The sequence below is a fragment of the Bos mutus genome, chromosome 16 (genome assembly GCF_027580195.1).
Source record: "Bos mutus isolate GX-2022 chromosome 16, NWIPB_WYAK_1.1, whole genome shotgun sequence".
Taxonomy (NCBI): Eukaryota; Metazoa; Chordata; class Mammalia; order Artiodactyla; family Bovidae; genus Bos; species Bos mutus.
The window spans coordinates 47,468,443-47,612,621 of NC_091632.1; the positions used below are offsets into that span (position 1 = coordinate 47,468,443).

At 39.2% G+C, this 144,179-nt stretch overlaps 1 protein-coding gene across 1 annotated transcript; it reads right to left on the reverse strand.

Annotated features, from left to right (window-relative positions):
* Positions 1 to 16,093: 16,093 nt before the first annotated feature.
* Positions 16,094 to 118,531, reverse strand: MROH9 (maestro heat like repeat family member 9). Its single transcript, XM_005902418.1, has 21 exons — positions 118,477 to 118,531; positions 114,967 to 115,013; positions 95,786 to 95,865; positions 89,806 to 89,941; positions 89,171 to 89,257; positions 86,659 to 86,763; positions 80,236 to 80,371; positions 76,732 to 76,856; positions 73,395 to 73,544; positions 56,386 to 56,540; positions 52,586 to 52,751; positions 51,324 to 51,466; positions 49,934 to 50,071; positions 48,111 to 48,231; positions 44,264 to 44,401; positions 41,050 to 41,226; positions 38,040 to 38,192; positions 37,821 to 37,937; positions 37,136 to 37,238; positions 18,551 to 18,613; positions 16,094 to 16,428 (listed from the first exon to the last, which is right to left on the reverse strand). The coding sequence occupies exons 1-21, from the start codon at positions 118,529 to 118,531 to the stop codon at positions 16,094 to 16,096; spliced, it is 2,730 nt and encodes a 909-aa protein (XP_005902480.1).
* Positions 118,532 to 144,179: the final 25,648 nt, after the last annotated feature.

Consider the following 144,179-nt stretch of genomic DNA (forward strand, 5'->3'; position numbering starts at 1 on the left):
CCCTTCTCCTCCTGCCCCCAATCCCTCCCAGCATCAGAGTCTTTTCCAATGAGTCAACTCTTTGCATGAGGTGGCCAAAGTATTAGAGTTTCAGCTTTAGCATCAGTCCTTCCAAAGAAATCCCAGGACTGATCTCCTTTAGGATGAACTGGTTGGATCTCCTTGCAGTCCAGGGACTCTCAAGAGTCTTCTCCAACACCACAGTTCAAAAGAATCAATTCTTCAGTGTTCAGCTTTCTTCACAGTCCAACTCTCACATTCATACATGACCACTGGAAAAAACATAGCCTTGGCTAGACAGACCTTTGTTGGCAAAGTAATGTCTCTGCTTTTCAATATGCTATCTAGGTTGGTCATAACTTTCCTTCCAAGGAGTAAGTGTCTTTTTAAAAAAGCTGTTGTACATATACGCAGTGTAATATTACTCAGCTATTAAAAAGAATACATGTGAATCATTTCTAACGAGGTGGATGAAACTGGAGCCTATCATACAGAGCGAAGTAAGTTAGGAAGAAAAACACCAATACAGTATATTAACGCATATATATGGAATTTAGAAAGATGGTAACGATGACCCTATATGTGAGACAGCAAAAGAGACACAGATGTAAAACACAGACTTTTGGATTTTGTGGGAGAAGGCGAGGGTGGGATGTTTTGCGAGAATAGCATTGAAACATCCATATTATCATAAGTGAAATAGATCGCCAGTCCAGGTTCGATGTATGAGACAGGGTGCTCAGGGCTGGTGCACTGGGATGACCCTAAGGGATGGGATGGGGAGGGAGGGAACACATGTACACCCATTGCTGATTCATGTGAATGTATGGCAAAAACCACCACAATCTTGTAAAGTAATTAGCCTCCAATTAAAATAAATTAAAAAAAAAAAAAAGAATCTTTACCCAGTTCAGAAACTGATATTTATCCAAAAGTCCTTTTTATACATCTTGAAGTGGAAGCATTTTTGCAAAACTTGGTTAGTGCTATGACAATATTTTGAGATAGTAGCTAGAATTATGCCTGATAACATTTTACCCAAGCATATCAAAATTTTAGGAACTCCATACAGTTTCTAGGATATCTATATTAGTAACATTTACCATGCAATATAACCTGAGACTTGTTACTCACTTGACAATACATCCCATGTAATTCTGTATACAAAATGAACCTAATTAGTGTAATATCTCTCTTTGGGGTGTTCCAGGGGCCCTCTGAGGCATCCCAAAGTTAGCTAGAAATCTTCATTAGGATGATTTAGGAAGCTTTGTCAACAAACATCAAAAAGTTTTAGAACACTCAGTCAGATAGGATTATAGGCCATTGTGAAACAATGCTATTCACTTAGCCACAGTAACAATAAGGGATTTCAGAACAGATCATTTAATAGATAAAGAAACAAATCTATTATCAAAGGCAGTTCAGTATCTGAATAAAAGGTGTCCTCTTAACAGAAAGAAAAGCTAAATTCAAGTGTTGCACCAGCTTATTTAAAAGATAAACTTAATTAACTTTATTTTAAACTTAGTCCTAACCAGATAGAAAGCTCTTTCCTCATGGTTCACTTTTCACAAACCTTATCGCTTTCTGTATTCATTATTGTTTTCTTCCATCCTAAAAAGCCACCTGTAAGTCAGGCTTACCTCCTTTTCCCTTCATAAAATGCAATTTCATTCCTCATACCTTTTTTTTTTTTTTAAACCAAAAACACACTTCCTACTTCCCTTAAGGAACCAAGAACTGACTTTTATATTAGCATTTTATAGATTGGTGAGCATAAATATCAGTGATAATTTCTAAAATCTTGGTTTTTTTAGAACATTTTAGGATGGCACCAAATATCATTTATTTTTAATCCCAAATCTCTTTAGTTTCTCTGTAAGAGGTAATCAGTGTTTGGTAGTAAATGCTTCAAATTCTAATTTTATTTGGATATGACTTATCTATTCAATAGACTTCCAACACTTAGTTTGGCACAACTCTTAGAAGTTCAAGGGCAGTGGCCAAGAGGAGCTACCCCACATCCAAGGTCAGGGGCAGTGGCCAAGAGGAGCTACCCCACATCCAAGGAAAGGAGCAGCAGCTGCACTTTGCTGGAGCAGCCGTCAAGAGATACCCAGGTCCAAGATAAGAGAAACCCAAGTAAGATGGTAGGCGCCGAGAGAGGGCATCAGAGGGCAGATAGACTGAAGCCACAATCACAGACAACTAGCCGATCTAATCACACAGACCACAGCCCTTGTCTAACTCAGTGAAATTAAGCCATGCCATGTGGGGCCATCCAAGATGGACGGGTCATGGAGGAGAGGTCTGACAGAATGTGGTCCACTGGAGAAGGGGACGAAAAACCACTTCAGTGTTCTTGCTTTGAGAACCCCATGAACAGTATGAAAGGGCAAAAAGATAGGACACTGAAAGATGAACTCCCTGAGTCGATAGGTGCCCAATAGGCTACTGGAGATCAGTGGAGAAATAACTCCAGAAGGAATGAAGGGATGGAGCCAAAGCAAAATCAACACCTAGTTGTTGATGGGACTGGTGACAGAAGCAAGGTCCAGTGCTGTAAAGAGCAATATTGCATAGGAACCTGGAATGTTAGGTCCATGAATCAAGGCAAACTGGAAGTGGTCAAACAGGAGATGACAAGAGTGAACATCGACATTCTAGGAATTAGTGAACTAAGATGGACTAGAATGTGTGAATTTAACTCTGATGGCCATTATATCTACTACTGTGGGCAGGAATCCCTGAGAAGAAATGGAGTAGCCATCTTGGTCAACAATAGAGTCCAAAATGCAGTACTTGGATGCATCTCAAAAACGACAGAATGATCTCTGTTCATTTCCAAGGCAAACCATTCAATATCACAGTAATCCAAGTCTATGCCCCAACCAGTAACACTGAAGAAGCTGAAGTTGAACGGTTGTATGAAGACCTACAAGACCTTCTAGAACTAACACCCCCAAAAGATGTCTTTCATTATAGGAGACTGGAATGCAAAAGTAGAAAGTCAAGAAACACCTGGAGTAACAGGCAAATTTGGCCTTGGAATACAGAATGAAGCAGGGCAAAGGCTAACAGAGTTTTTTCAAGAGAATGCATTGGTCATAGCAAACACCCTCTTCCAAAAACACAAGAGAATACTCTACACATGGACATCACCAGATGGTCAACATCAAAATCGGATTGGTTATATTCTTTGCAGCCAAAGATGGAGAAGCTTTATACAGTCAGCAAAAAAGACTGGGAGCTGACTGTGGCTCAGATCATGAACTCCTTATTGCCAAATTCAGACTTAAATTAAAGAATGGGGAAAACCACTAGATCATTCAGGTATGACCTAAATCAAATCCCTAACAATTATAGAGAGGAAGTGAGAAATAGATTTAAGGGACTAGATCTGATAGATCTGATAGACAGAGTGCCTGATGAATTATGGATGGAGGTTCGTGACAGTGTACAGGAGACAGGGATCAAGACCATCCCCATGGAAAAGAAATGGAAAAAACCAAAATGGCTGTCTGAAGAGGCCTTACAGATAGCTGTGAAAAGAAGAGAAGTGAAAAGCAAAGGAGAAAAGGAAAGATATACCCATTTGAATGCAGAATTCCAAAGAATAGCAAGGAGAGATAAGAAAGCCTTCCTCAGTGATCAATGCAAAGAAATAGAGGAGGAAAACAATAGAATGGGAAGACTAGAGATCTATTCAAGAAAATTAGAGATACCAAGGGAACATTTCATGCAAAGATGGCCTCAGTAAAGGACAGAAATGGTATGGATGTAACAGAAGCCGAAGATATTAAGAAGAGGTGGCAAGAATACACAGAAAAACTGTACAAAAAAGAGCTTCACAACCCAGATAATCACGATGGTGTAATCACTCACACTCACTTAAGCCAGACATCCTGGAATGTAAAGTCAAGTGGGCCTTAGAAAGCATCACTACGAACAAAGCTAGTGGAGGTGATGGAATTCCAGTTGAGCTGTTTCAAATTCTGAAAGATGACGCTGTGAACGTGCTGCACTCAATATGCCAGCAAATCAGGGAAACTCAGCAGTGGCCACAGGACTGGAAAAGGTCAGTTTTTATTCCAATCCCAAAAAAGGCAATGCCAAAGATGCTAAAACTACCACACAATTGCACTCATCTCACACACTAGTAATCAGATCAGATCAGATCAGTCGCTTAGTCATGTCTGACTCTTTGCGACCCCATGGACTGCAGCACACCAGGCCTCCCTGTCCATCACCAACTCCTGGAGTTCACTCAGACTCATGTCCATCGAGTCAGGGATGCCATCCAGCCATCTCATCCTCTGTCGTCCCCTTCTCCTTCTGCCCCCAATCCCTCCCAGCATCAGAGTCTTTTCCAAGGAGTCAACTCTTCGCATGAGGTGGCCAAAGTACTGGAGTTTCAGCTTTAGTATCATTCCTTCCAAAGAAATCCCAGGGCTGATCTCCTTCAGAATGGACTGGTTGGATCTCCTTGCAGTTCAAGGGACTCTCAAGAGTCTTCTCCAACACCACAGTTCCAAAGCATCAATTCTTCGGCCCTCAGCCTTCTTCACAGTCCAACTCTCACATCCATACATGACCACAGGAAAAACCATAGCCTTGACTAGACGAACCTTTGTTGGCAATGTAATGTCTCTGCTTTTGAATATGCTATCTAGGTTGGTCATAACTTTCCTTCCAAGGAGTAAGAGTCTTTTAATTTCATGGCTGCAGTCACCATCTGTAGTGATTTTGGAGCCCAGAAAAAATAAAGTCTGACACTGTTTCCACTGTTTTCTCATCTATTTCCCATGAAGTGATGGGACTGGATGCCATGATCTTCATTTTCTGAATGTTGAGCTTTAAGCCAACTTTTTCACTCTCCACTTTCACTTTCATCAAGAGGCTTTTGAGTGCCTCTTCACTTTCTGCCATAAGGATGGTGTCATCTGCATATCTGAGGTTATTGAGATTTCTCCTGGCAATCCTGATTCCAGCTTGTGTTTCTTCCAGTCCGCGTTTCTCATGATGTACTCTGATATAAGTTAAATAAACAGGGTGACAATATACAGCCTTGACAAACTCCTTTTCCTATTTGGAACCAGTCTGTTGTTCCATGTCCAGTTCTAACTGTTGCTTCCTGACCTGCATACAAATTTCTCAAGAGGCAGATCAGGTGTTCTGGTATTCCCATCTCTTTCAGAATTTTCCACAGTTTATTGTGATCTACACAGTCAAAGGCTTTGGCATAGTCAATAAAGCAGAAATAGATGTTTTTCTGGAACTCTCTTGCTTTTTCCATGATCCAGTGGATGTTGGCAATTTGATCTCTGGTTCCTCTTCCTTTTCTAAAACCAGCTTGAACATCTGGAAGTACACAGTCCATGTATTGTTGAAGGCTGGCTTGGAGAATTTTGAGCATTACTTTACTAACGTGTGAAATGAATGCAGTTGTGTGTAGTTTGAACATTCTTTGACATTGCCTTTCTTATGGATTGGAATGAAAACTGACCTTTTCCAGTCCTGTGGCCACTGCTGAGTTTTCCAAATTTGCTGGCATATTCAGTGCAGTACATTTGCAACATCATTTTTTAGGATTTGAAATAGCTCAACTGGAATGCCATCACCTCCACTAGCTTTGTTCGTAGTGATGCTTTCTAAGGCCCACTTTCCTTCACATTCTAGGATGTCTGGCTCTAGGTGAGTGATCACAGCATCGTGATCATCTGGATTGTGAAGATCTTTTTTGTACAGTTCGTCAGTGTATTCTTGCCACCTTTTCTTAATATCTTCTGCTTCTGTTAAGGCCATACCATTTCTATCCTTTATCGAGCCCATCTTTGCATGAAATGTTCCCTTGGTATCTCTAATTTTCTTGAAGAGATCTCTAGTCTTTCCCATTCTGTTGTTTTTCTCTATTTCTTTGCACTGATCACTGAGGGAGGCTTTCTTATCTCTCCTTGCTATTCTTTAGAACTCTGCATTCAAATGGGTATATCTTTCCTTTTCTCTTCTTTTCACCTATTTTTAAGGCCTCCTCAGATGGCCATTTTGCTTTTTTGCATTTCTTTTCCATGGGGATGGTCTTGATCCCTGTCTCCTGTACAGTGTCATGTACCTCCATACATAGTTCACCAGGCACTCTATCTATCAGATATAGTCCCTTAAATCTACTTCTCACTTCCACTGTAAAATTGTTAGGGGTTTGATTTAGATTGTACCTGAATGGTCTAGTGGTTTCCCCTACTTTCTTCAATTTAAGTCTGAATTTGGCAATAAGGAGTTCACGTTCTGAGCCACAGTCAGTTCCCAGTCTTATTTTTGCTGAGTGTATAGAGCTTCTCCATCTTTGGCTACAAAGAATATAATCAATCTGATTTTGGTGTTGACCACCTGGTGATGTCCATGTGTAGCGTCTTCTCTTGTGTTTTTGGAAGAGGGTGTTTGCTATGACCAGTGTGTTCTCTTGGCAAAACCCTGTTAGCCTGTGTCTTGCTTCATTCTGTACTCCAAGGCCAAATTTGCCTTTTACCAAAAATTCAATATATAAGGTTTTGATGAAGGGGGAGTTTAATACCATGAAGCACTCAATTTGCAAAAGGTTTTTCATTAGTCATGAGGGTCTGGTGTCACTATGAAGGGATCTAGTGCTTCTCTAGATATGAGGAGATGCAAGGACTGAGATAATAATAAAATCTGTTCCTAAAAACATCCAGCTATCTAAAGACCTGCCCTACTAGATTCCCAGGAGCACAGAGTGCCTCACTCCACCCTGAACTCCTTCAGGGATTGTTGAAAATCAGCAGCTATAGCAGCATGTGGTTCAATCTCCATAGTGGCAGATGGCAGATGCCTTTGTTGTTCAGCCATTAGCAGTGCTCTTGGTAAGTGCCAATTTATAGTTTACAAAATATACTTTGAGGAAGTAGTTGGAAACTTATGGAAATGCAAAGGCAAACAGATAGGTATCTGTTTCCTTGTGGCAAATTTTTAAAAAAAATTGCAGAGAAATTTTAGAAATCAATGTTAATGCTTAGAGAGAATAGTCTTAAAAATATATTTCTTCATTTAGTAAACACTTAAGTGTTTGAAATCCTGTAATAGCCTCTGATTGTATGGATTCTGCTTGTTTTAAACTTTTCTGAAGTTGTTAAAGAATATTTAACTGTTGCAGTTATTTTTTTATTTTTAGTAAACATATCTGTAAAGTGATGAGCATTTTATGAGCAAGGAATGACCGAAAATACTCTCTAATTCCAAGATGTTATATAATGATTTATGCTATTAATATTGCATGCATATGAGGCTTTATTGATTTATACCTAAGTATTTCTTGAAGAATACTGTGAATTACCAGGCTCATTTATTGTTATATATGTCATGTATTGAGTCACACAGAGTTGAACACAATTGATGCGACTTAGCAATAGCAGGAGCCCGTTTGTTTTAGCCACTGTTGACCCAGAGAATTCCTATTACTTGGAGATTTTCCTCCATTTTTACTTCTCTTCAATTAAAAAGTCATTTTGAGGGTTACTTTGGCCTTACTTATACTCCCTAATGGAATACTTGGGGTGACGGCTGAGAGGAGCTACCCCACGCCCGAGGCCAGGGGAGGTGGCCGAGAGGAGCAACCCCACGTCCAAGAATCTGTGGCTGCACGGGCACAGGAGGGCTGAGAGGAGCTACTCCACCTTCAAGGTCAGGAGGGGCGGCCGTGAGGAGATACCCCTTGTCCAAGGTAGGGAGCAGCGGCTGTGCTTTGCTGGAGCAGCCGTGAAGAGATACCCCAAGTCCAAGGTAAGAGAAACCCAAGTAAGACAATAGGTGTTGTGAGAGGGCATCAGATGGCAGACACATTGAAACCATAATCAAAGAAAACTAGCCAATCTCGTCACACGGACCACAGCCTTGTCTAACTCAATGAAATTAAGCCATGCCATGTGGGGCCACCCAAGATGGATGGGTCATGGTGGAGAGGTCTGACAGAATGTGGTTCAGTGGATAAGGGAATGGCAAACCACTTCAGTATTCTTGCCTTGAGAACCCCATGAAGAGAATGAAAAGGCAAATGATAGGATATTGAAAGAGGAACTCCCCAGGTCAGTAGGTGCCCAGTATGGTACTGGAGATCAGTGGAGAAATAATTCCAGAAAGAATGAAGGGATGGAGCCAAAGCAAAAACAATACCCAATTGTGGATGTGACTGGTGATAGAAGCAAGGTCCGATGCTGTAAAGAGCAATATTGCCTAGTGACCTGGAATGTCAGGTCCATGAATTAAGGCAAATTGGAAGTGGTCAAACAGGAGATGGCAAAAGAAAATGTCGACATTCTAGGAATCAGCAAACCAAAATGGACTGGAATGGGTGAATTTAACTCAGATGACCATTATATCTACTACTGTGGGCAGGAATCCCTCAGAAGAAATGGAGCAGCCATCATGGTCAACAAAAGAGTCCGAAATGCAGTACTTGGATGCAATCTCAAAGATGACAGAATGATCTCTGTTTGTTTACAAGGCAAACCATTCAATATCACAGTAATCCAAGTCTATGCCCCAACTAGTAATGCTGAAGAAGCTGAAGTTGAACGGTTCTATGAAGACCTACAAGACCTTTTAGAACTAACACCCAAAAAAGAGGTCCTTTTCATTATAGGGGACTGGAATGCAAAAGTAGGAAGTCAAGAAACACCTGGAGTAACAGGGAAATTTGGCCTTGGAATATGGAATGAAGTAGGGCAAAGGCTAATAGAGTTTTGCCAAGAGAATGCACTGGTCATAGCAAACACCCTCTTCCAACAACACAAGAGAATACTCTACACATGGACATCACCAGATGGTCAACACCGAAATCAGATTGATTATATTCTTTGCAGCCAAAGATGGAGAAGCTCTATCCAGTCAGCAAAAACAAGACCAGGAGCTGACTGTGGCTCAGATCATGAACTCCTTATTGCCAAATTCAGACTTAAATTGAAGAAAATAGGGGGAACCACTAGACCATTCAGGTATGACCTAAATCAAACCCCTTAAGATTATACAGTGGAAGGGAGAAGTAGATTTAAGGGACTAGATCTGATAGATAGACTGCTTGATAAACTATGGATGGAGGTATGTGACACTGTACAGGAGACAGGGATCAAGACCATCCCCATGGAAAAGAAATGCAAAAAAGCAAAATGGCTGTCTTAGGAGGGCTTACAAATATTGTGAAAAGAAGAGAAGCCAAAAGCAAAGGAGAAAATAAGAGATATACGCATCTGAATGCACAGTTCCAAAGAATAGCAAGGAGAGATAAGAAAGCCTACCTCAGTGATCAGTGCAAAGAAATAGAGGAAAACAACAGAATGGGAAAGACTAGAGATCTCTTCAAGAAAATTAGAGATATCAAGGGAAAAATTCATGAAAAATGGGCTCGATAAAGGACAGAAATGGTATGGCCCTAACAGAAGCAGGATATATTAAGAAGTGGTGGCAAGAATACTCAGAAGAACTGTAAAAAAGATCTTCATGACCTAGATAATCACCGTGGTGTGATCACTGACTTAGAGCCAGACATCTTGGAATGTGAAGTCAAGTGGGCCTTAGAAAGCATCACTGCGAACAAAGCTAGTGGAGGTGATAGAATTCCTGTTGAGCTATTCCAAATCCTGAAAGATGATGCTGTAAAAGTGCTGCACTCAATATGCCAGCAAATTTGGAAAACTCAGCAGTGGCCACAGGACTGGAAAAGGTCACTTTTCATTCTAATCCCAAAGAAAGGCAATGCCAAAGAATGCTCAAACTACCGCACAACTGCATTCATCTCACACGCTAGTAAAGTAATGCTCAAAATTCTCCAAGCCAGGCTTCAGCAATACATGAACCATGAAGTTTCAGATGTTCACGCTGGTTTTAGAAAAGGCAGAGGAACCAGAGATCAAATTGCCAGCATCCGCTGGATCATCGAAAAAGCAAGAGAGTTCCAGAAAAACATATATTTCTGCCTATTGACTATGCCAACCGATGCCTTTGACTGTGTGGATCACAACAAACTGTGGAAAATTCTGAAAGAAATGGGAATACCAGATCATCTGACCTGCCTATTTAGAAACCTATATGCAGGTCAGGAAGAAACAGAACTGGACATGGAACAACAGACTGGTTCCAAATAGGAAAAGGAGTACATCAAGGCTGTATATTGTCACCATGCTTTTTTAACTTATATGCAGAGTACATCATGAGAAACACTGGGCTGAAAGAAGCACAAGCTGGAATCAAGATTGCCAGGAGAAATATCAATAACCTCAGATATGCAGATGATATCACCCTTATGGCAGAAAGTGAAGAACTAAAAAGCCTCTTGATGAAAATGAAAGTGGAGAGTGCAAAAGTTGGCTAACAGCTCAACATTCAGAAAACTAATATCATGGCATCTGTCCCATCACTTCATGAGAAATAATTGGGGAAACAGTGGAAACAGTGTCAGACTTTATTTTGGAGGGCTCCAAAATCACTGCAGATGGTGACTGCAGCCATGAAATTAAAAGACTCTTACTCCTTGGAAGGAAAGTTATGACCAACCTAGATAGCATATTCAAAAGCAGAGACATTACTTTGCCAACAAATGTCCATCTAGTCAAGGCTATGGTTTTTCCAGTGGTCATGTATGGATGTGAGAGTTGGACTGTGAAGAAAGCTGAACACTGAAGAATTGATGCTTTTGAATTGTGGTGTTGGAGAAGACTCTTGAGAGTCCATTGGACTGCAAGGAGGTCCAACCAGTCCATCCTAAAGGAGATCAGTCCTGGGTGTTCTTTGGACAGACTCATTTTGAAGCTGAAACTCCAATACTTTGGCCACCTCATGTGAAGAGTTGACTCAGTGGAAAAGACCCTGATGCTGGGAGGGATTAGGGGTAGGAGGAGAAGGGGATGACAGAGGATGAGATGGCTGGATGGCATCACTGACTTGATGGACATGAGTTTGAATGAACTCTGGGAGTTGGTGATGGCCTTGGAGGCCTGTCATGCTTTGATTCATGGGGTCACAAAGAGTCCGACATGGCTGAATGACTGAACTGAACTGAACTGAATGGAATACTTTCTTCTGCATCTGAGAGTTTGTGAAGAGAAATTTTATCTTTGGAATAAAATTTATTTGGGAAATATTTATATATTTATTATTTGTTGGTTGTAAAAAAGGGAGAATAAAAGGAAGAGAGAAAGGCATTAACAAATCAAGCTGTAAAGAAATAGGACACCCAAATTTCAGGAATTAAATTCTCTAAGACTGTGGGACAGGCTTATGAATATAATTCTAAGTGGTGATTCAGTTGGAATCAATGTATTATTATAGAATTCTGGTTCCTATGGCCTCTGACAAAGGACCTCCAAATAGAATATTCCCTACCATTCTCTTTTCAAACCATAGGTTTTTAGTTCCACTAGATTTTCTGTCTATGCCATAGTGAGGTGGTGAGGGAAGGGAGGTTTCCTTGAAGAGAAATCAGCAGAGTCTCATTGAAAGAGAGTGTTAGGAGCATTGGTCGTGTCGTGTGACTCAGGTCACAGAACTGATGCTGAGAGCAGTAACTGGATATGACCTTTGTCTTCCTCAGGGAAGGGGTATGTTTTGGTGGGATGGAACAGTTGTGTTATGTTCTTCATTCCCCTCCAGAAAGGATCCTTTAGACTCATTTATTTGTAGACACAAGTCAATGCTACCTCATTATGCTAATGCTTCTTTGAGATACAGGGTTTGTATCTTAACAGAGTTGTTTTTATGGCAAAGGATAAAGATTTAAACGTGTAATTTCAAGCTTTAGGGAGCTGGGGGTTTGAGAAAGGCTGTATTAATTAGAGTCAAGAGCAAATCACTGTAATAAAGAGATCTGTAAATACAAAGACTAAAATAGGTAGTTGTTTCAGTTCAGTTCAGTCACTCAGTGTAGTCCGACTCTTTGTGATCCCATGAATTGCAGCAAGCCAGGCCTCCTTGTCCTTCACCAACTCCCTGGAGTTGTTTATTTCTCTTTTAATGTAAAAATGCGTCTTGGGTAGAACTTGCTCTGAGAAGCTTTCCAGATATCCAGGCTGATAGGGGCTTAGCCATATTCCAAGGGGCATATTATTAATTGTCTGCAAGTTTGAAGCTGAGTTCCATATCCACATTCAACTATCAGGAAGGGATAGAACAGATTTCCTCTTTAAGGAAATGATTGAAAGTGAAAGTGAAGTTATGTCCGGCTCTTTGTGACCCCGTGGACTGTAGCCCACCAGGCTCCTCTATCCATGGGATTCTCCAGGCAAGAATACTGGAGTGGGTTGCGATTTCCTTCTCCAGACCTAGGGATCGAACCCACGTCTCCCATATTGCAGGCAGACGCTTTAACCTCCGAGACACCAGGGAAGCTGGTGGCTAAAGGAAGTGAGTAGGCTAAAGTCATACACTTTGCTTCTGCTCACCTTCTATTGGTGAGAACTTTGGCCACTTAGAGACCAAAGGGGATTGATTGCCCCTTGAGTAGCCATGTGCCCATGTTGGGTAATTAGCTGACTCAGTTATCTGAGTGCACTCCGCCACCACTCAACTCTGTATTCAGAAGTTATACTTTCTTTCTATTCTTTGAAAGAAAAGATAACTGATGCTGTGATGGTCACAGACATAAAAGCTGAAAAATTCCCCACTCTGGGAAAAGAAGCATACATCTAAATCCCAGGAGGTTGCAGAGAGTCCCATATAGAGTTAACCCAAAGAGTGACATATCAAGACACACTGGAATTAAAATGAGAAAAATTAGAACAGGAGAAACAGCAGAAAGGACCAGGAAATGATGGAGGACATTACTGTTGTAGCTGAAAGCAAGAAAGAAATCCCTGGTCACCAATCTACAGGACTTTAAAGAACATATAAATATCACAGATTATCTGACCTTTTACAAAACCCTCAACATTTGTATAAACAGGGCTTCCCTGGTGGCTCATATGGTAAAAAAAAAAAAAAAAAAAAAGCATCTGCCTGCATTACAGGAGACCTGAGTTCGATCTCTGGGTCAGGAAGATCCCCTGGAGAAGGAAATGGCAATCCATTCCAGTATTCTTGCCTGGGAAATTCCATGGATGGAGGAGCCTGGTGGGCTACGGTCCATGGGGTCGCAAAGAGTTGGACACGACTAAGCGACTTCACTTTCACTTTCAACATTTGTATAAGGCCCACTGTTGTTATGTCTATTTTTGTAGGGAAGAGTTGAGGGTGGCCGAGGTTGAATGGTTATGAACTGGTTTGGCTTGCTTTGTTTTGTAGAAATCTAGGTAGGTATATGGAGAAGGCAATGGGACCCCACTCCAGTACTCTTGCTTGGAAAATCCCATGGGCGGAGGAGCCTGGTAGGCTGCAGTCCACGGGGTTGCTAAGAGTCAGACACGACTGAGTGACTTCACTTTCACTTTTCACTTTCATGCATTGGAGAAGGAAATGGCAACCCACTCCAGTGTTCTTGCCTGGAGAATCCCAGGGACGGGGGAGCCTGGTGGGCTGCCGTCTATGGGGTCGCACAGAGTTGGACACTACTGAAGTGACTTAGCAGCAGCAGCAGCAGGTAGGTATATTAGCTTCCTCCTGCTGCTTTAGCAAATTACCACAAATTAGTGCCTTAAAACAGTACCAGTTTATTTTCTTATAGTTTTGGGACTCAGATGCCCAAAATGGGTTTCACTGGGCTGAAACAAAGTTGCTGGCAGTATTGTGCTCACTCTGGAGGCACTAGGGGAGGATCCATTTCCTTGCCCTTTTCAGCTTTTAGAGTTGTATTCCTTGAATTTCTTGCCTCATGGCTCCTATCTTCCTCTTCAAAGCTGGCATCACTGCATCTTCAAAAATCTTTCCTAACTTCCATCTTCCTCTTATAAAGAGCCTTGCAATTACATGGGGCCAGTCCAGATAATCCAGAAATCATTTCCCCATCTCAAGATCATGTCATTTAATCATGTCTATAAATTTTCTTTTGCTATGTAAAATATCATACTCGTAGATTCTGGGGATTAGGAATTGGTTATCTTTAAAGAGGTTATTGTTCAGCCTACCACAGTAGGTATCCTGCTGGCTTAGAAGGTGGGAAAGAAAATTTGTTGTGATTTGGAAAAGTTAGGTCTGGGACATCTGGATGATATGAAATAATATGGGTTAAAAGGTAAATTGAAATCATCTATTCTGTCATCATTTCTAATATGAAGTAGCACTCATAATTATCTGAAAATTTTTATTGAAGCATGAGAGCAATATGTCACTTTAGCATTTTATTCATTTGGCAAGTATTCATTGAGCATATATTAGGTGCCAGACTATGAGTTCCAGAATACTTAACCACGTATAACATTTCCTTTTAGGAAATTTCAGTTTTGTGGGGCAGAGAGAGAAGGACATTAGTAATTTCACTACAGTGTGATGAATTTAATAATAGGTATTCAGAGCATTAAGGCAAAACATAGGAACAACATCTAACTATCTGATCAAAGAGGATTGGAAATGCATCTCAGATGTATCAGTCAGGGTTCAATCAGAGAGGCAGAACCAGAGGTTTGACTGTAAGAAGCTGTGGAAGCAGGTGAAGAAATCTCTGCAAGGTTGTTGTGTTCACATCTGATGTTGGAGCTTGAAGTCTGCAGGACAGGCAACTGGGAAGGGAAGGTGGGTGTAAAGTAGAGAGCAGGGATAAGGTAGAACCCACAAGCTGGGGACTGTGTCAGTCTCTTGCTGCCTCCGACACTGAGGATGTTGATGATGTAGTTGTCCTGCAGGAGAAGTTGGTGTCTTTTGTAAACATTACTCAACCCACTTGGCCCAGAAGTGACAGAAGCTGGAGGAAGACCCAAGGGAAAGTAGAGTGGCTGCTGCCCCACACCAGCGAGGTGAGCTGGCAGAGAGATGAAAATGTGTGTGAACTGCAAGTTGACCCATCCCAAAGCCCACAGCACTGGAAGTGATGGAGGAAAAGGGGCTTTCCTCTAACTATAAGTAGATGTCCCTGTCGCTGGGATGGTTTATATTAGGATGTGACACAGGTGGGAGGAAGGTAAGGTGAGATGAGTGAAAGATGAACCCGAAGTCTTAAGTCAGGCAAGATCACTGCAGATCAACATCTATATATCAACCTTCTTATAAACCAGAATAAAGTGTTAAACAGGATCCTGATGGCAATGGGGACCACTAATTATGTTGATTATGCAGTTTTCATTTCAAAAAGTTTAAAGCCATTAGCAGAGCACACTCTTCCCCTCAGGTTTCAACTCTCCTTATTCTTCTCTCCTTAACCATCTGTATCCACAACAAAGTCTCCAGCTTCCCCCAACACTCTTCTTGCCTCAATATCTCTATCTGGAATAGTTTGTCTGCTCTCAATCTTCTTCCCCTGCAATGCTATTTCTTCCTTTGTAAATACTGCACAAGGAGATCAAACCAATCAATTCTGAAGGAAATCAACATTGAATATTCATTGGAAGGACTGATGCTTAAGCTCCAATACTTTGGCCACCTGATGGGAAGAGCTGACGCATCGGAAAAGACCTGATGCTGGGAAGGATTGAAGGCAAAAGGAAAAGGGGGCAGCGGAAGATGAGATGGTTAGATAGTATCACTGACTCAATGGACATGAATTTGAACAAACTCTGGGAGATAGTGAAATACAGAGGAGTCTGGCATGCTATAGTCTATGGGGTCACAGAGTCGAACTTGACTTAGGAACTGAACAACAACAGGCAGCATTCACTGCAGGATGGAAATAACAATACCATGTGTCTTCCTGAGGATGGAACCTTGTTGACATCATCCAAATACCCCCGCACAGTGTCTGGCACTTAGAAGATGTTCAGTAGGTAAGTATTGACCACATCAAGCTCCAAGAGTTTCTCATCAAACACTTTGCTTATATGTTTTTTCAGTTTTATTAGTGGTTTTGATGAAGTAAGGCTTTTTAATCACTGTCAGACAGAGAGAGGCTGGACATTTCTACATTTGAGTTAGAGGATCAAGAAGAGACTATAAAAGTTTCTTGCATCCTTCACAAAAGCATCTAAAAAGGACTCCAGTTATCAAGGGAGAAAGGAAATCACTTCTCTTACGAGGAGTGCTCCAAGGCACTGGGGAACCTTGCATTCTTTACCGATGCACCTTCATTCTTTACCAATACATCTTCATAATTATCTTTTGTGGTGGCTTCTTTATCACTCCTGATTTCTTTAATCCCCATAGGACTGCCTGTCAGGTCCTTGGGCGGGTTATAATTATAAAGAAGCTTCAGTTTTTTTAAGTAGATGAAGTTAAACAGTCTTTGGAAGCTTTGTTTAATATTTGAAGTGGTCAATTTATATGCTATTTCCATAAAAATTTTGTTTGTTTTTTCTGCCAGCTCTCTGATCACAGGATCTTCATCCCTAATCACTCGGTCAATAGCTGTAACAGTAGACAGGCCATTAATTCAAAGCATTGCTTTCATAGTCTGAGAAGATCTCAGACTCAAAACAGTCTCACCACCTTTCACAGGAGCCCCGCTGCCCTAATGTTTGTCACTTAGACAAATAGCATCCAGGAAGTTTTTGTCTTCTGTCCTCACTGGACCTCATTATGTGCTGAGGGCATATTATGTGTTGAGCATTCTGCTAGACAGCATAAACATATATTCATGAATAGGCTCAATATTGCTCAGAATAATGAAAAAAGTAGAATCAGTCTAAATGTTCATCAGCAGGAAAGGGCTTAAAGTTATTAATGGAATATCATAAAGCCAAGTAGAACATACATGTTAACATGATGATGTAGACTCATGTTTCTTAGCATGAAAAGATGTTTATGACATGAGTAAGTGAAAAAATTATAAAACAGTTATGATAGTTTAAAAATAAATACACAATAGTTTATATTTTTTTAAAATACCTGCAATTAAATATATACAAAAATGCAAATATTATATCCAGATGCTGAGCTTGTGGGAAGTTATTATTTTCTTTCTTAATAAAAAGAAATAGAGAAGGAAAAAACAGATAGATGTAGAAATGAGAGAAAAAGGAGAAGGAGCAGGAGGAGGAGGAAGAGAGCAAACAAAAATATCTGAGCAACATGGAGAGAGTGCTTTGCATTTAGCTGCTGCTGCTGCTAAGTCGCTTCAGTCGTGTCCGACTCTGTGCAACCCCGTAGACGGCAGCCCACCAGGCTTCCCCGTCCCTGGGATTCTCCAGGCAGCAGGCAGTCAATAAATATGAGTGAATGAAAAAATGAAAAAGGAAGAAAATGATGTGTCAGTGTAGGTTCATCAATTGTAACAAATATACCACTCTGCTGGGAGATGTTGGTAACAGGAGGAGGCTGTGCATGTGTGGGGGCAGGAGGTATACAGGAAATATCTAGTTTCTACTAATCTAAAATGTCTCTTCAATATAAAGTCTACTACCAAAAGAAGGAAGGAAGGCAGCCACCTTATTTTCTGCTGCAACCTGTTTGAAATTCTGATCCTGAAGGGGAAATATGCAGAGGCCGAGAGAGATCCAAACATTTTGATAGAATAAGTATTGAAAAGTGAAAGTGAAAATCACTCAGTCGTATCCGAGTCTTTGCAACGCTATAATCCATAACACAAATGTAACACAAATTACAACATATGAGTGATAGTAGCTCCGTCCTGTCCAACTCTTTGCAACCCATGAACTGTCACCTGCCAGGCTCCTTTGTCCATGGAATTCTCCAGGCCAGAATACTGGAGTGGGTAGCCTTTCCCTTCTCCAGGGGATCTTCAAATCCCAGATTGAATCCAGGTCTCCCACATTGCAGGTGGATTCTTTACCATCTGAACTTCCAGGGAAGCCCAAGAATACTGGAGTGGGTAGCCTATCCCTTCTCCAGTGGATCTTTCTGACCCAGGAATAGAACTGGGGTCTCCTGCATTGCAGGCGGATTCTTTACCAAATGAGCTATCAGGGAAGCCCAAGTCACTCAGTCATGTCTGACTCTGTGATCCCATGGACTATACAGTTAGCCTTTCCCTTCTCCAGGGGGTCTTCCCAAACCAGGGATCAAACCAGGGTCTCTTGTATTGCAGGTGGATTCTTTACCAACTGAGCTATCAGAGAAGCTCTTCTGATGCAAGTACATATTGCTATCTCCTAAAATGTAAATTCTCTAAGGGAAGGGACTTTGCTTTGTCTGCTGCTGTATGTCCTGCTCTTAGAATAGTGCTGTCATATTGTAGATGCCAGATAAATATTTGTTGAATGGATTAATGAGTGATTGAATTCTTAACTCTCTGTAGTTCCTAAGGATTCTAGGATGATAGCTAGGTCTTAGATAATGAGAGGGGTAGATGGAGAGATTGAAGCAGAGAAAGATAGAGGGAAAGAATAAAAAGTAAAAAAATATGCACCTTATCCCAGTCCTTCTACTGATTTCCCCTTAACCACCTAACTACCTCTATAGCACTTTCCCATCCCTGGCATCACTATAGAGCTCAGATATAAATGGAATCACAAATAGGGAAGTTATTTAGACCTATATATAAAGATTTCATTATAATTTCAACACTTACCCTCAAGCATGACATCAATTTCATCTCTGAGCAGTAAATGGCCACCCAATTTTGCCAAGTACCCTATGCACAAATTAAAATTAAAGTTACCCCAAAATACATTATGAAAATACATTATCTGATAGTATCTACCTTCAGTGCTTTCTTCAAAGCAAAACATCTCTAGATTATTCTTGAATAATTAGTGATTTCAAATAATTAATAAATCTTTATTGAGATATATGTGTGTATATAAATGTGCACAAATCACATTTGTACACCTTAATATATGACCAGAGTGAATACTTCTAGCTACCACCTAGGCCTTTAAATAGAATATTACCATTATCCTAGGAGCCTCCTTTATGCCCTTCCTAATTTCCTCCTTCACCTTTCAGAATACATTCTTTTGCTCAACACTACATTGTGAGATTCATCCTGTTTTTAAACATAGCAATAGTTCATTCATTTCCATTGCTTCATGACAGAGGTTAGCAGTGTTCTCTTGAAACAGAGCCATGCTTATTAGCTTATTTGCTTATGGATCATCTCCAGCTTTTCTCACCCTACAAACAGCAGAGTTGAGTGGTTGCCACAGAGCCTGGTATTCAAAGCCTGAAATATTTCCTATCTGGTTCTTCACAGAAAGAGTTTTCTGAATGCTTTTTGTATGATATGCCATCTTATTAATGCATCACTTTTTAGCCATTGTGCTTATGATGGACAGTGTGTTGTTTTTAATTTGAGGCTATTATGAATAGTGATGTTATTGTGGGCATTCTTGTACATGAACTTTGGTGTAGATTTATATGCATTACTGTTTGGTGTATAGCTAGGAGTGGACTTACTAGCTAATAAATATGCTTATGGTCACCTTTAATCATTACTGCAGAAGAGTTGCCAAGGTGATTGTTCCAATTTTCACTCCCACCAGCATTGTACGAACATTTCTACTGCTCTCCATCCTTTCTAACATTGATAATTGTTAGTCAATCTTTCAGTCAATCTCATGGATTTGGTGGTATTATTATATTGGATATACAAATTGGATATATAATTTTATATATGTTGAATATATAATTAGATATATAATTTGGTATATTGGATATACAGTTGTATATTTCTTTTGCAAAGCATCTGTTCTGTATGTCTCTTGCCTGTTTTTCTATTGAGTTGTTTTAAAATTATTTATTTTGGGGCATTTTAAATTCTGATTACTAGTCTTTTAAAAATATTACACCTATTACAAACATTTTCTCCTACCCCAGGGCAAAACTTTTCCATTTGTACTTTTCTTTTTGATAAGCAGAATTATTTATTTTTTGGCTGTGCTGGATCTTTGCTGCTGTGCAGGGGTTTTTCTCTAGTTACGGCTAGTGGGGGCAACTCGTGGTGGCTTCTCTTGTTTGGATCACAAGCTCTAGAGCACAGGGTCCACAGCTGTGGCACACTGGCTTAGTTGTCCTGAGGCATGTGGTATCTTTCCAGACCAGGGATCAAACCTGTGACCCTTGCCCTGGCAGGTGGGATTCTTAACTGCTGGTCCACCAGAGAAGTCCTCTAATTTTATTGCAGTCCAATTTACAATTAGTAAATTTTGGGCTCCTGATAGGAAATTTTTGCTGTCTCAAGGTCATAAAGATATTCTCCCATATTTACTTTTGGAAACTTTATTGTTTTACCCTTTCGCATTTATGTATTTCAAATTCAACTGCAATTATATGGCATAAAATAGGGGTTGATTAATTACTATTTAATTAATCTAGCACTATTAAGAGAGAAAAAAAAGTCCTCTCCTCATTGCTTTGTAGGATCATTTATATCAAAAATTATGTGAGGGTCAGTGTCTTAACTCCATTCTATCATTGTGCCATTTCTATATTACCTTAATATATGATGGGTCTTGATATCTGATAGTATAAATTATTCAACTTTGTGGGTTTTTTTCAAATTTTCTTGGCTATTCTCAAACCCTTAAATTTTCATGTAAAAATTAGAATCAACTTCTCATATTTCATATACATACACACCCAAAACTCCTGGTGAAATTTTTTTTGGAGTTGTGTCAAATATACCGATCAAGTTGAGGAGAGCTGACCATGTTACAATAAAAAACTTGTCAGAATTTTCTAGTTTTGTTTTGTTTTCTGTGTGTGTGTATGTATGTTTATGATTCAGAATTGTACCTCTTTCCTTAGTTTTATTTTGGGATATTTGATAAATTTTGGTGTAATGTATTAGGCATTAAAAGATTAATTTTCTAGTATTTATTGTTAAGTATGTAGAAACTCAGTTGATTTCTGTGTATTGGTATTATATATAGAAAACTTGCTAAATTTAATTCCTATAGTTTTTATGAATTCTTTCCAATGTTCTAAATACTCAATTATTTATCTGCAAATTTTGGAAGTTTTATTTTCTTTTTTTCCAAACTTACCCATTTTATTTCTTGTTTTTACCTTATTTTAGTTTTGAAAAATTCTTGGTCATTATCTCTCTAAATATTTAGTCTTATTTTTTTTCCACTATCCTTATGAAAGTGTATATTAGGCCTTTTAACCATATCTCATGTTCTTATGCTTTTTTCATATTTTCCATTTTTATCTTTTCAAGTTTTGATCTTGAGGCTGAATATTTTATTCTGACATTTCTATTTTTTCTCTTCCTAAATTTATTTATTTTAAATTGAAGGATAAGTACAATGTTGTGTTGGTTTATTCTGACATTTCTAATTCTCTTAATCTCATTTCAGTTCTTTCTAATCTGCTGCTAACTTCATTCATTGAGATCTGCATTCTATCTCATTGTGTAATCTTTTGAACATACTAATCATATTTATTTTAAAGTTCATATCTGATAAAGTTGAATAACCACATGTACTAGATTCTGTTTCTACTGTTCTTCCTTGTAATTAAAAAAATCTAAATGATTTTTTAAATTAAATATCAGTTATAGTGTATACAGATTTGTGTTGATACTGTTAGTCTCTGAGCATTTTATCTTCTCCCAGAGAGGATTTGTTTTTGCTTTTTTGGCAGGCAGTAGGGCTAGAAGTATATCTCCTTAATTAGACCATGGAGTTAGATATTCAAAGATTCGATAATTATAAGGGTTGGTATATTTTTAGTTTACTCTTACTCCTAGAGTAGAGACATCAGGGATCGAGTGGAAAACTTGGGTGTTTTTACCAGGATCCCTCCTCATTGTCAATCCACTCTAAGTTTTGTTCCACCAGTTCAGTGAAACAGCTAAAATTTCTTCATAGTTTATCAGCCTCCCACTACCCTTTTTGAATATAGAATTGGAAAATCCATAAAGGAAAATAACCCCCAAATATCAGGCCTACTTCTTTTAGTTTTTCTACTCTTCACTGCGTTATAAAAGCTCTTAAATGTTTTCAGATAGACTTAAAAAATATTTTTATTGATATTCTTATTATCTTCCTTTTACACATCATAAAAATTCATGTTATTATTGTTTAGCCACTAAGTCATGTCTGACTCTTTTGTGACCTCATGGACTGTAGCCCCACCAGGCTCCTCTGTCCATGGAATTCTCCAGGCAAGAAGACTGGAGTGGGCTGCCAATTCCTTCTCCAGGGCATCTTCCCAACCCAGGGATCAAACCTGCATCTCCTGCATTGGCAGGCAGATTCTTTACCATTGAGCCCCCAGGGAAGCCTGAAAAAAATTCATAGGGATAAAGAAATTTGGTGAAGTTCACATGGCTAGTGGGTATTCATTCTGAGATTTCAATGGAAGCTTATATATTCTCACCAATATTTCACATTGCCCCTACCTCAGTTAAAATAGGGATCACAAAAATCACAGCAATACATTATTTTGATAATATGATTTACAGATAATAAAACTTGGGATATTCTCATTGACATGTGGAACATGGGCTTGAGAATTTAACACTGATGCTTAAAGACAAAGCCCTGTGTTGTGGAGGTATCCTTAACTGGCATACTTTTGCTTAATTTTGTAATCCAGTGTAATTCCTTTTAGAATTAGATTGAGGTTACAAATAAATGAATGAAAATTTCCTATGCCAGAGAATACTAATTTTCCCTATTGTCAAATTACTTCTGTATCTTTAGTTCTCTTACTAAAACTAAAGTGAGTTTTAGCTGGACACATGGTTGTTCAGCAGATGACTAGACTTTCAAGAGTTCTCTGCAGCTAGGTATGGTGACATGTCTATGTTCTGGGCAAATGATCATTTAGTAGGTTATATTCACTCTTTACAGAGATGGCTGTGTCCTCTTGATATATTTCCCTTCCCAGTTGACTGTTACATAGAAGTGATGGCAGGAGCTAGAGCAAACATCTTAGATCTGATGTAGGAAACTGTATGATGAGAATACAAGAGCAACAAAAGAACTGGCACTAGTCTACTTACACTAGGATTGGTAAATGGGAAAGAAAGCAGCTACTATCTTGTTTAAGCCATAATTAGGTTAACCCAGCGACACCTTTTACCCTTTATGTTTTTGCTTATTTCTTGGTGTAATACTGCTAATATTGTCTGTCTGCAATGCAGGAGACCCGGATTCGATTCCTGGGTTGGGAATATCCTCTGGAGAAGGAAATCGCAACTCACTCCAGTATTCTTGCCTGGAAAATCCCTTGGACAGAGGAGCCTGGTGGGCTACAGTCCATGGGGTCATAAAGAGTCAGACATGACTGAGTGACTAACACACACACAATACTGCTAAAATGCTGAAGTTAATCAGAAAAGACAAAGAAGGATAAAAACCACATGCTAAGAATGATAGCATTATAAATCCAATGATGCAATGAATATCTATATACACATATCACTTCTCATATGTGAATATATCATAGGATAAATTCTTTTGGGGGGAGATTATTGTGTCAAAAGAATATGCATCTCACATTTGGATGGATATTGCCAAACTGTTCTTAGACATTGTAGCTATTTACACTAACCAGTAATGTGATTGTCTACTTCCTGTAACCTGGACAGAAATTTGTTGTTTTGTTCTTTGTCAGTTCGATGGATGGAAACACTTTATCAGTTCAGTTTGCATCACTTTTTGAATGAAGCTGTGAAAATTTTATGTATATGAACCAAATAAATTTTTTCCTGTATTTTGTCCATTTTTCTAGCGGGTTGTTTCTTTTCTTAGGGATTTGTAAAGATTCTTTGCTATGCCGTGTTTAGTTGCTCAGCTGTGTCCAACTCTTTGCGACCCCATGGACAGTAGCCTGCCAGGCTCCTCTGTCCATGGGGATTCTCCAGGCAAGAATACAGGAGTGGGGTGTTATGCCCTCCTTCAGGGGATCTTCTCAAACCAGGGATCGAACACAGGTCTTTCGAATTCAGGCAGATTCTTTACCATCTGAGTCACCAGGGAAGCTCAAGAATACTGGAGTGGGTAGCTTATCCCTTCTCCAGGGGATTTTCCTGACCCAGGGTCAAACCAAGGTCTCCTGCATTGCACGCAGATTCCTTACCAGCTGAGCTACCAGTAAGAACTTATTCATCTTTTATATATGATATGTGTTATAAACATGTTTTATTACAATTTGCCTTTTGGTTTTGTTTACAGTGGTTTTTACTTGCAGAAATGTTTACTTCTGAATAGTGTGTCAATTTTTTCTTTACGACTTGTACTTTTACTTAGAATAATCTTACCTACCCCATGATTATAAAGCAAATTCTTCTACATTTTGTTTACTTTTATTTATTATTATGGTTTCAGTTTTAGTATCTGAGCCTTTGACCATCTGGAATTTATCTAATGTAAAAATTAAAAGAGGGATAAAGTGATCAAAAAAATTCCAGATGGCTCACCAGATGTTCCCAAACCATTTAAGGAATATTTCATATTTTCATCACTAGTACTTAAAAACAATGATTCACTTTAAAAAGTTGTATGTTTTAGCAGTTATTTTTGGATTGTATTTTATTCCATTTTCCTATTTATTCCACATGATTATAATTACTGTTGTGTTAGTTGCTCAGTCATGCCTGACTCTTTGTGACACCATAGCCCACCAGGCTCCTCTATCCATGGAATTCTCCAGTCAAGAATACTGCAGTAGTAGTATTCTACCTTCCTCCAGGGGATCTTTCGGACTCCAGGATCGAACCCAGGTCTCCTGCATTGCAGGTGGATTCTTAAATGAGCCACCAGGAAGCCCCACTGTAGCTATAGTAATATCTGATAAGGCTAGTCCGCTTTCTTTTTTGGTTAGAACTTCCTGGATATTCCTGCATGGTAACTTTTCTACATCAATTTTAAAATTAGCATGTCAGTTTTGAAAAAAGTCCCAGTGGTATTTTAATCGGCATCTCATTCCATGTACAAACTGATTTAGGAAACAATTAAAGGACAGAAATGGTATGGATCTAACAGAAGCAGAAGATATTAAGAAGGGAGAAGGCAATGGCAACCCACTCCAGTACTCTTGTAGAAGATATTAAGAAGAGGTGGCAAGAATACACAGAAGAACTGTACAAAAAAGATTTTCATGACCCAGATAATCATGATGGTGTGATCACTCACCTAGAGCCAGACATTCTGGAATGTGAAGTCAAGTGGGCCTTCAGAAACATCACTATGAACAAAACTAGTGGAGGTGATGAAATTCCAGTCGAGCTATTTGAAATCCTAAAAGATGATGCTGTGAAAGTGCTGCACTCTATATGCCAGCAAATTGGGAAAACTCAGCAGTGGCCACAGGACTGGAAAAAATCAGTTTTCATTCCAATCCCAAAGAAAGGCAATGCCAAAGAATGCTCAAACTACTGCACAATTGCATTCATCTCACACACTAGCAAAGTAATACTCAAAATTCTCCAAGCCAGGCTTCAACAATACATAAACCGTGAACTTCCAGATGCTCAAGCTCGTTTGAGAAAAGGCAGAGGAACCAGAGATCAAATTGCCAACATCTGCTGGATCATCAAAAAAGCAAGAGAGTTCCAGAAGAACATCTATTTCTGCTTTATTTACTATGACAAAGCCTTTGACTGTGTGGACCAAAATAAACTGTGGAAAATTCTGAAAGAGATGGGAATAGCAGACATCTGACCTGCCTCTTGAGAAACCTGTATGCAGGTCAAGAAGCAACAGTTAGAGCTGGACATGGAACAACAGACTGGTTCCAAATAGGAAAAGGAGTACGTCCAGGCTGTATATTGTCACCCTGCTTATTTGACTTATATGCAGAGTGAAGTGAAGTGAAGGTCGCTCAGTCGTGTCCGACTCTTTGCGACCCCATGGACTATAGAGTCCATGGAATTCTCCAGGCCAGAATACTGGAATGGGTAGCCATTCCCTTCTCCAGGGAATCTTCCCATCCCAAGGATAGAACCCAGGTCTCCCACATTGCAGGCGAATTCTTTATCAGTTGAGCCACAAGGGAAACCCTAAATGCCGACTACATCATGGGAAACCTGGGCTGGAGGAAGCACAAGCTGGAATCAAGATTGCAGGGAGAAATATCAATAACCTCAGATATGCTCAACATTCAGAAAACTAAGATCATGCACCCAGTCCCATCACTTCATGGGAAATAGATGGGGAAACAGTGGCAGACTTTATTTTTTGGGGTTCCAAAATCACTGCAGATGGTGACTACAGCCATGAAATTAAAAGACGTTTACTCCTTGGAAGAAAAGTTATGACCAAAGTAGACAGCATATTCAAAAGCAGAGACATTACTTTGCCAAAAAAGGTCCATCTAGTCAAAGCTATGGTTTTTCCAGTAGTCATTTATGGATGTGAGAGTTGGACTATAAAGAAAGCTGAGCACTGAAGAATTGATGTTTTTGAACTGTGGTGTTGGAGAAGACTCTTGAGAATCCCTTGGATTGCCAGGAGATTCAACCAATCCATCCTAAAGTAAATGGGTCCTGAATATTCATTGAAAGGGCTGATGTTGAAGCTGAAACTCCAATACTTTGGCCACCTGAAGTGAAGAGCTGACTCATTGGAAAAGACCCTGATGCAGGGAAAGATTGAAGGTGGGAGAAGGGTTCCACAGAAGCTTAGATGCTTGGATGGCATCATCAACTCAATGGACATGAGTTTGAGTAAACTCCAGGAGTTTGTGATGGACAGGGAGGCCTCGTGTGCTGCAGTCCATGGGGTTGCAAAGAGTTGGACATGACTGAGTGACTGAACTGAACTGACACATTTAAAATTTGATTCTTTCCATAAAATGTCACTTATACTTTTCTATTTATTTATTTTTTCTTTGTGTATTTCAGTAATGCTTGCAAGTCCTTCATGGAAATACTGCATACATTTTAAAGTTTCTTTTTAGATCTTCCTTCCTTCCATTAACATGATCTGATACACTTTGAACTGATTTTTGTATGGTTGTAAGGTAGGAATTTGTGTGTGTGTGTGTGTGCGCGCATTTCCATTGTCCTAGCACTTTTTATTTGACAGCCCATCATTTCTGATCTGATATACATTGTCAGTTCTAATATTTATATTAGGTGTTTTTGTATGTGTAGATCTGTTTCTAGGCTTTCTATACTGTTTCACAGGTCTCATCTTTCCTTGAGTGAGTAACAGATCGTCTACAATTTGTTACTTATATCTCACATGTTGGTCTTGAACTTCCACATACATCCAGAATCAACTTGTCAAGATTTATGGAATTATCTATTTTTTAAATTATAATTGTACTTAATTTACTGATTAATATTTCTCAATGGGGGCTCAGAGGGAATTCTAGATGGGATAAGTTGTGACTAGTACTGTTACAATTACTACTGAATACTAAGCATACTCCTGTAACATTAAATGCATTAATGGACATTAAATGCTATATGAACCTGAAGCAAGCAGACAAGGGAGCCTGGGGGATATAAAACACAGTTTTCAGAGGCATGGAGAAATGCAAAAAATAGTGAAAAATGGATTGGGAGCTGGAAGTCCTACTGTTTAGCAGATACTGTATGTTCTTCAGTTCAGTTCAGTCACTCAGTCGTGTCCAACTCTTTGCAACCCCATGGACTGCAGCATGCCAGGCCCCCCTGTCTATCAGCAAGTCCCAGAGTTTACTCAAACTTATGTCCATTGAGTTGGTGATGCCATCCAACCATCTCATCCTCTGTCGTTCCCTTCTCCTCCCACCTTCAATTTTTCCCATAATCAGGGTCTTTTCAAATGAGTCAGCTCTTCACATCAGGTGGCCAAAGTGTTGGAGTTTCAGCTTCAGCATTAGTCCTTCCAATGAATATTCAGGACTGATTTCCTTTAGGATGGACTGGTTGGATCTCTTTGTAGGCCAAGGGACTCTCAAGAGTATTCTCCAACACCACAGTTCAAAAGCATCAATTCTTCAGTGCTCAGCTTTCTTTATAGTCCAACTCTCACATCCATACATGACTACTGGAAAAACCATAGCTTTGACTAGATGGACCTTTGTTGGCAAAGTAATGTCTCTGCCTTTTAATATGCTGTCTAGGTTGGTCATAACTTTTCTTCCAAGGAGCAAGGGTCTTTTAATTTCATGGCTGCAGTCACCATCTGCATTGATTTTGGAGCCCCCAAAAATAAAGTCTGTCACTGTTTCCATTGTTTCCTCATCTACTTGCCATGAAGTGATGGGACCGGATGCCATGATCTTAGTTTTCTGAATGTTGACATTTAAGCCAACTTTTTCCCTCTCCTCTTTCACTTTCATCAAGAGGCTTTTCAGTTCTTCTTTGCCTCCTGTTGTAAGTGTGGTATCAATTGTATATCTGACTTTATTGATATTTCTCCTGGCAATCTTGATTCCAGCTTTTTATTCATACAGCCCCACATTTCTCATGATGTACTCTGCTGCTGCTGCTGCTGCTAAGTCACTTCAGTCATATCCAACTCTGTGTGACCCCATAGACAGCAGCCCACCAGGCTCCCCTGTCCCTGGGATTCTCCAGAAAAGAACACTGGAGTGGGTTGCCATTTCCTTCTCCAATGCATGAAAGTGAAAAGTGAAAGTGAAGTCTGCTCAGTCGTGTCCAACTCCTAGCGACACCATGGACTGCAGCCCATCAGGCTTCTCTGTCCATGGGATTCTCCAGGCAAGAGTACTGGAGTGGGGTACCATTGCCTTCTCGGGATGTACTCTGCCTATAAGTTAAATAAGCAGGGTGACAATACACAGCCTTGATGTACTTCTTTGCTGATTTGAACCAGTCTGTTGTTCCATGTCCAGTTCTAACTGTTGCTTCTTGACCTGCGTACAGATTTCTCAGAAGGCAGGTCAGGTGGTCTTATATTCCCATCTCTTTAAGAAATTTCCACAGTTTGTTGTGATCCACACAGTCAAAGGCTTTGGCATAGTCACTAAAGCAGAAGCCGTTTTTCTGGAACTCTCTCGCTTTTTCGATGATCCAACCGATGTTGACAATTTGATCTTTGGTTCCTCTGCCTTTTATAAATCCAGCTTGAACATCTGGATGTTCTTATGCAATAATTTATCCATTCCTTCTTTAGTTGGCTAATTCCATCCATCACTGCTTTCTTTTTTTTTTTATTTAATTTTATTTTTAAACTTTACATAATTGTATTAGTTTTGCCAAATATCAAAATGAATCCACCACAGGTATACATGTGTTCCCCATCCTGAACCCTCCTCCCTCCTCCCTCCCCATACCATCCCTCTGGGTCGTCCCAGTGCAGTAGCCCCAAGCATCCAGTATCGTGCATCGAACCTGGACTGGCATCTCGTTTCATACATGATATTTTACATGTTTCAATGCCATTCTCCCAAATCTTCCCACCCTCTCCCTCTCCCACAGAGTCCATAAGACTGTTCTATACATCACTGTCTCTTTTGCTGTCTCGTACACAGGGTTATTGTTACCATCTTTCTAAATTCCATATATATGCGTTAGTATACTGTATTGGTGTTTTTCCTTCTGGCTTACTTCACTCTGTATAATAGGCTCCAGTTTCATCCACCTCATTAGAACTGGTTCAAATGTATTCTTTTTAACGGCTGAGTAATATTCCATTGTGTATATGTACCACAGCTTTCTTATCAATTCATCTGCTGATGGACATCTAGGTTGCTTCCATGTCCTGGCTATTATAAACATTGGGCTACGTGTCTCTTTCCCTTCTGGTTTCCTCAGTGTGTATGCCCAGCAGTGGGATTGCTGGATCATAAGGCAGTTCTCTTTCCAGTTTTTTAAGGAATCTCCACACTGTTCTCCATAGTGGCTGTACTAGTTTGCATTCCCACCAACAGTGTAAGAGGGTTCCCTTTTCTCCACACCCTCTCCAGCATTTATTATTTGTAGACTTTTGGATCGCAGCCATTCTGACTGGTGTGAAATGGTACCTCATAGTGGTTTTGATTTGCATTTCTCTGATAATGAGTGATGTTGAGCATCTTTTCATGTGTTTGTTAGCCATCTGTATGTCTTCTTTGGAGAAATGTCTGTTTAGTTCTTTGGCCCATTTTTTGATTGGGTCATTTATTTTTCTGGAGTTGAGCTGTAGGAGTTGCTTGTATATTTTTGAGATTAGTTGTTTGTCAGTTGCTTCATTTGCTATTATTTTCTCCCATTCTGAAGGCTGTCTTTTCACCTTGCTAATAGTTTCCTTTGATGTGCAGAAGCTTTTAAGGTTAATTAGGTCCCATTTGTTTATTTTTGCTTTTATTTCCAATATTCTGGGAGGTGGGTCATAGAGGATCCTGCTGTGATGTATGTCAGAGAGTGTTTTGCCTATGTTCTCCTCTAGGAGTTTTATAGTTTCTGGTCTTACGTTGAGATCTTTAATCCATTTTGAGTTTATTTTTGTGTATGGTGTTAGAAAGTGGTCTAGTTTCATTCTTTTACAAGTGGTTGACCAGATTTCCCAGCACCACTTGTTAAAGAGATTGTCTTTAATCCATTGTATATTCCTGCCTCCTTTGTCAAAGATAAGGTGTCCATATGTGCGTGGATTTATCTCTGGGCTTTCTACTTTGTTCCATTGATCTATATTTCTGTCTTTGTGCCAGTACCATACTGTCTTGATAACTGTGGCTTTGTAGTAGAGCCTGAAGTCAGGTAGGTTGATTCCTCCAGTTCCATTCTTCTTCCTCAGGATCACTTTGGCTATCCGAGGTTTTTTGTATTTCCATACAAATTGTGAAATTATTTGTTCTAGCTCTGTGAAGAATACTGTTGGTAGCTTGATAGGGATTGCATTGAATCTATAAATTGCTTTGGGTAGTATACTCATTTTCACTATATTGATTCTTCCAATCCATGAACATGGTATATTTCTCCATCTATTAGTGTCCTCTTTGATTTCTTTCACCAGTATTTTATAGTTTTCTATATATAGGTCTTTAGTTTCTTTAGGTAGATATATTGCTAAGTATTTTATTCTTTCCGTTGCAATGGTGAATGGAACTGTTTCCTTAATTTCTCTTTCTGTTTTCTCATTATTAGTGTATAGGAATGCAAGGGATTTCTGTGTGTTGATTTTATATCCTGCAACTTTACTATAGTCATTGATTAGTTCTAGTAATTTTCTGGTGGAGTCTTTAGGGTTTTCTATGTAGAGGATCATGTCATCTGCAAATAGTGAGAGTTTTACTTCTTTTCCAATTTGGATTCCTTTTATTTCTTTTTCTGCTCTGATTGCTGTGGCCAAAACTTCCAAAACTATGTTGAATAGTAATGGTGAAAGTGGGCACCCTTGTCTTGTTCCTGACTTTGGAGGAAATGCTTTCAATTTTTCACCATTGAGGATAATGTTTGCTGTGGGTTTGTCATATATAGCTTTTATTATGTTGAGGTATGTTCCTTCTATTCCTGCTTTCTGGAAAGTTTTTATCATAAATGGGTGTTGAATTTCCTCAAAGGCTTTCTCTGCATCTATTGAGATAATCATATGGTTTTTATTTTTCAATTTGTTAATGTGGTGTATTACATTGATTGATTTGCGGATATTGAAGAATCCTTGCATCCCTGGGATAAAGCCCACTTGGTCATGGTGTATGATCTTTTTAATGTGTTGTTGGATTCTGATTGCTAGAATTTTGTTTAGGATTTTTACATCTATGTTCATCAGTGATATTGGCCTGTAGTTTTCTTTATTTGTGGGATCTTTGTCAGGTTTTGGTATTAGGGTGATGGTGGCCTCATAGAATGAGTTTGGAAGTTTACCTTCCTCTGCAATTTTCTGGAAGAGCTTGAGCAGGATAGGTGTTAGCTCTTCTCTAAATTTTTGGTAGAATTCAGCTGTGAAGCCGTCTGGACCTGGGCTTTTGTTTGCTGGAAGATTTTTGATTACAGTTTCAATTTCCGTGCTTGTGATGGGTCTGTTAAGATTTTCTATTTCTTCCTGGTCGAGTTTTGGAAAGTTGTACTTTTCTAAGAATTTGTCCATTTCTTCCACGTTGTCCATTTTATTGGCATATAATTGTTGATAGTAGTCCCTTACAATCCTTTGTATTTCTGTGTTGTCTGTTGTGATCTCTCCATTTTCATTTCTAATTTTATTGATTTGATTTTTCTCCCTTTGTTTCTTGATGAGTCTGGCTAATGGTTTGCCAATTTTATTTATCCTTTCAAAGAACCAGCTTTTGGTTTTGTTGATTTTTGCTATGGTCTCTTTTGTTTCTTTTGCATTTATTTATGCCCTAATTTTTAAGATTTCTTTCCTTCTACTAACCCTGGGGTTCTTCATTTCTTCCTTTTCTAGTTGCTTTAGGTGTAGAGTTAGGTTATTTATTTGACTTTTTTCTTGTTTCTTGAGGTGTGCCTGTATTGCTATGAACTTTCCCCTTAGGACTGCTTTTACTGTGTCCCACAGGTTTTGGGTTGTTGTGTTTTCATTTTCATTCGTTTCTATGCAAATTTTGATTTCTTTTTTGATTTCTTCTGTGATTTGTTGGTTATTCAGCAGCATGTTGTTCAGCCTCCATATGTTGGAATTTTTAATAGTTTTTCTCCTGTAATTGAGATCTAATCTTACTGCATTGTGGTCAGAAAAGATGCTTGGAATGATTTCTATTTTTTGGAATTTACCAAGGCTAGCTTTATGGCCCAGGATGTGATCTATCCTGGAGACGGTTCCATGTGCACTTGAGAAAAAGGTGAAATTCATTGTTTTGGGATGAAATGTCCTATAGATATCAATTAGGTCTAACTGGTCTATTGTATTATTTAAAGTTTGTGTTTCCTTGTTAATTTTCTGTTTAGTTGATCTATCCATAGATGTGAGTGGGATATTAAAGTCTCCCACTATTATTGTGTTATTGTTAATTTCTCCTTTCATACTTGTTAGCATTTGTCTTACATACTGCGGTGCTCCCATGTTGGGTGCATATATATTTATAATTGTTATATCTTCTTCTTGGATTGATCCTTTGATCATTATGTAGTGACCATCTTTGTCTCTTTTCACAGCCTTTGTTTTAAAGTCTATTTTATCTGATATGAGTATTGCTACTCCTGCTTTCTTTTGTCCCATATTTGCATGGAAAATCTTTTTCCAGCCCTTCACTTTCAGTCTGTATGTGTCCCCTGTTTTGAGGTGGGTCTCTTGTAGACAACATATGTAGGGGTCTTGTTTTTGTATCCATTCAGCCAGTCTTTGTCTTTTGGTTGGGGCATTCAACCCATTTACGTTTAAGGTAATTACTGATAAGTATGATCCCGTTGCCATTTACTTTATTGTTTTGGGTTCGAATTTATACACTGTTTTTGTGTTTCCTGTCTAGAGAATATCCTTTAGTATTTGTTGGAGAGCTGGTTTGGTGGTGCAAAATTCTCTCAGCTTTTGCTTGTCTGAAAAGCTTTTGATTTCTCCTTCATACTTGAATGAAATCCTTGCTGGGTACAATAATCTGGGCTGTAGGTTATTTTCTTTCATCATTTTAAGTATGTCTTGCCATTCCCTCCTGGCTTGAAGAGTTTCTATTGAAGGATCAGCTGTTATCCTTATGGGAATTCCCTTGTGTGTTATTTGTTGTTTTTCCCTTGCTGCTTTTAATATTTGTTCTTTGTGTTTGATCTTTGTTAATTTGATTAATATGTGTCTTGGGTGTTTCGCCTTGGGTTTATCCTATTTGGGACTCTCTGGGTTTCTTGAACTTGGGTGATTATTTCCTTCCCCATTTTAGGAAGTTTTCAACTATTATCTCCTCAAGTATTTTCTCATGGTCTTTCTTTTTGTCTTCTTCTTCTGGAACCCTATGATTGAATGTTGTAGTGTTTAATATTGTCCTGGAGGTCTCTGAGATTGTCCTCATTTCTTCTAATTCATTTTTTCTTTTATCCTCTCTGATTCATTTATTTCTACCATTCTATCTTCTAATTCACTAATCCTATCTTCTGCCTCTGTTATTCTACTATTTTTGTTGCCTCCAGAGTGTTTTTAATTTCATTTATTGCATTATTCATTATATATTGACTCTTTTTTATTTCTTCTAGGTCCTTGTTAAACCTTTCTTGCATCTTCTCAATCCTTGTCTCCAGGCTATTTATCTGTGATTCCATTTTAATTTCAAGATTTTGGATCAATTTCACTATCATTATTCAGAATTCTTTATCAGGTAGATTCCCTATCTCTTCCTCTTTTGTTTGGTTTGGTGGGCATTTATCCTGTTCCTTTACCTGCTGGGTATTCCTCTGTCTCTTCATCTTGTTTAAATTGCTGAGTTTGGGGTGTCCTTTCTGTATTCTGGCAGTTTGTGGAGTTCTCTTTATTGTGGCTTTTCCTCGCTGTGTGTGGGTTTGTACAGGTGGCTTGTCAAGGTTTCCTGGTTAGGGAAGCTTGTGTCGGTGTTCTGGGGGGTGGAGCTGTATTTCTTCTCTCTCCTTTCGAAGAGTTGGGTTGCTTTTCTGGGTGCCTGATGTCCTCTGCCGGCATTCAGTAGTTGTTTTGTGGAGTTTACTCGACGTTTAGATGCTCTTTTGATGAATTTGTGGGGGAGAAAGTGTTCTCCCTGTCCTACTCCTCCGCCATCTTGGCTCCTCCCCCCATCACTGCTTTCTTTAAGGGTTCATGGTAATGAACTTTTGCTGAGTTTTTGTGTTTTAGAAATATTTTATTATCTTTATAGTTGGATATAATTTTGATGGAGCCTCCCTGGTAGCTCAACTGGTAAAGAATCTGCCTGCCATGTAGGAGACTCTGGTTCACTTCCTGGATCAGGAAGACCCCCTGGAGAAGGAATAGGCTACCCACTCCAGTATTCTTGGACTTCCCTGTTGGCTCAGATAGTAAAGAATCTGCTTACAAGGTGAGACACCTGGGTTTAATCCCTGGGTTGGGAAGATCCCCTGGAGGAGGGCAGGACAACCCACTGCTGTATTCTTGCCTGGAGAATCCTCATGGCAGAGAGCTTGGCAGGCTGTTGTCCATGGGTCGCAAAGAGTCGGACATGACTGAATGACTAAGAACAGCATGGCATAATTTTGATGATCTAAAAATCTTTGGTCACATATTTTTCTACTAAGGATTTGTAGGTACTGTTCCACTATATTTTAGAGTTGAATACTGAAGTGGAGAAGTCTAATGGAAGATTTATTTATTTTGTAATCTATAGGTGACTTTTTTACCCAAATGTTCAGAGAATTCTTTAACTCTAAAGTCCAATAACTTTGTTAGGAATGTTTTATTCTGTATAAAGTATGTCTTGAAAGTTTTTACCATCTTCAGCATATTTAATTAAAAATTCTTTTAGTTTTTAAATTTTACCTTTGAATACTTTTTTTCTGTTTTAATTGTCCATTATTTCTTCAGGGATATTATCTTTCTGTAATCTGTCTTCTCTATCATTACTCCCTAACTTTTCAAACTATTTCTTATTGGTTTACATCTTATTTTGCTAACATTTCTCAACCCTTTCCTTCTTGTCCCTTACTGGGTTATCAACATTATGTATTTTCTTCCATTGCCTGCAATGTGTTTTTTTTTTTTTTTTTAAATAATGGTTATATATTTTTCTTACACTTCCTACCATACTTTGAAAGATTATTTTACATGTGCTCCCATTTTACCATTATATATTCCTGAGCACTTATATCTATAGACCTTTATTTTTAAATGTTTTGGATTCATGAATATAATTATTATCATTTTCAAGTACTCTGTAGAAACATTTTTTTTTCAACTTCAAAGAAAGATAGATCTCAATTTATTTCTGCCAAAGTATTGATAGTTATATTGGACATAGAACATTAGAGAAGTGTGTTCTGCCTCCCTAAGATAGACACTGATTCAAAAGGAGCCGTAATCCACAGTTTCTTTTTATACTTGTTTTGGTTGGTGGTACCTCTCTCCCATTCCCCAAAGGAGTGATCTGTTGACAGTGATGAGTAATGGTTTACCAGTTTGGAAACTGGAAGCAGAAACATCACTTTCTTTTAGAGTTTTGAGAGTTCTTTCTGAGTTCGGGTGTAGAAACATTTTTTAAGATTTGATTTGTTTCCTGCATTGCAAGTGGATTCTTTACAGCTGAGCTACCTGGGAAGCCCACAAGTATGATATGACTAAGTATTTTCTCATTCTTTGATGCCCTACGTACTTCCTGATGGCAAATGGGAACTCCTTCCTCTCATTCCAAATAAAGGATTATTAGTTTTGATCTTCAGAGAAGGCAATGGCACCCCACTCCAGTACTCTTGCCATGTATGGAGGAGCCTGGTAGGCTGCAGTCTATGGGGTCACTAAGAGTCGAACACGACTGAGCGACTTCACTTTCACTTTTCACTTTCATGCATTGGAGAAGGAAATGGCAACCCACTCCAGTGTTCTTGCCTGGAGAATCCCAGGGACGCGGGAGCCTGGTGGGCTGCCGTCTATGGGGTCGCACAGAGTCGGACATGACTGAAGCGACTTAGCGGCAGCAGCAGCAGCAGTTTTGATCTTCGTGGTAAGAAGCTAGTGGGAAAAAAACTGGTTGGTCAGATTTGTTCAAGGTTGAAAATTTTGGTTGTCTTCTTTTAGAATCTTACTGTACTCCCTCAACTCTACATTTTCTTTTGTTGAACTTTATTGGATTTGGTAGCTCTTCCTCATCTGTTGTGGGCTTCCCTGGTAGCTCAGATGGTAAAGAATCCGCCTGCAATGTGGGAGACCCGGGTTCAGTCCATAATTTGGGAAGATCCCCTGGAGAAGGGAATGGCAACCTACTCCAGTATTCTTGCCTGGAGAATTCCATGGACAAAGGAGCCTGGCAGGTGACGGTTGATGGGTTGCAAAGAGTTGGACAGGACGGAGCGACTCTCACTCGTATGTTGTAATTTGTGTTAGAGATGTTCATGTTTTGTTAAAGACTGGCATTTAAAAATATATATTATTCTTCAATGGGGAGAGGTGATTTTTAAGCAGCAAGGGAGAACTTTAGTGGTTTGCCACCTTCTTAAATTTTGAAATTCATCCGGTTGAATATTTTGTATGATAGTTTAATTACATACTTATACTCAGCTGTGTATTATAAAATAGAACTCTATTCTCATCATATATTTTAACTTCTGCTCATTATAGATATCATCTGAAAATTAAAGTCCATCCTAAACAAAGAAAATCTATAATTTTTCAAGGAAAACTTTTAGCTGCTATCCATTCTTTACCTGTTAAGACAAATTAAGAAATGAGAATTGAATTTTACTTACCTAGTAAAATAACTGATCCTCTTCTCAGATATGTTCTGGAACTCTCCAAGAATCCTAAGGTCTCAGATATCAAATCTGTAATGTATTTTTGATGAGAAATAAGCTGAAAATAAAAAGGAAAAAAATTCTCTCACTTCTTGAAAATACACATATGCTAAATTCAGAGAGGCTTCCAGGGAAATGAACTTGGTTGCTTATACCAAATCAGGGCCAGGTTAAAACTTGGGGGTTTCTATGTAGGAACGTTACTCTCTTGCTTGCAGGTATTATTCAGCTTGTTATATGATATCCAGTTTTTGGGTTTCCAACCTTTGGTTAACATCCTTCCATCCCTACCTGTCTATTGTTGCAGTTTATGCTGATTTTCAGAAAACCAGCTCATTCAGCCATGGAAAACTAATTCCAGTTTTTCTTTTGGTGATCTGAAATGCTGTGCCCATCTTTAGACTGCTCAAAGTAGGTGGGTTGGAGGAAGAAAAAATAGATGATCCATGTAAAGGAGAAGAAAGTGGGAAAATTTAATTTTTGTCTGGTCTCAAGCCCTAGCTGTAATTGTCCACTTATTATCTTCTCTTCAGAGTCCTTCTGGATTCACCTTGTGCCCATTATGCTTTTGATCACTTTGTATATCCTTTAACATTGTCTTGGTAACTCTTAGGGTAGTAAATCTTGAGTGGACACTTACAAGATTGTTACAGATGTTGAGCACCACCAGCTCAAAATTGTAATATTCATCCTTTAGGAAATATAATGTTGACCATTTTAATTCTGAGGCACAGATTTTTAATGTATATTTACATGCCTGTGAAGCAGAAAAAGGTCAGTAAAGATCCATTCCATCTGGTGTTATATAAAACACTGTGATTCTCTGCAAAACTAAGACAAACAAAATTTTAGGACTTACTTTAACTACTCTTTCCTCGGTGTCTTCCAAAAACAGGATCAGAGGCACCAAGCCTGCATAAACCACATCATTTAGCATCCATGTGTACTGACTCATGTCCATGAGTAACTGACCAAAGTGGCGAATGGCCATACTCCGAATACCTTCATTACCCTAAAACATGCACACAGAAAAGACCTCATTTGAGGATATATATACACACACACTAAATATATACACACACTAACATATAGTATGTGTATATATATATATATATATACACACACACACACTATATAGTATATATATTTATATAATGTATATAACTATATATGATGTGTATATATGTGTGTGTATATATTTATCATTTGTTTTTAGAAAAGATTCACCTTGGGTAAATTCACCTTGGGTCTAAGAAATCATCTCTTCTTCTGATTTTAAAATAAGACTTACTTACCAAAATTCATATTACATGAAAGAAAATCCCCTGTGAAAAGTGAGCTTCTTAAATTTAGGAAGATAGTATTTAATAACATACTAAAGATATAATTGGGGATGGTCTTGATCACTCTCTCCTGTACAATGCCATGAACCTCCATCCATAGTTCTTGCTCCTTGGAAGAAAAGCTATGACCAACCTAGACAGTATATTAAAAAGCAGAGATATTACTTTGCCAATAACAGTGCATCTAGTCAAAGCTATAGTTTTTCCGGTAGCCATGTATGGATGTGAGAGTTGAACCATAAAGAAAGCTTAGAGCTGAAGAATTGATGCTTTTGAACTGTGGTGTTGGAGAAGACTCTTGTGAGTCCTTTGGACTGCAAGGAAATCAAACCAGTCAATCCTAAAGAAAATCAGTCCTGAATATTCATTGGAAGAACTGATGATGAAGCTGAAACTCCAATACTTTGGTCACCTGATGCGAAGAACTGACTCATTGAAAAAGACCCTGATTCTGGGAAAGATTGAAGGCTGGAGGGGAAGGGGACGACAGAGGATGAGATGGTTGCATGGCATCACCAACTTGATGGACATGCGTTTGAGCAAGCTTCGAGAGTTGGTGATGGACAGGGAAGCCTGGCATGCTGCAGTCCATGGGGTCACAAAGAGTCAGACATGACTGAGCAACTGAACTGAACTGAAAGATATAACATGTAAAAATCCATATAACTTGGAGATAATTTCTATCAAAATACTTAGGGTAATGTAACCATGATATATTCAAATGCTGGAGGCCTTTACAGAATTGCTACTGAATACCAACGTGAGTTCTTTGCATACTGGCATAATACTAGGTTTCCAAGGGTTTACTTAGTCCAAATAGGACGGTGATTGGATTATAAGGATTCTAGAAGAGAAAAATTACAAGTCAGAGGAAGAGGTTAATTTTTAAAAAATATAATATCACTTCCAGGTTTTACAAAAATATTATTCCATTTTGAAGATAATTATTTACATGGACATACTAATTATCAGCTGTATGAACTTGGTCTAATATTCACTTCAGTTTGCCTCAGTTTGCTTATATGTAAACTGGAAAATAGTAATAGAGTTGTCTTCTAGTGAAAGTGAAAGTCGCTCAGTCATGTCCGACTCTTTGGGACCCTGTGGACTATTCAGTCCGTGGAATTCTCCAGGCCAGAATACTGTAGTAAGTAGCCTTTCCCTTCTCCAGGGGACCTTCCCAACCCAGTGATTGAACTCAGGTGTCCCACATTGCAGGTGGATTCTTTACGTGCTGAGCCACAAGGGAAGCCCAAGAGAGTTGTCTAGAGAATTATATGAAATTGTCCATGTAAATCCCTTAGAATAATGCCTGGTGTACAGTAAATGCTCAATAAATTTTAGCCAGTGTTATTATTACTATTATTATGTCCTTATAAAAATCTTTTCTGCCACTAAGTTTCCTCTTTCTATAATTTAATAATATTGAGCCCCCTTTCAATGAAATCTGCAGAACTAGTAAGAAGTTACAAATTTTGGCAAGATAATTTACTATGACACAATTCTCTGGTTCACAAACAACTCATCAAAGGAGTCTTTAAAAACAAATAGATTTCTCATAGCATACCAACATGTTCTTGTTTATTAAAATACTATATTTTTAATAAACTATACATTTACCATAAATACTACACATTACCATAAAAATGAGAATTTTCAAAATGCACAACTTTCTGATCAAAGACTTTCTAATTAATGTTTTCTATGATAATAAATTCATTTGGGGTATTACACATGTCAACTCTAATACCCATAATATACCTGCTACTCACTCTGTTTTACAGATGATGTACTAACAGACTGAGCCACTTGCTCAAGATTTCACAGCTAGTCAGTGGCAGCACAGGGATTTGAACCTAGAAAGTCCAGATTCTGTGTTAACAAATATAGCCACTAAACTACAATTCCTCTTTCATCTAAAAATAAAGGCTACATTTTGACTCTCATTTCCTATGGTCAGACTTCTGTAGCTTAAAAACAAACATACAGGGCTTTCCTGGTGGCTCTGTGGTAAAGAATCTGCCTACCAATGCAGGAGACATGGGTTTGATCCCTGATCCGGGAAGATCTCTCATGCCATGGAGCAACTAAGCCTGTGAGTCACAATTAGCCTGTGCTCTAGAGCCCAGGAGCCACAGCAACTGAGCGCATGTGCAGCAACGACTGAAGCCCAAGTACCCTGAAGCCCATACTCTGAAACGAGAGAGGAAACTACAGTGAGAAGACTGTGCACTGCGACTAGAGTATAGCCCCTGCTTGCTGCAACTAGAGAAAAGCCCAAGCAGCACGGAAGACCCAGCACAGCCAAAAATAAATGAATACATAAAATTTTAAAAATGTGTAAAAACACATATACAAACTTAGAGCTTACTTGGTCAATATTATTATCTCTGGAAAACAAATGGCAGATCGGCACAAATTGACTGCCTTCTGTTCACTTATTCTGGAATGTAATATCATTGCCTTAGCTGGTGCTTCAGCTGAATGATGAAACCCAATGATCTCACATATCTGTGAGAAACTCACATGATCCATCAGAGGACAGTAGCTGGAGGCAATTCTGGTAGACAGGGAGGAGTAGGTCACCTTGTCCAGTCTGTCTAAAAGTTTTCTGAGGGTTATCAAGGCCCGGATTATAACAGTCATGTCTTTGGAAAGGAAGGCGTCCAAAATGGATGTTAACAAGCTGCAGACATTTTCTATCTATGTATAACAGAAAGAAAGCGGTGGGAATTAGGGACTAGAAGGAGACTTGAGGTAGCATTTGATACACACACCTCTGAGTGTGGGCACCATGCAGTGATGTGCTGGGGCTGGCTTATAGGAATCAATTGTCAAAAAAAGTCACTATTAAAAATTTAAATTTTGTAAATTTAGAAATAAATAAAAAACAATGGTAGTAAATATTCAAGACTCATTTCTTCCTATTTCTTTTGCTAAATTTTCTAATTTTTTCTGCCTTTCAGGTTGTTTACATGTATTGTATCTGGATGGTGGAAATATTAACTAATAATGTGCTACTGTGCATCTCTGCCCAGATCCATGTTTACTGATGTCCCTTTGATAGATTGAAATCAGCGATGGTGGGAGTATTTACATCAGGGAATAAGTGGTCTTATTTTCACAGAGTTGATTGTTTAATAAATATTTACCAACATGCCATTGGCAGTACTAACATCTAAACATGAGAGCCACTGAGCTCCTGAGCTAAGTTGTGGGCCTCAATTGCAGATCAGAGACATGCAGAGTATCAAGCCATTAAAACATGAAAAGGAGGCATCAAAAAAGAGAAAGAAACGCTGGAAAGAAAAGAAGTAAAAGAAATAAATACTATTTGCCAAAGTAATAGCCAGAAGACACTTGTGTCATGCAGGAAAACTGAGTCCTTACTAGTAGATGGTATATTAAACCTCAATCCAGATCACTTTCTACTGTGTCTCTCTTGGTCAGAGCACTAGACAAGGCAATAAATAACTTTCTATTTATAATTCATACTATTGACTCCTATGATTTATCTAAAGCAAATTAACTATGGCTCACTTCATTCTAAATTTAAAATGAGTGCCCACTGACTGTCTTTAAGCTTTCAGAGACTATGCTTAATACATATACTGCTGCTGCTACTGCTGCTAAGTCGCTTCAGTCATGTCTGACTCTGTGCGACCCCAGAGACGTCAGCCCAACCAGGCTGTGCCATCCCTGGGATTCTCCAGGCAAGAACACTGGAGTGGGTTGCCATTTCCTTCTCCAAATACATATACTAGGATTTATTAAATTTCTTATTAAATCAGTAACAATTTATGGAATATCTGCAGTCTCAGCATTGTGCAAGGTACTTTGGAATTTGCAAGTGAATTACAAAACTTAGGAATATGCTTTGATGTACTCTTCTGGGAAGGCAAGTATTCACATGACAGTGGGAAATGATATGGGACAGTAGTTCTCCAGTTTAGCCTGTACCAGAATCACCTGGCTAAAATCTTTGCCTGTGTGGATCACAACAAACTGTGGAAAATTCTTCAGGAGATGGGAATATCAGACCACCTCACCTGCCTCCTGAGAAATCTGTATGCAGGTCAATAAGCAACAGTTAGAACCAGACATGGAACAACGGACTGGTTCAAAATTGGGAAAGGAATACGTCAAGGCTGTATATTGTCACCCTGCTTATTTAACTTCTATGCAGAGTACATCATGCAAAATGCTGGGTTGGATGAAACAAAAGCTGGAATCAAGACTGCAGGGAGAAATATGAATAACCTCAGATACACAGATGACACCACCCTTATGGCAGAAAGCAAAGAGGAACTAAAGAGCCTCTTGATGAAAGTGAGAGAGGAGAGGGAAAAAGTTGGTTTAAAACTCAACATTCAGAAAACTAAGATTATGGCATCCGGTCCCATCACTTCTTGGCAAATAGATGGGGAAACAAGGGAAACAGTGACAGACTTTATTTTCCTGGGCTCCAAAATCACTGCACATGGTGACTGCAGCCTTGAAATTAAAAGACGCTTACTCCTTGGAAGAAAAGCTATGACCAACCTAGACAGCATATTAAAAAGCAGAGACATTACTTTGCCAACAAAGGTCCATCTAGTCAAAGCTATGGTTTTCCCAGTAGTCATGTATGCATGTGAGAGTTGGACCATAAAGAAAGCTGAGTGCCGAAGAATTGATGCTTTTGACCTGTGATGTTGGAAAAGACTCTTAAGTGTCCCTTGGACTGCAAGGAGATGAAACCAGTCGATCCTAAAGGATATCAGTCCTGAATATTCATTGGAAGGACTGATGTTGAAGCTGAAACTCCAATACTTTGGCCACCTGATGTGAAGAACTGACTCTTTTGAAAAGACCTTGATGCTGGGAAAGATAGAAGGCAGAAGGAGAAAGGGACGACAGAGGATGAGTTGGTTGGATGGCATCACCAACTCGATAGATGTGATTTTGAGCAACTCCGGGAGTTGGTGATGGACAGAGAAGCCTGGTAATCTGCAGTCTATGGATTTGCAAAGAATCAGACACGACTGAGTGACTGAACCGAACTGAACTGAGGATCACCTGGAGGAATTTTGAAGTCATAGGTTGGTGGGCACAACCTCTAGGATTTCTGATTCCATAGGCCTGTGATAGGGCCTGACAAGGTGCATTTTTAACAAGTTTCCAAGAGACACTGATGCTGTTAGTTTCAGAGCCATAGGTAGAGAGCCATAAATATAAATATTATATAAGCAAGTGCTTATAGTTGGAGTGGCTCTGAAAGGGATCAGGGTGCTAGAAAGCAGAATATTCAGTGAAATTTGACTTGAGATAATCATTGAAAAATAAGAAAAATGTGAATGGGTGAAGGAGGAAAGTAGTATAAAGGAAGAAAAAACTTGAATGAACGCTCTGAGACAGGAATTAGTGTGTATTCATGTGTATATGTTGGAGTGAAAAATAACTTACAGACATGTGGTTTAGACTGAAACAAGAGTGTTTATGTAAGGCAATTTTGATAAGTCCTGCGTGTAGTGAATAATCTTCTGGGAAAATATAAATAAGATGATAAAGCCTATTAACAACACATCCTTTCAATTCAACTCAGTTTCCTTATTGATAAAATACTTGACTTTGTTTTAGTGATGTATAAACTAAAAATAATCAGTGTTTTGTCAGTAATGATATTGAGTTATCTCAGATCATCAAATCTCAGATCGTAACTTTGAGTGCTGGCAGACACAAATCACATACACATGCATACCTCATTGATAACTGGTGCCATACTGGCAATTTTCTGAAGGCTCAATTTGCAAACTGCAGGATCGGGATCATTGACCCAGTTTCTGAAGAGAACCAAAAATTTTTCTGGGAATGGGTCCTTGAAGAAATTATTGAGAAGCTAAAAGAAAACAGTTAAGTTTGTAGATGGAATAATGGCCAAGCAAGATTTTTTTGCTTCAGTAATAAAAATCAAGACATGTTTAGTAAAACGAATACAAATCACACTAAAACTCTAAATACATACACAAACTTTTACTTCACATATATTTCTGGGCCCATAGAGGGAAGGAGAAGTAGCAGATGTAATAAGAAATACGTGCTTTGTTATATACATATGATGAAAGAAAATTTCATACATATAGATATGATGAAAGAAAATTTTCACATAGGATAATAGAGTTTATGTTAACTTTTTATACTTTTATGCTGCCTCCTCTTTCTCTTACCTGGAGAACCTTGGTGCCTAATAGCAGTTATATGTTTACTTATTCATTTTCTACCATGTAATGCATACCATGGGCTTCCCTGGTGGCTCAGATGGTAAAGAATCTGCCTGCAGTGCAGGAGCATGTGTGTGTGCTAAGTCACTTCAGTTGTGTCTGACTCTTTGTGGCCCTATGGACTGTAGTCCGCCAGGCTCCTCGGCCCATGGGATTCTCCAGGCAAGAATACTGGAGTAGGTTGCTGTGCCCTACTCCAAGGGATCTTCCCAACTCAAAGATCAAACCCATGTCTCTTATGTCTCCTGTATTGACAGGCAGGTTCTTTACCTCTAGCATTACCTGGGAAGTCCGGGAGACCCAGGTTCAATCACTGGGTCCAGAATATCCCTTGGAGAAGGGCATAGGAACCCACTCCTGTATTCTTGCCTAGAGAATCCCATGGACAGAGGAGCCTGGTCTCCTACAGTCCATGGGGTTGCAGAGAGTTGGACATGACTAAGCGACTAACACTTTCAATGCATATCATAATCTTAAAATTATGGTCTCAATGCATATAACATCAATAAACCCTCTGAGGCGGGGAAAATATTTCTTTACAGACTTTTTTTAATCTTTGTGATTTATCTCACTAATGATGTTTAAAGTACCGTGTTCATATGTTACTTGATATCCTCCACAAATCTGTGGTGTGTGTGTGTGTGTGTGTGCATGTGTGTGAGAGAGAGAATCATACAATTCATTAAGAAAAAACTAAGGTCATAGTAGCTAAATGGATAAAGGTCAGGGTATCCATAATATGAAACTTTAATTTATAGATAATAATATTTTAAAAATGTTCAACCTCTCTGAAAGTTTTAACAGTAAGAACAAATCAAATCACCCGCAGGACATCTATTCTACCTTTCACATTGGACAGCTTGTCCACAGTGGTGAAGTGCTATGGAATGAGCTCCCCCATGAACTGTGTGGGGAGCACCGATGGCCCTGCCTTCCAGTTAACCGTCCCCAGCCTGAGAATGTTTATGTCGCTAAGTTGTGTCCGACTCTTCTGTGACCCCATGGACTGTAGCCTGCCAGGCTCCTCTGTTCATGGGATTTCCCAGGCAAGAATACCGGGCCGAGTTGCCATTTCCTTTTCCAGATGCTCTTCCTGACTCAGAGATCAAACCTGCATCTCCTGCATTGGCAGGCAGATTGTTTACCACTGAGACACCAGGGAAGCCCAAGAATGCTTATACACTTTAGTTATTATTGCAAATTCTTGGAATCTGTTATAAGAAAATAAAATACCGAAAGAAAGAAAATTTAGGCACAAAAATGTAAACTTGATTGCTATTTACAGTAGTAGAAAACTGCTGCTGCTGCTGCTGCTAAGTCGCTTCAGTCGTGTCCGACTCTGTGCGACCCCATAGATGGCAGCCCATCAGGCTCCCCTGTCCCTGGGATTCTCCAGGCAAGAACACTGGAGTGGGTTGCCATTTCCTTCTCCAGTGCATGGAAGTGAAAAGTGAAAGGGAAGTCACTCAGTTGTGTCTGACTCTTAGTGACCCCATGGACTACAGCCTACCAGGCTCCTCCGTCCGTGGGATTTTCCAGGCAAGAGTACTGAAGTGGGGTGCCATTGCCTACTCCAGTAGAAAACTAGAAATAACAAATATGAATATATGGCATGGGCATTGGTAATACTATCTTAGGTGTCATTGGCTTAAAAGACCAAAATTAGGTAAAATACATAGATTGTGTGCTCAGAATAACTAAAGGCCAAGAGGCTGCATAGTTGAACTGGAAAGTTGACAATTGTCCAGAAATTCTAAACAGAGAAAGCAGTGGAAGAGTGTGGTCATTGCTGATTTCCTGGAAGGACAGTCACGTGACTCTCCAATTGTATTACATCCATGATGTAATATTACATCCAGTAAGTATTACATCCATGATGAGAGAGGCAACTAGGTTTCATTCAACATTATCAGGTATATTAATGACGCTTATATAAATTTTATGTAGTCTGTATGTTTATTTTTTATTTGTTTTTTTTTTTCAGGCTCAAGGATTCTTATTTTATTCAAAGGATTTTAAGCCATTACTGTCGATCCTTTTGATGATCAGATTGTCATAGGTTTTCCTGGGGATGGTCCTTCAAGCTGGCTTCTGTGTCCTTTTGACCCATTCTGTCATTTTTTTAAGTAAGTCTGGCAGAACAGGGTGTTTCAGATTCATTGCGTACATTCCCTGGAATCAACCATTCCTACAGGGAACCCTTGTTCCTTTTGTGGGAAACAGTATGTAGAAACCAAGATCTGAGGAGTAGAGGTACTCACAACTTCTAGGCCTTTCTGAGCTAAGAAATTTTTTTTCTCCCTCCCTCCATCCTTTTTTTCTCCCCCACCACTTGTCTTTCTCTTCATCCATCTATTAATGTTAAAAACCTGAATTCATTTGCTTTATTTGAGATAGAAATTAAAAACAAATAGTAAGTGTAAATCTCTTTTAACTGTGTTATTGTAGGGGAGGGATTTTGTATGTTATGTTTAGACCAGTTCAGTATTTGTACATAATTAAAGGATAGTACAATAAAAATAATGAGTCACATAATAAAATATGAGAGATTCAAATGTATTAAGCAAGTTTGAAAAACATAGGTGACTTGCTATTGCAATGTTAAGTTAAACTAATTCATGTATCCTTCTGAAAGCTTTAGAAGTACATACTATAGTGTAGGGGTATGCCTTTGTAATTTATTAACTATTTTCCTATGAAGCTTGAAATCATGTCATACTTTGGGAAATATTTAGCATCATACCTTAAATCGAAACTTGTATATTACATATTACTTTTAGGGAAGGTTAGATTTCATTTAGTTAATTTCATTTTATAGAATTTTCTACATGCCTTTTGTGAGCAAAAATCTTCAATTTGCTTAATTCTTTATGGCATTCCAATATTTGATGTAATGTTCATGTACAAAGTGATAGAGTTCTATAGCTTCATGTTACCCAGTTATTTAGTCCATTCTTTTTTTTTTCCTCCATGCAGTCTGAAATCTCATTTAGATCCAAATGTTACCTAGCACCTTTAGTAAACTCAATTATCCACATACTTTAACAAGCATGCAGAGATATATGAATTAGTTCTACAAAAATAATTAGTTTGCACAATTCAAACCCCTTCAAAGTTCAATTTCTGGAACAGTCTAAAGGGACAACCCTCTCATAGTCCAAATCTATCTTCACCTTACCCCCTCAGCTTCAGATATCTGTTATTGTCTTAACTTTTGGTAAGAATCAGTATATGGAGAGGGAGATAAAACACTGGAATGTTGATTTAAGTTTGGATGAGGAAAGGAAATGAGAACCCAGTTATTCACAGTCTCCTAGTGAAACTCACTTCAGTGAAGAATATTATTGTGATGACACTGTCTTCTGACCTTCTAGGACCTTCTACAGCGAGTTTGTAGAGATAATGCAAGGTCTCTGGAAACTGTGGAAAGTTGTATTCACTGAGAGTTCTGTAAAGAAGAATAAGGCACTGAATTAGCAAAGAAGATAAAAACACTTTCTGCATCAGCAAATGCTAATGGTAGAAAAGGGAGAACCATTAGCCTTATATTTTGTATCATGCAGATAAAAAGAATATTCTCAAATATCCCTTAATCCAAGGTAAACTGCAGCCCCATTATGAATTCTGTGCAGACTCTGGGGAGTTATATGTACCTGGATCACTGATAATATCTCTGTCCTTAACATCAGTCCTCTTTCCTGTTTCTCCTATCCTGTGTCACAGTATAGACTGCCCTATGTTACTGCAAGCTCCCATCCATGCCTGACCAAAAGTAGAAAAAATAAATAATACAAAATAAGTATCTTGACAATCAAAGGTGACCACACAGATTACACTGGTAGTTTTAGACCAAATCATTCCTTTGAATGATATAATTAAGAAACTATCTTGGGAGATATCCTAGGTTATTAAGGAGAAGAGGTGGTGAGCCCTGATTCACTGAGCCATTCTCTATAAGACACTTGGGCCAGTGACCAGGCTCACAGTTATTCCAACATGCTGGCCTGGATCAGATTAGCAGGACTGGGAAGGATCATGTAACAGAGCTTCGATTTGAAGATTCCAGGAAGAGAAGCACTAAAGTGTTGTTGTTCAGTTGCTATTTTGCATCTGACTTTTGGCGACCCCGTGGACTGTAGCACATGGGCTCCTTTGTCCCCCACTGTCTCCTGGAGTTTGCTCAAACTCATGTCCATTGAGTTGGTGATACCATCCAACCATCTCATCCTCTGTCACCCCCTTCTTCTCCTGATCTCAGTCTTTCCCAGCATCAGGGTCTTTTTCTGATGCTCAAATTTGAATGGGCATACAGATCAATCAGGGATCTTGCTAAAATGCAGCTTCTGATTAGTAGGTTTGGAGAGGGCCTTGAGATTCTGCATATTTCACTCCCAGGTGATGCTATTTGTATGTGGACCATGCTTTGAGTAAGAAGATTCAAATGTACTAAGGTACTGATGATAGAATGATTCTATCTGTAGGATGGAAAGGTACCACCTTTTGTTTTTATATAAAATATGTTCTTGAAATCTATGTGCAAATAAGATGTTGGTTTAAAAGCTCCAAGAGTCCAGGAACCATATGCAGTGTACTTTCTGAGTCAGTCACAACTTCAAATGGTCTACTAAGTTGTCAAGGCCATGTATCGTGATTCTTGATCAGAAAATCTGATTCCTGTAATCAGAAGCTTGCTATTCACTGGTGGATTAACTAGAAAAAGAACTGTGGTACAAGTAAAATCCCTTTTCTATTATACTTTCCCAAATTTATCTGTCTCATTGGGCACAGGTTTATATCAGACCTCTTCTAAGTGGGAGCACATTTATAACCATCTGATGTCTATAAAGCAGAAATCAGCTAACAACAGAGGAAGGAAGAAGCAGATTCCCCTCCAGCTCTCCTTATCTGAAAGAGAAACTTGTTGGGTAGAGGAAGGATAATTTGGTATCTATATCATTAGGTAAGAGAGAAAGGCAAGGAAAAGTAAACCCCCCCTCAAAAATAAGTGAAAAAGTAGAAGTTGAATGGCAATTCAGATTATTAAGAGAGATTTGGAAGTTTGGAGTGGATACTGACTGTGTTCCCACAGTTGAAGAAAGATGAAACGGGAAGGAAAGAGACAGAACATTTCTCAAAGCCCCTGCTCTTACTTGGCCACAAGGTAGACTCCGTGATGGTGAAACAGCACTTGGGAAAACTGGTTCCAGCAGTTCTTTCTCTTTAGAGCAGTATCCACCTCTTGAAGTCCAGAACAATTCAGCAGAACTCTCAGGGCATCCCGGGCATAGCTAAGGGCCCAAAAAAGAGAGTCATCACCTGCCAGTAGCCATTACATAACTAAATACAAATGACCTGGCTTTTCTACGATGGGCAGGATGCTGATTTTGGGAAAGGGGATGCTTCAGAGGAAAACAGCACTAAATGGTCTTCATCTCTCCTGATTAACAGGGTGTGGGATGTGGAGTTAAACTGAAATTGTAGCATATAAAATCTAGGATTAATAATAGAGCAGCATATTAGTTTATTAAAAGCTTATTAGCAAAAGATGCTAAATGATATGAAAACATGCTAAAGGTGCCTGTTGATTGTCTTCTTTGGATGCTTTAAATAAATAGAATACATTCTTACCTACTTGAGATGATTTGGTGTATGTCTGCTTGGAAGAGAGTGGATTATATTAGCATACTTAATATCTTAATGGGACAGATTGTGTTTGAGAGTCCTGCCTGGCTTAGATGAGGGCAAATAGCAGACAGTTGGGTCCAGATTACCCTGCACAGTAGTAAAGCTAACTGTAATCTCTTGGGCAAAAGAGAAAAGCTGAATTTACCTTATGTGGACAGAATGACAGGCTTCCCAAGTGGCACTAGTGGTAAAGAACCCAGCTGCCAATGCAGGACACGTAAGAGATGCGGGTTCAGTCCCTGGGTTGGGAAGATCCCCTGGAGGAGAGCATGGCAACCCACTCCAGTATTCTCGCCTGGAGAATCCCATGGAGAGAATTTCCTGGTGGACTATATAGTCCATGGGGTTGCAAAGAGTCAGACATGACTGAAGTGACTTAGCATGCATGCATACATGGACAGAATGGCAGCATGCTATCATAAGCCCACTCATCACATCACCAACCACAAAGCAACTTTACATTTCACAAAACACATTTGGGCATATTATTTCACCTGACACCTAATTTACCCTGAGAGATTATTATCAGGGTAAATGGCAGAGCTAGTACATATCCAGCTTTGGACCTGCTGCTCCTCCCTACTCTTTCTCTCTGTGTGGTGGCCTCCCTTTGTGGCAGGAATAAACTGTGTTCTGTGGGAGTGATTTTTTTTTATACACTACATACACATTCAGGGAAGGTCCTAGCTTACTTTGGGGTACTTAGGGTAATTACTTTTGCAAAGGCATCCTACCCTTCTAAGGGGAGAAAACTATAATAAATGAATATACTGCACATGGGATTATGTAGTTCCAAAGGAACCCAAAGGAGTAGCACATTTCTTATTCAGTCTGAAACAAGCCCTAGTATCTCACAAAGGCCTGTCTTCTGTCATCAGTCGCAGGTTGCTGCTGTAAAAGAGTTGAAGCATGAGGGCCATCAAAAGCTGGGGGAAAAACTGGGCCACCGCTTTCTTGTAAGGACCAAGAGGCAGTAATGTGCACAGGGCCTGGGATGCCTGTAATGGAAAGGTTTGGTGTCAAGAATGTAACCATCTCCCTTTAAACCCAGTCAGCAGTGATGAGGGACGTGGAAAGGGAGGGACTCTGCAACCCTTCCCCCAACTTCCTTGAAGGAAACCTGAAGCGAGCATGTATACTCATTCATTCAATAATGGTCACTAAGTCCATTCTGAGGCAGGAACCGTGCCAAGCATTTTCTGGCCATGGGCTCCCAAAGCACTGTCAACAGTGCCTGACTGCCAAACCGGCAGGAAGCAAGCTGATTCCCAAGGAGGACACAGCTCCCCCAACTCCATGCCAACGTGGTTAATGACGCAGGTCCTCCCACTGCTTCAACAATCCAGGACAGTGAAATATTTAAGGGGGGACAGGGCGTACCAGGTCACTAACAAATTGTTTGGTGCCCTGACCACTACAATACCTACAATATCAGAGAAACATATCTCACCACCTCATGTTTACGGAACATTATCCATTTTTTCCTATTATATCTCTATAAGACTTGAATTTACTCTCAGGAGTGCCAATGTGGGTGCTTGGGAGATATATAATGATGGCATGAATGAGATTAGGCCTTCACGTGCTTATCAAGTCTATGTGACCTGACTGGTGCCTACCTCTCCGATACCATCTCCTGCACTTTCACCCTTGTTAGTTCTTTCCAGATGTTTTGACCTTGCTTCACTAACATACCAGGTAAACTCCCATCACTACATGGCTTTTGCCCTTCTCTCTGCCTAGGACTCTCATGCCCAGGTACCTGCAAGGATCACTTCCTCACCTCATTCAGGTCTTTGATTAGATTACTATAGTAGAGAGACCTACCCTGAGCAATTTACCGAAACCCTCCCAGCCACTTCTTTTTCCTACCCTGCTTTATATCTCTTCTAAGCTTTGTATCATCTGACATATGACACATTTTTTTGGTTCATTGTCTGTGTCTCTTACAAGACTGTAAGCTTTGTGATCATGGGTGTGCACTGAGTGAATGAATGAATGAATGAATGAGAGCCAAACTGTGTCAAGGAAGTATGATTGAGTCTGTGGGCAGATAGGAATTTTCATGATTAAGAAAACAATGACAACAAACAGAAATTAATCATTGTGTTATTTACCGCCACAGGCATCATATTCGTAGCGTCGAGAGAGAAATGTTTTCTTTCTGTTATTATTTTCTCCATTTCTCTAGGCTTTCCTTTCAGTATCAACAAGATTGTCTTCAGTACATGAGGGACCACACTTGACTCAGAACCGGCTGCGTACCACATCAGTATCAAAATGCTGCAAACACAACCCCCCACCCCTGATCATGAGAATCATGCACTTTTCATTTCCTGCTCGACAGTGTGACTCAAATCAGGAAAACAATCTTGGTTTTCATGTTTATAGAGCAAAGAAACTTCAGACAAGTCCAAAACAAACTGATATTCCCATTCCCAAATGATCCCATTAAGATTTTTGTCCTTGAAAACAGAGGAAGAATTTTAATAAGGTCTTATGGAAAATACAGTCTCTCAGTCTGCAAGTTCATTTCCTACTATTATTTAAATATCTGTCCAGCTCAACATCAGGAACTGATCAGCTTCTGTACCCCATACTCTTCCTTCCACCTTGTGACCTTGTTTGTCCAGGGATAATTGAATATTTTAAAACTGGTATCGATATACAAATTAACATATATGTAAATACATCAATGTGAAAAGCTAGATAAAAAGGTAATTAAATAAAAATCTACATAACTTAAAAATTAGAAAGTTAAATTTAAAAACTAAGCCATTTCCCCAAATGTCACATATCTAATCAGTTCACCAGATGTGACTAGAACCCCAGCTTCTCAGCTTCCAATTCCCAAGTTCCTTTCCCTACATACCTGCTACTCTTCAAGATTATTCTTATTGTTGCTCATTTTAAAAACAGTCCTCTGTCTTGGTATATTCTTGATAGCTTGTCAAGCCGTGCTGAGTTCTGAACTCTGTTGCTCATTCTCTCTGCATTTGGGTTCTTACTATGGGGCCCTGGCACTTCAGAACATGGACACACTCAGCTCTCTAGAACGCTAGTACCAAATGCTTTTGTCTGCAAGGCTTATTCATATAACCATGCTTAGAACCACATGGACATCAAATCTTTCAAGGCCTCTTCCTTTACCTCTTGATCATATCCTCTGGCTGACCAGATCTTCTTTCTGTTTCTCCGTTTAAGCTTACCTACAAATTCCACTCTTTTTTACGTCCATCCTCACCTACTATTGCACAAGACCTGCTGGTGACCAGTTTAATAAAGTTCATCTAATTCTAATTATGTTTCCTTTCTGTACCTTCTCAGTCATACTGTTTATGATGGACTCATTGGCAGCTTTTATCTTATACTCATGTGGGTATATTCACTCTCCTCAACAAAATGCTTGAAGGCTGGGAATACTTTACACACAGTGGATACTCAGTTCCTACCTAAACAAGAAAACACTGAGTCTTATGAATATTTTTACTTTTCAAGAATTTCCTAAGTAGTAAAATCAGATCAGATCAGATCAGATCAGTCGCTCAGTCATGTCCGACTCTTTGCGACCCCATGAATCGCAGCACACCAGGCCTCCCTGTCCAACAACAACTCCCAGAGTTCACTCAGACTCACGTCCATTGGGTCAGTGATGCCATCCAGCCATCTCATCCTCTGTTCTCCCCTTCTCCTCTTGCCCCCAATCTCTCCCAGCATCAGAGTCTTTTCCAATGAGTCAACCCTTCGCATGAGGTGGCCAAAGTACTGGAGTTTCAGCTTTAGCATCATTCCTTCCAAAGAAATCCCAGGGCTGATCTCCTTCAGAATGGACTGGTTGGATCTCCTTGCAGTCCAAGGGACTCTCAAGTGTCTTCTCCAACACCACAGTTCAAAATAATCAATTCTTTGGTGCTCAGCCTTCTTCAAAGTCCAACTCTCACATCCATACATGACCACAGGAAAAACCATAGCCTTGACTAGATGAACCTTTGTTGGCAGTAATGTTTCTGCTTTTGAATATGCTATCTAGGTTGGTCATAACTTTCCTTCCAAGGAGTAAGCGTCTATTAATTTCATGGCTGCAGTCACCATCTGCAGTGATTTTGGAGCCCAGAAAAATAAAGTCTGACACTGTTCCCACCGTTTCCCCATCTATTTCACATGAAGTGATGGGACCGGATGCCATGATCTTCGTTTTCTGAATGTTGAGCTTTAAGCCACTTTTTCACTCTCCACTTTCACTCTCATCAAGAGGCTTTTGAGTTCCTCTTCACTTTCTGCCATAAGGGTGGTGTCATCTGCATATCTGAGGTTATTGATATTTCTCCTGGCAATCTTGATTCCAGCTTGTGTTTCTTCCAGCCCAGCGTTTCTCATGATGTACTCTGCATATAAGTTAAATCAACAGGGTGGCAATATACAGCCTTGACAAACTCCTTTTCCTATTTGGAACCAGTGTGTTGTTCCATGTCCAGTTCTAACTGTTGCTTCCTGACCTGCATACAAATTTCTTAAGAGGCAGATCAGGTGGTCTGGTATTCCCATCTCTTTCAGAATTTTCCACAGTTTATTGTGATCCACACAGTCAAAGGCTTTGGCATAGTCAATAAAGCAGAAATAGATGCTTTTCTGGAACTCTCTTGCTTTTTCCATGATCCAGCAGATGTTGGCAATTTGATCTCTGGTTCCTCTTCCTTTTCTAAAACCAGCTTGAACATCAGGAAGTTCACGGTTCACATATTGCTGAAGCCTGGCTTGGAAAATGTTGAGCATTACTTTACTAGCGTGTGAGATGAGTGCAATTGTGTGGTAGTTTGAGCATTTTTTGGCATTGCCTTTCTTATGGATTGGAATGAAAACTGACCTTTTCCAGTCCTGTGGCCACTGCTGAGTTTTCCAAAGTTGCTGGCATATTGAGTGCAGCACTTTCACAGCATCATCTTTCACAAATACTTTCACAAATACTTAGTAAAATACTTTGTGAATTTAAGCTTCCTTTAAAAATGCAATCTCTCAGTTGAAAAAAGTCAACAACAACAAGAACAACCAACAAAAAACCAATAAACTTGGTTGGCTTGTTGAAAAAAATCAACAAAATTGGTTTAGTGTTTTTTGAAATCATTGACCTCTTATAGACATTAATTTAATCCGTGTAACAGCTTCATAGATAAAAAGTTTCCTCATGTCATAGATTAGGAAATTGAGGATCATGATGTTTATGAAACTTACATGATGTCACACAGGATATAAGGGTCAATTTGTTTCCAAGGCCTGCATTCTTTCCATAATGTAACTTCCTGCCTATTACTCTCTTTTAGTAATAGAGAAGTAATACCTTCCCTTCCGATGTATGAACTATAGAAATGGAGTAATGTGATTTAATAAGCTCTTCTAATTTGGCTGTTAGATTCATAAAGTCATGTAGGCTCACATTAGCATCCTTTCTTCTTAAATATTTCTTATGATCCTGGATCATGAATTTCAAATAAACAGTTAAGGGACAGGGGACTCCCAAGTATACCTGGGAATTTTTTTGTTTTATTATCTTATTGGTGGGTGGAAATATCTTAGGTCTGTCCTTCATAAATGAAAAAAAAAAAAAACCCACTATGAATTCTATCACATATGGGGAAAAAACCATTATTACTTTGAGGAGAGGTTTTTCAATGTGGGATGCACAACAGAACACAATTAAAGCCTCGAATAAATAATAACAACTATCATTTCTTGATTGTCTACTGTGTGTCATGTATTTTATGAAGCTACACATACTGTATATGATCTTAGTTAAGCCTTACAATCATCTCATGTGGTGTAAAAATAGACATTATCTTTCAGGAAAAAAAGAAACGAGATCTGACCTGCCCCGCTCTATCTGACTCTCAAGACTGAACAAACCCTGCATGAGGGGCCTTACTCATCTGCTGGTACTGGATAGTCCATAAGTTGAAAGATGACCTTCTTCGGTGAAGTACGTGTCAACAAGGTGATGACCCGCAACATAGCTTCCCTCAGAATGGGAGAATCATCTCCACACAATTGCTTATAAATAGTATCCACAATTTTAGACACCTGTAAAAGCAATTTCACAGGCCAATTAGAGTCTCTTGTTCCCTAGGCACTTATAAACCAAACATTTCTTAGACATTAAGAATTTAGTCTTTCTCAGAATAACCGAGGCAGCAACTAACACACAAATAAGCACCAATGGAAAATATATTTATGTGCTTTTTTACATAGTGAAATGATTATTTGCATGAGAAATTAACATGCATTTATTTTTTTCCTTGACGTTTTTAAAAAATGTAATACTATTTATTTGATTTCAAAAACATTTAAGTACTCCAAACATACAAACAAAATTAATAGGACATTGCAGATCATGTTTAGTACAGAAGGTTCTTGAACTTTCATTGGTGCAGTGGCTCTTGGCTTTGTTGACAATGCAGAGTTCTATGGTTTGTTTAAAAAAAGTTTAAAACTACTGCACTTCAGTGAAAGTGAAAGTCGCTCAGTCGAGTCCAACTCTTTGCGAACCCGTGGACTATACAGTCCATGGAATTCTCTAGGCCAGAATACTGGAGTGGATAGCCTTTCCCTTCTCCAGGGGATCTTCCCAACCCAGGGATCAAACCCAGGTCTCCTGCAATGCAGATGGATTCTTTACCAGCTGAGCCACAAGGGAAGCACTTCAGTGAAAAACTATCCAAAACAATTCTCATTCCAGCTGACCCTCTCCTTTTCCACAGCTAATAGTGGCAGCGGGATGCTGTGTCACTATATACAAAAACAAGACAAGCTTGGATGCCCACTGTAGTGTCCACAGGTCCAGTTCCACAGTGCACACCCTGAGCTACGGCCCCTCTGGAAGCCATTGCCCCGCAGCCTCCACACCAAACAAGTAACATTAAGAGTGTATCTCAGTTGCTTTGTTCTTTTACAAACTATACATATGTACAGTTGAGAACTTGGGATTTCTTGCCAATGACCATAAAGTTAACCCATAACCTTACAAATTAAAAAAAAAATGCCAGGAACATCTTAAAAAGCCTTGTCACACCAACAGCAAAGTGCAGAGTGAGGAGAATATGAGAGCCTTTTCATTTTAGAAATATGTACAACTTTGATAGTTTTCATACAGTTTTGTACAGTTTGATACACCCATGGTCACTTCATGTAAACCACTGACAATTACTAGAACACTTTGAGAGACTAAGACATGATCATGATCCAACTGGGTAATTAAACCTAATGAGGGCAACAGACACATCTCGTGCTTGCTGCCTCCATGAGAGTCGCTGCCTCCATGAGAGTCACTGCCTTCAAGTTTTATTGAGATCATAATTGACATAAAGCGTTGTATAAGTTTAAAGCATATAGCGTAATGATTTGATGTCCATACATCATGAAATGATTACCACAATAAGTTTAGCATACATCCATCATGCAAAATAAAAGGAAAAGAAAAAATATTTTCTGGTGAAGAACTCTTAGAATTTACTCTCAACAACTTGCATATATAATACACAGCAGTGTTAATTACATTTATCATGTTCTGCCGTATATCCCTAGTACTTATTTATCTTCTAACTGGAAATTACACCTCCCACCAGCCTTTGGCAAGCCACAAATCCTATCTCCTTTTCTATGAATTTAATTTGTTTTTGAAATATAATTGACCTACAACACTTCCTTAGTTCCTGGTGTACAACATAGTGATTCCATATTTCTATATGTTACAAAATGTTCACCATGTAAATTTCTCATCTGTCATTGTGTGAAGATATTACATTATTCTTGGCTATGGTTGCCACACTGTAACTTTCATCCTAATTACTCACTCTAGGAGCCTCTCCAAGATCAGTGTGTTTGACCCACGTTCTTTCTGAATTACTGCTTCTGCCCTGGGTCTTTGAGCATATGAGTTTTACCGTGTATGCTTTAAGAGTAAAGTCTTTGTTTCTTACAGCCCTCTGACTCTCCTGAAAGCAAGGCTCAGAGGCCTTCAAAATCAGATATTCTGGGAGTTCATCTGTCTGGTGCAAACAGACCCCAAGCTGGCTAGCCCAATGTGGGCTTTAGATGTCTTACTCCTTGGGAAGAACCTCTGAAATTGTATTATCCTCTGCTTCATTGGTCTCCAACCTGGGGGTATGGATATTGACTGTATAGTGTCTCTGACTTCCTACCCATCTTATTGTGCTTCCTTCTTTAGTTCTTTAGTTGTAGATTTGTTTTTCTGCTAGTCTCCTAGTCTTTCTCATCAATAGTTGCTCTGTCAGTCAGTCAGTTCACTTGCTCAGTCGTGTCCGACTCTTTGTGACCCCACGAATCGCAGCACGCCAGGCCTCTCTGTCCAATCACCAAATCCCAGAGTCCACTCAAACTCACATCCATCAAGTCGGTGATGCCATCCAGTCATCTCATCCTCTGTTGTCCCCTTCTCCTTCTGCCCCCAATCCCTCCCAGCATCAGAGTCTTTTCCATTGAGTCAGCTCTTCACATGAGGTGGCCAAAGTACTGGAGTTTCAGCTTTAGCATCATTCCTTCCAAAGAACACCCAGGACTGATCTCCTTTAGAATGGACTGGTTGGATCTCCTTGGAGTCCAAGGGACTCTCAAGAGTCTTCTCCAGCACCACAGTTCAAAAGCATCAATTCTTCGGCACTCAGCTTTCTTCACAGTCCAACTCTCACATCCATACATGACCACTGGAAAAACCATAGCCTTGACTAGATGGACCTTTGTTGGCAAAGTAATGTCTCTGCTTTTGAATATGCTATCTAGGTTGGTCATAACTTTCCTTCCAAGCAGTAAGCATCTATTAATTTCATGGCTGCGATCACCATCTGCAGTGACTTTGGAGCCCCAAAATATAAAGTCTGATGCTGTTTCCACTGTTTCCCCATATATTTGCCATGAAGTGATGGGACCAGATGCCATGATCTTAGTTTTCTGAATGTTGAGCTTTAAGCCACTTTTTCACTTTCCTCTTGCACTTTCATCAAGAAGCTCTTTAATTCTTCTACACTTTCTGCTAGAAGGGTGGTGGTGTCATCTGCATATCTGAGGTTATTGATATTTCTCCCAGCAATCTTTATTACAGCTTGTGCTTCTTCCAGCCCAGCGTTTCTCATGATGTATTCTGCATAGAAGTTAAATAAGCAGGGTGACAATATACAGCCTTGATGTAGTCCTTTTCCTATCTGGAACCAGTCTGTTGTTCCATGTCCAGTTCTAACTATTGCTTCCTGACCTGCATATAGGTTTCTCAAGAGGCAGGTCAGGTGGTCTGGTATTGCCATTTCTTTCAGAATTTTCCACAGTTTATTGTGATCCACACAGTCAAAGGCTTTGGCATAGTCAATAAAGCAGAAATAGATGTTTTTCTGGAACTTTCTTGCTTTTTCCATGATCCAGTGGATGTTGGCTATTTGATCTCTGGTTCCTCTGCATTTTCTAAATCCAGATTGAACATCTGGAAGTTCACTGTTCACGTATTGTTGAAGCCTGACTTAGAGAATTTTGAGCATTACTTTGCTAGCGTGTGAGATGAGTGCAATTGTACGGCAGTTTGAACATTCTTTGACATTGCCTTTCTTACGGATTGGAATGAAAACTGACCTTTTCCAGTCCTGTGGCCACTGCTGAGTTTTCCAAAGTTGCTGGCATATTGAGTGCAGCACTTTCACAACATCATCTTTCAGGATTTGAAATAGCCCAACTGGAATTCCATCATCTCCACTAGCTTTGTTTGTAGTGATGCTTCCTAAGGCCCGCTTGACTTCTCATTCCAGGATATCGGGCTCTAGGTGAGTGATTACATCATCATGGTTATCAGGGTCATGAAGATCTTTTTTGTACAGTTGTTCTGTGTATTCTTGCCACCTCTTCTTAATATCTTCTGCTTCTGTTACGTCCATACCATTTCTGTCCTTTATTGTCCCCATCTTTGCATGAATGTTCCCTTGGTATCTCTAATTTTCTTGAAGAGATCTCTAGTCTTTCCCATTCTGTTGCTTTCCTCTATTTCTTTGTACTGATCACTGAGGAAGGCTTTCTTATGTCTCCTTGCTATTCTTTGGAACTCTGCATTCAAATGGGTATATCTTTCCTTTTCTCCTTTGCTTTTCACTTCTCTTCTTTTCACAGCTATTTGTAAGGCCTCCCCAGACAGCCATTTTGCTTTTTTGCATTTCTTTTCCATGGGGATGGTCTTGATTCCTGTCTCCTGTACAGTGTCACGAACATTGTTAGAAATGTTATTATTTTACATGTAGCTGTTCAATTTTCTGAGCACAACTTGAAGAGATTGTCTTTTCTCCATTGTATATTACTTTCTTTGTTGTAGATTCATTGACCATAGGTGTGTGGGATTATTTCTAGGCTTTCTGTTTTGTTCTATTGATCTATGTATCTGTTTCTGTTGCCAGTACCATACTATTTTGATTACCGTAGCTTTGTAATATAATTTTACGTAAAGAAGTGTGATTCCTTCAGGTCCATTCTTCTTTCTCTAGATTGTTTTGGGTATTTGGGGGTCTTTTATGTTTCCATATAAATTTAAAAATGAGAAAAATGCCATTGGTAATTTGATAGAGATTCCATTGGATGTGTACACTCTTTTGGGTAGTCTACTCATTTTTGTAAAAAGTGTATTTATTTATTTTTGGCTATATTAGGTCTTTGTTACTGCATGTGGGGCTCTGATTCTGCTGAGCAGGGGCTACACTTCATTGCAGTGCATGGACTTCTTATTGTAGTGGTTTCGTGTGGAGCATGGGCTGTGAAGCATGGGTTCTAGAGTACAGGTTCAGAGAGTTGTGGTGCATGGGCTTAGTTGCTCCACAGCATGTGGGATCTTCCTGGGCCAGGAATTATAACTATGTCCCCTTCATTGGCAGGTGTATTTTGAACCACTGGACCACCAAAGAAGTCTCAACCTAGTCGTTTTAATAATACTCCTCCAATCCAAGAATATGGTATATCTTTGCTTCCCTTTGTGTCATCTTCAATTTTATCACCAACCTTTTAAACTTTTTCTAGTATAGGTCTTTTGCCTCCTTATTTTCAGTTCAGTTCAGTTCAGTTCAGTTACTCAGTCATGTCCAACTCTTTGCGACCTCATGGACAGCAGCACACCAGATTTTCCTGTCCATCACCAAATCCCAGAACTTACTCAAACTCATGTCCATCGAGTCAGTGATGCCATCAAACCATCTCTTCCTCTGTCATCCCCTTCTCCTCCAGCCTTCATCTTGCCCAGCATCAGGGTCTTTTCCAATGAGTCAGTGCTTCACATCCAGTGGGAAAGTATTGGAATTTCAGCTTCAGCATCAGTCCTTCCAATGAATATTCAGGACTGATTTAATTTAGGATTGACTGGTTTCATCTCCTTGCAGTCTAAGGGACTCTCAAGAGTCTTCTCCAACACCACAGTTCAAAAGCATCCATTCTTCGGCACTTAGGTTTCGTTATAGTTCAACTCTCACATCCATGCATGACTACTGGAAAAACCATAGCTTTGACTAAACAGACCTTTGTTGGCAAAGTAATGTCTTTGCTTTTTAATATGCTGTCTAGGTTGGTCATAACTTTACTTCCAAGGAGCAAGCATCTTTTAATTTCATGCCTGTAGCCACCATCTGCATTGATTTTGGAGCCTAAGAAAATAAAGTCTGTCATGGTTTCCATTGTGTCCCCATCTATTTGCCATGAAGTGAGGGACTGGATACCATGATCTTAGTTTTCTGAATGTTGAGTTTTAAGCCAACTTTTACACTTTCCTCTTTCACTTTCATCAAGAGGCTCTTTAGTTCCCCTTCACTTTCTGCCATAAGGGTGGTATCATCTGCATATCTGAGGTTATTGATATTTCACCCAGCAGTCTTGATTCCAACTTGTGCTTCATCCACCCCAGCATTTTGTATGATGTACTCTGCATATAATTTAAATAAGCAGGGTGAAAATATACAGCCTTGACGTACTCCTTTCCCGATTTGAAAACAGTCTGTTGTTCCATGTCTGGTTCTAACTGTTGCTTCTTGACCTGCATACAGATTTCTCAAGAAGCAGGTCAGGTGGTCTGGTATTCCCATCTCTTTAAGAATTTTCCACAGTTTGTTGTGATCCACACAGCCAAAGGCTTTGGTGTAGTCAATAAAACAGAAGTAGATGTTTTTCTGGAACTTTCTTGCCTTTTTGATGATCAAATGGATGTTGGCAATTTGATCTCTGGTTCCTCTGCATTTTCTAAATCCAGATTGAACGTCTGGAAGTTCACTGTTCACGTATTGTTGAAGCCTGACTTAGAGAATTTTGAGCATTACTTTGCTAGCGTGTGAGATGAGTGCAATTGTACGGCAGTTTGAACATTTTTTGGCATTGCCTTTCTTATGGATTGGAATGAAAACTGACCTTTTCCAGTACTGTGGCCACTGCTGAGTTTTCCAAAGTTGCTGGCATATTGAGTGCAGCACTTTCACAGCATCATCTTTCAGGATTTGAAATAGCTCAACTGGAATTCCATCACCTCCACTAGCTTTGTTTGTAGTGATGCTTCCTAAGGCCCGCTTGACTTCTCATTCCAGGATATCGGGCTCTAGGTGAGTGATTACATCATCATGATTATCAGGGTCATGAAGATCTTTTTTGTACAGTTCTTCTGTGTATTCTTGCCACTCTTCTTAATATCTTCTGCTTCTGTTACGTCCATACCATTTCTGTCCTTTATTGTCCCCGTCTTTGCATGAAATGTTTTCTTGGTATTTCTAATTTTCTTGAAGAGATCTCTAGTCTTTCCCATTCTGTTGTTTTCCTCTATTTCTTTGTACTGATCACTGAGGAAGGCTTTCTTATGTCTCCTTGCTATTCTTTGGAACTCTGCATTCAAATGGGTATATCTTTCCTTTTCTCCTTTGCCTTTTGCTTCTCTTCTTTTCACAGCTATTTGTAAGACTTCTTCAAACAACAATTTTGCCTTTTTACATTTCTTTTTCTTGGTAATAGTCTTGATCACTGCCTCCTATACAATATCACGAACCTCTGTCCATAGTTCTTCAGGCACTCTATTGGATCTAATTCCTTGAATCTATTTCTCTCTTCCATTGTATAATCGCTAGGGATTTCATTTAGATCATACCTGAATGGTCTAGTGGTTTTCCTACTTTATTCAATTTATGTATGAATTTGGCAATGAGGAGTTCATGATCTCAGCCACAGTCAACTCCTGGTCTTGTTTTTGTGGACTGTATAGAGCTTCTCCATCTTTGGCTGCAAAGAATATAATCAGTCTGATTTTGGTGTTGACCATCTGGTGATGTCCATGTGTAGAGTGTTCTCTTGTGTTGTTGGAAGAGGGCATTTGCTATGACCAGTGCATTCCCTTGACAAAACTCTGTTAGCCTTTGACCTGCTTTGTTTTGTACTCCAAGGCCAAATTTGCCTGTTATTCCAGGTTATCTCTTAACTTCCTACTTTTGCATTCCAGTCCCCTACAATGAAAAGGACATCTTTTTTGGATGTTAGTTCTGAAAAGTCTTGTAGCCATTCAACTTTAGCTTCTTCAGCGTTACTGGTTGGGGCATAGACTTGGATTACCATGATATTGAAAGGTTTGCCTTGGAAAAGAACAGAGATCATTGTCGTTTTTGAGATTGTATTCAAGTATTGCATTTTGGACTCTTTTGTTTACTATCATTGCTACTCTATTTCTTCTAAGGGATTCTTGCCCACAGTAATAGATATAATGGCCATCTGAGTTAAATTCACGTATTCCAGTTTATTTTAGTTCACTGATTCCTAAAACATTGATGTTCACTCTTGCCATCTCCTGTTTGACCACTTCCAATTTGCCTTGATTCATGGACCTAACATTCCAGGTTCCTATACAATATTGCTCTTTATAGCATCGGACTTTGCTTCCAACACCAGTCACATCCACAACTGGGTGTTGTCTTTGCTTTGACTCCATCTCTTCATTCTTTCTGGAGTTACTGCTCCACTGATCTCCAGTAGCATATTGGGCACCTACCGACTTGAGGAGTTCATCTTTCAGTGTCCTGACTTTTGCCTTTTCATGCTGTTCATGGGGTTCCCAAGGCAAGAATACTAAAGTGGTTTGCCATTCCCTTCTCTGGTGGACCATGTTGCATAGGTTTATTTTATTCTTTTTGATGTGATGGTAAATGAGATTTTTTCCTTAATTTCACTTTCTAATCTTTTATGGTTAGTGTATAGAAATGCAACATATTTCTGCATATTTATTTTTCGTCCTGCAACTTTACTGAATTCATTGATGAGTTTTAGTAGTTTTCTGGTAGCATCTTAAGAATTTTCAATCTATAGTATCACATCATCTGCAAACAGTAACAGTTTTACTTCTTCCTTTCCAATTGGATTCCCTTTATTTCTTTTTCTTCTCTGATTACTATGAATAAGACTTCTGAAACTATGTTTAATGAAAGTGGTGTTTAACTGTCTTGTTACTGATCTTAGAGGAAATGCTTTCAGCTTTTCACATTGAGTATTATGTTAGATGTGGGTTTGTCATATATGGTCTTTATTGTGTTGAGGTATGTTCCCTCTGTGCCCACTCTCTGAAGAGTTTTTATCATAAATGGATGTTGAATTTTATCAAAAGATTTTTCTGCATCTGTTGTAATGATCACATAGATTTGTTCTTTAATTTTTTAATGTTTTATATCACATTATGATTGATTTGCAGATTTTGTAAAATCCTTTCATCTGTGGAATAAATCCCACTTGACCATGGTATATGATCCTTATAGTGTATTTTTGGATTTGGTTTGCTAACATTTTATTGAGGATCTTTACGTCTATGATCATCAGTGATATTGGTGTGTAATTTTCTTTTTTGTGTTTTTTAAATTATTTTTTAAATTATTTTATTTTATGTTTTATCTTTACAATATTGTATTGGTTTTGCCATATATCAACATGAATCTGCCACAGGTATACACGTGTTCCCGTCCTGAACCCTCCTCTCTCCTCCCTCCCTGTACCATCCCTCTGGGCCGTCCCAGTGCACCAGCCCCAAGCATCCAGTATCGTGCATCGAACCTGGACTGGTGACTCATTTCATATATGATATTATACATGTTTTAATGTCATTCTCCCAAATCATTTTTGTCTGGTTTTGGTATCAGGGTGATGATGGCATCATAGAATTAATTCTAAAGTATTCCTTCCTCTGCAATTTTTTGGGAACAGTTTTAGTAGCATAGATGTTTAGTAGATGTTAGTAGTATAGATGTTTAGTATAGTACAGATGTTTTCTCTAAATATTTGGTAGAATTTGCCTGTGAAGCTACCCATTCTGGAACTTTTGCTTGTTGAAAGTTTTTAAATCACAGTTTAAATTTCAGAACTTGCTATTAGTCTGTTCATATTTTTTATTTCTTCCTGGTTCAGTCTTGGGGGATTGTACCTTTCTGAGAGTTTGTCCATTTCTTCTATATTGTCCATTTTGGGGTGTATAGTTGCTTCTAGTAGTAGTATGATCCTTTGCATTTCTGTTGTATCCATTGTAACTTTTCCATTTTCATTTCTAGTTTTATTGATTTGGGTCCTCTCCCTTTTTTTTTTTTTTCTTTATGAGTCTGGCTAAAGGTTTATCAGTTTTTAAAATACTTTCAAAGAACCATCTTTTATTTTTATTGATCTTTTCTTTCTTTAGTCTATATTTCATTTATGTCTGCTCTGATCTTTATGATTTCTTTTTTCCTACTAACTCTGAATTTTTTTTTTATTCTTTCTCTAGTTGCTTTAGGTGTAAGTTAGGCTGTTTATCTGAGATTTTTCTTGTTTTTTGATAACCTCATATCGCTTTAAGCTTAGCTCTTAGAACTGCTTTTGCTGCATCCCATAGATTTTAGATCATTGTTTTAATTTTCATTTGTTTCCAGGTATTTATTTCCTCTTTGATTTCCTTAGTGATCCATTGGTTGTTTAGTAGCATATTGTTTAGGTTCCATGTATTTGTGCTTTTCGGAAAAGACAATGGCACCCCACTCCAGTACTCTTGCCTGGAAAATCCCATGGACTGAGGAGCCTGGTGGGCTACACAGTCCATGGGGTCGCTAAGAGTTGGACATGACTGAGCGACTTCCCTTTCACTTTTCACTTTCATGCATTGGAGAAGGAAATGGCAACCCATTCCAGTGTTCTTGCCCGGAGAATCCCAGGGACGGGGGAGCCTGGTGGGCTGCTGTCTATGGGGTCGCACAGAGTCGGACACGACTGAAGTGACAGCAGTAGTAGTAGTAGTAGTAGTAGTAGTATTTGTGCTTTTTAGTTTTTCCCTTATAGTTGATTTCTAATCGCATATTGTTGTAGTTGGAAAAGATGTTTGATATGATTTCAATTTTATAAATTTAATGAGGCTTGCTTTGTTGCCCAGAACTATCCTGGAGACTGTTTCATGTGCTCTTTAAAAGAATGTATATTCTGCTGCTTTCAGATGGAATGCTCCATCTAAATATCAATTCAGTCTATCTAGTCTAATGTGTCACCTGTATCTCCTTATTGATGTTTTGTCTAGATGATCTGTCCATTGCTGTAAGTGGGATGATAAATTTTCCCACTATGATTGTGTTGCTGTTATTTTCTCCTTTGTGTTTGATAATGTTTGTCTGATATATTGAGGTGCTCTTATGATGGGGGGACATAGAAACTTACAATTGTTATTTCTATTCCTTGGATTGATCCCTCAATCATTATGTAGTGTCCTTTTTTTGTCTCAGATAACAGGCTTTATATTAAAGTCTATTTTGTCTGATAAGTATTGCTACTTCAGCTCTCTTTTGATTTCTATTTGCATGGAATATCTTTTTCTATCACCTCACTTTTGTCTGTATATGTCTCTAGATCTTAAGTAGGTCTTTTGTAGGCTGCATATATATGAGTCCTACTTTTGTATCCATTCAGCCAATCTATGTCTTTGGTTGGAGCATTTATTCCATTTATATTTAAGGTAATTATCAATATGTGGATTCTTATTGCCATTTTGTTGATAGTTTTGAATTTGTTTTTTGTAGATATTTTCCTCCCTTTCTTCTTTTGTGATTTGATGACTATCTTTAGTGTTGTGTTTGGATACCTTTTTTGTGTGTATAACCATTACAAATTTTTGATTTGTGGTTACCATGACATTTGGGATAGCAGTCTATATATATGTGCATGATTATTTTAAGTTCCTGATCTCTTAATTTCAAATGCATTTTTAATATCCTGCATTTGTACTCTTCTTCTCTCATGATTACTGATTTTGATATCATATTTGTCTGTGGATAATCTCTTACATTTACTGGTGAGCTACTACTTTCATAATTTTTTTTGTTTCTACTTGTAGTCTCTTATTTTCCACTTTGAGAAGTTTCTTTAGCATTTATTGTAAAGCTAGTTTGGTGGTGCTGAATTCTTGTAGCTTTTGCTTGTATGTAAAGCTTTTGATTTATCTATCAAATCTGAATGAGATTATTTCTCTTTTATCACTTTAAATATATTATTCCACTCCCTCTTGGTCTACAGTTTCTGCTAACAAATCAACTGATAACTATTTGGGAATTTCTTTGTTATGTTATTTGTTGCTTTTAATGTTTTCTCTGTGTTTAAGTTTTGTCAATTTGATTACAGTGTATCTCTGCATGTTCTTGCTTGGATTAGTCCTGTATGGGATTCTCTGTGCTTCTTGAATTTAGGTGATTGTTTCCTTTCCTGTGTTAGGGATATTTTCAGCTGTTATCTTTTCAAATATTTTCTCAGCTTCTTTCTCTCCCTGTTCTACTTCTGGGACATCTATAATGTGAATGTTGGTGTATTTGACCCAGTTGTCTCTTAAACTGTCCTCACTCCTTTTCGTTCTATTTTCTTTATTCTGTTCTGCAGCAGTCATTTCCAATATTTTGTTTTCCAACTCACTGATTCATTATGCCTCACATATTCCACCCTTAATTCCTTTGAGTGTATTTTTCGTTTCAGTTATTGTATTCTTGCGGAGAAAGCAATGGCACCCCACTCCAGTACTTTTGCCTGGAAAATCCCATGGATGGAGGAGCCTGGTGGGCTACAGTCCATGGGGTTGCTAAGAGTCGTACACGACTGAGCGACTTCACTTTCACTCTTCACTTTCATGCATTGGAGAAGGAAATGGCAACCCACTCCAGTGTTCTTGCCTTGAGAATCCCAGGGATGGGGAAGCCTGGTTGGGCTGCTGTCTATGGGGTCGCACGGAGTCGGACATGACTGAAGCGACTTAGCAGCAGCAGCATTGTATTCTTGAAACACAAGTTGTATACACACACACACACACACACACACGTGTGCACATGAAGTGAAGTGAAAGTCACTCAGTTGTGTCTGACTCTTTGCAACCCCATGGACTGTGGCCCACTAGGCTCCTTTGCCCATGGAATTATCCAGGCAAGAATACTGGAGTGGGTAACCTTTCCTTTTTCCAGGGGATCTTCCTAACCCAGGGATTGAACTCAGGTCTCCCACATTGCAGGTGGATTATTTACTATTTGAGCCACCAGGGAAGCCCAAAGAAATTGGGCTTCAAAGAGATTGAAAGTACTCAAGAAATTGAGCACTGAAGAATTGATGCTTTTGAACTGTGTTGTTGGAGAAGACTATTGAGAGTCCCCTGGACTGCCAGGAGACCAAACCAGTCAATCCTAAAGGAAATCAGTCCTGAATATTCATTGGAAGGACTGATGCTGAAACTGGAGCTCCAATAGTTTGGCCACCTGATGTGAAGAACTGACTCATTAGAAAAGATCCTGATGCTGGGCAAGATTGAAGGCAGGAGGAGAAGGGGATGACAGAAGATGAGTTGGTTGGATAGCATCACTAACTTGATGGACATGAGTTTGAACATGCTCCAGGAGTTGGTGATGGACAGGGAAGCCTGGCGTGCTGCAGTCCATGGGGTTGCAAAGAGTCGGACACAACTGAGTGACTGAACTGAACTAAACTGATTGTATTCTTGATAAAAACTTCTTGTGACTTCTTGTTCTGTGAATCCATTCTTTTCCCAAGTTCTTGAATCATCTTTATGTTCATTATTCTGAACTCCTTTCTTGGATAGATTGCCTTTTTCCACTTCATTTCACTTAGTTGTCCTTCTGAAGTTTTAGCTTGTTCCTTTGTCTGGAACATTTCTTTGCCATCTATTTCTCGGTCTTTTTTCTAAATTTCTCTTTGTATTTTTATGCATGTAGTAGGTTAGTTATGTTTCTTGACCTTGGAGAAGTGGCCCTCTGTAGGGGATGTCCTATGTATCACAGCAGTACATTTTCCTCTTATTACCCAATGGCCAGGAACTAACTGGCCCCAGGGTAGTTTCTGACCTGTGTTTGCACACTCAGATCTGCAGGCTGTGGAATTATGATTTTCTTAGTCTAATGTCTGACCCCTGGTGGGGGAGGCTGGATTAGAGGCTTGTGCTGGCTTCCTGGAGGGAGAAGTAGGTGCCTGCCCTCTGGTGGGTAGAAATGGGTCATGGTTCTCTTGCGGACAGGAACGTGTCAAGGGGTGTATCTGTTGGTGGCTGTGGGCTCAGGAAGTCTTTAGGCAGCCTGTCTGCTGATGGGTGTGGCTGTGTTCCCACTCTGTTGTTTGACCTGAATGGCCCCAGCACTGAAGCCTACAGGCTGTTGCATGGGGCCAGGTCTTGGTGCCAAAGACCCAAACAAGATATTTTACTCATGTAGATGAACACTCCCCAATATGTCCACCACCAGCTTTTATGACCCCAGAGAGAGCGAGAGCTTCTCCTTGCCTTCTCAGGAAACCCTCCAAGACCAGCAGGTAGTTCTGGCCCAGGCTTCTATGAAATAACTACTTTTATCCTGGATCCTCTTACACACAAGAACTTGTGTGTGCCTTCCAAGAGTGATGTCTCTGTTTCTCTTAGTCTTGCAGACCTCCTGCAGTCAAGCCTTACTGATATTCAAAGCCAAATACTCTGAAGACTCCTTCTCCTAATGCTGGTCCCCTAAGCTGGGGAGCCTGGCATGAGACTCAGAGCTCTCACTTCTGGGAGAGCTTCTGTGACATTATTATTTTCAGGTTTGTGGGTTACCCACCTGAGTGCTATGGGATTTGATTATATCACTACTGTGCCCCTCCTACTGTTTCATTGTGGTTTCTTCTTTGTGTCTTTGATGTAGAATATCTTTTTTGGTATGGTCCAGTCCTTTTTGCCAATGGTTGTTCAGAGGTTAGTTGTGATTTTGGTGCATTTGTGAGAAGAGGCAAACTCAGGTCCCTCTACTCCACTGTCTTGTCTCCAACCGCTCTTCACTTTTAAATGAGTTTTAGCTAGACCTGGAATTCTTCTCAAACCAAAGGTTGTATATTCAACATCAAGCTTAATCTACCCACCTCACCTCACTTCTTATTTCAAAAATGATTCTCAGAGGTTATAAGCTGAAAAGTTGGTTGATGTAAATTTATATTCCATTGCAGTTTCCTTATGTACAATTGAATTATCTGTGTACAACCCTTTACTCTGGGGCTTCCCTGGCAACTCAGCAGTGAAGAATCCACCTGCAATGCAGGAGTCTCAGGAGACACAGGTTCAATCCTGGGATTGGGAAGATTCCCCTGGAGGAGGGCATGGCAACCCATTCCAGTATAATTGCTTGGAGAATCCTATGGACAGAGGAGCCCAGCAGGCTACAATCCATTGGATTGCAGAGTTGGAATTGACTGAAGCAACTTAGCATACATTCAACCCTTTACTCTAAACAAGTGTTTACTGTAAAATATTCATCCTACCAAGATGAACATGAGATGGAAGACATAAACCATTGTTATTCTCCACAGATCTCTTAACTATTAGGTTTGGAGCTTTTTCTTCTCATCCTCCCCCTACTACTATAAATTCAGCATGCCTCTAAAACGAGCCAGCTATGTTACTGTATGTTCAATTGTAGAAAAGATGATTTTTTTTCAATCCTCGAGGAAGGATGTGCTGGATTAGATTATTTAGAAATTGTAAGCCCACAAACTATATTTGAAATTTAGGAGTTTTCAGGAAAATTTTAATGCAATTTTTCCTTATAACTGACTTTAGAACCTAACCCTGTTCAAGAATCCACTGTATTCAGTAATTCAGTTCTTTGTGGGAGCTGGGGAAATAAATTGCTAAACCCCGGTTTGTTCATTTTTTCTCCCTAGTTAATGATTTTTGTAGAACAGTTTAATTTTACACATCTAGTTTTCTATTTGGCTTCTCTTCCTCTCTATGACCTGATATGGCTTTACCTAGATTCCTTTCCTCACTGCATGAGAGGAGAACTTTATTTTGTTAAGGAAATGACTGTTGCCCTCAAGCTTGCTCTGCTTTGCCTTTTGGAATGCTCTGCTTGCCTTTGCTCTGCTTGCCTTTTGGAATGCTCCTGACTATATTAGCATGGGAGTTTGTAAGAAGCATTACTTCCTTTTTCCTGCTCTCTGAATTTGTGTGCAAGCACTCAGTTTATCTATAATCACGTAACACTGCTATGTCAAGAGAGGGAATTGGGAGGTCAGCCCTTATGTCTCCATCAGAGCTGGTTTAATGGGCATATGACCTATGCAACTGCATAAGGTCCCATATGCTGAAGGTCCATCAGTTTGTTTAAACCTCTGCTGTCACTATATTGAATTTTTAATAAGTTTTCCCTTTAGCTTGTGTTTTTAAATAAAGTCCCAAAGGACAGTGGAGCCTGCGTGTACATGGAGGAGATAAGTACAATATGTGAGTCAGTGAAAGCCTCTCAGTCATGTCTGACTCTGCAAACCCATGGACTATACAGTTCATGGAATTCTCCAACCCAGAATACTCGGGTGGGTAGCTGTTCTCTTCTCCAGGGAATCTTCCCAACCCAGGGATTGAACCCAGGTCTCCTGCATTGCAGGTGGATTCTTTACCAACTGAGCCGCCACCAGATGGGCCCAAGAATGTGAGTCAGTAGCCTCTTTCAGAGGTAGCATTCACAATGCCCTAAGGCCATAGAATTCCAGTGGCTACATTAGTGTGTAGGGGGAAATCAAAACTGGTATAAGATAAGCATTTATTGATGCTTCAGTCAATTAGGCTGAAAATGACAACAGAGGAAAGAGAAAGATGTGGCAATCCATAAATTGTTTTCCTTCCGATCTTTCCTTATTCATGAGTAAGATGGTGATAGAGAGTGTTAAAGAATGTGTGAATGACAAGAAGTTGAATAAAGACAATTAAGTTAGTTTTGTGTAGTGTTTATAACTCTTTTGGCAAGAATAAAATGCATATGCATGAATAAGCTATGAAATAGGAATTGTAGTATTTTGTTAAGTTGTGTGGTCTTACATTTGCATTTATAACTGGCATTGCACAATATAAAGGTGGGCTGCAGAATTCATGCTAAAACTTTAAAATTTTAGTTTTTTTTTTTTTAATTAGAAAATAACCCCATGATAAATTGAGGAGGCGGAGCTTCATACGTTTGTACATTTAATACTACTTTTTTCTATGTTTTGAATAAGAAGTCCTACATTTTAGTTTGCACTGGGACCCACAAATATGTGGCCAGCCCTACAGCAAACTGAGGGCTCTTAAAACTGTCCTTAATGGTTACACAGGGTATTTCAATTATAGTTGTACTATTTTATTGTTGTTAATGTATTTCTTTAAAATTTGAAGCAAGTATAGCAAAATGTTACAATTTCGTATGATTGGTGGTTGGATGTTCATTACACTAGTTTTGAAACTTTTCTTCATGCTTGAACTATTTCATACAAAAAGCTTCATTTGATTGAAGTGACATAATGAACAATGACAAGAAATATATATGAAAAGAAGTAGGCATATAACAAAGTCAGAAAAAGCCCATTCGAGAATGTACTCTGTACTCCTCCACTCATTGTGAAATATCTTACCATGGTGACCTTATGGGCATTGCATTCCAGAGTCAGTTTCAGTATGGTTGCTGCCTCAGATGCAATTGATTGATCAGGTACAGAGAGTTTCATCAGGAGACTCCACACAAAGTCAGTCAGCAAGGGTGGCAATAAGGTTTTTCCTACACTCTGAAACCAAAAAGAAAAATCATGATCTCACACCTTACTTATATCAACAAAGACAACTACATGATTTTTGTGGGTTTTAGGTACCTTTGCTGTTGTCAGCCTCTTCCTCCATTAAACATATTAAAAATTACACTTTACACTGTGTTAGTATTAAGATGACTGTCATTCAAACTTAATCATATCTATTTTTCATCTTATTTTAAAAGCAATTAAAACATTTTTACCTGAATAAGTCAGCTCTGGGGCAAGCCAGGGAGAAGTGGGAAACCATATCATTAAAATTTAGAGCAACTATAAAATATTGACTTAACCCCATTTCAGCTATTCAAATACTAAAAACTATTGTGAAGTTCTTAAGCTTTGGAAATAAGCTCGTTCAGATCCAAAACAAGCATGATTTGTGGAAGATGAAGGAAAGGATAGGATAAGAAAGGAAGGGCCACTGAAGGGTGTGTATTTTTCTCTTTTTCAGAGAAGCATCAAGAAGTGGGAAGAGAAAAAAGGCCAATATGTCTATGATTGAGGCACAACAACTGCAATTCAAACAATCTCTTTTTAAAATTAGAGGAACATCCATGGACCATAAAATGCGAACAAAATCACAGTACTATGGATCTCTCAGTTAAGAAAGACAAATGAACCACATTTTCTCCCTTTCTAAATGTATATGTATATATACAAAACTTCTTTTGTGTGTGTGTGTGCATGCCATTCTCTGAAATACAGAAAGTATTCAATATTGCCAATAACAGCTTTTCAGCATCCCTGTTAAAGGAATGGAGCATACATCTTTCTGGTCAGTAGGGAAGGATTGAGGTCTAATTGAAAACTGATGACCACCAGGCTCCCTCCTACTGAGCAGACAGGTGAGGTATAGTATTTTTGGAAAGCTATGAAAGAAAGATAAAGGATGGTCACTAAGGCTTAGTGAGGTGAACAGAATATCATAGTTGGCTATACTTTGAGAAAGTCAGATTTGATTGTACAAGATGTTGAGTTAAAAAAAAATCATTGAAGAGGGGATATTCTTTTGGGACATTTGTTTATTCAACAAAATAGCTTAGTGTCTATTAAGAGTTGTGGAAGGAGCAATTCCTAGTGAAACTTAGAGATAGTGTTAGAAGTTTCTGTCATGTGAAGGTAGAATGGAGAAAAACAAACCTGACTCCATATTGGATCTATTCTTTTAACTCTAGCCTTTGTGCTCCATAACCTGTGATTAGAAATGCTGGCTTTGCACTTTTATCTCAAATAGTAAAAGAGTGTTGCCTATAGCCTGAAATAAAACACTAGCCCTTTCTCAACAATGTTCTGCATCCTAGTCTTGACCTTTAAAGTATAACACATTTCCATTCATATAGAGGTTAAATGTTGAAGAAAAGAAAATAACAGTTGTCTTTCTGAAGGTTTATGGGAGCATTGTGACCAGACCATCCTGGACAGCTGCAGAAACATAAGTTTCCAACAACCAGCCACACCTCCTCCATTTTTAGTATAAAAGAAGCTTAAATTCTAAGTCCAGTAAGATGGTTCCTTGGGATACTAGTCAACCATCTTCTTGGGTTTTCTGGTTTTCCAAATATGTTGCTATTTCTTATCCCAACACCTTGTCTGTTGATTTATTGGCCTATTGTGTGCTGAGTAGTATGAACTTGGACTCAGTAACAAAGGTATAGATATGACAGTAGAGTACATCAAATGATAGACTCCCTTATAAAACGTGATCTAGCTCTCTTGGCTAAAAACCTTGATGCGTATCCTCCTATTTGCATCCTCTGGACTTTGTTGTTGTAAATGGTCCTGTTGGTTTCCTTACTACAACTTTAGATTCTCTCACCTACCTGTCCCAATCTACCTTTGAAAGTCCCTTCCTCCGGATTTTGTAGCTACTGCTCTTGCACACAGTGCTGTCCTAGGCCTGTTTTGATCTCACAGTTGGGAACTGAGTAATAGAGGTCATGAACACAAGGACCCAGGGCACCCTCCCCAAATCCAGGATTTCTAAATCTTATGGACATTGAAGTCAGGTGAAAGGACACCAAGCTGGAAGTGGAGATAGTAAGCGTCATAAAGCACTTGAAAGAGACAGACCCTGAGGAGGCTGCTAGTGCTAGGCTCACTAGCTAATTGTGGGTCTCAGGATTTCAATTCCAGGGCTCTGGAGTTAAGAATGGAAGAATGTAGATGGACTTTCCAGTAAACCTAGATGGATGCTTAGTTTCTTCATGTAAATAGAAAACTTTATAGTTAACCAGGCTTGTGACTTCTGAGGGGAGGTGGATTAAGAATAATGCTTGATTTTGGAAAGATGCATCATAATGCAGGTGCATATTTAAGGGTATCTATGTGGTCTTTTTTATTGTATTATTTGAGATGTATTGCTTCCATATCTCCACAGCCTCCCACAATTCTATCTGCCTCAGTGTGGGAGGGCAAGACAATGCTTTATGTATGTAGTTTCAGGAGAAAATCTAAGACCCTTCAATTCAAGAGATAAGCTAGCCTGAAGGGCCTCTCCAGCCGGTTTTGCTGAACTATTGATTCCTGTGTAGCTAGAAGAGCGTCAGTTGGACAGCATGATTCAGGCACCTGTGCCGGATGACCTCGCAAGCATATGAATAAGCATATATACTTTGAAGAAGGTGAAAGAGTGTATAGAGATGTAGAGTCTCATGATTTTCCCTAAGGTTGGGTCAATGTAGAAATTACTTACTTAGTACTAAGGTTTATCACTTAAACTTAAGAAGTTTTTAAAATTTAATAGGTTTTTAAAAGATATGCCAAATTATTTTGATGTTTGCTGAGTAAATTATAATAGCATTGAAAAACCTCTTAATTGCTGACTTCACTAATTTTTCTAGAAAACCAGAAGTTTCCCATCTTTAGTAACTTATTAGCCAAACAAAAAGAAGCATAACAACTAGGAAACACTTACCTCATTTTGCTTTCTGTAAGAATTACCTAGTAAATAATGTAAATTGCTATGTTCTGGAGTAATAGGCATAATTCTTATTAACAGATGAAGATCAAGAAGCCAAATACTCTATCATTTACTCTTTGCTTTACTGAATTTAATTTAAATAAAAGAGAAAAAATCTATTAATATAAATTTTGTTGAAATAAGTTACCATTAAAAGTAATTTACACATGAAACAAAAGCTATAGGATAAAGTGGGAGCTAAGTTACCTGAGCAATTTTACTTTTGTCTTTTTGCAAATTCTTGGGTAGAAATTCTGTACCAGAGGAAGACGGCTGGATACAATGATTTCCAGGCTTATCATACTTTTTATTTTTACTTTTTGCAGTACCCTCTGTATTAAGGAAGAAAGTTTAAGATTTTCATTTGACCACTGGTTCCTTCTATAACATTGCTATTTCTAGTTTCCTCTTCCTGCCCAATTCTGGGAATGTAAAATTTTCTGAATGTTTAACTCTCTGCTGAAAGTTTAGTCACATAAAATATTAATATTATGACCAGAATTTATAAAGTGTTAAGAGAAGTCTCTGTGGAGGACATATATAATTTTAATAGGATGACCAAGTATCAAGTACATTTCGGCCATCAAATGCATAGTTCAGTGCAATGGAAGAGCTACTGCTAAGCTGGAAAGTCTATTGGTAAAAGAGCAGACTTGGAGGCATTTTGCAAAGAACTGAGGGAGTGGTATAGCAACAAAGAGAAAAGCTTTCAAATAAGCTTCACGTGCAGATGTCTTTAGTTCTAGAAGAGGTAGATTTTAACTGAATTTTTATTTGCTAACAGCTTTGTAGAGATATAATCAATATGAAACATATTTAAAGTGTATAATTTGGTAAGTTCTTAAAAGGAAAGGCTACCCACTCCAATATTCTGGCCTAGAGAATTCCATGGACTACAGTTCATGGGGTCGCAAAGAGTCTGAGTGTATTTCAAAAAGGACATGACTGAGCGACTTTCACAAATGACATATATATATATTCAGTTCAGTTCAGTTAAGTTGCTTAGTCGTGTCTGACTCTTTGCGATCCCATGAATCGCAGCATGCCAGGCCTCCCTGTCCATCACCAACTCCCAGAGTTCACCCAAACTCATGGGCATCGAGTCGGTGATGCCATCCAGCCATCTCATCCTCTGTCATCCCCTTCTCCTCCTGCCCCCAATCCCTCCCAGCATCAGAGTCTTTTCCAATGAGTCAACTCTTCGCATGAGGTGGCCAAAGTACTGGAGTTTCAGCTTCAGCATCAGTCCTTCCAATGAACACCCAGGACTGGTCTCCTTTAGGATGGACTGGTTATATATATGTATATGCCCATAAGAGTATTACTGCAATAAAAAAGATTTATTCCCTCCAGAAGTTTCTTCCTTTCATAATTGCTCAAACCTGCTACTGGATACACACTATAGCACTTCCTGATTCAAAGATACACACAGATCTGCATTCTTTCATTTGTATTTTATAATTTCATGTAAGTGGAGCAATTTAGTATGTGCTGCTCTTCTGTTGCTTGGCATCTTTCATTCAGCAAAATTATTTGCAATTCATTCACATTATTGTATTTGTCAGTAGCTGATTGATTTCTCTGTGATAAATACTACCCCATTGTACGTATATACCATCATCTATGTATTCATTTGCCTCTTGGTGGACATTTGGTTGTTTCCAGTTTTTGGCTATTAAAAATAAAGATCCTGTCAACATTCATGTACAAGTCTTTGAGTGGATATTTGCTTTCATTTCTTTTAGGAATGACTGGAGGAATGACTGAAGAATGACTGGATCATATGGTAGATGTGTGTTTGACTTTTTAGGATACTGCTAAATTATTTTCCAAAGTTGTATCATTTCACATTCCCTCTGACACTGTATAGCTCAGATGGTAAAGAATCTCTGGCCTGTAAGGCAGAAGACTCAGGTTCGATTCTTGGGTTGAGAAGACCCCCTGGAGAAGGGAATGGCTACCCACTCCAGTATACTTGCCTGGAGAATTTCATGGACAGAGGAGCCTGGCTTACAGTCTGTGGGATTGCAAAGAGTCAGACACAACTGAACAACTAACACAGATGGACTGAATGGCACTAAAGTAATTCAGGGATAATTTTTTCCTCCTGATGAGACAAAATCTCTTTGAGTAATCTGCTTTATTACTTGTGAATTATGAAGTTTCAAATTCTAGCTTATAGGCATGGGCACCATTCCCAGTCTTTTGGAATTCAGTGCTTTTACCTCTTTAACCATTTTGGGTATTACCCCCTAACCCTGCAAACCTCAGGAAGTTTCCTTACATAGCTAAATAGTTAAATGGACTCTCTGCAGATCTCTGGAGCACTCCTTTCTGGTACTCTGCCATGTGAACTCTAGATATCTTGATCTTTCTGGATTCCCAAATCTGTCTCTTCAACTTGGAACCCTTGGGTTGCTCATTTCTGGGCTGCAGCCTAGAAACTTACCTAGGTTGTAAACTCAATCAATTGTAGACTCTGCTTTATTTATTCATTTGTTCTCTTCTCTCAGGAATCATTGTCCTTTGTTATCTGTTGTCTTTAAACAGTTTATTATGGGAAGGCAAATCTGTTCTCTATTTAGGTACTTAGAAATAGTTTGATACCATAAGGTCTTGCGTTCATGCTTTGTTAGGTAGACCAAAACAGCATTTATTTACATCTTTTTCCCCATCACTGAAGCAAGAATTCTTTTTTTTTTTTTTTTTACCGACACCGCAGGGCAGGGAGGGCTGAGGCCAGCCTGCGGAAGGCTCGCGAAGACCCCGCACAGATCCTGAAGCAAGAATTCTATTTGATGCTCCATTAGAGACAGAAAGAATGCTTTTTAAGAGTCTCATATGGTTTTCCCAGTGGTCATGTATGGATGTGAGAGTTGGACTGTAAAGAAAGCTGAGTTCTGAAGAATTGATGCTTTTGAACCATAGTGTGGAGAAGACTCTTGAGAGTTTGACCTTGGACCGCAAGGAGATCCAACCAGTCCATCCTAAAGGAGATCAATCCTGAATATTCATTGGAAGGCCTGATGCTGAAGCTAAAGTTCCAATACTTTGGCCACCTGAGGTGAAGAACTGACTCATTGGAAGAGACCCTGATGCTGGGAAAGATTGAAGGCAGGAGGAGAAGGGGACGACAGAGAATGAGATGGCTGGATAGCATCACCAACACAATGGACATGGGTTTGGGTGAACTCAGGGAGTTGGTGATGGACAGGGAGGCCTGCGTGCTGCGGTTCATGGGTTCGCAAAGAGTTGGACATGACTGAGCAACTGAACTGAACTGATTGGTAATTTTTCTTCTCTTTCTTCCCTGCCTCCACCCAGCATTTCTGTCCCTGCCAGTAACACCCTGACACTAATCTAAGTATGAAAGTGAAAGTGTAAGTCACTCAGTCATGTCCGACTCTTTATGACCCCATGGACTATAGCCCACTAGGCTCCTCTGTCCATGGGATTTTCCAGGCAAGAATACTCGAGTGGGTTGCCATTCCCTTCTCCAGGCGATATTCCTGACCTAGGGATAAATATTGAAGAACCAACTATAACATTTTACAAATAATTCTAAAAAAGATTTAAAAATACATTTTGATAAATGGAGCTATAGATCTTGGGGCAGGATTTAGAAATCTACAGACGTAGAACCTCTTTGGAACCCACAGTAGAATAATTAGGAACAGATTCTTCGTAACCCTTAGAAAAGATGAATCTTACCGCTCTGAATCTTTGCAATGCAGAGGAGGTGATACATTCCCACAAATGCCTGTTGTGTGATTGAGGGATCAGAATGAGAACACAAAAGAGATAACTCTGCTGCCAGGACACCCAAACATGGAGCATTAACACTTGCCTAGTGAACAAACAAAGCAGAAAGACGCATTTACTAAGCGTGAAAGTGAAAGTGAAGTCCCTCAGTTGTGTCCGACTCTTTTCGACTCCATGCACTATAGCCCACCAGGCTCCTCTGAGCCACAGGGAAGCCCTTGCTAAGCATGCTGCTGCTGCTGCTGCTGCTGCTAAGTTGCTTCAGTTGTGTCTGACTCTGTGCGACCCCATAGACGGCAGCCCACCAGGCGCCCCCATCCCTGGGCTTCTCCAGGCAAGAACACTGGAGTGGGTTGCCATTTCCTTCTCCAATGCATGAAAGTGAAAAGTGAAAGTGAAGTCGCTCAGTCATGTCCAACTCTTAGTGACTCCATGGACTGCAGCCTACCAGACTCCTCCGTCCATGGGATTTTCCAGGCAAGAGTACTGGAGTGGGGTGCCATTGCCTTCTCTGCTTGCTAAGCATAGTCAATGTTAAATGTTTGTGTCTTATATGCACACACACATGCACACACACACTCACACAGACTCAAACACACAGTAAGTCCCCCACATATGAACATACTCTGTTCTGAGAGTGTGTTCATAAGTCCAATTTGTTCATAAGTCCAAAAAATTTACCTTAGGTACAATCAGCTATAGAGTACTGTACTGTAATAGGTTTATAATACTTTTCACACAAATACATTAAAAAAACCACAAAAATATCACATCTAAAATCTTACAGTACAGTATTTTGAAAAGTACAGTAGTACAGTGAAATGGCTGGCATATTTGCATTCACACCTTTGAATGATCACAACTTGAAGATTTATATGTGGGGGGCTTACTGTATCTGAATATGGTTACAGTTGAGTGTCAGAGTACACAAACTATGTATTAAAATCCTTTCTCTGTTACTGAGTCTCAATTTTCTCATCTATGAAATGCATATAACAAATGCTACCTTGTAACATTATTGTGGAAACTAAGCCGGTAACATTTATGACAAAAAGGAAAGTTCCTAGCAAAGTGCTTAGAAATACTAGAGATTCCACCTAATGTTAGTTTCTATTCCATAAAGTAGGTACCCATTTGTAGGTAGCAAATTCTTAGGATACTGGGTAAGGGAGCGAATGTCCAAAAACTTTCATGCTCCTTCTCCATGTATGAAACACTTCAGATGACTCTGTGAGTGAGTCACTGGAGAAGTGTGACTTTTCTTCCTACAATTGCTCTAATTCTTTCCAGGGAAATTAATTTTTTTTAAAAACTCAGTACATTTGCTTCGGGTATGAAAGCTACTATCAGAACATTTATGTATCTCTCCTCCCACCTTCCCCCACCCCAGACACACACAACTTCCTTGTGGCTTCTCAAATAGGCTTCTCGAATATTTAGGTTTACATCTTGACTGATTTGTTTGGTCAGATCACACGTAAATAGAGAGGGAAGCAGACATGTAGAAGAAGAGATGGAAGAGACATTTTGCTTTTCTGAAAGTGTGAGTGTTATTACCAATTTTTTAAAAACAATTAGGACTCTGCCCACATGTAGGTTTGCTCAACTAGTGGGCCTACAGAATCTTCTTGTCTCTAAGACGAATCATTACTTTTCCTAGATAGATGTTTTGATGAATGAACAATGGTTGGTGGTAAAAGAGTCAAACCAACCTTCCAGGGAGATCCCAAGACCTGTTTCTCCTTCTTTGTATTACTCTCATATACCCTTATCTCATATACCTTCTCTTGTTGCTTGACTCACTCACATCTATCTCAGTCTTACACACATTCACACACACATAGCGCACACACACACACTTATATGGAGTCATTCCTGAAAAAACATGAGGTGACCTAGGTCATGTGCCAAGCGTATAACCAAGTTAGAATGCTGGAAGTGGTGGTCTAAGTAGAAGAGAAGATAATCTCTTGCTTCTGTGGATGTCTTCCTTGGATTCTTTCTGCCTATACTTCTTTGTAAGGATACCTGGGGCTCCCCCCATCCTTAGGTGGCTCAGTGGTAGAGAATCCATCTGTCAATGCAGGAGACGCAGGTTCGATACTTGGGTTGGGAAGATCCCCTGCAGTAGGAAATGGCAATCCACTCCAGTATTCTTGCCTGGGAAATTCCATGGACAGAGAAGCCTGGTGGGCTACAGTCCATGGGGTGGCACAGAGTTGGACAAGCCTCAGCACATGATTTAGGAGAATCTACAAGCAGACAGTAGAGGTCGCTGTTCAGGCCCCAGGAAGAAACCTTTTATTTCCATTGGGTACTCTGCTCTTTTGGTTTGCATTCCAAGTTTCATTTTCCATTGAATGGCAAGATTTTCAGAACTGCAATTGTATTAAAAAAAAAGGGCAAGGTGCTCTTTTTCTCTATTGTGGGTAATGGAGGAGTATGAGTATGTGTCTAGTATTTTTGCCACAAGCTTCTCTACCATAAAAATTTTTGCCACATACATTTCTGCTGCAAACATTTTAACACATGACTAATTGGTGATAAGGCAATTTTGCTGTGAAAGATAAAATAATTAGTTGACAGTTCGGTCTGACACTTTGGTTTCAACTCGTTGAAATGAGTCAGACTTTATTTCAGTTAGCCCATTTATTGATGACTTTATTGAGCCGACAGATGACAATGATTTGCCCCGAGAGTTGGTTTCTTATTTTGAAACATGCTACATTGAAGGAAAAAGAGGTTAAGAGTCTCAAAGGCTCAGAGGTGAACCTACATTTTCCATAGAATGTTGGAATGTCTACAAATAGACATGTGGTAACATGCCAAGAACAAAAAACAGGAAAGAGGTTTTTATGACACAATATAAAGCTGTTACAAATATGCATTCTAATACTCAGAAACCAATGCCTCTCTTAATGAAGGAAGAAATTTTGGCAAAAAAAGAGAAAAATTGCTATGCTGAATAAGGAGATGAATCAACAAGCAACAAACTTATACTATGAATGAAAACCTTCAAAGACAAGTGCTTAAGTACCACCCACAAAATAAAATCCATTTTTTTTTTGCAGGGGCAGGATTGACACGAATTTACACACATTTTAAATGTATTTAAGTTGCATTTATCAAGAAAGTCTTTTAAATTTTGTTATTAAATTTTCAAGTTTCATAATGACCTTTTCAATGTCCTCCTTTTATTTTTCATGAAAAAAAAAATTGCCTCATGGCCAATTAGTTACACTACAAAGATATCTATGGTAAAGATGCTTATAGCAAAAGTATCTAGAACCAGGTGAGTATGTCTTACAGTTTATCTCACTAGAGCTGGGGAGCATTTACAGGGGATTGGCCCTAGAGTTTTTTGTATATAGTTTTTTTGCCTTGAGCATTCTCTCTGATTATCCCTTCTCATGAACTCGTGTATGTATAACTCTGAGCAGGTGTCTTTGTAAAGGAAGCTGCTAATGATGCCAGATAGGGTCTTTCTAGATGTGTGTCTCTAGCAGAGTAGGTGTGGCCATGTCTAGATTGCATAGCATGTTTGAGGTGGAGGGGAGACATGACCTAGTATGGGCAAAGAGAAGAGTACGGTTGTTTGAACCTCGGGGCACACTGATTATGCCCTGCACAGGTCCTTTCAGAAGTCTGCCAACCTCAGTCACACCTCCTCAAACACAAGACTTTGGGAATTTTTAATACAGTATAATTCTGTTTTTTTTTTTTTTTTTTAGAAAATCTATATAAAGTGTTGAAAGTAAGAAAGAGTTAAGATATGGAGACATGTAGCTTCTCTGTTTCTGTCCCTAAGTGCTCCTGCTTAGTTTTCTGGCCCTTTCTTAATGGATTCCTTCTTTTGCACATCTCTGGCCTCTCCATTCCTTATAAGAATTATGAGAGTTTCAAGTGTTAACTTCCAAAGGCAAACATTTACTAAGTCATTTAGCTGCTTCTTATCCATCTCTAAACAATGGACTTCCACTTCAGTTCTCACATCAGTTTGGGGCATTGCCTATCTATTCCTGCTTGATGAATCAGTACAGAGGCCATATTCACTTTTTGTTGTTTCCTTTTGGAATATAAATATTTCCTCTTTACTCCTTTTGAGACTAGATACTCCTCTGTACCCCAAATTATCTATTTTTGATAATCATTTTTGTACTCTTTATTTACCTGGGGCTATTGTATTTTGAGGGTTTTCTCAAATGCCTGCCAAATCTCAGTTGTCTAGTCATATTTAAGAATGGGATGCTACTAGTGGGATTTTGTATGTGAGCAAGACTTGTCAACTGGTCGACTTGGCTTTAGAGTAGCTGAATGGGGACACTGGGGTCATGCTGAAGTATGTCTACACAACAGAACCAAGATGATTTTCTCAGGGAATTTGCAATTGTTTTGAGAAATAAGTCCTCACATTTTGTCTACCAATGGACTCATTTCCCTGTGGAATAGTGTATGTGTAAAGGAGGATGGGATGCAATGTAGATCCTTCTGTATGAGGTGAGTCTTTTCAGTGAGTTAGCACATCTTCAAGTTTCCTCTGCCTCCCACCCTTCATCACTACTTGGGTTTCCATAGCTTCAGACTCTCCAGGGTCCATAGGGAAAACTACCTCCCTTTTCAGCCATCCTCCATCCTGATGTTCACGTGCCCCTGGTCTTTCAGCTTCTCCTGCCAGACTTTATCAGTTACCATCTTCTATCTCAGAGAAGGCAATGGCACCCCACTCCAGTACTCTTGCCTGGAAAATCCCATGGATGGAGGAGCCTGGTAGGCTGCAGTCCATGGGGTCGCAAAGAGTCAGACACGACTGAGCGACTTCACTTTCACTTTTCACTTTCATGCATTGGAGAAGGAAATGGCAACCCACTCCAGTGTTCTTGCCTGGAGAATCCCAGGGACGGGGGAGCCTGGTGAGCTGCCGTCTATGGGGTCGCACAGAGTCGGACACGACTGAAGCGACTTAATAGCAGCAGCAGCAGCATCTTCTATCTATTCTGTCATCCAGAAGTTTGCTGACCTCGCTAGCCCATTAGGATCCCTTTACTAATTCTCTTTGTTGCTGTAGCTGTATACATTCAATGCATTTTATTACTATCATTTTGTGGAGGGAGTGGAGATAGACATGTGGACAATTTGTTAGCTTCGACTGGAAATCTTTCACCTGTCTTTTGAATACTGATATGCCAAATCTAGGAAAAATCTCTGTTGATAAGATAAGGGGACGTGTTTAGCTCACATGTCTTCACCTGTTTGAAAAGAGTTTAATCGAAAGGACAAATATTCTTTGGGTGGAGCCATTCCTTCACCCTGATGGGCACACAGGTCATGTAAAAGGAATACCATTTTAAAATGTATTTCTGATAGAATACAAATGAAAGAATTGTTCAATAGGACAATGGCCTCTGAGAGTCTGGAAGACACAGGCCATGGTAATTTATGAAGAAAATAGTTTTATCCAGTGAATGGCCAGAATCTGAGAACAGAATGGGTAGTTATATCTAGTTAGAGAATGGCAGAACAAATCTTCATTATTTACACTGTGTCAGATATGGATATATACAGACCTACACAGACCTTGCTTATGGGAAGTTTAGCTTTTAATTTGTTAATATTTTTGCCCATTGTATGTATTGGTCCCCTCACCTTCATTAATTTCACGGACTTAATTATCTTTAAAAATTGTGATCTTCCTGTGCTTCAAAGATGGCTCTGATGGTAAAGAATCTGCCTGCAACGTGGGAGACCTGGGTTCGATTCCTGGATCGGGAAGACCCCCTGGAGAAGGGAATGGCAACCCACTCTAGTATTCTGTGGACAGAGGCTATCATCCATGGGATTGCAAAGAGCCGGATACGACTGAGCGACTAAAATAATAACGATTATCTTTAGAAGACATTATTTAAAGACAATGTTAACTTAGTAAAGGTTTGTTTCCAAGACTGAGATAAGCTGCTGCTGCTGCTAAGTTGCTTCAGTCGTGTCCGACTCTGTGCAACCCCATAGACGGCAGCCCACCAGGCTCCCCTGTCCCTGGGATTCTCCAGGCAAGAACACTGGAGTGGGTTGCCATTTCCTTCTCCAATGCATGAAAGTGAAAAGTGAAAGGGAAGTCGCTCAGTCGTGTCCGACTCTTAGCGACCCCTACCAGGCTCCTCCATCCATGGGATTTTCCAGGCAAGAGTACTGGAGTGAGGTGCCATTGCCTTCTCCAGAGATAAGCTGGATGAGGCTCTTATAGTTCCCACCATCTGGAAAATGCTGGTGTGCTTCCACCTGGTGGCGTTCAGCAAACACTGCAGAACAAAGGAAAGCAATACTGCAGAAGCGCAGTCTTTAGGAGCAGGTGGCAAAGGAGCAGTCCCTGTGACTTACAGATCCCCTGACTTTCCTGGCTGCAAAGCTTAGCACTCTGCTGATCACCACCATGGCTTCCTCCTGCATGTACGAATTATCTTCATTCATCCATACAGCCATTTCCTGTTGAAAACACAAGAACCATCCTAGAACCGTGGTGTTTCTATTTCCACAATTTCCTTTCTTCTGCTCAGATCATCACCTTCACGAAGCCAAGATTCCCCATGATCTCCCAATAATTTCAAACCTATTCTCTATGTATTTAAAAAGTATGACAATGAGCTTGTATACCACTGTCTATAATAGTATAGTACTTCATCTGCCATAGTTGCTACACTATGGGTTTTGTTTTATTTAATTCTATCCAACACGTATTTACTAATATCCACTATTAACAATCACTTTGCCAGACATCATGAAAACTTCAGCATGGATTATTAGGATTACCATGATTATCATGGAAAACAGGATTATCATCAACTGCTTCTCTTCTTTTTATTTTAAAGTGCATGCTAATTCTCTCTGTTAAATCATTGGATCTGATTTTCAGTTTTAAAAAAGAATCAAAATGTTATCTGATCCTGAAATGTCATTTTATTCCAGAATTTCCTCTGCAAATTCACGATACAGATATTTTCTGTCTCACGGTATAGAATATATTCCTGGAGGCAGCTCAGTGAGAAAGTTCTTGTTAATTTTGATTCATTGCTAAATTTGGTCTGTCTTGCTGTGGCTTCTGCCTCTTTGTTCTAAATCCTCAGGTGCAAGGACATAGGTATAACCTTGGGAAAGGAATAAGACTGCATGTGCCTCACATGTTAACCACCATTAGTAAGTAGACTTCTTAAGACTGATTGTTGGAGTCCTTAGTATTTATGCCAATGGTTGGATAAATCTCGTCCCTTTCACTTGCTCCCATTGTATAAAACTGTTCTGAAGTTTATTTCCTAAGAATGAAGAGTCTTTAAATCTCAGCCTCTTCCTTTTCCAGGAGTGAGGTTCAGCTCTTTCTGAGGATCAGGAGAGTTTCTAGATGTGGTACGTTTAAGAATAAGGTGGTTAAGTAATGGACTCCCAAGTTATAGTAGCGCCTCCACTCATTAGAGGCCCACATATTGCTTCTCTCTCAGCTTCCATTTCCTTATCTGCAAAATGGGAGAAATAATTTTAACTTTCTCATAGGGTTATTTTAAGGATTAAGTTAAATAACCCATTTATTAAGTATTCAGTTTAGTGCCTGATATAGAGTAAATGATCAATAAGCAGCATAGGGTGGTTGAAAGAGTATACATGGGAGTGTTAGTGAAAGTGTTAGTCACTCAGTTGTGTCCAACTCTTTGCAACCCCATGAACTGTAGCCCACTAGGCTCCTCTGTCCATAGAATTCTCCAGGCAAGAATACTAGAATGGATAGCCATTCCCTTCTCCAGGGGATCTTCCTGACCCAGGGATTGAACCCACATCTCCTGCATTGCAGGCAGACTCTTCAGCATCTGAGCTTCCAAGGAAACCCTTGGCTTTACCTTTCACTTTCAATAACCACCTTAAAGTGCATGGAAAATAAATGGCTAAAATCAGGCACAAATTACTAAAATCAGGCACTGTATATTTTATTATCTTTCACATTTCTATTTATCTTCATATATATCAATTCTACTTCTTTCCTTGAATGTATTTTATGATTTGCAAAACCCATCAATCTAGTTTCTCAGTATTTCCAGACAGCTGCCTCCGGATGCTATCATATTAAAAATGCAAAACTGAAAATCATAATATGTCCAGATAAGTCTCTGTCTCTGGCTGGCACATTAAAAATATACTGAAGTCTTGGATATGAATATTGGGATTATGGATGTTATTAGACCTTCCTTGATACCATGATATCCATGAAGATAGGATGACCATGGAATTCTCTAGTCCCAGAGTTGTGAGGGAAGAACGTGCATATTAACATTATCAAAATATGGCTAACTGTTACATGGACCTGAAGATGGTTTTGACCAATCATTGTATGTTCTGCTACCCTATATTGTGTTCACACTTATGTTGCCACATAAAACCTGGCTTCTTAAGTGTCTGTTGTTGCCATACTCCCAAAACTGAATTCTTAAAATTCTGTCTCTGTGGTTCAAATAAAAGGAAGGGATTTCACTTGGGAGATAATGACACATTCTGGAAGGTAAAGAAAATCTTTCAGCTGCCAGATACTTGAAGGAGATGTAAGTATGGCAAATGGTAAAAAGTAAAATATAGTATGGGCTTCCTTGGTGGCTTAGTGGTAAAGAACCTGCCTGTCAATGCAGGAGACACAAGTTCAATCCTTGGGTTGAGAAGATCCCCTGGAGGAGGAAATGGCAACTGATTCCAGTATTCTTGCCTGGAAAAATCCCAAGGACAGAGGAGGCTAGAAGATTACAACCCATCGGTTTGAAAAAGAGTTGGACATGACTTAGGGACTAAACAACAATAACAATATAGTATGCTCTTTAGCTTTATAACAAGAAAACAAAGCCATTTATTTTCCCTTTACCTTTAAGAACTGCAGTTTGTAGACATCTTTAGACACTAAGATCAGAAGAGTGTCCTCAAATATGTTTAAAATAGTTCGGTATAAATTCTGAAAAACAAGTAAGTTAGACAACCAGCCAGCCAGTAGTTATGTAATCCTGGATCCTCAGTTCTCCCCATATATTGAAGGTAAAAAAAATAAAGCAAGATGTAGCTATGGAGGTGAGACCTCATTCAATACAACATGCCATGAATTGCTTTAATACCTTGTAGGACAAGAGAACTGTGTAGCAAGACTGAGAAATAAAAAACCATGGATGTTACTGATCTTACTACAGAAGTCTGCCTACCTGCACTTTTCTTGGCTCCTATTTACTTTGAAGCACTTGCCAGTAAACTTGCTGGACTTGCTAAACAAATTAACCAAAATCTCTTCACCCATTTGTTCCTATAAGTTCTATACAATTCCTTACACCCCAGGGATTGTAGAGTTCACCAGGAATCCAGGAAAAGAGATTAGTGCTGGAATATGCTATTTATCTATTATATCCAAAAAGAGTGAAGAAGAAAACATAGATTACAACTTGTGGGCAGACATTCTGTGGGATTGCTGTGCATAAAGACGTCTCATCATGATTAAAGGAAGCAAAGTCTTACTTCTAGGTCATTTTCGTCTTCTTTATGCATTCCAATTTCCCTCACTTCATCAAGATTTGTGACAGCAAATGCCATTTTAAAGGATGACTTTATTATCTTCACTTGAGTTTCAAACTGCAATGCAGGATCCACGAAGCTGACCAAAAAAAAAAAAAAAAAAGATATAATTATTAAACTAAGGAAAGAACAGATGTAAGCTAAATTTAGTGGCCTTTTCTTAGTTTAAGAGTTAGTATACTAGAACATGAGGCCCAACTTTTGGCTTTATATAACGTGTGAATTTTAAGTATTACTCTAAAATTATTATGGTGATTTAAATATAAAGGAATCATTTTTTTGGTAAAAAATAATTTGTAATCAGTTATTTAGAATTCAAAATATATTTCTCCATATACATAATACTTTACAGGGTGGTTATTTCCCAGCTAAGCTCTTCAAGCCATGCTGAAATTTAGGTAGTTGAAATATATCACTGCCACATTTTATCTAATCCATGAGACTGTGTTTTTCACATGTAACACTTCTGATATTGAGATATATCTTTCAGTAGATGGCAAAATAAACCTTCCCATCAACCGTTAAAAGATAAGTTGTGACACAGCTATTTTTCCTTTGATAAGTGTGATCTGGATAACTGTGCCTCCTGATTTTTTAAAGTACAAATAAATTTTTTTTTTTTTACAAGATGGTAATATAGTTGGTAAAGGTAGGAAATCTTGTGCTGAACTCAGAATCATTTCCCTCTACTGGACAAGAAGATCTAAATATCTGCTATCCATTGTTTGAAATGGAATTTCCTGGAACATAGTAGATAATTTTTTAAATCTTAGGAAGATTGATTTGACTTATTCATGGACTCCAGTAGATTTTCAGACTCTGAACAAATAAAAGTATGTTACCTATCAATAAGTTCCAGTGGTTTTTTTTTCAGTGGTAGGATTCTAGGGATGTATGATTTGGTTTAGGAAAATGAAAAATTAATATTTTGATAAAATAGAAAATCGTCTTGTAATGTACTTTGAAATCATATTACCAGTTCTAAAAATGCTAAAATGGTCCACATAATGAACAAGGATTAGGAAAGTAGCATGATGCTCCCCTGGTAGCTCAGCTGGTAAAGAATCCGCCTGCAATGCAGGAGACCCCGCTTTGATTCCTGGGTTGGGAAGATTCCCTGGAGAAGGGATAGGCTACCCACTCCAATATTCTTGGTCTTCCCTGGTGGTTCAGATGGTAAAGAATCCGCCTATAATGTGAGAGACCAGGGTTCAGACCGTGGGTTGGGAAGATCCCCTGGAGGAGGGCATAGCAACCCACTCTAGTATTCTTGGCTGGAGAATCCCCATGGACAGAGGAGCCTGGTGGGCTAGAGACCATGCGGTTGTAAAGAATGAGACACAGCTGAGTGACTAAGCACGCTAAGCACACACGTGATGCTCTGATGCATTCACAACTGCTGATGGAGTAAGAATCTTCCCATTTAAATGTGAAGAAGGTTGAGGGTCAGATATTGGTGATAATAAAGAAGAAAGCCCAACAAAAATATATGGGTCAACATAGACAATTATCAGCAAGTACACTTTTGAGAATTTCAGTGTAAAACTTTTCTTATATTCTAAGATATATAACAATATGGTATAGAAATAAATGTGAGAAGAAACAATAAATATCTCTCACAAATTACTGTGTGCTTTAAAAAAATTTTTGAGCTAAATACTTGTTTCAGATATTGGAGTGAAGTGAGAATTAGCGGTAAACCAAATATACTAAAAATTTTTTTTGAAAATGTTTTATTTCTTCTCATTATAGAGCAATAGTATTATATAATATTAGTAAGTGAAATTTTTGCAAGATTAATTTCAAGAATCACAATTGAATAAAGGAAAGTAGATGTCTCTTGATAAAAGCATGGGAATATTATATAATACATCAGAAATAAATCAGGAGGGCTATGTCAATATGCTGTATGATTAATTCAAATAAAAAAGTATTAAGAGATATGTACAATTAATATAAATTGATAAAAGTCATAGTTATTAACATAAAATCTCAAGCACATAGAAACAAAATTGAAAATTGTTGAACATATTTATTAAAATATAATATAAAAACTATTAAATTATTAAGAATATAAGGAGAAATAGAAGTACATGGGAGAAAATTAAGCATTCAGTTATTAGTATGTGGCAGGTAAAAATTTAAAATCTGAAAATGATAAGGCTATGCTTTAATATAATTAATAAAGAGATATAAATAAATTATACTAATCAGATAACAAGGGTTATCTCTTTAAATAATCAGGGAATGCTGAAAAATATTTTGCATATAGTTAGCCATAGAAAGTTTCAAACTATAAAAGCATATATATTTCATTCTCTCATCACCATGAGAAATCTATTTTAAAAATTAGAAAATTAGAAGTATTTAAATATTATCAACATTTTTTTTCTTATTTAAAATGAGACAAAAATAATAAACTATGCATATAACTTAAGATTCTGAAAGGGCTAAAAATACAACCAAAGAAGTGAAGGGCATAAACAAAATAAATGCAGTATTTAAAAAAAATTATAAGGGGAAATAAGTATAATGGCAATTTTAAAGATTTAAAAGAGAAGTAAAAAGGGAGTAGAAACTAAATAATTAGGAAGACTAAATTAGTCAAAAAAAGAAGGGAGATATTATATGGGTTTAATTTTGTTATTGTTTAGTTGCTAAGTCGTGTCTGACTATTTTGCGACCCCATGGACTATAGCCCACCAGGTTCCTCTGTCCATGGGATTTCTCAGGCAAGAATACTGGGGTGGGTTGCCGTTTCCTTCTCGAAGGGATCTTCTCAATCCAGGGATTGAACCCACATCTCCTGCTTGGCAGGCAGATTCTTTACCACTGAACAACCAGGGAAGTCCATGGGTTTAATAGTAACAAAATTCATTTATATTGTTAAATTGTACAGGTATATATGAAGATATAACATGTGTAAATCTTTATATATCAAATAATACTTGATCAAAATATGAAAAGCAAAATTTATAATAAATTTTTTAAAATAAAGGAAAACCATTATGTATGTGGGAGATTTTTAACACATTTAAGTAGACCAAAAAATTAAAATATGGAGAAGGGGATTCTAATCTACAGTCTGCCTTTCCATGAACCTTGTAAAATAATATAATATTCCAAATCTTGTCTATATGTATCTTTGTATATATGCATGCATATCTTCCAGGTGACTAGGCTTTGATGAAACACTTATAGGTGCAGTTCTTCTGGAGAACAAATTGACGCTATCAAAAGCTCTAAGACAATTCATATAATTTGCATTACTTCGGGTTTAGGGGAAACAGATGCTAAAAGAGGATTTTAAGAAGTCTAAGAGAAGTAAAAGAGATTTCCAAAAGAAGCAGAGAAGGAAGGAAAAAAGATTAGGGTAGGAAGAGTCTTGGATTACAGCAAGTTCCAAGGAGGTTTCAGCCTGGCTGATGAGGATCTCTCGAGCTGAAGTCACCCACTGGCACCCACTGGAGTTATTTGTCCTACCATACTGGGTCACTGATGCGAGCAGCCCACAGGAAGTGAGGCCTCGCAGACCATGTTGGCAAATCTACACAGGCAGCAGCTGTAGCTGTTGGCCAGTGAAGATCTTCCAGAGTAGGGCATTTTTATGGTTGCCTATCATTTAAATCAGGGCTTCCCTGGTGGCTCTGTGGTAAAGAAATACACCTGCAATGTATGAGACTTGGGTTCCGTCTCTATGTTGGGAAGATCCCTTGGAGAAGGAAATGGTTACCTGCTGGGGTCCAGCCCCAGCAGGATCCAGGGGTACCCTCAGGATGACGGCTTAGGTGATAAGGATAGCAAAGCAGAGAGCAGGGCTTGATCTTCCTTGATTAACACAGAAAGCCAGTAAAGCTCCTGTGTTCCAAGGAGTCATCCTGAAAGAACAGAGAGAGAAAAGGAGGGAAAAGGAAAAAAAAAAAACAAACGACATGGGGAGACCGAGCTCCGGTGAGCAAGGCCCATAACTTTATTTTCAAAAGGAACTTTTATACCTTGACTTGTACATAGAGGGAAATGAAAGAGGCAAAGTCATACAGAGTCAGCCCAAACATTATATCTGTTTATCAAAACCAGGATTTTTTCTGCATACCTTTCCCATAAACAATGTTGTGTACAATATGTTCTGGCCTTGGAGGCCTGTGGACATTTTATGACCCTTTTTTGGTAAAGGCTGATCAGTCAGAAAACTTATTTTCCCTTAAAGTGTTTTTTCTCTATTTTTCCCAGCCTCAGAAAATAATAAACAGAGTTACATTCTCACAGAGCAAAGGTGCAGCAAGTTACAACAAAGAAAGAACCAATTAGCTCAAAGGTCTGATGTGGTTAATTCCAAGGCTGCTGCTTGTTTTTCTTACATTCCAACTATGTTAACCAATGCACTCCCAGGTGCACAATGGATAAGGGATATGGGTACTTGGCAGCAAGCATTGGCTCAAAAAGGAAGCCCTTTACCAGTACTATCTAGTCTAATAATTTTTCATCCCTTAAAGGACTCGATGCTCATTAGGACTTTTAGAATGTTTTGGCTTCCTGTTCCTTTCAAGATTGGGGAGTTGTGAACAATCATGTGTGTTAATTGCAAGAGTATGGATAAACCTGTCAGGCAAGCTAGAATGTCAACAGAGGGGTTAAAATAGAAATATTCCTTTTATGTCCAAGAGACTTATTAACTAAAGCCCTAAGTTGACTTTTTCCAGAGAAAGGTGGTCGGGGATAGCCCCCTGTTAATGTCATAAGAGTTGGTGAAAGGCACAAAATAGTAAGACAGACAGATTTTGGTTTTGGGGTAGATGCTTGAGCAGATTCAGGGGGTCCCTCGAGGCCTGATCTGCCTTTGCCTGTCAGGTCTCTTCCGCATGACCTTTGTCATGGATGGGATCTCCGTGGTGGCTCCCGGCAGTAACCCATCCCAGTGTTCTTCCCTGGGAAATACTATGGACAGAAGAGCCTGGCGGGCTACAGTCCATGGGGTAGTAACAGAGTCAGACATGACTTAGCAATTAACACATACATACACACACACACACATCACTTAAACCAGAAACCTCACTCTCAGAAGGGTATTTCAAAGAAGTTTTTCAGAGCAGATACAATCTTTTATGTACAAGGATGATCATCATAGTATTGATAAAATTTAGTTTCAGTTCAGTTCAGTCGCTCAGTCGTGTCTGACTCTTTGTGACCCCATGAATCGCAGCACACCAGGCCTCCCTGTCCATCACCATATCCCGGAGTTCACTCAAACCCATGTCCATCAAGTCGGTGATGCCATCCAGCCATGTCATCCTCTGTTGTCCCCTTCTCCTCCTGCCCCCAATCCCTCCCAGCATCAGAGTCTTTTCCAATGAGTCAACTTTTCGCGTGAGGTGGCCAAACTACTGGAGTTTCAGCTTTAGCATCAGTCCTTCCAATGAACACCCAGGGCTGATCTCCTTCAGAATGGACTGGTTGGATCTCCTTGCAGTCCAAGGGACTCTCAAGAGTCTTCTCCAATGCCACAGTTCAAAAGCATCAAGTCTTCGGCGCTCAGCTTTCTTCACAGTCCAACTATCACATCCATACATGACCACTGGAAAAACCATAGCCTGGACTAGACGAACCTTTGTTGGCAAAGTAATGTCTTTGCTTTTGAATATGCTATCTAGGTTGGTCATAACTTTTCTTCCAATAAGAAAATGTCAAAATTTGGAAGTATTCTGTTGCCATTGAAATGAAAATATGATCTTACAGAAAAGTTAAGACAAAGTAAAAATAAAAAGTAGTATAGTAGTTTATCTGCCTATTTATGCAATACAGAAAGGTTTATAAACATCAGAAGGAATAGGTGCTGAATTAGGGTGGAGGAGCCTGGAGTAACTTCACATTGTTGATATGTATCTATTACATTATTGGACTAAGAGAGCATGAAAGCTTATTATACCTGGAGTTCAAGGCCAGGATCATGGCTTGATTACTTATCAGACCTGAGTATGCGTCCCAAAGGCTGGTAGCTGATTGCTCCTGCAAGTACCAGGAAAAAGAAAAGAGTCAATGATGATATATCTGTGGGGCTCATAACACCATGTGTAATTCTGCCTTCTACAGAGACCAAAGAGGCCAAACTGGACTTGAAACATAAGCCCAAACTTTTATAGAAGTGTTGAGACCAGACAAATTGTAATTTAAAACCTATGCATGATACTAAATGCTGGCCTTTTGTAGCCAACCATGGTTGTCTACGTAATTGGATTTCCAGACAAAATTTTGTTAGGAATGCTCTTTACCAGGTGCTCTTGTATACACCACTGTTAAGTGCAATATACTCCTTGTGGAGTCTGTCTATGAAGATACCAGCAAGATGATTTATGTTAGGCCTTACTGAAGAATGTCCAAACTCACACTACTACAGAATGAGAACCAGGTGCAGGTAAATATATAGCTGTCTAATATAACAATTTAAACTTATATATGATATTCAGTGGGATCCCAATAAGAATTTCCAGTTTTTTATACAAGAAGTTGGAGAACTAGAGAAGGACTAATAGAACAGGATCTCTTTTCTTCTCTGCATCTCACCCTTGTTTATGTAAGCCTCTGTTGCAATGTCACTTTCTTGTATCAGGCCCATTAGTGCTGTCTATAAAAATTCTCAGTATTTCTGAAATAGCTCAGAGTTCTTTCAGGTGCATGTATGTGTGCATAGCCGCTCAGTCATGTCTAACTCTTTGAGACCCCATGGACTGTAGCCCACCAGGCTGCTCTCTCCATGGAATTTTCCAGGCAAGAACATTGGAGTGGGTTGCCAATTCATACTTCAGGGGATCTTGCCAAACCCAGGGATCAAACACATGTCTCTTTACCACTGTGCCACCTGGGAAGACCCTTTCTTTTAGATACTGCTTTATGATAATGATTTTTCAAAGAGGGTTTTTTCTCTCTAGCACATAAGCAAATGACTGCCCCTGATTGCTTCTCACCCTAAAAGAGCCCTTCTCCATTTGCTCAGTGCTGCTCCATTGACTCCAGCAATGAGTGCCCTGTGGGATCTATGTTCTGCCTCTGTGGAGTGTAAGAACAATCTTGAAGGATAGAACTATATTCCTATCTATTAAGTCCATGTTGTGGGGTGCATGTTTGAATTTTCATAAATTTCTATATTGAAATGCTAACCCCAATGTAATGATATTAGGAGGCAGGATCTTTTGGAGGTGATTAGGTTTAGATGAGGTCATGAGGGATAAGCAATCCTCTAGCAACTAGAGCCTTTCTAAGAGAGAGCTTGCTTTCAATTTATCTCTCTATCAAGTAAGGATACAAGGAAAGGATGGCTGTCTGAAAACCAGGAAGAGGAATCCCAGCAGATACTGAATCTGCCATTTTTTGGTCTTGGACTTCACAGCATCCAGAATTGTGAGAAATACATTTCTGTTGTTTAAACCATTCATTCTCCTGTTGTTGTTTAGTGCTTAGTCATGTCCAATTCTTTTGCAATCCCATGGACTGTAGCCCTCCAGGCTGCTCTGTCCATGGGATTTTCCTAGAACACTGAAGTGGGTGTAGAATACTGGAGTGGTTGCCATTTCCCCCTCCAGGGGATCTTCCCGACCCAGGGATCAAACCCACATCTACTGCTTGGCAGGCAGATTCTTTACCACTGAGCCCCCTGGGAAGCCCATCCATTTTCTGGTCTCGTATTAAACCAGCCCAAACTAACTGAAATAGTCATAGAAACTTCCTGATTGGGGATCTTAACTAGAAAATAGCATCTTCCCACTAGAGATAAGCATCCTGGGAATCATATTGATTGTTGTCTAACACCTCTTCTTTGTGCTGTGCTCAGACTGAGTGGTGCAGAGGACTTATTTTCTTTTCTCTAAAATATTTATATTCATATTTAGTATTGATTCCTAACAACATCAAATATGATTTTACTTAATCTTGAGAGAATAGGTCTTTGCTATGCTACACATTAACATTTTGCACATTCTTACTTAGAGAGCATGGAACCTTCTGTATGGCAGACAGCTCTCATTGTAACATGGAAGTATAATGGTAATTCGTTTATTTTGGAAAGACATTTTTGTCCTCGTCACCACTTTCATTTGATTTGCCCAGAGATCCACAAGTTGTATTTCTCGACAATGACTAACTGAACATTTTGTCTGATATGAGTAATGATCCTCCGGCGGTATTGTCTCAGTGGCAGATTTTCTTATAAAATACATTCTAACTGAGCTTGAGTCCTTGGAAATTAATATATGACACTTTAAATCTCAGTCACTGGATCTCAACATTGGCAGTACATTCAGTTCAGTCACTCAGTTGTGTCCGACTCTTTGCGACCCCATGAATTGCAGCACGCCAGGCCTCCCTGTCCATCACCAACTCCCAGAGTCCACCCAAACTCACGTCCATCGAGTCGGTGATGCCATCCAACCATCTCATCCTCTGTCGTCCCTTTCTCCTCCTGCCCCCAATCCCTCCGGGCATCAGGGTCTTTTCCAACGAATCAACTCTTCGCATCAGGTGGCCAAAGTATTGGAGTTTCAGCTTCAGCATCAGTCCTTCCAATGAACGCCCAGCACTGATCTCCTTTAGGATGGACTGGTTGGATCTCCTTGAAGTCCAAGGGACTCTCAAGAGTCTTCTCCAACACCACAGTTCAAAAGCATCAATTCTTCAGTGCTCAGCTTTCTTCACAGGCCAACTCTCACAGTACATTAAGGGGTTAAAAAATACTGATTTGAATACTGGACCACACCTTCAGAAATTTGGATATAATTAGTCTGTATTCAAAACCTGGCATCAACATTTAAAAAAAAAAAAAAAAGCTTCAAGGAAGTTTTGATGTACAGCCAGAATTGAGAAGCCCTTTTTAATCCTCCTGCTTGCTTGTGCAGTAATAATCATTGTTAAGTTGATCTATAATAATGTGGACCTCTGCTTCTCCTGTTAACTAGCATCTCTCTTTTTCATGGAGCCAGATTTGTTACCACAACTCTAGCACCATCTTATTGTTCTGCCCATATTATTTTAGTATATCATTTGTGGATTCACTGATTCACAATACTCCTTCCTTGTTATCAGCGTGCTTTCATCTGGGCTATATATACTGATAATGCTTACCTAATTCCAAAAGCCAGTGTACACACTGATAAGCAATAAGGATTGTCTAACATATACCTATCCAACCAGTCCATTCTGAAGGAGATCAGCCCTGGGATTTCTTTGGAAGGAATGATGCTAAAGCTGAAACTCCAGTACTTTGGCCACCTCATGCGAAGAGTTGACTCATTGGAAAAGACTCTGATGCTGGGAGGGATTGGGGGCAGGAGGAGAAGGGGACGACAGAGGATGAGATAGCTGGATGGCATCACTGACTCAATGGATGTGAGTTTGAGTGAACTCTGGGAGTTGGTGATGAACAGGGAGGCCTGGCATGCTGGGATTCATGGGGTCACAAAGAGTCGGACACGACTGAGCGACTGAACTGAACTGAACTGAACATAAACAAACTGATTCTCCAGTGGTGTCAGTATAGGAAGTTATAGAATTTAGCTAGGAATTTCTACTTTTCCCAATTAGGCTTTTTGTTTTTCAGAATATATAACATGTTCACCAGTGTTCGCAGAAATTCTTCAGTGCTTCCTCTGGGGAGATACATTTATCATTATAGCTTTAACTTCTATTATATGGATAAGTTCTCTTTTATATCATTTTCAATTACTCCTTAATCACTATGACTCTTCATTGGAAACCCATAAAAATTGACAAAATGGTCACAATCCTGGAAATGTATACTTCGTAATATATTTCATAACACTGGATTTTAGGGCTAGTCTTATGGGCCTTAAGCTTCCATATTTATTATTTTGGTTTTCTTCTCTAAGCTAGCCATCTGCTTTTTATATATATCTTATATCATTGACATCTTTGTTCAGTATCACTTGTCATTCTTGGCCAGAAAAATTGGAGTTGTGCCAACTTGGCTAGTTTCTTGAATCTCAGATGTTTCAAATCACATACATATCACGTGTGTCTTATGCCACCTTAGCCAGGGTATTATCATAATAATCATTATCCTGAGGGAATTTGAACTCCCCTCTGGTAATTCACAAACTCTCCTGGGAATGTTCAAAGGGAGCCATGGACTGGTCTTCTAGAATAGTATGTGAGTCTATTCCTTTTCCTTCATCTCTACCTCACTAGAACATCTCCTTTCTCTGACAACAGCAAAATGTGAAAAGTTCAGGGAAATGGGGCATGTGAATTGAGGTATGAGTATTCAATGTCCTTACCTCTTCGTTTTGTGCTGGTGCCACACGGAAGGTAGTGATACTGTTGCTGATGCTCTTGTGTCCCTACCAACCCTGCCAAGACCAGATACTAAGAGAGCCGAAGGCTACACCCAGAATAAATTCACCCCCTACCCAGGTGGCTCAGAGGTAAAGAATCCACCTGCAAAGCAGAGAGAAGGAAATGCAACCCACTCCATTGTTCTTGCCTGGGAAATCCCTTGGACAGAGGAGCCTGGTGGGCTACAGTCCATGGGGTCACAAAGAGTCAGATACGACTTAGTGACTAAAACAACAACTCCCCAATCCAGTTAAATTATTTTTCACTACTGCAAAAAGCACCAGAACCAGTGTAACTACACTGTGCACTCTCAGTATTGTAGTTTTTTCAGTTTTCACTTGTTCTTACATTCATTTCAGACTTTAACTCTGGGGGAGATTGGTGGGACAAATTCCTGAGAGAAATTTACTATGCTGTTATATTACATAGAACTGCCCCCCTCCTTTTAAAAACTCATTCTATTTAAACTAGTTTTGTGCCTCCACTGTCTTTCCTTAGAAAGCTATTTTCCAGAGAGGTGTGGGACTCTCATCTCTGCACCCTACTAGAAGTCATACTTCACCGATTCTCCAGACATTTTAGGGTTTTAGTGTCAACATATTAATAGCTTGACTTGTGATAGGACCCCAAATACACACTCCCCTCATTAAAAAGCCTTTGCCATTCTTACAAATCTTCCCTTTCGACCAAGCATCTTGCTATGGAAAAATAGAGAACTGAATAGTTCTTTAATATTACTGTAAGACTGCATTCCCAGGATGCAGATATTTTCAGTTGACCATCAGACAGTTATTTAGTATCTACCATGTACTAGGCACTGTGTTAAGCGGTGGGACTAGAGCAGGGGGCAAGACAGATAGTATTTGCCTATAATCTCGTGGGTAAGTAAACTTGAAACAAAGGAAATTGGTACATGATCAAAAGAGGAATTACAGGGACTTCTATGGGAAGCTAATCTAGCAGAGGATATCAAGGAAAATTTGTTTTCTAAAGAAGTTTTAGACTTAAGTTTAGAGACTTATAGGGGTCAGGAGAGCAGAGGAAGAGTTTTTCAAACAGAGAAACACTAGGGCCTAAAGATGACTTGAGAAAGTATTTGTTGCATTACAGATGTGGTTCTCAGCCCTGGCTGAACCTTAAAATCACGTGGATCCCTTCTGAAAATACTAATGCCGAGACTTCACCTCACAAAAGTGATTCAAAATCTCCGAAGGTGTGGCTCTAACAACAGTATTTAAAAAGCTCCACACACAATTCCATTGGGTTGGCCAAAAAGTTCGTTTGAGTTTTTCCATAAGATGGCACAAAAACCCAAATGAACTTTTTGGCCAACCCAATAATATGAAGCTGGAATTGAGAACCATTGTATTGAGGTCATAAAATGAAACCATATGGATGGAGCAAAGAAAGTAAGGAGAATGGTAAGTCATGGGGCCAGAAAGGGATCGCAGCTGGTCCTATTGTGAGCCCTTTTGTGAGTAAAAGGATTTAGTACTCATCTCTCAGTTCAGTTCAGTTCAGTCTCTCAGTCGTGTCCGACTCTTTGCGACCCCATGAACTGCAGCATGCCAGGCCTCCCTGTCCATCACCAACACTCGGAGAACTCATGTCCATCGAGTTGGTGATGCCTTCCAGCCATCTCATCCTCTGTCGTCCTCTTCCCCTCCTGCCCTCAATCCCTGCCAGCATCAGGGCCTTTTCCAAGGAGTCAACTCTTCATAAGAGGTGGCCAAAGTACTGGAGTTTCAGCTTTAGCATCAGTCCTTCCAAAGAACACCCAGGACTGATCTCCTTTAGAATGGACTGGTTGGATCTCCTTGCAGTCCAAGGGACTCTCAAGAGTCTTCTCCAACACCACAGTTCAAAAGCATCAATTCTTTGGTACTCAACTTTCTTTATAGTCCAACTCTCACATCCATACATGACCACAGGAAAAACCATAGCCTTGACTAGATGGACCTTTGTTGGCAAAGTAATGTCTCTGCTTTTGAATATGCTATCTAGGTTGGTCACAACTTTCCTTCCAAGGAGTAAGCGTCTTTTAATTTCATGGCTGCAGTGACCATCTGCAGTGATTTTGAAGCCCCCAAAAATAAGTCTGACACTGTTTCCACTGTTTCCCCATCTATTTCCCATGAAGTGATGGGACTAGATGCCATGATCTCCGTTTTCTGAATGTTCAGCTTTAAGCCAACTTTTTCACCCTGCACTTTCACTTTCATCAAGAGGCTTTTTAGTTCCTCTTCACTTTCTGCCATAAGGGTGGTGTCATCTGCATATCTGAGGTTATTGATATTTCTCCCGGCAATCTTGATTCCAGCTTGTGCTTCTTCTAGCCCAGCGTTTCTCATGATGTACACTGCATATAAGTTAAATAAACAGGGTGACAATATACAGCCTTGATGTACTCCTTTTCCTATTTGGACCCAGTCTGTTGTTCCATGTCCAGTTCTAACTGTTGCTTCCTGACCTGCATATAGGTTTCTCAAGAGGCAAGTCAGGTGGTCTGGTATTCCCATCTCTTTCAGAATTTTCCACAGTTTGCTGTGATCCACACAGTCAAAGGCTTTGGCATAGTCAATAAAGCAGAAATAGATGTTTTTCTGGAACTCTCTTCCTTTTTCATGATCCAGTGGATGTTGGCAATTTGATATTTGGTTCCTCTGCCTTTTCTAAAACCAGCTTGAACATCTGGAACTTCACAGTTCACATACTATTGAGGCCTGGCTTGGAGAATTTTGAGCATTACTTTACTAGCGTGTGAGATGAGTGCAATTGTGTGGTAGTTTGAGCGTTCTTTGGCATTACCTTTCTTATGGATTGAAATGAAAACTGACCTTTTCCAGTCCTGTGGCCACTGCTGAGTTTTCCAAAGTTGCTGGCATATTGAGTGCAGCACTTTCACAGCATCATCTTTCAGGATTTGAAATAGCTCCACTGGAATTCCATCACCTCCACTAGCTTTGTTCGTAGTGATGCTTCCTAAGGCCCACTTGACTTCACATTCCAGGATGTCTGGCTCTAGGTGAGTGATCACACCATCATGATTATCTGGGTCGTGAAGATCTTTTTTTACAGTTCATCTCTGTATTCTTGCCACTTCTTGTTAATATCTTCTGGTTCTGTTGCTACTGATGCTGCTAAGTCGCTTCAGTCGTGTCTGACTCTGTGCGACCCCATAGACGGCAGCCCACCAGGCTCCCCCGTCCCTGGGATTCTCCAGGCAAGAACACTAGAGTGGGTTGCCATTTCCTTTTCCAATGCATGAAAGTGAAAAGTGAAAATGAAGTCACTCAGTCGTGTCTGACCCTCAGCGACCCCATGGACTGCAGCCTACCAGGCTCCTTTGCCCATGGGATTTTCCAGGCAAGAGAACTGGAGTGGGTGCCATCGCCTTCTCCATCTGCTTCTGTTAGGTCCATACAATTTCTGTCCTTTATTGAGCCCATCTTTGCATGAAATGTCCCCTTTGTATCTCTAATTTTCTTGAAGAGATCTCTAGTCTTTCCCATTCTGTTGTTTTCCTCTATTTCTTTGCACTGATCACTGAGGAAGGCTTTCTTATCTCTCCTTGATATTCTTTGGAACTCTGCATTCAGATACTTATATCTTTCCTTTTCTCCTTTGACTTTCACTTCTCTTCTTTTCACAGCTATTTGTAAGGCCTCCCCAGACAGCCATTTTGCTTTTTTGCATTTCTTTTCTATGGGGATGGTCTTGATCCCTGTCTCCTGTACAATGTCATGAACCTCCATCCATAGTTCATCAAGCACTCTATCTATCAGATCTAGTCCCTTAAATCTATTTCTCACTTCCACAGTATAATCATAAGGGATTTGATTTAGGTCATACCTGAATGGACTGGAAGAAACACAAGCTGGAATCAAGATTGCCGGGAGAAATATCAATAACCTCAGATATGCAGATGACACCACCCTTATGGCAGAAAGTGAAGAGGAACTAAAAAGCCTCTTGATGAAAGTGGAAGTGCAGGGTGAAAAAGTTGGCTTAAAGCTGAACATTCAGAAAAGGAAGATCATGGCATCCGGTCCCACCACTTCATGGGAAATAGATGGGGAAACAGTGGAAACAGTGTCAGACTTTATTTTTCTGGGCTTCAAAATCACTGCAGATGGTGACTGCAGCCATGAAATTAAAAGACGCTTACTCCTTGGAAGGAAAGTTGTGACCAACCTAGATGGCATATTCAAAAGCAGAGACATTACTTTGCCAACAAAGGTCCATCTGGTCAGGGCTATGGTTTTTCCTGTGGTCATGTATGGATGTAAGAGTTGGACTGTGAAGAAGGCTGAGCACCGAAGAATTGATGCTTTTGAACTGCGGTGCTGGAGAAGACTCTTGAGAGTCCCTTGGACTGCAAGGAGATCCAACCAGTCCATTCTGAAGGAGATCAGCCCTGGGATTTCTTTGGAAGGAATGATACTAAAGCTGAAACTCCAGTACTTTGGCCACCTCATGTGAAGAGTTGACTCATTGGAAAAGACTCTGATGCTGGGAGGGATTGGGGGCAGGAGGAGAAGGGGACGACAGAGGATGAGATAGCTGGATGGCATCACTGACTCAATGGACGTGAGTCTCAGTGAACTCCGGGAGTTGGTGATGGACAGGGAGGCCTGGTGTGCTGCGATTCATGGGGTTGCAAAGAGTCAAACACGACTGAGCAACTGATCTGATCTGATCTGATCTGAATGGTTTAGTGGTTTTCCCTACTTTCTTCAATTTAAGTCTGAATTTGGTAATAAGGAGTTCATGATCTGAGCCACAGTCAGCTCCCGGTCTTGTTTTTGCTGACTGTATAGAGCTTATCCATCTTTGGCTGCAAAGAATATAATCAGTATGATTTTGGTGTTGACCATCTGGTGATGTCCATGTGTAGAGTCTTCTCTTGTGTTTTTGGAAGAGGGTGTTTGCTATGACCAGTGTGTTCTCTTGGCAAAGCTCTATTAACCTTTGCCCTGCTTCATTACGTATTCCAAGGCCAAATTTGCCAGTTACCCCAGGTGTTCCTTGACTTCCTACTTTTGCATTCCAGTCCCCTATAATGAAAAGGACATCTTTTGGGGTGTTAGTTCTAAAAGGTCTTGTACTCATCTCTAAGGCCAATAAAAGTGAAAGTCGCTCAGTTGTGTCTGACTGTTTGCAACCCCATGGACTATACAGTCCATGGAATTCTCCAGGCCAGAATACTGGAGTGGGTAGCCTTTCCCTTCTCCAGGCCATCTTCCCAACCCAGGGATCGAACCCAGGTATCCCACATTGCAGATGGATTCTTTACAGCTGAGCCACAAGGGAAGCCCACAAGGCCAATGGGAGCCATTTAATAGAAGGAGGGACAAGACCACAGGGCTGCTTTGTAGAGACTTGATTGAATGAGATAAAGTTGTTGCCAAGAGAATGTTATAAAAGAGAGATTGTAATATACTAGGATTAGAATGTTGGCAGTAGAAAAAGAGAGATGCATAGTGACTGGTAGTAATATCAAATGCTGCATAAAGGTCATACAAGAAAATTATCCTTTAGATTTGAGACATGAAAACTACTGGAGACCTGGAGGGTTTCTGTAGATGCCCAGACTGGCAGGTCATCATGCTGAGTATTCAGCTCAAGTGTTATATTTGGATCTGAGGTTCTCAGCTATCTTCAGACACAAATGAAGCTATACACAAATAAACAAAGAAAAAAATTCTACTAGTCAAAGATTGCTTTTCCTTTCTACAAGAAAGACCAAAGTCAACAAGTGAGACACTCAAAACAAAACAAAAACAAGCTGTGATATTGTAACAAAACCATTTTGTTTGTTCCCATTTCAGAACCATGTATAATGGGGACAATACTTGTCACTTATTGATTCTGGTGTGACATAGTAATACTCATTGAAACTTGATATTCTATGCCTGCTGCTGCTGCTGCTAAGTCACTTCAGTCGTGTCCAACTCTGTGTGACCCCACAGACGGCAGCCCACCAGGCTCCCCCATCCCTGGGATTCTCCAGGCAAGAACACTGGAGTGGGTTGCCATTTCCTTCTCCAATGCAGGAAAGTGAAAAGTGAAAGTGAAGTCGCTCAGTCGTGTCCGACCCTCAGTGACTCCATGGACTCCAGCCTTCCCGGCTCCTCCATCCATGGGATTTTCCAGGCAAGAGTACTAGAGTGGGGTGCCATTGCCTGAGACCTTAAATAGTACCTTTTCCTATCTCATTGTTCTCAGCTGGATTTCTGTCCCTTGTGCTTTCTTTTATTTCTCTACTCCAAACAGAGCAGTGAACATTTCTGTTGAACTCATTATTGACGGCCACTATAGTATACTTTCTTGAGGCATCTCAGAAGTTATAGCATGACTTTAAAAGTAGACAACCTTTTCAGAGACCCAAATATCCCTCACTTCCTTCACTTCCAAAGGGGAAGATTTCCATTTTCTTTGATTGAGGCCAGCAAAAAGAGGAACTTTCTCAAGCTCAAGTGTACCTGGACATCGTAACCAGTTAATATATCCAGTATCACTGCCTAGTATCAATAGTAACAGTACTTAAGTCCAAGTCTTAATACGACTTCATTCCAAACCTTTTTGGTGATTGTCCACTTTGGAGCCCTATATATTCATATATCCACTTCAATATTTGAGAGAATTCTGCTGATAAAACTTAATCGTTTCTTCCTCCTTCATTTTTCAAAAATATAATTGTATAAACCATCAGAACTAGTAATACAGTATTATCAGTACATAAATACAAAAAAGCATGAGCAGAACAGTTGATGAAGCCGTCATATTCACATCAACTTCAGTGGTTCAAGAGGATGAGGATTACTAGTTACTTATTTTCCCACGGCTCCTTATAACCCATTCCCCTAATAAATCCCCATTTTAGACCTAGATTAGACCTCTGAGTTAGGTCAATAGGGATTATTGTAATAATATAAACATTCTTTACATCTCTTCTATGGTATCTGTGTAAGCAGAACACATTTTTTTTCCAAATGATTAATAAGGTTTAGCCAGTTGGTGATACAGACATTGTTTCCTAATCCCCACATTTTAGAAAGGCCTCTAGAACAGATCAGGAAGATCTCCTGGAGAAGGAAATGGCAACCCACTCCAGTATTCTTGCATGCAAAATCTCATGAATGGAAGAGCCTGTTGGGCTACAGTCCATGGGGTCCCAAAGAGTCGGACACAACTGAGCGACTTCTCTAGAACAGGCACTTATTTTGGAACAATTTCAATTTAGATTTACCTAGTCAATCTAGTATTTCAATTTGCCATCTGTTATGCCTTTTATTTTCCACTTTGACAAAAATCACGTCATCTGTGAACACTAGTAGTTCTAGGTAACTCATACTACCTAACTGCTTATCTATTTAGTGTTGAAAAGTTCCTCTTTAAATGAATAAATCTTCAATGGGCAGAAAAATCCTTTATTATTATCCTCATCAGTGAATGTTATATGATAATTGGAAGTAGTAACACTGACTTAGCCAGTGTAACCCATGGAAAACCGTAACATTCCAGCAAGTAGTCTGATGACTCTTGAAGGCAAGATAGAGGGCATTTGCTCAGTGATTATGTTAATACACGGAATTTTAAAAACTTCTGTATTTCTTTTTACTGTTACTCTTGGACAGACATTTAGCAATAGCAGTTAGAATGGAAAAGCTACATTCTAACTATATGAATACCTAAAGCATTAATCTCTCCTCACATAGTCCTTCTAGAGCATTGTTGAAATTGTCTTGTCAGTGAACATTCGATGTGCCAAATCACTAACACACACACCTCAGTCTCTCCACAAGGAGAACCTCTTTGGTTGTGTCCTGAGTTGATTCTTCAGTATGTTTTCACACATCTCAGATCAAAGCCAGGAGATCTTGGGATTTCTTAAAATGTTACAGTATAATATCTAATAGGAGTCTCAGGGGAAAGAATGAAGAAAACCTGAGGAAGAAAATTGTTCAAACAATAATACAAGATAGGGGCTTCCCTGATGGCTCAGTGGTGAAGGATCTGCCTGCCAGCGTAGGAGACACGAGTTCGATCCCTGGTCTGGGAAGATCCTACATGCCAGAGAGCAAATAAGCACATGCTCCACAACTACTGAGCTTGTATTTTAGAGCCCAGGAGCTGCAACCTCTAATGCCCATGTGCCCTGCACTCTGTGCTCCGCAACAAGAGAAGCCCGCAATGAGAAGCCTGCACACCAACGTCTAGAGAGTAGCCCCTGCTTGCCGCAACTAGAGAAAAGCCTGTGCAGCAATGAAAACCCAGCAGAGTCAAGAAATAAATAAATAAATTCTTAAAAAAATAATACAAGATAGTTTCTCAAAGATAAATGGGCTGGAATCTGGAGATTGACATATGAGTAAGTGCCTAACATACTTGAATAAAAAATGCACCTAAAACTATTGTTATGAAATTTCAGTTTAGCCAAGATGAAGAAAAATCTTAAAGGCTTCCAGAGAAATAAAACAGATGACTAAGGCTGCAAAATCAGATCATGATCAGATTTTTCATTGATTATACTGTATACCAGAAAAATGTAAGTTATGCCTTCAATTTTATTGTTTAAAGAAAATTATTTGCAACCTAGGGAAATGGCTAGAATCATCATTGATGATAGCTGTTTTTATTATTATATTTTAAAATTTTCATCTATATTGCATTATTTAAAAGATGGAAGCATACTACTTTTACAAAACTAAAAAAAGCCATTTAAAATTGATCATATATCTACTTCACACACACACACAAATCTCTAAGTTCCCAGAACAGAAATTGTGCAGGTCACATTTTGCTGCAACAATGCTATGAGATTATACGTTAAAAATAAAAGAAGGAAACAATGGATATGGATATGTAAAAAGATGAATTTATATTCCTACCTCACACCTAAACAAAAATAACTCAAAATAGAGACTAGATCTAAGTGTAAGAGCTACAACTGTAAAATCTTTAGAAGAAAATGTAAGAGAAAATCTTTGTCACTTTTCGTTTCAGCAGCATTTTCTTAGATACAGCCCCCAAAACACAGTCAACAAAAGAAAAGAAAAATTAGATTTGATCAATACTAAACATTTTTGCTTTTCATAAAGACACAATTAAGGAAAAGAAAAAAAAGTCAATGTGCTGGGAGAAAATATTTACAAATCATATATTGTATACTCAATAACTATAAGTATATAAAATACACCTAGATAAATTATTAAGAAATATTTAAGGTATACATGAAAAAAACTTTACTGAAGATTCAAGTAAATGAGAGAATAAAGCATGTTCCTGATGATAAGAATTTAAATGATGTCTCCATAAACTAGTCTATAAATTTAGTATTTATTGTTGTTGTTCAGTTGCTAAGTCGTGTGTGACTGTTTGTGACCCTGTGGACTGCAGCACACCAGTCTTCCCCGTCCTTCACTATTTCCCAGAGTTTGCTCAAACTCATGTCCATTGAGCTGGTGAAGCCATCCAATCATCTCATCCTCTGTCACCCTCTTCTCCTCCTGCCCTCCATCTTTCCCAGCATCAGGGTCTTTGCCAGTGAGTCACTTCTTTGCATCAAGTGTCCAAAGTATTGGAACTTCAGTTTCAGCATCAGTCCTTGCAATGTATATTCAGGGTTGATTTCCTTTAGAATTAACTGCTTTGATCTCCTTGCTGTCTAAGGAACTCTTAAGAGTCTTCTCCAGCACTGTAGTTTGAAATCATCAATACTTCAGTGCTCAGCCTTCTTTATGGTCCAGCTCTCACATCCATACATGACTACGGGAAAAACCATAGCTTTGACTATATGGACCTTTGTTGGCAAAGTGATGTTTCTGCTTTTTAATATGCTGTCTAGGTTTGTCATAGCTTTTCTTCCAAAGAGCAAGTGTCTTTTAATTTCATGGCTGCAGTCACTGTCCTGAGTGATTTGGAGCACAAGAAAAGAAAGCCTGTCACTGTTTTCATCTTTCCCCCCATCTATTTGCCATGAAGTGATGGAACTGGATGCCATGATCTTAGTTTTCTGAATGTTGAGTTTTAAGCCAACTTTTTCACTCTCCTCTTTCACTTTCATCAAGAGGCTCTTGAGTTCCTCTTCATTTTCTGCCATTAGGGTGGTATGCAATTTAGTTTAATTCTAATCAAATGCCAAAAGAAATTCTAGGAGAAATTTAACAAGTACAATTAAAAATTTTTCTGAAAGTGGGGACTTCCCTGGTGGTCCAGGGGTTGACTCCACACTTCCACTGCAGAGGACACGATACTAGGTATGGAAACTAAGATCTCACATGCAGCACAGTGTGACCAAAAACAAAAAAGTTGATCTGTAATGGCCTATATAGAAAAAATACATATAAAAAAGAGTGGATAAATGTGTATGTGTAAGTAATTACTTTCCTGTACATCTGAAACTAATGCAACATTGTAAATCAACTATACTCCAATAAAATAAATAAAAAATCAAAGTTGTTTTGAAAAGTAAATAAGTAAATAAGAGGAACCACTGGATAGATTCACTTAATTAGATATAGAAAATCTCTATGCTATTAATATATAGCTGAGCCATCTGTAATAGATTAAAAGTGTGATAGCTCCTTTACTGCTGTGATTTGCTAAGATAATATTGACTATTTTTGCTGATTGTAAAGGATCCGCTTGCCAATGCAAGAGATGCGAGTTTGATCCCTGGGTTGGAAAGATCCCCTGGAGCAGGAAATGGCAACCCACTCTAGTATTTTTGCCTCCATGGACAGAGGAGCCTGGCAGGGTACAGTCCATGGGGTTGCAAAGAGTTGGACGTGACTGAGAAAGCACGCAGGTTTGCTGGAGCCAAATGATGCTGCTGAAGCGGCCATCTGTCAAAGGCATTGATACTGCTGCTAGTGCTTGCTGGTAGAGTTCCATGACGGATGATACCCACAATCAAGAGAACTCGTAACTTATTTTACTTAGCATAATATCCTCTGTCTATTAATGTTGATGCAAATGGCAAGATTTCATTCTTTTTAAGGCCGAGTAATATTCCATTGTATATATGTACTACATATTTTTTATCCATTTATTTGTTGATGGAAATTTATGTTGCTTCCATATCTTGGCTGCTGTAAATAATGCTGCAGTGAACATAGGGGTCATATATATTTTCAAATTAGTGTTTTTGTTTTCTTCAAATAAACACAAAGGAGTTGAGTTACTGGTTTGAAGTAATATAATTTGAAAGTCAACTATACTTCATTTTAAAAGAGAGAGAAAGAAAACTGGCCTTGCACAAAAGATTCTCTCACTTTCTAGCAAGAGCCACAGGTGACTGCATTCACTCTCACCATTTTATCTACTCATTGTTTCTCTCTCTTTTACAGCAGCCTCATCTTTCTAGGACTTGGCAGCTAGGACTGCTATAGTAAGACTGCCCACTCTTCTACCAGCCCATTGTCCTTGAATCACACTTATGCACCTTGATAATATTTTCACACAAGAGGTGTTCTTCTCTTGCAGTCTCTTCCATCCTGATAGTCCTGTCTCATCTGGAGTGGTCCATCTGAAGTGGGCCTGAATTCTAGCAAGAACTTAGTTTAGTTTAGGCTCAAACCATGACCTTTACATTAAACAAGTTTAATTTTTGTCCCATGAATCATTTGACCATCTCCTGTCTCAGTTCAGTTCAGTTGCTAACCGCAGCACGCCAAGCCTCCCTGTCCATCACCAACTCCCGGAGTCCACCCAGAACCATGTCCATTGAGTTGGTGATGCCACCCAACCATCTCATCCTCTGTTGTCCCCTTCTCCTCCTGCCCTCAATCTTTCCCAGCATCAGGGGCTTTTCAAATGAGTCAGCTCTTTGCATGAGGTGGCCAAAGTATTGGAGTTTCAGCTTCAAAATCAGTCCTACCAATGAACACCCAGGACTGATCTCCTTTAGGATGGACTGGTTGGATCTCCTTGAAGTCCAAGAGACTCTCAAGAGTCGTCTCTAGCACCACAGTTCAGAAGCATCAATTCTTCGGCACTCAGCTTTCTTTATAGTCCAACTCTCACATCCATACATGACCACTGGAAAAACCATAGCCTTGACTAGACAGACCTTTGTTGCCAAAGTAATATCTCTGCTTTTGAATATGCTAACTAGGTTGGTCATAATCCTTACAAGGAGTAAGTGTCTTTTAATTTTATGGCTGCAATCACCATCTGCAGTGATTTTGGAGCCCCCCAAAATAAAGTCTGACACTGTTTCCACTGTTTCCCCATCTATTTTCCATGAAGTGATAGGACTGGATGCCATGAACTTAGTGTCTTGAATGTTGAGCTTTAAGCCAACTTTTTCACTCTCCTTTTTCACTTTCAAAAAGAGGCTCTTCAGTTCCTCTTCACTTTCTGCCATAAGGGTGGTGTCATAAGGGTGCATATCTGAGGTTGTTGATATTTCTCCTGGTAATCTTCATTCCAGCTTGTGCTTCTTCCAGTCCAACATTTCTCATGATGTACTCTGCATATAAGTTAAATAAGCAGGGTGACAATATACAGCTTTGACATACTCCTTTTCCTATTTGGAACCAGTCTGTTGTTCCATGTCCAGTTCTAACTGTTGCTTCCTGACCTGCATGCAGGTTTCTCAAGAGGCAGGTCAGGTGGTCTGGTATTCCCATCTCTTTCAGAATTTTCCACAGTTTATTGTGATCCACACAGTCAAAGGCTTTGGCATAGTCAATAAAGCAGAAATAGATGTTTTTCTGGAACTCTCTGTCTATATACATCTATTTCCAACATAAGTCTATGTCATTCTCTTAAATATAATTTGGTTTTTGGACCTAAGTGAAATATGGACACTGCTTCTGAAAAACATTAAGAACTGAAATTACAGTGCAATTTTAACCTTCTTAGGACCATATTCTTACTTTACGAGTTTAGCAACTGTCTTACTAGATCACCAGTTTATCTCTGGAGACATAGCAGGAATCAGTAAAACAGCTGACTGAACAACAACAGCTAACAACAAAACAGTTTCAAATTCTCACAGTAAGATTGCTCTATACTAATTTATTTTATTAAGATACCCCTTCACCAGAGAAATAAAAGGGATTAAGGGTGACTTAGAGACAAAGAAAAGAAACCCAATGACATAAAAGTAAAATAAAGATTAAAAGTAGGATAAAATTGATGATCTGTGAGGCACATTTACGGACATACATAGGAAACAGCATTTTACAAGAGCAGGAGATAGATTTCAAATTTAGATACAAATGTGTAGGTTGAGCCAGTGATGAAACTTAATTATCTATAGAAGCATCTTTTTGAGTAAAGTTTTAAAGCACTATATTGATTTAAACATTTTAAAAAGTAATGCACACACATAGAGCACAGCACGATAGGGTAAATAGCGACAAAATTTCCATGTCTTCCTTCTATCTATCCAGAGATAGAATACACCGATATGGAAGTGCTAATAACACTGTTTTAGCTGAGAAGACCAGGAAATGCTTTTATTTTTTCTTGTAATTCTTCTACTGTACTCTATCCCTCTCTACTCACTGATTCGATCCTCTCCTAGTTCGTTGTCTCCCTTATTGACTTCTAAGTCTGATTTCATGAATTTTCCATCTCTTTTGGTTACTAAAATGAATTCACCATTATTTTTAATACTGAATCCTGTTTATTTAAAAACTTCAACCTTATTATTTTTCCCTTGATCCCAAGGGCAGGCAAGATTCTTGGTTTTAGGGCCAACACATTATAACTTGGTGGTGATACCAGTGATTCTGGGACCAGATTCCATGAATTTGTATCCTGTTCCGCCACTTGAAAATTATGGGCCCACTGGCAGGTCACACCTCTTGCCTCAGTCCTCATTTTCTGAGCAGGGATAATAGAAGTACTTACTGTGTAGGACTGCTGTGAGGATTAAATGAGCTTTTCATGTGAAGCACTCGGAGCATAACTAAGATGTTATTAAAGCTATCTAAGTGTTAGCCATTTTTACCATTATTGGAGTGAATAATGGGGTTTCTCTCTCTCACAGCTCTCCTTGTCTCCTCTGTCTTTATTTTTATATTTAAAATAGTATTTATTTTATTTTTGGCTGCCCTGCGTCTTCATCGCTGTGTGAGCTTTCTCTAGTTGTGGCAAGTAGAGGCGACTCTCTAGTTGTGGAGTGCAGGCTTCCACTGCAGCGGCTCCATTGTTGTGGAGAACAGGCTCTGGGGCGCGTGGGCTCAGTAGTTAACGCTCTTGGCTCTAGAGCACCGGCCCAATAGTTGCGGCACAAGGGCTTAGTCTTCCGCTGCATGTGGGATCTTCCCAGACCAGGGATCGAACCCGTGTCTCCTGCATTGGCAGGCAGACTCTACCACTAAGCCACCAGGGAGGCTTCTCTGAGGTTGTGGTGGTGAACTGGGAAAATAGTTTTCTCTTTTGTCTGCCCACAGCATGACCTCTTGTCCTCTTTCTGGTGGTCACTCACTTCCGACCTAGTTTGCTGGGAAGTATTTCCACAGTAATGAAGAAGAATAATGGGCTATTGTAGCGGGCCAGTCAGGAGGTGAAGGTGGATGGGAAAAATAGTGTGATAAGTCAAAACTTTCATCCTTTTGAACTAGTGTTGAAGGTCATTTTGTGGGGCACACAAGGGTAAGCAGGAATAGGACTCTGCCAAGAAATGCTAAAAACAGTTTTCAACCAAACTGCCCTTTTCTCTTCCATCTACCCACACAATTGTATTGTTTGTTTCCCCTTCAAGAGATTTCAGTTACATGAATATACTCATGAAATATCACTTACCACACGGTGCCACTTGACACTGGACTGTAGAACATGGAGATTACTTACTAGTCAAAGAGAAGAGAGAGACTCATTAAAATGTATTTGTCAATGTATGGTAAAAACCACTACAATAATGTAAAGTAATTAGCCTCCAATTAAAATAAACAAATTAATTTTAAAGAGAGAGAGAATGAACTCTTACCACCTGTTGGAACATATCCCCAAATCTAAAGCTTTGTATAACCTTAATGGCAAAGCCCAATAAAGATAATGCATGAAGACACACACACACACACACACAGGAAAACTTCAGACAAATTCATCACAAATTTTACTGAACGCTTAACTAAAGATAAGCCAAAGAGCCATATTAAAAGTATAATCAAGTGGTATTTATTTCAAACATACAAGAATGGTGATATTAAAGAGAACATAAAATATAATTCTCGACTTTAATTATTAAAAAATTACATGATAATTTTTATTAAGGCAAAATTCTGATAAAATTTTAAATCAATTCTTGATAACAATTCCTTAATGAAATAGATGTGTGTCATTCTCTTAAAGTGACATATAAACACAAAAGCCAGAGCCAGGTGTAATAGAGAGATAATTAGAAGCATTCTCAATTAAAGAACAAGACAAAGATGACCATTATTACTACTATCATTTGCCATTTCTGGACATTCCATCCAGTATTATTGAAAAATAGAAAGAAATAAGTATATTAAAATTGGAAAGAAAAAGACTGTATTATCTTTTAATTCTTTATCTCATGGGAAAGTACACGAGTGCCTTTTAAATGTGTCTATATCAGAATGATTTAACTAGCATTGAAGTTATGGATGACTGAAGTGTTTGGTAAATACTCTAATAAAACTTTTAGAACATGGTATGTTTTGTTTGCTTGTTTAAGGGGGTAGCCCTTTGATCATTATTTTCATTTCTTCTAATTGTTCTATTTAAATGTTCTAGGTCTTCTGTGCTTCTTTTTAAAAAATAATGTCTTTATTTTAGAATAATTTTAGATTTACAGAAAAGTTGAAAAAATAGCATAAAAATAAACTCAAAATGGATTAAAGATCTAAATGTAAGACCAGAAACTATAAAACTCCTAGAGGAGAACATAGGCAAAACACTCTCTGACATACATCACAGCAGGATCCTCTATGACCCATCTCCCAGAATATTGGAAATAAAAACAAAAATAAACAAATGGGACCTAATTAACCTTAAAAGCTTCTGCACATCAAAGGAAACTATTAGCAAGGTGAAAAGACAGCCTTCAGAATGGGAGAAAATAATAGCAAATGAAGCAACTGACAAACAACTAATCTCAAAAATATACAAGCAACTCCTACAGCTCAACTCCAGAAAAATAAATGACCCAATCAAAAAATGGGCCAAAGAACTAAATAGACATTTCTCCAAAGAAGACATACAGATGGCTAACAAACACATGAAAAGATGCTCAACATCACTCATTATCAGAGAAATGCAAATCAAAACCACTATGAGGTACCATTTCACACCAGTCAGAATGGCTGCGATCCAAAAGTCTACAAATAATAAATGCTGGAGAGGGTGTGGAGAAAAGGGAACCCTCTTACACTGTTGGTGGGAATGCAAACTAGTACAGCCACTATGGAGAACAGTGTGGAGATTCCTTTAAAAACTGGAAATAGAACTGCCTTATGATCCAGCAATCCCACTGCTGGGCATACACACTGAGGAAACCAGAAGGGAAAGAGACACATGTACCCCAATGTTCATCGCAGCACTGTTTATAATAGCCAGGACATGGAAGCAACCTAGATGTCCATCAGCAGATGAATGGATAAGAAAGCTGTGGTACATATACACAATGGAGTATTACTCAGCCATTAAAAAGAATACATTTGAATCAGTTCTAATGAGGTGGATGAAACTGGAGCCTATTATACAGAGTGAAGTAAGCCAGAAGGAAAAACACCAATACAGTATACTAACGCATATATATGGAATTTAGAAAGAGGGTAACAATAACCCTGTGTACGAGACAGCAAAAGAGACAGTGATGTATAGAACAGTCTTATGGACTCTGTGGGAGAGGGAGAGGGTGGGAAGATCTGGGAGAATGGCATTGAAACATGTAAAATATCATGTATGAAACGAGATGCCAGTCCAGGTTCTAGGCACGATACTGGATGCTTGGGGCTAGTGCACTGGGACGACCCAGAGGGATGGTATGGGGAGGGAGGAGGGAGGAGGGTTTAGGATGGGGAACACATGTATACCTGTGGTGGATTCATTTTGATATTTGGCAAAACTAATACAATTATGTAAAGTTTAAAAATAAAATAAAATTCTAAAAAATGAAAAAAAAAGAAGAAGATAGGAAAAGAACTAATTAAATTTAAACTTTATACTTAAAAAGCTGAATATATATATTTTTAAGGTCAATAAAATCAAGATGTCTGCCCTTTCTATTTCTATGCAATATTAACCTAAGAGCCCTAGCGAGTGTATGAAGACAATAAATAATAAATATTGGAAAGAAAAAAAAATAGCATAGAGTTTTCATGTACCCCTCACCTTATTTCCCCTAATGTTATCATCTTACATAACCATGGCACATCTGTAAAAACTGAAAAGTTAATAAAAGTACAACTTTATTAACTAAACTGTAGACTTTGTCTACTAAAGTCCTTTTCCTGTTCCAGGATTCAATTCAGGATCCCACATTGCATTTAATAGTTATTTCTCCTTTATTTCCTCTATTTTGTGATTATTTTGTAATCTTTCCTTGTTCATGAATTTGACTATTTTGGAAGGTACCTGGTCAGATGTTTTGGAATGCCCCTCAAGTTTGCATTTATCTGATATTTTATCAACATTTCATTGGAGATATAGGTTTTTTTTCTTTTTTGGAAAATATCACAGAAGTGAAGTGTTCTTCTCATCAGAAAGTATCAGATTTTGAGTTTATTCACTAGTTGTACTGTTTTTCCTTTATCAAATTCAAGGATGCAGCTTCATCTTTATGTATGCCTTCTTTCCTCCATCTTCCTTGGATTTACTGTGAGGTTCTTTTTCTAACTTCTTGTGGATTCTTGATTCAATTATTTCCATCCTTCCTAGTTTATAATTCTAAGTATGTAAAGCTTTGGGTTTTTCTCTGCATGCTCTTTCAGCTGTATGTTATAGATTCTAATATGTAGGGCTATCAAGATTCTGTAACTTCTATATTAATTTCTCTTTAACCTAAGAGTTGTTTAAACAGAATATCTTATATGGCAAATGATAGGAACTTTTTGTTTCCTAAATTTATTACTAACTTTTTTTTTTTTTTTTTTGCATTGTGATCAGAGAATATTTCTGCTGTTTCTACATTTTGGAATTTATACAGAAATTTCTAGCTTAACATATGGTTATCTTTCATGAGTAATCCTTTTTGTGGGCACTAGGGAAAAAAAGATACATTCTTTGCATTCAGGGCTAGAGACTGAAGTTTCTCACTCTCGTCCACACACGTATATACACACTTACCTTTGTCTTCAACATAGCCTAAATTCTTACTTGCTTTAATAATCCTTGAGGACATGCCGACAGAGGTGACTTAAAGCCTTCTGCTACTAATGCTGTAAAAGAGTATTTTGTATTAGTACATAAACCAGTATGTGTTCCTAGAGCTTTGTTTTGCTTTATAAATTTTGATACTACTATGTTATATGGTATTTCAGTTCAGTTCAGTTGCTCAGTTGTGTCCGACTCTTTGTGACCCCATGAACTGCAGCACGCCAAGCTTCCCTGTCCATCACCAACTCCCAGAGTCCACCCAAACCCATGTCCATTGAGTCAGTGATGCGATGCAACCATCTCATCCTCTGTCGTCCCTTTCTCTTCTTGCCCTCAATCTTTCCCAGCATCATGGTCTTCTCAAATGAGTCAGCTCTTTGCATCAGGTGGCCACAGTATTGGAGTTTCAGCTTCAACATCAGTCCTCCCAATGAACACCCAGGACTGATCTCCTTTAGGATGGACTGGTTGGATCTCCTTGCAGTCCAAGAGACTCTCAAGACTCTTCTCCAACACCACAGTCCAAAAGCATCAGTTCTTCAGTGCTCAGCTTTCTTTATAGTCCAACTCTCACATCCATACGTGACCACTGGAAAAACCATAGCCTTGACTAGATGGACTTTTGTTGACAAAGTAATGTCTCTGCTTTTGAATATGCTGTCTAGATTGGTCATAACTTTCCAAGGAGTAAGCATCTTTTAATTTCATGGCTGCAATCACCATCTGCAGTGATTTTGGAGCCCAGAAAAATAGTCAGCCACTGTTTCCACTGTTTCCCCATCTATTTGCCATGAAGTCATGGGACCGGATGCCATGATCTTAGTCTTCTGAATGTTGAGCTTTAAGCCAACTTTTTCCCTCTCCTCTTTGACTTTCATCAAGAAGCTCTTTAGTTCTTCTTCACTTTCTGCCATAAAGGTGGTGTCATAAGGGTGCTTATCTGAGGTTATTGATATTTCTCCCATCAATTTAGATCATTTTAATTTTCAATTGCTGTGTAACAAGTTACCACAAACGTAATAATAATAATAAACACCCATTTATTATTTCACATTTTCTGCTGGTCAAGGTCAGGCAGTGCTTAGGGTCTCACATGGCTAGAATCAAGGTGTCAGTATGAACTTCCATCTCACTTGAGATTCAGGATCTTCTTCCAAGGTCATTAAGTTGTTGGCAGAGTTCAATTCCTTGAGGCTGAAAGACTGAAGATCCTTCCCTCTTGCTGGCTGTGTCTGAGGGCATTTTTCAGCTTCTAGAAACTGTCTGCAGTTTGTGTACTTTGTGTACTTTGCCCCATTTTTGAGTTATTTTGCTTTTTAAATGTTTCTAGTAGGTAGAATATTGCTGGGTTTCATGTAACTTTAACCAGATTCCTTTCTCTGTGATGCAAAAGTAGGAAGTCAAGAGATCCCTGGAATAACAGGCAAATTTGGTCTTGGAGTACAGAATGAAGCATGGCAAAGGCTAATAGAGTTTTGCCAAGAGAATGCACTGGTCATAGCAAACACCCTCTTCCAACAACACGAGAGAAGATTCTACACACGGACATCACCAGATAGTCAACACTGAAATCAGATTGACTATATTATTTGCAGCCAAAGATGGAGAAGCTTTATACAGTCAGCAAAAACAAGACCAGGAGCTGACTGTGGCTCAGATCATGAACTCCTTATTGCCAAATTCAGACTTAAATTGAAGAAAGTAGGAAAACCACTAGACCATTCAGGTATGACCTAAATCAAATCCCTTATGACTATATAGTGGAAGTGACAAATAGATTCAAGAGATTGGATCTGATAGACAGAGTACCTGAAGAACTATGGACGGAGGTTTGTGACACTGTACAGGAGGCAATGATCAAGACCATTCTGAAGAAAAAGACATGCAAAAAGGTAAAATGTTTGTCTGAGGAGGCCTTACAAATAGCTGTGAAAACAAGAGAAGTGAAAGTCAAAGGAGAAAAGGAAAGATATACCCATTTGAATGCAGAGTTCGAAAGAATAATAAGGAGAGATAAGAAAGCCTGCCTCAGTGATCAATGCAAAGAAATAGAGGAAAACAATAGAATGGGAAAGACTAGAGATCTCGTCAAGAAAATTAGAGATACCAAGGGAACATTTCATGCAAAGATGGGCACAATAAAGGACAGAAATTGTATGGATCTAACAGAAGCAGAAGATATTAAGAAGAAGTGGCAAGAATACACAGAACTGTACAAAAAAGATCTTCATGACCCAGATAATCATGATGGTGTGATCACTCACCTAGAGCCAGACATCTTGGAATGTGGAGTCAAGTGGGCCTTAGAAAGCATCGCTACAAACAAAACTAGTAGAGGTGATGGAATTCCAGTTGAGCTATTTCAAATCCTGAACGATGATGCTGTGAAAGTGCTGCACTCAATATGCCAGCAAATCTGGAAAACTCAGCAGTGGCCACAGGACTGGAAAAGGTCAATTTTCATTCCAGTCCCAAAGAAAGGCAATGTCAAAGAGTGCTCAAACTACCGCACATTCCACTCATTTCACACGCTAGTAAAGTAATGCTCAAAATTCTCTAAGCCAGGCCTCAATAGTATGTTAACTGTGAACTTCCAGATGTCCAAGCTGGTTTTAGAAAAGGCAAAGGAACCAGATATCAAATTGTCAACATCTGTTAGATCATTGAAATAGCAAGAGAGTTGCAGAAAAACATCTACTTCTGCTTTATTGACTATGCCATAGCCTTTTGACTGTTGGATCACAACAAACTGTGGAAAATTCTTAAAGAGAAGTGAATACCAGGCCACCTCACCTGCCTCCTGAGAAATATGTATGCAGGTCAGGAAGCAACAGTTAGAACTGGACATGGAACAACAGACTACCTCCAGATCAAGAAAAGAGTATATCAAGGCTGTACATTGTCACCCTGCTTATTTATGCAGAGTATATCATGAGAAATGCTAGAATGGATGAAATACAAGCTGGAATCAAGATTGCAGGGAGAAATATCAATAACCTCAGATATGCAGATGACACCACCCTCATGGTAGAAGGTGAAGAAGAACTAAAGAGCGTCTTGATGAAAGTGAAAGAGGAGAATGAAAAAGTTGGCTTAAAGCTCAACATTCAGAAAAGTAAGATCATGACATCTGGTCCCATCACTTCATGGCAAATAGATGGGGAAACAGTGGAAACAGTGACAGGCTTTATTTTGGTGGTGATGGGGGGGTGTTCCAAAATCATTGCAGATGGTGACTACAGCCATGAAATAAAAGATGCTTACTCCTTGGAAGGAAATTTATGACCAACCTAGACAGCATATTAAAAAGCAAAGACATTACTTTGCCAACAAAAGTCCATCTAGTCAAAGCTATGGTTTTTACAGTAGTCATGTATAGATGTGAGAGTTGGACTATAAATAAAGCTGACTGCTGAAGAATTGATGCTTTTGAACTGTGGCATTAGAGAAGACTCTTGAGAGTCCCTTGGACTGCAAGGAGATGCAACCAGTCCATCCTAAAGGAGATTAGTCCTGAATACTCATTGGAAGGAATGATGTTGAAGCTGAAACCCCAATACTTTGGCCACCTGATGGAAAGAACTGACTAACTGGAAAAGACCCTGATGCTGCGAAAGACAGAAGGCAGAAGTAGAAGGGGACGACAGAGGATGAGATGTTTGGATGGCATCACTGGCTCAGTGGATATGAGTCTTAGTAAACTCCGGGAGTTGGTGATGAACAGGAGGCGTGGTGCACTGCAGTTCATGGGCTTGCAAAGAGTTGAACACCACTGAGCAACTGAACTGAACTGAACAGAGTAGATTTTGGTCTTAATTTTGTTAAAATTTTATGCTGTTTTTCAGTTGCTTTTGCTACTTTTAAGTCCTTTAATGCTTGGTATTTTTTCCCTTTCTTTGTGTGTGTGTGTGTGTGTGTGTGTGTGTGTGATATGGTGTGTTTTGGGGTATTTCTTTAAATATGAAAGGTTATATTCCTGTTTTGATTATCATTAAGATGACTATAATTTTTTTGTAATGTATTTATTTCTCAAAACTTTATAGACTGAATCTGTCTATTCCAGCTGTGAACAAAGATGAAGTTTCTTTATTTATATTTCCTCCCTTCCCTCATTCTCTATATGATTTTAGTTGATTAAATCACTTAGTGAAAAATATATGCCTTTTTGTATATATTACTTGATGACCTATTAATTCTCAAATATAAATAACAAAGAAATCAAGGTACTTACATTTTCTTCTTCCTTATTTCCTAATTTTCATGGGTGATTAGTTATATAATTTTTATGCTTACAAGGTTTAAATATTTACATTCAGTTCTGTAAAAACAATCCCCATTTTCTTTTAAATAGATTCAGTGCACACTGCTTCTCTAGCATCTCTTTGAGCTGAAGTTTATTTTCTATTAGTCTCTTGAAGAAGGGAATCACATTCCTTGAGTTCTTTCTTGTTAAAAGCCATTTCTCACACTCACTCTGATTGTTTTTTTCAAACATTCCATATTTACTAAATGTGTATTACCAGTTTACTGTATCAAAGTCTTAGCTTTAGCAAAAGTTTCCCCTTTAAAATTCTCACAGGATTGAATACAAATGTGAAGAAATTTTAGAACAGATCTAGAATTTTTCCTGCGATACAAGTTTTGCTATTCTGGGTTTTTACATGTGCAAGGTTTATTTTAATAAATAAACTGTGACTGACATTTAAAAAATTGATCTTTAAACTACTTAGTCTTGAGCGTTTCACCACCTGATGAATTTTTCTGTTTCCTGACTCCTTGAAATCCAGCTTCATTGAGAAAAGTAAATGTTTTATGGAAAGGAGCTCAATTTTAGAGCTTGAGTGCTTGAGGTGAGTCTAAATTTTGATGGTGTAAACTGCCATAAGTTAGTATAAGTACTCGAGATGCCTGTGAGGCAAGAGAGATGTGGTCAAGATGGTGGGAAAGAAGATAGATATGGAGTCAGGAGATTAACAAAAATAAACTCTTCCAAATGGCAAATTTGTTAAGAACTTTAGAAGAGGGCTCATTGTGAGGTAAATTATAATATATTCATAATTTTTTCAAGAGAACAAAAACTAAGAAAAGTAATCAAGGTTAGAAAGAAGACAGGCTTTTGACTGAAGGATCAATAGAAGAAAAAACACTTAACTTATGTGTAACTTCTTTGCAATTGATAGCAGGCAGGTAGTGAAGAGAAAGTCCAGTGTTTTACCTCTTAGACAAAGGAATCCTTTGAGATGTTGTTGCTCGTCATGACAACAATATATTTCAAAGATTCCATTTTGGAATGGACATGGTTCTTGCCTAGAAAGTACTGATATGCCCAAATGGCTGGTAATGCTCGCTGTCACTCCTGGGGAGGGAAGCCTCTGGTTCCTATGTTATCAGCACTTAAGGTAGCTCTGCAAACCAACAGCTTGTTAGCCAGTGGACAAAGGATATGAGTAGAAAATTCACAGAAGAGGAAAAGTGAATGGTCAATATAGATTACAAGATGCTTAATCTTCCTCAAAGTCACAGAAATGCAAACCAGTAAAGTACCATTTCACAACAAATAAGTAAAAATAAAAACTAAAAGCAAGTAAAATTTAAAAACTGATTATTTAAATATTGGCAAAGATCAAAGAAACTGGAACTTTCTCACACCACTGGAGGAAGTACAAATGACATAGCTACTTTGTAGAGTGATTTTCACATTTTAGAAAAATTGAAAAACTGCATGCCAGAATTTTCATTTGTTGGTCCATAGACAGAAATGTTCGTGGAATTTGCAAACTTGGAGGCACGCGGAGGGATATTCACTGCAGCATTATTTTTATGACAAATTTAAGATATATTTTACATTCCATAAAATTTACCATTTAAAAGTGTACAACTCAGTAGTTTTAATTATAATTACAGATCTGTACAACCATCAGCACTACCTATGCAACTATAACTATGAGAGATATAAATCTGGTCTGAAGTTGTCTTTAGATGTCTTCATCTGGTTTTGATATCAGGGCCTCATTGCATTAGTCAGACATGTTCAATCCTCTTCTACTTTTTTTAAAAGAGTTTATAAAATTGGTGTAAAATTATCTTTAAACATTTGGTAGAACTTGAGGTCAGCCCTGGGTGTTCTTTGGAAGGAATGATGCTAAAGCTGAAACTCCAGTACTTTGGCCACTTCATGCGAAGAGTTGACTCATTGGAAAAGACTCTGATGCTGGGAGGGATTGGGGGCAGGAGGAGAAGGGGACGACAGAGGATGAGATGGCTGGATGGCATCACTGACTCGATGGACATGAGTCTGAGTGAACTCCAGGAGTTGGTGATGGACAGGGAGGCCTGGCGTGCTGCAATTCATGGGGTCGCAAAGAGTCGGACACGACTGAGCAACTGAACTGAACTGAACTGAACCATTAAAGCAATTTGGTTCTGACATTCTTTTATAGGAAGGTTTTTGACTATTAATTTAATCTTTTGTTATAGTTCTGTTCCATTTTTTTCCTACTTTTTGAGTCAGTTTTGACGCTGTGTGTCTCTATAAATCTCTCCATTTCATATGTTATATAATCTGATGGAAATTATTCAGAGCATTCCCTTATGATTTTTTCAATTTTGGAAAGGTTTTTCTTCATTTTTAAAGCATAATTTTGCCAGATATAAAAACCTTAGTTGACAATTTTTTTCCCCCCAGCCCTTTCCACATATCACCCTACTACATTCTGCCATCTGTGTTTCTGATGACAAACCAGCTGTTAATCTTATGACAGTATCTTATAAAATAAGTGAACTGCTTTTCATTTATTGCTTTTAAGATTTTCTCTTTGATTTTGGCTTTAGACATGTTGTTTCACATTCTCTGAACTTCCGTGTGTGGAGGTTAATGGCTTTTTGGGTCAAATTTGGGAAGCTTTTGGCCATTATTTCTACAAATATTCTGGCTCTCCTTTCCTTCTGTTACTCATATTAGGCATATTTTAGTATACTTGATGATATACCATGAGTCTCTGAAACTTTGTTTATTTTTCCTCATTCATTCAAATTTCTGCTTTTAAAACTGGATAACCCCAACGGACCTAGTTGCAAGTTTGATGATTTTATCATCTGCTATTCAAATCTGCTGTTAAGCCCCTCTGAGTAAAATTTTCATTTTAGTTATACTTTTTACTTCAGGATTTCTATTTGACTGTGTTGTATAATTTCTATTTCCTTTTTGATACACCCTATTTGGTAAGAGAAACATTGTTTTTATATATTTTTTAAAACACAGTTTCCTTTAGTTCTTTCACTATATTTTTTACAGTCTATTAAAAGTCTTTGTCTAGTGGGTACAACATCTGGTTTTCTTAGCAACCATTTCTATTGGTCTTTTTTTCCCCCTGCATATGGACCATAGTTCCTTTTTTATTGCAAGTCATAATTTTCATTAAAATATGGATATTTAAAATAACTTAATAGCAGCTCTAGTGATCATATTGCTCCCCTCTCAGAGTTTGTCGTTATGCTCATTATTGTTATTGTTGGTGGTGTTTTTTTGTGTGTGTGAATGTAGTGACTTTCCTGGACTAATTCTGTAAAGTTCATATTCTTGGTCACATATGGCCACTTTCTTTGCTCAGTTAGCTAATGATTGTGCTCTGTTAGTTGCTCAATCGTGTCCAACTCTTCACTACCCCATGGACTGCAGCCTACCAGGCTCCTCTGTCCATGTGATTCTCCAGGCAAGAACACTGGAGTGGGTAGCCTATCCCTTTCTCCAGGAGATATTCCCGACCGAGGAATCAAACCAGGGTCTCCTTCATTGCAGGCAGATTCTTTACCAGCTGAGCTACCAGCTAATGATTAGACAGAGATTTTCTTAAGGGTTTTGAACCACTAAGTCTTCCTTCCTTTGCCAAGGAGCTCTGTCTGTGTGCATGTGTTGTTGTTGAATGCATTCCACACTTCCAGCAGTTTACAACACTGCCTTAGCCTTTGCTCCCTGATTGCAGAGCCTTAAGGTTGCCCAGAGGTAAGAGATTAGAACCTTCTCAGGTTTTTCCCTGGCATGTGCAGAGCCCTGAACATGATTCCCAGAAATGTGTCAGAGCTTTCAAAACCTCCTATGGGCACTTATTTTCCAATTTTTCTCTTCTTGGTCAGCCTCTTACTTGCTCCAGCTGGTATTGCCACCTCTGGGAGATACATGTTAAACAGTTACCACTGATTGGTTTGGGCAATTGCTCTGAGAATAAAGCTGTTTGCACTGAAAAATCTCTGAGTCAGGTAAAACAGTGACAGGCCCTATGAACGGTAAGTTCTCAGGGAGATAACAAAAAACTCAAACAGTAATCGTTCCCTAAAGGATTTGGGAAATCTACAAACATATTCTGCCCTCTCTAGCAGTGGCTAGGCTGCTGATTTTCACAGCTACCATGGTATTGGGGTTCTTGGTTTTCAGCTATTTTTAAAAATAAACATTTCTTACATGATTGCATTAATTAATCCCCCAAGTTATAAAAAATTAGATTTTGCTAGTGTTCTCATTGCTTTTATAGAAGAATAAATTTTTAGAGGTTTTACTCCATCATTGGTCTTACCAGGTAACACCAGTGGTAAAGAACTTGGTTGCCAATGCAAGAGACATAGAGAAGAGGATTGGATCCCTGGGTCTGGAATATCAGCTGGAAGAGGGAAGGGCAACCCACTCCAGTATTCTTGCCTGGAGAATCCCTTGGACAGAGGAGCCTAATGAGCTATGGCCCATAGGGTCACAAAGAGTCGGACATGACTGAAGCAACTTAGCACACATGCACAGACTCCACCATTATGAAAGTACTTACACAGCCTTACTTTTAATAGGAAAAAAATTGTAAAAATATGTTATACTAAGAGAATGGACAGTTAATTGTGATCTCTGTACAGTGGAACTCAGCAGTTAAAATATGGACTAAGAGTATAAAATCTGTACATGGATAGCTATAAAAACCAAATTGTAGAATTATACCTACAGTAAAAATATTTATATAATTAAGACATATAAAACACACTAATATTTTTGATATGTGTATATATTGAAAGAAAATTATTTTTACAAAACACAGGCTGGGAGGGTAAATACCTATGCACAAGTGATGGAGATTTGGAATAAAAAAATAAGAGCAACTTTCCCCATGTTTATTTATAATATTTATTCTTTTATGAAGAAAACATGGACACATGAATGTTTGCTATATTATTTGTGTGGTTTTCTCTATTTGAACTCAGGAAAAGAGAAGAACGTCATAATGGTTTGGGTTCTGTTCTCTGGTAATTCACTTGACTCTGTTCAATTTTTTATAATCTATGGGTGAACAGAAAAGAAAAGACAAGAGTAAGATAAATAACTGCTGAGTCACAATTGGGTCTGTTATAAAATGATTTTGAAATGGATTTCAAATCTCGAATGTCAAATTCTGGTTTTCATTCTTCTTTGAAAAAAATCACAAGCTCAAACCATACAGAAAAAACGTGAATCATTCCCTTCAGCCTTCCTCAAATCTCCAAAGTATGTCTCTGCTCCAGTGACGGAAATGAAACAATCGACAGAGTTTCTCTTCTGTCCAAATTCTTGGTTTGTAATGCCTCCATAGCTTTCCAGTGGAGGGAAAAGGAGTTACTTTACAGTTATAACCACTTGAAAGAATTATCACCTCATTTCCAGAGATTCCTGACATCCCATTATAGGAGCACAGATATCAGTTCTATTTTACAAGCAGTAAGTGGGGTTATCTGAATTGCCATGATACATAATTTTTCTCACAGACTATTTGACAAGGTAAAATGAAAAACAAACCTAAGCCTAGTCCCTCTTGACCTGTTACTCAGCCGGAGAAAGCATCAAAAAGAGTTGTCATTACCACGTGGAACCACTAGGTGTCACTAAAGATAAAGCTTGTATACATTAGAGACTAGGAAAACAGAAAAGGCAAGCGCAATTCATCATGTTAATTGAGAGAACTGAAATTTCCACCTTCATTTGACACAATGGAAAATGGCTTAATACCTAGCTTAATACCCCTAGGAAATGGTTTCAGGCCCAGTCATATCTGTGCATGGACCCATTTGGGTTGGCAAAAGCATTTAGCAAAAAAATAACTAAATGACCTCACAAAAAACTCAAGAAGTATGTTATAGAATGACTTTGTTAATAAAATGGGGTTAAAATTTCAAGCCTCAAGTTCTGAAGTCCCTCTTGGGAATTGTATCTAAAATTTCAACAGCTGCCTCCAGGTGGCAGTGAGTCAGATAAATTAAATTCTCTTTAGACAAGGAAATTGAGATATGATTTTTTTTCAAATTAATTTTTACTTTTCTCTATGATTTCCCCCATTTATGTCTTTATCCTGAAAAACAAAACTGGCAGATAGTATAAATTAAGTACATATTTGCTGGATGAATACTATGAATCAAGGGAAGGAAACCAGTATTTATTTAGTTCTTCTTTATGCCTTGTTCTCTTCTGGCTTTCTTGCATTCCCCTTTTACCTAATCTTCACAAAAAACCCTGTGAGGTAGTTATTGTAATCATAGGTGAGTACAAGCAATACTCACAGCATATAAAGACAAATGGTCTTTACTTTTATCTCTCAGTTCAGTTCAGTCGCTCAGTCGTGTCCGACTCTTTGCGACCCCATGAATCCCAGCCCGCCAGGCCTCCCTGTCCATTACCAACTCCCGGAGTTCACTGAGACTCACGTCCATCGAGTCAGTGATGCCATCCAGCCATCTCATCCTCTGTCATCCCCTTCTCCTCCTGCCCCCAATCCCTCCCAGCATCAGAGTCTTTTCCAATAAGTCAACTCTTCGCATGAGGTGCCCAAAGTACTGGAGTTTCAGCTTCAGCATCATTCCTTCCAAAGAAATCCCAGGGCTGATCTCCTTCAGAATGGACTGGTTGGATCTCCTTGCAGTCCAAGGGACTGTCAAGAGTCTTCTCCAACACCACAGTTCAAAAGCATCAATTCTTCGGCGCTCAGCCTTCTTCACAGTCCAACTCTCACATCCATACATGACCACAGGAAAAACCATAGCCTTGACTAGATGGACCTTTGTTGGCAAAGTAATATCTCTGCTTTTGAATATGCTATCTAGGTTGGTCATAACTTTCCTTCTAAGGAGTAAGTGTCTTTTAATTTCATGGCTGCAGTCACCATCTGCAGTGGTTTTGGAGCCCCAAAAAATAAAGTCTGACACTGTTTCCAGTTTCCCCATCTATTTCCCATGAAGTGATGGGACCAGATGCCATCATCCCTTAAACCTTTATTCAGTAGGAAAATTCTTTCCCTGCTCCTGGATAAAACCTTCAGGCACACCTAGGATATATGATCTCCTATTGATACTAAAACATCCTCTGATCACTTTCAGTGGTAGAACTGTCACAATTTGGTAATGAAAACTGTACAATTTCATGTAATAACACAACTTATTTTACTCAAAATCACAACTTACCTTCCCCAAACTGGGGCTGGTGGTGGTCTGGCAGCTTCCAAAAGTGACTAACATACTCTTCTCAGCTCCTATGGTACTTCTACTCATCTCCTTTCTGACTCCCTAACATACTTTGGAAAGAAGAAGAGACGACAAGGGAAGTAAATGGTCTTTCTTTGAATGGTGCTTTTGAGATAGAAACATTTGATTGCACTTTCAAAGGTTCAAGCTAAGCATTTTCTTCTAGCTGGCCACTCTCTCTCAGTCTTTCATATATTTTAAATTTCTTTATTTTATGTCAAATTTATCTTTAATATACCTTTCTTGATTACATACTGTGGTATTCCCTCCTTCTGTAATAATAGAAGTCCCAAGTTTTAGCTGAGCCCACGGTCCCTTGCAATAAGGACTTCATTTCCCACTCACCTGTATCATGTTGCTAAGTCGCTTCAGTCATGTCCAACTCTGTGCCACCCCATAGACAGCAGCCCACCAGACTCCCCTGTCCCTGGGATTCTCCAGGCAAGAACACTGGAGTGGGTTGCCATTTCCTTCTCCAATGCATGAAAGTGAAAAATGAAAGTGAAGTCTCTCAGTCGTGTCCAACCCTCAGCGACCCCATGGACTGCAGCCTTCCAGGGTCCTCCATCCATGGGATTTTCCAGGCAAGAGTACTGGAGTGGGGTGCCATTGCCTTCTCCCTGTATTATGATCTATGTACAAATTCTTGAAGCATCCTTAAATGAAGAGACTAGCTTTGTTTTTCCTTTCCTCTTTCATATCAGCTGGAGCAAGGACATAGTCTTGCAGGCTCTGTGACAGTGAGGTGGAAGCCCTGTGCTGAGGGCCTTGGCAATCATGGAACTGACTTGGCAGCTTTGTATACATAGGCTTCTTTTAATGAAGATAGTTAAACTTCTAGTCTACTGCTTTAAGTTTTTATCACTTGCAGGCAAGCAAACTCCTAAGTGATAGATTTGGAAAAGACCCTGATGCTGGGAAAGATTGAAGGTGGGAGGAGAAGGGGATGACAGAGGATGAGATGGTTAGATGGCATCACCGGCTTGATGGACATGAGTTTGACTGGGACATGGACCAGGAGTTGGTGATAGACAGGGAAGCCTAGCGTGTTGCAGTCCATGGGGTCACAAAGAGTCAGACATGACTAAGTGACTGAACTGAAATGAGAGGAACATACAAGTAAATGAGACTTAATTTTAGAAGAGGTTTGTTAATGAAGAAAATCAAGATTAAGAAAATGGCCTTTAACTTTTATCACTTTACATTCATGACACTATATGAGGTTCTGGAAGAAGAGTAAACAAAGGTGAAGTAAAGGAGGTTCTGCCCACAAGAGGTCACTCTCATCCTCTTCTCATCCTTCCCATGCCAGACTCTGAATCAACACCCTGAGGCTGATTTCTTCTCCAACATTCCATAGCTGCTGCTTCTCTGTTCTCTGAGGTAGCACGCCTTGTTTTTTCCTTATTAAATTCCAAGAATATCTACTGACATCCGGGGAAATAAGTAAAGAAAGAAAGAATGTTGCCATGGTGTTTTCATGCTTAATTTCCTATAATTATATTTCTCTTAGATAAATTATGTATTATAATGTGTTATAAAAACATATAGTAAGAAATAGAACTTTTTTTTCCCTAAAATGGTCAATTCTCTGTCAGATTCTGAGACTATTTCCACAAGAGACTTCCAGTTCAAGGACATACTCCATGAACAAAAGATTCTATAGTTACTGCCTCTTTTTTGCAAGTTCATGTTGTACATTAGCATATTAAATGGCAGAGTACTCCTGAGGTGCTCTCAGAAATGTGTTTAATTTTCTTTAACCTAGAATTTTCCAATCTCATTTCATTAGGGGACCCTTTCATCCTATGGCATCTATTAACATGTATTAGTACGGCACCCTCTGCATCCTGGGGTGTCACAGTGAGCCTTTCATGTTGTCTACAAGTTTGATCACTGATTGAATAATAACAGTCTTTCATAATTTTCAGATAGAAGTTAGGCTTATGCAGAGCATTTCCTTAGTTTGAAGTAATTTTCTCATAAATTTTACTTAAAACTCTGGTATCAATGACTGATTTTCTGTTTGACAAAATAAATGTACAAGTAACAAGCATTATTACTGAAAAAAATTTTAAAGAGACAATTATAGATTTAGGCTTATTTTTCCAAGGTAATAGTTTCCGTGGTTGTGATTTTATGTTATGCATATATGGTATTGTATATTTGTTAGAAAAGTATTTGTGGGTCTTATGATAAAATGTATTTTGATACTGTCTTTGTTTGGTGTGTGTACATGGATGTTCAGTCGTATCCGACTCTTTGCAATCCCATGGACTATAGACAACAGGCTCCCCTGTCCACAGAATTTTCCAAGCAGGAATACTAGAGTGGGTTGCCATTTCTTTCTCCAGGAGATCTTCCTGACCCAGGGATTGAACTCTTGTCTGTTGTGTCTCCTGCTTTGACAGGCAGGTTCTTTACCAGCTGAGTCAACAGGGAACCCCATCTCATGGTAAATCTTAAAGGTACAACTGAGGAGCTAGAGAACCTTCACTCTTTGGATTGAGTGATGGAAGCGTGAAAGAGCAGGAAGGCAATTGGGGGAGGAACTTGAGAGCAGGGAAAAGAGGGAGGAAGAAACATTGCTTTCTTATTAATGAAAGCACTACTTCCCATGTTTATAAACTGACCTAAAGAAATGTCAATAACCTCAGATATGCAGATGACACCACCCTTATGGCAGAAAGTGAAGAACTAAAGAGCCTCTTGATGAAAGTGAAAGAGGATAGGGGAAAAGTTGGCTTAAAGCTCAACATTCAAGAAACTAAGATCATAGCATCTGGTCCCATCACTTCATGGCAAATAAATGGGGAAACAATGGAAACAGTGGCTGACTTTATTTTTGGGGGCTCCAAAATCACTGCAGATGGTGATTGCAGCCATGAAATTAAAAGACGCTTACTCCTTGGAAGGAAAGTTATGTCCAACCTAGGCAGCATATTAAAAAGCAGAGGCATTACTTTGTCAACAAAGGTCCATCTAGTCAAGGCTATGTTTTTTCCAGTAGTCATATATGGATGTGAGAATTGGACTATAAAGAAAGCTGAGTGCCAAAACACTGATGTTTTTGAACTGTGGTGTTGGAGAAGACTCTTGAGAGTCCCTTGGACTGCAAGGAGATCCAACCAGTAGATCCTAAAAGAGGTCAGTCCTGGGTGTTCATTGGAAGGACTGATGTTGAAGCTGAAACTCCAATACTTTGGCCACCTGATGTGAATAGCTGACTCATTTGAAAAGCCCCTGATGCTGGGAAAGATTGAGGGCAGGAGGAGAAGGGGACGACAGAGGATAAGATGGTTGGATGGCATCACTGACTCAATGGACATGAGTTTGAGCAAACTCCGGGAGTTGGTGATGGACAGCGAGGCCTGGCATGCTGCAGTTCATGGGGTCACAAAGAGTCGGACACGACTGAGCGACTGAACTGAACTGAGAGAAATGTCCTTGTTTTTTTCCCCCAGGTACCTCTCTTTCTTCTCTTTACATTGTATTTCAAAATAGAAAGGACATGGTTAAAATGAGCAAAGGCCATTCTGATTTTTTTACTACCTAGCATTTAATTATAGGAATGATAAATATATGAAGCTAAAAATAATGCCTAGTGGAAAAAATCCCTAATGGAAAAATCAACAGGAAGGCAGGATGCTGGCCCCATCACTAACATGTACATTGTAGTTTAAGAGTTCCATTGTATTTGAGTTTTTATTTGGTTGTTTTAAGCTCTTAATTAATCAGGATATTTCTTTAAAACTATAGCTGAATAATTATGCCACATTTTTATAAAAAAAGAATTAAACTTTCCAGCTTCACATTAAAGAAAATTCTTCCAACAGTTGGCCTTAATTTTTTTAAGTTTAATTTCTGGAAAACTGGCAATTTGATGAGGTGGAGTGTGGGAGAAGGACCTAGTTATATATCACATTTTCATTTAGATATGGTAATTTTCAGGATGTATCATTGAATTTAGAGTGAAATTCTTATAATGGGAAAAAAAGGAGGGAAGTCCATAAACAATTTTAGCATGCAATCTGTTTCATAGTAAAATTTGAGAATTGTTACAAAGTGACTCAAGATTCCCCCATGGAAGACTTTAAATATGAAAAATCCATAATACTCTTGGTAGTCCACCATCAAGTTTTTTAATTTAAAAGACTTATGTAATGTGTAGGGCACCGGACATTATGTAATAATTTTCTGTCCTTTCACACCATATTTCTCCATTCAACAAGAGCAAATAAACAAAAAAGACTCTCATAAAAGTATGATCTAGTCCCATCAGTTCAGTCGCTCAGTCGTGTCTGACTCTTTGTGACCCCATGAATCACAGCACGCCAGGCCTCCCTGTCCATCACCAACTACCGGAGTTCACCCAAAGTCATGTGCATCGAGTCGGTGATGCCATCCAGCCATCTCATCCTCTGTCGTCCCCTTCTCCTCCTGCCCCCAATCCCTCCCAGCATCAGGGTCTTTTCCAATGAGTCAACTCTTTACATCAGGTGGCCAAAGTATTGGCATTTCAGCTTCAGTATCAGTCCTTCCAAAGAAATCCCAGGGCTGATCTCCTTCAGAATGGACTGGTTGGATCTCCTTGCAGTCCAAGGGACTCTCAAGAGTCTTCTCCAACACCACAGTTCAAAAGCATCAATTCTTCGGTGCTCAGCCTTCTTCACCGTCCAACTCTCACATCCATACATGACCACTGGAAAAACCATAGCCTTGACTAGATGGACCTTTGTTGGAAAAGTAATATCTCTGTTTTTTATTATGCTATCTAGGTTGGTCATAACTTTCCTTCCAAGGAGTAAGCATCTTTTAATTTCATGGCTGCAATCACCATCTGCAGTGATTTTGGAGCCCCAAAATATAAAGTCAGCCACTGTTTCCCCATCTATTTCCCATAAAGTGATGGGACCAGATGCCATGATCTTCGTTTTCTGAATGTTGAGCTTCAAGCCCACTTTTTCACTCTCCTCTTTCACCTTCATCAAGAGGCTTCCTCTTCACTTTCTGCCATAAGGGTGGTGTCATCTGCATATCTGAGCTTATTGATTTTTCTCCTGGCAATCTTGATCCAGCTTGTGCTTCTTCCAGCCCAGCATTTCTCATGATGTACTCTGCATATAAGTTAAATAAGCAGGGTGACAATATACAGCCTTGACGTACTCCTTTTCCTATTTGGAACCAGTCTGTTGTTCCATGTCCAGTTCTAACTGTTGCTTCCTGACCTGCATATAGGTTTCTCAAGAGGCAGGTCAGGTGGTCTGGTATTTCCATCTCTTTCAGAATTTTCCACAATTTATTGTGATCCACACAGTCAAAGGCTTTGGCATAGTCAATAAAGCAGAAATAGATGTTTTTCTGGAACTCTCTTGCTTTTTTGATGATCCAGCAGATGTTGGCAATTTGATCACTGGTTCCTCTGCCTTTGCAACACTCAGGGTTATTTTATTTTCAAAGCATTAAGGTGAAAACTTTAAAGAATATGTTGATGAGATTAAAAAGTATAAAAATTTAGAGACTGATGATAACCCTACTACCCTCAAGGTCACCCTCTAGAATGAGAAGAAGACAATAAACAAAATCAAAATATAGGGTGTGATTTGGTTATAAATCCTGAAAAAAAACAGGAAAAAACAAAGTAGAGAAGAGGGAGCAGAGATTTTGATTTTGGGCATAAGAGGAGGGGATGTAATTTGCAGTTTTAAATAATGTGGATAGCAAATGCTTCAGTGAGAAAGTGATACTTTGGCAAAGACTAAAAGGAGTGATGGAGAAACCATGCATCTACCTGGAATGAGGGCATTCCAGTAGGGGAAACAGCAAGAGTGTAGGCTATGGAACCAAAGCATTCTTGGACTCCTCAAAGAGACCACTGTTGACTGAAAAAAAATATGAAAGTCTTGGGTTAAGTTTTATTCAGGGTAAAATAAGGACTATTACCCTAGAGACAGCATTTCAGATAGCTCTGAGAAACTACTCCAAAGAGGGGGTGGGGCAGGTGGGGGGTCAGTACACATATAATTTTGATGAAAGGCGAGTACATGCAATCAAACACAGAATTTTTGCAGAATGTTGCTGCTAGTCTTGTGAAAGTTATTGCTAGTCCTGTCACTGTGAAGGATTTGAATGCTTTTCTAGATATAAGCAGATGCAAGAATTGAGCTCATAAAATCTTCTCCTGAAAATACCTAACTATCTGAAGGCCTGTCCTGCCATTTTTTCCCAGAGCACAGAGTAACTCATTCCTGATTTGCTCCCTGAGTTCCTTTCAGGGGGTGTTGAAGGTCAGTAGCTATAGTAGTTCATAATTTGATCCTTGTAGAGGTAGACGGCAAGTGCCAATTTGTAGTTGGTACCAATACAGTTGGACATAAGTGAGAAAGGGGTCAACTATTAGGACAGAAGGTGAGAGAGAAACCTCATAGACTAGTATAGTCACCTCACAGATATTATGCATGAGAAAAGAATCTATTAGAAACTGTAGGTAGAAGAAGGACATAATCTGATATATCATTCTGATCTCTTTTGAGAAGTATATAGAGCAGTTAAGAGGTGTTTGTAATAATTCAAGCAAGAGATGATGTTTCTGAGCCAGGGTTAATGCAGTGCAGGTAAGAACAATGGTGAGATTCTGACTTTATTTTCAAAGTAGGGTGTCTGTATTAGGTGATGGGTTGGATGTGGAGAAAAAGAGAAATTATGAGGAAATAGAAGGATGGACATCCCATTCTGTAACAAAGGAAGTCTAGGGGGGCAGTGCAGAGCAAGGATGGTATAGAAAATAAGGAGTTTAACTTTTGTATACTAATTATGCAGATGTTCTAGTAGAGATGTAGACATATGGATATGAGAGTTTAGTCTGTGATACGGGATACATCATAAGACTCTGAAGAACATATGAATTAGTCAACAGAGGGTGCAGGGAAAATGAGTTATTCAGGAGAAATATGTTTGGGGTTTAAATTTACACTGTATAGCAAAAGGAATTTAAGTTGGACTAGAGAAGTCAATGTTTAAAAATAATAGGAAAAATGCTCAAATTTCTGACCTCTGAATGAAAAAAGATCTGAGTATAAAAATAAAGGAAAAATCAAAAGGGAAAATATTGGTAGCTTTATGCACCTGCAAGTTTGAAATACCATCAAAAACATAATGTGAATAACAGTGTTTATTTGTTGTTGTTCAGCTGCTCAGCCATGTCCGACTCTTTGTGACCCCTTGGACTGCAGCATGCCAGGCTTCCCCATCCTTCACCATCTTGTGGAGTTTGCTCAAACTCTATTTAGTCAGTGATGCCATCCAGTCATCTCATCCTCTGTTCCCCCCTTCTCCTCATGCCCTCAATCTTTCCCAGCATCAGGGTCTTTCCCAATGAGTCTGCTCTTCGCATCAGGTGGCCAAGGTATTGGAATTTCAGCTTCAGCATCAGTCCTTCCAATGAACATTCAGGATTGATTTCCTTTAGGATTGACTGATTTGATCTCCTTGCTGTTCAAGGGACTTTCAAAAATCTTCTTCAGCACCACAGTTCAAAAGGATCAATTCTTTGTCGCTCCGTCTTCTTTATGGTCCAATAACAGAATAGGGGAAAATTATCATAGATATGACAAATGTGACTCAGTAGTCTTATACAAAGAGGTTTTATAAAACAGTGATAAAAAGACTAAAATTCAGCACAAAAAAAAAAGTGAAAGGTCATGAGGATACAATTTATGGAAAAAGGAAAGGTCAGTAAATATATTTTAAGTATTCAAACTGACAAATAATCAAAATGATGAAAATTAAAATAAAGCATTCTCACCTCATTTTTATTTTATCTTTTGCTTATCAACATGTCTGTTCCCAGCCGCCCTGCAGGAGAACTCCGAGTGGGGCTAGACTCAGACCCTGTCATGCTCTTCTGGGAATGCACACTTGAATCTTCCTGACACATAATTCAGAAATGTAAATCCTTGGAATAGTTCATGCCCTGTGACACAACAGTCACATTTCAAAAGATTGAAAGGAGATTCAATAGAAAGTTTGTTTACAAAGATATCCATCACAGTATGGTTTATACTGTGAAACATAAGAATAATGCAACTACTAACAAAAGCAAAACGATTGCCCCAGACCTGGAGGACCTCCTGGGCAAACCATAGGATTTTGAGAAATGTTAAGCTACTAAATTTTGTGTAATATATCACAAAGTTAACTGATATGCTTAGTCACTCAAGCCCAGGGAGCAACTATTCTATTATTATGTGCTGTGCTGTGCTTAGTTGCTCAGTCATGTCTGACTCTCTGCAACCTCATGGACTGTAGCCCACCATGCTCCTCTGTCCATGGGGATTCTCCAGCCAAGAATACTGGAGTGGGTGGCCATGCTCTCCTCCAGGGGATCTTCCCAACCCAGGGATCGAACCCAGGTCTCCCGTATTGCAGGCGGATTCTTTACCATCTGAGTCACCAGGGAAGCCCAAGAGTACTGGAGTGGGTAGCCTATCCCTTCTCCAGGGTAACTTCCTGACTCAGGAATCGAACTGGGTTCTCCTGTATTGCAGATGGATTCTTTATCAGCTGAGCTACCAGGGAAGCCCAATAGTACAAGTGAACCAGCAGGCAAAGGGGACATATCTTGTGCTCCCCTTACCTCATTCTCCATACTTTCACCTCCAGAAATGTAAGCTTTATCACGGGTTGAAGTTCTCCATGTTAACTTTGAGTGGCATTGTAATCCCATAGGGCCATAGGAAAAGCCTGAGCAAAGGCTTATCTGACCTTCGGTACTTCAGGAGAGCTATCTGTTTCCCGCTGCTTTACCAGCTATTCTTGTAAGACTCTAGGTGTCCCTTTAGTCTGTGTAGTGGGAAGAAAGTGTGGACCATACTTATTTGAATTAATAAAGTCATACTTCAGAGTGGAGAAAAGCATCTATCATTTTTTGTCAGGTGACTGGACTTCCCTGGTGGCTCACATGGTAAAGAATCTGCCTGCAATGCAGGAGACCCAGGTTCGACCCCTGAGTCAGGAAAATCCCCTGAAGAAGGAAATGGCAACCCACTCCAGTATTCTTGCCTAGAAAATTCCACAGCTCCACAGCGTGGAGCCTGGTAGGCAACAGGCCATGGGATCGAGGAGCCAGACAGGACTGAGTGACTTTCACTCCCTCACTTCCTGAAAAGGAAAGGCAGGGAATTCAAATGACATTTGAATGTTGGAAAAACAGGTTGTCATTTCTTGGCAGCACAGTCTAGTTCTTTCTTAAGGACATTGGGTGGAAATTTTTCCCTCCCTTCATTTTTTTTCAGCTCATATGTATTTCCAGGGAAATCCAATCCTTATATTTCTGATTCATTTGCTCTTAACTCATCACAGTGTTTTTCAAGAATATTTCCAGTGGGCCTTTAAAACATGACTCCATTTATTGGACAAATGAGTTCCTCTTGCTGCCTATCCCAGGTAGCACATGCACAAGGAGGAAGTGACATTCTCTAGAAAAATCATTGGAATGCACCTTCATGAGGGAAGCAGGACTCTACTGGATAATTGGCTTTAGTGCTTTTCATGCTCTAAATAAAGGAAACTGGAATATCCTGGTGACCCTTAGTGACTAGGAATTAGTTTAGTAGGGAGAACAGCAAGAACCGTCCTGGAGGCGATGATGGACTCTAGACCTAGGAGATGTATAGATCAGCTCATCTGACTGAGGCAAGGATGTCAGGAACACCTACAATAACTCACTGGGAGCAACCCTTGTAGCAGAGGACTGAAGTATGTATGCTTCAGTCTGGATTAAGTAGTCTGTTTAATGACAATGAATAAACTCAATCTGAAGAATATTTCTAGAGAAAAGCTCAGTTATCTCAGAGGTCCTATCTTCTTTTTTCTCTTAACTCTATTATATATATATATATATATATATATATATATTCCAACACCCTCTTTAGAGAAGTTAAGTAATCAGCTGTCCTCTCTCTTTCGTGGTCTTTCTCCATTGTTGCCTTCCAATCGCACACCTCTCCATATAAATCTACCCTTTTAACCCTCGTCACTCTACCACTCACCTGTCCCCTTCAGCTGAGATTCTAGGAAAATTAACTCGCACACTATCCATCCTTTGACTCTCAGTTGTCTGTTGAAGGGGAGCAGAATAAGTGACCCACAAATATGCCACATTTGACAACGGATTATTTCGAGCTGAAGTAAATCACCCCATTAGACTCAAACAAAACAAAACACAGCTCTCTTACCTCTTCCTTAACTTCCTAAAAGAATTTAGATAGGGAGCCTTACTGAGAGAGAGAGAGAGAGCTATTACCAGAGATAACTTTTATCTGAATGGCATATCTGTATGGCAGAGCAAACATCTAATTATCAACTATCTGCTCTTCTTACAGTCTTGTAACCTATCCTCTTTCCCTTTGAAGTCCCAAGCCCTTATCTCATTTCTTGGCTCAGGATGACAAATAAACCTCAACTGCCTGACTTGCCCTTGCGTTTCATCTTCTAATGGGGATCCCATACATTTATAATTAGATTTGTTTTTCTGTGAATCTGTCTTATGCCAATTTAATTAACAGACCAGCCAAAAAACCCTAGATGGGCAGAGGAAAATTTTTCCTCCTCTGTACTGCTCAACACATAAAAAACTATCTTTCACTTTTACCACTCATTTAATCCTTTTTTTTTTTTTTTTTTAGCTAGGGCTGGGCAAAGATCTTCATAATTAATATATTTAATATAGTGGAGTGGCACATTGCACTGTGCATCATTCTTGATGTCTCTATTGCTTTGAACACTATGGAAGTATCTCCCTACGTTAATGTGTATCACAACAAACTCAGCTGAGCTTTTGTGTTCAGAGTTTTATTGGGGTTTTGTTATGTAGGCATGACTGATTGAATCATTGGACATGTAATTAAGCTGGATCTCCAGCCCCACTTCCCTTTTTGCAACCCTCTGGTAACAGAGTTGGTCTTTCTCTCATGGCCAGAACCTACCCAGGGGCCAGCATGAGTCACTTTGTTAACATAAATTCAGGGTAGTTCCATGTGGCCGCCATGAGTAACAGACACTCCTACCACTCAGGAAATTCCAAGGATTTAGAGGTTCCCTCCCATGAACCAGGGACACAGACGAGCTAAACTCTTTCTTATTTTTTAAAATGAAATATAGTTGTTCGTTTCTGGTGTACAGCAAAGTGATTCAGTTATATATTTTTCAGATTTTTTTTTTTGCACTACAGTGTATTGCAAGATATTGAATATAATTTCTTGTGGGCTTCCCTGGTAGCTCACACGGTAAAGAATCTGCCTGCAATGCAAGGAAACTCAGGTTCAACCCCTGGGTCGGGAGGATCCCTAGAGATGGGATTGGCAACCCACTGCAGCATTCTTGCCTGGAGAATCCCCATGGACAGAGGAGCCTGGCAGGCTGTGCAGTCCATGGGATCGCACAGAATCAGACACAACTGAGAGACTAAACACTTTCACTTCCATACACTAGGACTTTTCTGTTTATCTGTTTTGTATATGGTAGTTTGAATCTACTAATCCTTGAGTCCTAATTTATCCCTCTCCACCTTTCCCTTTGGTAACTATACATTTGTTCTCTGTGATTGAGTCTATTTCTGTGAGTCTGTTTCTGTTTTGTAAATAAGTTCATTTGTATCATTTTTTAGCTTCCACATATATGTGACACCATATGATACTTGGCTCTCTGACTTAATTCACTTAGCATGATAATCTCTAGGTCCATCCATGTTACTGTAAATGGCATTATTTCATTCTTTTTAATGGCTGAGCAATATGCCAGCAAATTTGGAAAACTCAGCAGTGGCCACAGGACTGGAAAAGATCAGTTTTCATTCCAATCCCAAAGAAAGGCAATGCCAAAGAATGCTCAAACTACCGCACAATAGCACTCATCTCACACACTAGTGAAGTAATGCTCAAAATTCTCCAAGCCAGGCTTCAACAATACGTGAACCATGAACTTCTAGATGTTCAAGCTGGTTTTAGAAAAGGCAGAGGAACCAGATCAAATTGCCAACATCTGCTGGATCATGGAAAAAGCAAGAGATTTCCAGAAAAACATCTATTTCTGCTTGATTGACTATGCCAAAGCCTTTGACTGTGTGGATCACAACAAACTGTGGAAAATTCAGAAAGAGATGGGAATACCAGACCACGTGACCTGCCTCTTGAGAAATCTGTATTCAGGTCAGGAAGCAACAGTTAGAACTGGACATAGAACAACAGACTGGTTCCAAATAGGAAAAGGAGTACGTCAAGGCTGTATATTGTCACCCTGCTTATTTAACTTATATGCAGAGTACATCATGAGAAATGCTGGGCTGGAAGAAGCACAAGCTGGATCAAGATTGCTGAGAGAAATATCAATAAACTCAGATATGCAGATGACACCACCCTTATGGCAGAAAGTGAAGAGGAACTAAAAAGCCTCTTGATGAAAGTGAAAGTGGAGAGTGAAAACGTGGGCTTAAAGCTCAACATTCAGAAAACGAAGATCATGGCATCCGGTCCCACCACTTCATGGGAAATAGATGGGGAAACAGTGGAAACAGTGTCAGACTTTATTTTTCTGGGCTCCAAAATCACTGCAGATGGTGACTGCAGCCATGAAATTAAAAGACGCTTACTCCTTGGAAGGAAAGTTATGACCAACCTAGATAGCATATTCAAAAGCAGAGACATTACTTTGCCAACAAAGGTCCATCTAGCCAAGGCTATGGTTTTTCCAGTGGTCATGTATGGATGTGAGAGTTGGACTGTGAAGAAAGCTGAGCACCGAAGAATTGATGCTTTTGAACTGTGGTGTTGGAGAAGACTCTTGAGAGTCCCTTGGACTGCAAGGAGATCCAACCAGTCCATTCTGAAGGAGATCAGCCCTGGGATTTCTTTGGAAGGAATGATGCTAAAGCTGAAACTCCAGTACTTTGGCCACCTCATGTGAAGAGTTGACTCATTGGAAAAGACTCTGATGCTGGGAGGGATTGGAGGCAAGAGGAGAAGGGGACGACAGAGGATGAGATGACTGGATGGCCTCACTGACTCGATGGACATGAGTCTGAGTAAACTCTGGAGTTGGTGATGGACAGGGAGGCCTGGTGTGCTGGGATTCACGGGGTCACAAATAGTTGGACACGACTGAGCGACTGAACTGAACTGAACTGAATAGTCCCTTCTGGGGCTTCCCAAGTGGCTCAGTGGTAAAGAATCTGCCTGCCAATGCAGGAGATGCGAGTGTGATCTCTGGGTTGGGAAGATCCCTTGGAGGAGAAAATGGCAACCCACTCCAGTATTTTTGCCTGGAAAATCCCATGGACAAAGGAGCCTGGTGGGCTACAATCCATGAGGTCACAAAGAGTTGAACATGACTTAGTGACTAAACAACAACAATATATATACCATATCTTCTTTATTCATTTTTCTGTCCACAGATATTTAGGTAGCGTCTATGTCTTGGCTATTGTAAATAGTGCTCCTATGAACATACAGGTGCATGTATCTTTTTAAAAAACATGTACTTATTAATTTATTTGACTGTTCTGGGTCTTAATTGGAGCACGCAAGATCTTTGATCTTCATTGCAACATGTGAACTCTTAGTTGCAGCATGCAAACTCTTAGTTACAGCATTTAGGATCTAGTTCCCTGACCAGTCCATCTAGGCAAAGCTATGATTTTTCCAGTAGTCATGTATGGATGTGAGAGTTGGACTATAAAGAAAGCTGAGCACTGAAGAATTGATGCTTTTAAACTGTGGTGTTGGAGAAGACTCTTGAGAGTCCCTTGGACTGCAAGGAGATCCAACCAGTGAATCTTAAAGGAAATCAGTCCTGAATATTCATTGGAAGGAATGATGTTGAAGCTGAAACCCCAACACTTTGGCCACCTGATGGGAAGAACTGACTAATTTGAAAAGACCCTGTTGCTGGTAAAGATTGAAGGTGGAAGGAGAAGGGGATGACAGAGGATGAGATGACTGGATGGCATCACCAACTCGATGGACGTGAGTTTGAGCAAGCTCCAGCAGTTGGTGATGGACAGGGAAGCCTGGCATACTGCCGTCCATGGGGTCAGCACAAAGAGTAGGACACGACAGAGCGACTGAACTGAACTGAGCTCCCTGACCAGGGATCGAACC

What these genes read in the sequence shown, in the direction of transcription:
- MROH9 (XM_005902418.1), bottom strand. Translation starts at nt 118,531, where the DNA reads ATGTCCTCAAGGATTATTAAAGCAAGTAAGAATTTAGGCTATGTTGAA. An exon ending in AAGACGAAAATGACCTAGAA is followed by an intron (nt 89,258 to 89,805) that starts GTAAGACTTTGC and finishes CTTGTTTTTCAG; the next exon opens with AATTTATACCGAACTATTTT. An exon ending in ATGACAGAAGACAGGCCTTT is followed by an intron (nt 50,072 to 51,323) that starts GTGAGATACTAG and finishes TTGGGCCCTTAG; the next exon opens with CTATGCCCGGGATGCCCTGA.